The sequence below is a fragment of the Pelophylax lessonae genome (assembly GCF_965119305.1).
Source record: "Pelophylax lessonae genome assembly, chromosome: 4".
Taxonomy (NCBI): Eukaryota; Metazoa; Chordata; class Amphibia; order Anura; family Ranidae; genus Pelophylax; species Pelophylax lessonae.
In genome coordinates, this window is record NC_138771.1 from 634,321,064 (window position 1) to 634,465,242 (window position 144,179).

The following is a 144,179-nucleotide window of genomic DNA, read 5'->3' on the forward strand; positions in this document are numbered from 1 at the left end:
ATTATTCAATGTAGCAAATCAAAGGTAGGTAATATCATAAATGCTGAGGCCCTGATAGGGACCAAAAAGGTAAAAGGGTTCAAGAAAACATTACCAGATAATGTTTTCTAGTGAAAAGTACTCACAATATGATTGCTTTCTTTTTCTTTTTGCTGTATGTAAAATGTCTCCTCCCTTGCTGTTGAGTTTCTAGGAAATCTCTCCAAAGGAAAATCTCCAGGAATTTGAGTTGAGTTGAGTCTCCAGGAAATCTCCCATTAGTTGTCACTGGAATAAGTGTCCCCATTAAAAGATTCCCTCTCTTTAATGTACCTGTTGAGGTGGCAACTGTAAAATTTAAGATTTTTCATTCCTTTTTCAATGAATATCAGGATGTATAAACAGGGTGAATTGGAACATAGCAATAAAAAGCTGATAGGGAATGTGACCCTTCTACACTATCCAACAATAAAAAAGTTTTGGCTAGAGATACACTTCAATAACACTAACAAGTCCTATTTTTTACTGGCCATGCCAGTTTGGCCACCATAACTGCTGCTTAACTACAGTTCTAACTGATTCAATTTGTACTGGACCTAACACATGAATTCTATTCTATTCCAACTTCCTGAGCGCTTAGTGGGAGGGTATGTATGCCATAGCCACATGATCCATGTTCCAGCTTTGTAATAAGTAAAAAGCTGTCTGGCACAGCAGTGAGCCAATCACATGTGCAATTACAATTCTGGGGGAGTTCCGTACACCATCAGAATACAGAATGACCTCAGAGGGCCATGTTTGAATATTTTTGCTCAATTTATCAAGTCCTAGCTGAAGATTAAACTAGATAAAGTAGTTTTCGTTATCACAAATTTACAAAAAGTCTTGAAAAATTATATTTTTTACCATTTCTGGGGGGCCAGCAATGTTAAGGGGGAATAATGGAGGTCTTTTACAGTTACCTCTGACCACCAATCTTAGGAGGAAGAAAATTGATTTTTTTAAAGGCAGCTGACCACCAATGTGAGGAGCAATAGGGTTCATTGGAGTCAGTTAGTCACCAGTAGTGAAGGGGGCGGTTAAACTGCATAATACAGATTAGTGACCAGCAGCATGAAAAGCAGTGGGGTTCAGTAGTGGTATCTGACCACCAGTGGATTAAGGGGACATTATTAGATGTAATACAGGCCACTGACCACCGACAAGAGGAGCAATAAGGGGAGCATTGGAAGCAGATGACCACGAGTGGTGTAGGAGGCAATTATGCGTGTGTAATACAGGCCACTGACCACCACTAGGAGGAAAAATGGGGTTCAATAGAGGCAGTTGATCACCAGTGGTGTAGGGGATATTATAAGTGTGTAATACAGGCCACTGACCATCAACATGAGGAGCAATGGTATTCAATAGAGGCAGCTGACCTTCAGTGATGTAAGGTGGGTATTATACAGTAAGTGTGTAAAACAGGTCACTGACCATCAATCTGAGGAGAACTGGGATTCATTGGAGGCAGCTGACCACCAGTAGTGTAATACAAGCCACTGACCACAAACATGAGAAGCAATAGGGGTCAGTAGTGATGTGAGAGGCTATTATTAATGTTTAATACAGGCCACTGACCACCAGTGTAAGGAGCCATGTGAATCATTGGAGGCAGCTAACCACCAGTGGGTTAAGAGGCCATTATTAGAGTGCAATTTAGGCCACTGACCACCAACAAGAGGATGAATGGGGTATATTGGAGGCAGCTGTACATCAATGGTGTAGGGGCCAACTACAAGTATGTAATACAGACCACTGCCCACCAATCTGAGAAGCAATGGGGTTCATTGGAGACAGATGACCACCAGTGGTGTAGGGCATATTATAAATGTGCAAAATAGGCCACTTGCCACTCTGACGAGCAATGGAATTCATTGCAGGCAGCTGACCATCGTTAGTGTAGAGGGCTATTTTACGTGTGTAGTACCACCAACATGAAAATCAATATGGCTTATTGAAGGGAGCTTACCTCTAGTGGTGTAGTAGGCTATTTTAAGCATGCAATAATGGTCAGTTGTCACCAATGCGTTCCTCCCAACTGTCTAGGAATCAAAAGATGGACACTCTTAGCACCAGAAAACAGCCCTAGTTTGATTCTAATGTCTTGGATCTCAACAAAAATCTATTGACTGCCCCTGGGGAAATTTTGGGAAAGATCCACAATGGATTGCTGGTTTTTCTGACATTTTACACGGTGTCAAGGAGCTGTGACAAATGGCGCATGAAGGTACAATGGTACAGTCACCAACGATTATTGTTCTCAGCTAGTGCAGTTTATCCCATAATAGCGTATGTGATTAATCACCATTTCCTGTTTCCGTGTCGTTTTTTGGATGCAGACCTGTGACCAAAAATAGTGTAATTGTTGTAATTGTTGATCGTTACATGTAAAACAATGGCAGCTTATGGCTGGGATTAACTGCACTAGGTAAGAACTAATAATTGCTGGTGACTGTACCATAGAACCTTCATCCACTATTCATCACAGCTCTGTGATACCAAAATATTAACCCCCCCTCCCAGCCAGCCATTGTTTGATTACATGTTGTGGTTCTAAAGGCTCAAGGATTTTTACCTTCACGCATTTTATGCATGAAGGTAAAAAACCTCCTTTGTACAGCAACCCTCCCAACACCTACTTGAGCCCCATCTAGATCCAGCAATGTGCATGAGTGCCTCGGCTCTTCAGGAACTCTCCCTTCTCATTTTCTGAGACAGCAGTGAGAGCCATTTGCTCCTGTTGCTGTCAATCACAGCCACTGAGCCAATCAGGAGAGTGGGTGAAACTAAGCGGCGGCTCTGTGTGTGCATGGACAAGCAGAGCCGCAGCTCAGGTGCCCCCATTGCAAGCTGCTTGCTCTGGGGGCACTCAGCAGGAAGAAGGGGCCAGGAACATCGGCTAGGGACTCAAGAAGAGGAGGATCCAGGCTGCTCTGTGACAAAACACTGCACAGAGCAGGTATGTTTTTTTTAAGAGACCTTAATATTACTTTATTCAAAACCCATTCCACAAATGGATGCACTCAGTTTTCAATTGGCTAGTGGCCTGATTGAAAAACACAAACATTCAACCTTTTAGGATTCTAGATAGAGCTACCCCATCCTATGAGATAAATCCTGCCTGTTCAGTGTTTTAGAATCCCACAAAGATGTGCCGTTCCTGCGTTTGGCTCCTCCAGGTAATAGGCACCTTAGGAGCAAGGTGACCTCTATATGGACAGTTTCTATGACATCAAAATAGGTGGGACCAGAATGTCTCCAGAACTGAACCATACTACCTATCAGTGTGCTTGTTCCATCTGTTGGTGGCCTGTGGTGGGGCCTTGCAACATTGCCGTCATTCATCAATGTTGTTCCAAATTTCAGATCATACACTGCAGGGGTGTGAAACCTTTTGAAGAGCAAGGGCCACTTAAGAGATTTGCTAATTGGTCCCGGTCCACAACAAACTATGGGTTTTACTGCCCCCCAAACTACAAATGTAAACTAGCTCTTACTGTCTTCAGCCCACTATAAGGCTGCTTTCACACTGATGCACTACAGTTTACCTGCACCACGGGTGCAACGCAGTGAGCTTGCGACTTTCATGTGGGTTAGCTGCACTGAGCCATAGATTTCTATTACATCTTGCAGGTGTGGTGCACTTTCTGAAAGCGCACCAAAAGTCCTGCATTCAGAAGCACACTGACCTTTTCTACTTCCAGCCTCTTCTGGCATCACTCTCCATGCTGTTAGAAAGGTCCCAGGTGAAGTGCACTTAGTAAACATATAGTGCAGCGCTATAAAATGATAAAAATTAGTACACATAAAACATTTCTAAAAAAAAAAACAAAAAAAACAGTGAATCACATAAGTCCATAGAAGTCCAAAAAAGGAAAATAGTATAAATTGAATTCCAGTGACATAAATAGCTAATCCCATAGGATAGAAAAGGACTACAAATCCCAGCATGCGTAGGAGAGCCACTCTTTCCAAATTCTTTTCTGCAACACCAACATAGAGAGACAACGAAAATTAATGGCCGTTTACCAGAAACAATTGGCCTCCAACTTAATGGAAAAGCCTATTGCGCTTTAGGGAGATGACTTTGCCAAATGTAGCAAAAACCCACAGGAGTTATTTACTCTGACACTCTTCCAAATCGAGTCTTGATATCAATCTCGAGATATGTAGCCATTTTATTAAAAGTAAAAAAGGTGCACTCACATTTTAGCTGTAAAAACAGCCATATCAAGGATCCAAATACAAATGCAGCAAACAATTTAAACGAGTAGCGAGAAAGGCTGATCTGGTCCCACCCAACACGTTTCGTCATAGGTCTGATGTTGTCAGGGGCGTTTTGTTGGAATTTTTTATTTTGTTTATGAGGTGCACTTAGTATTACTCCACCTGAAACAGGAGCCAGTGCTACAGAGGAAGCATTGGCTTATGCAGCTCCTGCTCCCTCCATGGCCGCCTACTTCCTCCTCCGCTGACACCTGCTCCATGCACTCTGATGCTCTAGGATAGCGGGTTGGCAACCCGTTGATCACGACCTGGGCTTGCTAACCCACCATACCCGAGCAGGGGCAAAGGCATTCCTGGTTTGAGGTAGTGGGCCACATCAGAGAGCTCGGGTTGACCACCCCTGATATACAGTAACATAAATGTATATAAAGTAAAACAATTTCTGGGTACACTGTGCCCAATTACTTTACCCATACACCCTAGTTCTTAACATGAGAAAAGAGGGCTCTTTATGGTGAACATATATCTGGTCAAAAATGAGATTTGGTCACACTTGGTCCTGGCCAGAGCTCAAATAACTAATGAGCAAACATTACATATTCATGCCCACTTGCCAACCGCTTAACTGAAAATATACATCATTCGTTTAATGTTAAATACCGGGGTTATGGCTACAGCTAGATGCCATAACCCCAGTCTCATCTTTTCCCTCAGGTGGCCGGCTTTTCGATAAAAGTGATCCCTGATGTGAATTCGCCTCTGGATCACTTTTAGAAGTGGTGGGCGAGGTGCGCCCCCCCCTCCTGCCGCTTTCCAGGCTAACGTTACCAATCACTAAGCCAGGGAACCATCCCGCGTTGGCATTTTTTTCTAATAGAGATGAGTGATGGCAAGATGACCATCGCTCCTCTCTATGCCCTTGTAGGACCTGAGGGAAGTTAACATCACTTCCGGTTCTTGGGCCATGTAAACATGATTTTATTTTTTTCTTAAAGTGGAGCTCCACCTAAACGGGGGGGCGGGTGAGGGAGCAGGTACCTGTTTTTGACAGGTACCCGTCTCCACTTCTGGGAGACCTTGCCGCGGCAAGATTCCTCTGAAGTTTGGCCCCTCTCCCCCGCTGCTGGGAGAGTTAGAAAGCGCAGCGCACTTCGCGCATGCGCAGTACGGAGCTGCCTGTGAAACCGAAAGGCTTCACTTCCGGTTTCCCTTACCACAAATGGCAGCAGCACCCAAGAGCCGATCGGAAAATCGGCTGGGGTACCGACATTGCGGGCTCCCTGGACAGGTAAGTGTCCTAACATTAAAGTCAGCAGCTACAGTGATGACCCCCCCCCCACGTGATGATGCGGGGGTGCGGTAACCGAAACGGTTACCGCCCCCTTCCGCGTCATCATCACGTTCATGCGGCCGGCCCGCCCTCCAGTGACGCTTCCGCTGCCTGTGATTGGTTTGTTATCTCCCGTCTGTTATTGCTGCTGCTGGCCAGTCACAGTGTCTTCAGGCAAACCGCGGCTGGCCAGTGATTGGTTCACGATCATCTCCTCGGCTGCTGCTGGCCAGTGACAGCGTACGGGCATACCGCGGACCAGGAAGGCAAAGTAAATAGTATGTGGCACTGGCAATAAAACATTACGGAATAAAATAATAAATTAAACTAATTAAGCATCCGCTCCCCGCCGCTCCCCGCTCCTCCCCAGTATATATTTCCATGACTTTTCCAAAACCTTAGTGTGTTTCCTAAGTTTCCACGACCTTTCCAGGCCTGGAAAGTGTCATCTCCAAATTCCAAAACTTTTCCAGGTTTTCAAGGACCGTACGAACCCTGTACCAGTCTAGAGTTACAGAGGAGATCTAGTGCTAGAATTATTGCTCTCGCTCGGACGTTCACAGCGATACCTCACATGTGTGGTGAAAACACAGTTTACATATGTGAGCGTGACCTACGCAGGGATGGGGGCGTTTCAAAAACATTTTTTTTTTCTTTTCTATGATATTTTACATGTTTACAGTGTTCCTTTAAAAACATTTTTATTTTATCACTTTTATTGCTATTGCAAGGAATGTAAACATCCCTTGCGATAACAATGCCACATGACATTTCCGCTTTATGGAGAGATCTGTGGTCTAAAAGACCCCAAATCTCCCCTACCCTTAAAAGCAAAAGATAAAAAAAAAAATGATCTTTTGCTTTAAGAAAAAAAAAAAAGCAATGCTTACATGGCCCAAGAACCAGAAGTGACGTAGATGTCGCTCAGGTCCTCCAAGGGCCTGAAGATGAGTGGTGGCCATCTTGCCATCACTCATACGCTGGATGGTTCCAGGAGCTTCCCATCAGTAATGTTAGCCCAGGAACCACCGGGAAGCAGAGGGGGGGGGGGGGGTTGGGCACCTCTCCCCCACTTCTAAAAGTGATCTTGTGGCTGCGGCGGAAAGCCGGCCACCTAAGGGAAAGATAGGTACCGGGTTATGGCATCCAAAATCATGAAGGTGCTCTCTCCTGCCTGCCCCCTTCCTCTTGCATATTTAACCACTTCCCGCGAATCGATGTACCTATACGTTGGCTCGGAGAAGTGGTTGTACCGGGGGTGATACGCAGCTGCAGGCATCGTCCCGGTACTGTTCTTTAGAGCCGGGGGTTCGACTTTCAGAAGATAACAGCCGATGCGTCTCGGGAGCCGCTCGGCTGTTATCCCATCAAGCGGGAGGGGACGCCCCCCCCTCCCGCTGTCTTCCGTGGCTCTACCCCGGTCTCCAGCCCCACCGGGAGACCCGAGCAACCAGCTGGCACGTCCGCCGGCTGGTTGGAGTCCCAAACAAAGCCGGATTTTACTTTGATCAGGTCTCAGATGTGTAAACCCAGAAGCGACGTCATGACGTCACTCCCGGTTTACTTGGTGGCTAACGGCGCCAAATTTAAAAAAACTGACAGTATTCAAAAATGCAGATTTCAGCATTTTGAATACATTGAAGTGCAGTGGAGGTGTCTGGGGTCTTATAGACCCCCGATCCCTCCATAAAGAGTACCTGTCACATGCCTATCAAGGGATGTTTATCAGATTTTTTTTAAAACAGTGCTAAAAATGAAAAAAAAAATAAAAATGTTAAAGCACCCCTGTCGCCGTAAGCTCGCGCACGAAAGAACACGCATAGGTAAGTCGCACGCGCAAATGAAAACGGTGTTCAAACCATACATGTGAGGTATCGCCGCGATCGCCAGAGCGAGAACAATAGTTCTAGAAAAAAGACCTATGCTGTAACTCTAAACTGGTAACCGTTAAATTTTTTTTTAAAGTGGTGCCTATGGAGATTTTTAAGTACCGTAGCTTTTCGCCATTCCATGAGCGTTTGCAATTTTAAGCCGTAACATGTTAGATATCTATTTACTCGGCATGACATCACCTTTCACAATATACAAAAAAATTGGGCTAACTTTACTCTTTCGTTTTTTTAAATGCAGTGAAATGTATTTTTTCCCAAAAAATTGCTTTTGAAAGACCGCTGCGCAAATACCGTGTGACAAAAAAATATTGCAACGACCACCATTTTACTCTCCAGAGTCTTTGCTAATATATATATATATACTGTTTGGGGGTTCTAAATAATTTTCTTGATTTTAACTTGTAAACGACAAGTGTCAGAACTATGCTTGGTCCTTAAGTGGTTTAAAAGTTAAAACATTTATTTTTTTTTGCTTGTTAAATCCCAGACATGCTGTGGGAGACTTGTGTATGCATGAAATTTCTAAAACTGCCTCCTGGGACATGCGGTGTAGGTAGGGTTCCCACCTTTTCTTCAAGCCAAACCTGAACACTTTAGCGACACAGATCTTGCCCCAAGACAGCCACCCGCACCTCCCGGAGGTCAACAGATTTGTGTGTGACTATCATGGTTACTTGGGGAGCCACAGCCCAGTCTGAATAATGTGTCCGGGTTTCAGGCAGACTGAAACCCAGACATATGGTTCAAAACCCGGACTGTCAGGCAGAATCCTGGACAGGTGGCAACCCTAGGTGTAGGCAGTTTGCAGGATCTTGTATATGCACACACGTGCCCTATTGTCTATGCTAGAAATCTGGTAGAGACCAGCAGCATGGGCAGACATGCCACAAGGATTTCCACCTGGGTCCAATAGATCTGGCAGAGAATCACGGTGTGTCTGTGCCTATGCCGGATCTCATGTAAAAATGGAGGTGCTGGAAAAGAGCTGCAAAGATAGTACTTGTGCTTCAAGTAAGACAATGCTAGACTCCCTGGTCTAGTAAGTGTAGCGCCACCCTCGTAAGGGCCGCTGGAAGAGGATTGTCCCCAAAGGTTGCTCTGACCTTGCAAGCCTCCCGACACCGACACCCTTGGTTCAGACATGCATTATATTACAAAAGTATCGGGATGCCTGCCTTTGCACGCACATGAGCTTTAATGGCATTCCAGTATTAGTCCGTAGGGTTCAATATTGAGTGGGCCCACCCTTTGCAGCTATAACAACTTCAACTCTTCTGGGAAGGCTGTCCACAAGGCTTAGGAATGTGACTATGGGAATGGTTGACCATTCTTCCAGAAGCGCTGGTCCAAAATGGAGGCATGTTGAACAGTGGGAGGAAACCTGACGAATGGGTGCATAGGCTTTGATACAGTCCCGATGATTGGCAAAGGGCAGGTCGCCTCGGTGCATGCTGGGATATTGTATAAAAGCCAGGGGCACATGTGCCGCAGAGTCTCAGAGGGAGGGGAGCGGCTGCCTCCTCCTCCTTTGTAGAGGTGCCATGCAGTCGCAGGAGGTCATCCTGAGGGCCAGAGGAGCGGTTGAGAGGCGCTGAACCCAGAGGTCCAGAGAAGCTGACTGAGAGGGGAGACACTGGAGGCTCTGTGGCTGCAGTATCGCGAGTACAGGGACTCGTGTCAAGGGGCCTGACCTGAGGGGGGCCACCCCTGCTCATAGGATAGTCAGTGGACGGGTGTCAGCAGAGAGAGAGAGAGGATACTAGGGAGAGTTTACTGAAGATAAGACAGTGTTCACCAAGTCGTCCTGAAGGAAACAAGAGACTTAATCCTCATTCATCCAAAGTGGCAGGATGAATAAACAGCCTGGCTGTTCCATACTTAAAAGCGGAGTAGAGAAAATAGAAGTCCTCAAACACTGTGAATAGTTAAATTGGAGTATCCCAGTATTCCCCTCTCCTATGCCCATTATAAAATAAACAACCAAATACCCCTGGACTGATTATTGGAGTGGGAGCCAAGAGGAATTAACTGTAGCCGGGCTGGAATTACTGTGCCTTTATATTTGGATTGCAGTTTGGACCGTGTCAGGATGCTCCTTTAAGAGTTTCATAAGTAGGATTGGTTTCTCCCTAGGAGTGGTCGACCTGGACTACAGGGGATGTAGTTTGAAGGAGGGTGTAAACTATGAGATGGATGACTAACTGAACCACACTCCCAGGGAGATTTGGGACCTGCAAGAGGATCATGGGAGAGGAGATATACTGGGGGCATGGCCGGGTACAGGCTCTCTTGCTTTGGGGGACTTGTGGAGTGCGGATCTGAGAAGGAGAGCTGTGGAAGGACTGACCGGGGTGGAGGCCTGGGAGTATCACCTAGAGTGTGGAGAGCCCGTCCTTAGCGGAGTAGACGAAAAGGAGAGATCCTGTCGGTGGACCAGAAAGTCACTCGTGGACACTGATGTTACATAAAAGTGCCTGGTGACCTGTGGAACCGCAAGTATATCTTTGCACACAGATTACACTGACAGCAGTTAGGATCTCATTAACACCTCTAACCTTGGAGTACAAATATCACGAGGAGAGTGATAAAGAGCTCCAACTGCCGGTGAAGAAGTTCAAGGCCTTGCTAGCATAGAGACCACATTTTCTTTAGTTCTTAAAGGGGGCCCCCGGTTACAGGATATAATCCTGCCAGTTGATTTAGATTGATTATTAAACTGAATAGGAAGAAGCAGATTACAGCTTAAAGTTACTAAATATGAGTCATAGTATTGCAGTTACAGTTATAATCCATTATAGTCTCTCTCACTTAACATATATATATGTATATTGCTTGAGTGTTAAACTTTTGCTGGGATCAACCTCTCAAGCTTCGCCTCTATTACTGAGGTTTGGAAGGGTGACACCATATTAATCATTACATAAGTATTTGGTGTTTCTATCTGTATGCCTGTTCTACTCTTTTTTAGTTCAGTAAATGGTTAAACCGGTATCTTTGTGTTGAGAGTATCTTTGCATCACCTTACAGAAAATGACTGAACCTGTAGTGCCTAGCGGGTCGGATGTTTTTCAGGGTCCGGTGGGTGCAGGGGATGTTCCACTAACCAGCAGCCCCCAAAGGGGGTTGTGGTACATAAGAAATTGCATTTGCTTATGGCCGTGTGCTGGTAACCAGGGGGTCCCGCAGAGTGAATATCTGGCAGTCATTACAGGGGCAGTGCTAAAAATGCAATAAGCAAATTCTAAATAAGAGTTCCCCTTAATGTGCACAGATGTTATACAGTGGGGGGAGAAGGAGAATAGAGAAGTCCTTGTGGTGAAGATGTTTAGAATCTTCTGCTAGCTGAACAAGGGCCCAGAGAGATTGCTGTGCAATGGTGACCTGCAGTAGTGAATAACACATCCAGAGTATTTCCTATTAGAAGCTTTCATGTAAAGAGATAGGATAAAGGAGTCTGCATGCAGTGTCCCTTGTAGTGTGTACACAAGGTGGGCTTCTGCCCATTTACCAATCCTGATGATACCAAGACTCAAGGGAATAGGGTGTCCTGGAACAGGCTCTTGAAGAATCTGCAACCAGTGAAGGGTTCCTGGCCGCACACCTAGCGACGCTGGAATTCTGCTGGGTCTGTACCTGTGACGATGAGAGTGACCCCCAACAGTCACTCGGCCGACAGGGAGCTTGCGATGGTGGATTTTCCTGCAGATGTATTGCTCACTTGTTAAAGACTCTCCACACCATCCAGCCTTGCATTCCCCAGAGCGGCCGGGTCCCTGCTCTCACCTGAAGGCCATGGTCCCAAGAGAGAGAGACCCTCCCTGGACCAGGCTATTTATCTCCTCACCCAGCATTCTTCTCTCTCCCAGCCGGCTGGAACTTGTAGTCTGCAGAAGCACTGTCTCCAATGTAAATCCTGGCTCTCTGGACCACATATCCCACAATCCCCTGCTTTCAGTAGTGGTCTCTCTCTTTCTCTCTCTCTTCAGGAAATGATGACACAATGACCAGACTGAACACTAGAGGGAAACAAGCTCACTGAAGCCTTTGTTAAAGAATGTCCCACGATGACACAGGCAAGTTTGCCATAGCCTGGCTACATCAGTATGTTTTCTGGATGCCACTTCCGGACCGCCCACCATGTATTTACATTGGTACTTTGACGTTAAATACCAGGGTTATGGCAGCAGCTAGCTGCCAAAACCCCGGTATTTTTTTATACACTTGGCGATCCGGAATCCTGGTGGTGGAATCATCACAGGATCACTTTTATGGGCAGCGGGAGAGGTGCCCCCCATCCCGCCCCTCCCAGGTCATTTTCCCCACGAAACCGGAGCCGTTGGTAGCGGGGGAAAAAGATCAGATTCTCTCTACGGATGGGCAGGAAGTCGAGTGAGGGCAAAATGGCCCCCACTAAACTCTATGCCCCTGGAGGACCAGAGCAAAGAGACATCAAACTGAATAAAGATAAATAAGGCAGAAGAGGGAAGGTATGGTAAATATAGGAGGGTATATTTAAATCATATTAACCATTTAAAAATTGTGAATAAATTAGGTGGAAAAAGAGCAGATCGAGTTAAAAGAGATGATGCTGAAGAGAAACACAAGGACGGGGGGGAAGGTGGGACGAGGGGGTGGGAGGGAGGAAGGGTGTTTTGAAAATTGAGAAGTATATATGAATATTTTTCTGATGTGTTTTGTATATTTTGGATTAAAAATTTGATAAAATTTAAATAAAAAAAAACAAAACATCACTTCCGCCCAACGGCCTTAATGGGCTAATTTTTTTTTTTTATAGCAAAAAAAAATTACATTTTTTTTCTTTTTGCTTTTAAGTGTAAATGTGAAATTTGAGGTCTTTTTGACCCCAGATCTCTCCTTAAAGAGCACCTGCCCTAATTAATTCTATTACAAGAGATGTTTACATTGGTTTTACATTTTACATTACCTGGTCATTAAGGGGGGAAAACCTTCCGGTACAGAAGTGGTTAAGGTAGCCTTTCTCAACCTTTGTAGCATGAAGGAGTCCTTGAAATACCAATTTCATCTAAATCACATCAGTGAAGGAGAAAAATTACCTATTTACAAAACTTTCTGACAGAGACTAAGAAAAACCTTTTTTTTTCACATTCTGCTATATAACATTCCCTAAAAAAAAAATGTAAAAATCTAATTTTTTTCATCATTTTAGGCCAATTTGTATTCTGCTAAATATTTTTGGTAAAAAAAATCACAATAAGCATATTTTGATTGGTTTGCACAAAAGTTATCACGTCTACAAACTAGGGGAAAGATTTATGTCATTTTTATTTATTTATTTTACTAGTAATGGCGGCGATCTGCGATTTTCAGCAGGACATTGCGGCGGACAGATCAGACCCCTAACTGACATTTTTGGGAGGACCAGTGACATTACTACAGTAATCAGGGCTAAAATGATGGACTGTAATAATGACACTGGCAGGGAAGGGGTTAACTCGGGGTGACCAAAGGAGCCGTAGCAGGCTGGAAGAGCCGGAAGCAGGGTCAGACGAGCTGGGTCAGTAACAGACAGACTGATCAGGCAAGTACAGCAGACAGCAGCGTAGTCAGGTCACAGGCAGAGTTGGCAACAGATGCGGGATAAACAGGTGCAGCAGGCAGAGGCAGAATCCAAGGTGAAGCCAGGGGTCAGGACAGGTAGCAGACAGAATGGTTGGAAGCAAGCCGGGTCAAGATCAGAGGTCAATGTAGGAATCAGGAATGCAGGAATTACACAGAATGCTGTAGACCAAACAGCACTTAGCCAGTGCTGAAGTCCTGTTTAAAAAGCCTGTTTGGCGCCAGATGTGCGGCCGCGAGTACGCGTTTGCTATGGCACGTGCTCACGTTAGCACTCGCGCATACGTGTGCGCCTGGAAGCAACATTAGTGCTATGTCGAAGCCTTTCCTGACAGGTGCTTTTGCAGTATGAGTTGACATATGACAAAGGATGTAATGAGGTGACATGGAACATTCTTTGCTTGTTTGCTCCATCCATTGTGTGTATGGGTGGAGCACTTGTAAAATACCAGGCACTTACCCTGTGCTCCTCTGAGGAGGGGCCAGATGGGGAACGGTCAACACAATGGGTGATGCAGCTTTTTCCTGGGAACTTCTCTGTAAAAGGAAAGAGAACTCCACCCCAGAACTGATAAGAGTGTAATGCCCCATACACACATGCAGATTATCTGCAGACTTTTGTCTGCAGACTTACCAAAACCATATAATATGAGGTCAAACCTAAACATTTTCAATTTGTATGCAATCCGGCAGGCCCTTGCACTACATAGAAAAGGTAAGTCTGCAGACAAAAGTCTGCAGATAATCTGCACGTGTGTATGGGGCATAACTGTCAACTGCTGCCGAGCCACAGATTGTCTGCTCAATACCTGTTTTACCCCTGTCAGAAATTGGAAGTTTTGATGAAAGCGTTTGCAGAGCAATGGAATATTCCAGACTGTCAATAAATTAATAAAGCAATTAAAGCCAATAAATGCCTACTCCGCTTTTCCAGCCTAAGTAAGTCTTGTTTTACACACAAATACTTGACAAGCACTTTAACTACGACAGACTTATTAAATGTTATAGACAGGTGCAGAGTGACACCATAAAGGCTAACAGGTGACAATGTTTACTACTGTGCAAATTGGGTGCGTGTAATAAAGGCCAACATGCCACTGATAGTAAGAAGGGTGAATAGCTGCCAACTCAGTGAGTCAGTAGTGCTGCAGGTGAGCCGAGACACGGAGAAAAGGAGGGATAAAAAAACCACGAAAGAGATCCTTCCAAGGGTAGTATTCAGTTGTACGTATATGGAAAGTATAGTAAATGTATACTCACATTCAATAGGTTGCTGGATACCCATTCTAGGGTCAAGCAACTCATTTTTGCACATGTAGAGTATATATGACTTTCTCCAAGCTGAGAGTGGGTGGTTGCATTCGATGTTCATATGGATTTGCCAGGAATTCCTGCACTGTGCTAGGCTGCAATCAGGTTCGATGAACAATGGTAAGGGGGGATGAGGCCCCACAATGGAACCAATGTGTGGTCAGCAGAAGTGCTTCAGAAAAAAAATGGGCTTCCGAGTGGATTCTTCAGTAAAGTCGGTATTTATTGATTTTAACAACAAATTAAAACACACCATCAATGCCTTTTTTTGGCTCTTTGGTGACTATTTCATCAGGCCCCGTTCACATAGGGGCAATCCGACTTCGGGGGGCGACCTCCGAGGTCGCGGTGCGAGCAGCGCGCCGCGACCTCGGAGCGGCCGCCACGGACTTCATAACATTAAAGTCTATGGCGGTCGCCTCCGGGTCGCCCCAAAGAAGCTCCGGACCCTTTTTCTAAGTCGGAGCGACTTGTGTCGCTCCTATTAGAACGGGTCCGCAGCTTCCCTATGGAAGGCGACCTACGGCGACCTGTGAGGCGACTCGCCTCACAGGTCGCCTTAGTGTGAACGGGGGCTTAATCCAATGGTTGAAAGAAAATAAATAAATAAATATATATGTATATATGTATATAAATATAAATATATATATATATATATATATACAAGGCTTTTTTCCAGCGGGAACACTGGGGAACCCAGTTCCGGCACATCCAGAACTGAATGTATGTAATGGCAAGGGGTGCTGGGGTGTGCTGGAAGGTCTATTTATGCTGGCTAATAGGGAATCTATTTCTGCTATTTTTGCAGAGGATGGGGGGTCTATTGTTGCTTGGGAGGTCTTCTGTTGCTCATGGGGATTTATTGTTGCTGGGATGGGTCTTTTGTTGCAGGGAATCAGTCATTGCTGGGAGGGATCTGCTGTTGAGGGTGGGGTCTAATGCTGCTGCTGGCTGCTGAAGAGTCTATTGATGCTTGATGTTGGAAGTCCATTGTCGCTGAGGTGTCCATTGTTTCTAGATCTATTATATTACCTTTCTTATTATTGTTAATTTTCTAAAAGGGCTGGTACTGGGAGGTGGGTAGGAGGTGAAACCAAGGAACGGTGCTCGGGGGTGGGTAGGGGACGGAGTCAAGGGGTGACTCAGAAGGGAGGAGTTCCTGCACCTATTCTCTGAGAAAAAAAGCCCTGTATATATATATATATATATATATATATATATATATATGTGTGTGTGTCACGCACCTGGTGCTGGAAACCTACGGAGAGAGGGCTTCCCTTGGGGCTAAGTTCAAGACCCCCCCTAAGGGTGAAACAGGAGGAGTCAGGCCCAAAGTAGCACAGGTCGACTGCTGGACTGTGTGCAGGAAGTTTCAGAGTACTGCCGGTGTGCTGGAGTGGAGTCAGCAGACAGGTGGTGCCTGTGAGATGTTGCAGGTCTAGGATAGACTGGAGCGTGGTTGAAAGAAGCCGAGGTCAGGAGCCAGATGGGTATCGGAGGAGACGTGGTCAGGTGGATAGCCAAAGTCAAACACAGGAAACAGGCAGGAGACAGGCCAAGGACAAGCCGGGTCGGTAACAGGATACACAGGAACAGGAATATTACAGAGGTAACACACTGGAAGAGTCGAAGATCAACCTGCAACTGTAATCACTGACAGGTTTCCTTATGAAGGCCCATTGGCACCAAAGTTAGGCTGGGGTCGTGCATATCTGAGTGCCAGTGCACCTGCGCGCTCCCATGAGCGCGCCTGTTTGTATGCGCAAACCGATTCACCAGTGTGAATTGGTTATGCGCCAATGAGAATTCCTGCAATCATTTGAAGTACTGGCAGAGCTGCCAGGTCCTCGAACACTTCTATTGCTGTTGATGCCCTGACAATATATGTAATTAAGAAAGTAATAAGAAGACTCTTTTGTTGTAGAAGTTGTATGTAAAATAAATAAAAACTGGTTGTAAAGGTTTTTTTTTTTAAATAATTAAAATGTAATACTACCTGCTCTATGCAATGGTATTACACAGACAAATCTCCACTTCTGGAGTCCCCCGCCTGCGCTGACCTTATCTCCATCTGTCCCCATAGCAAGCCTCTTGCTATGGGGGCAGACATGCGGGTTCAATCCTGAGCTAGGCTGTGTGCGCCAATAGATACGCATAGCACAAATTGAGCCCACCCTCTACTACTTCCTGGCAGGATTTGACTGACAGCAGCAGGAACCATTAGCTCCTGCTGTTCTCAGCCAAGCTTACGAGAGCAGGGAGAAGGGGCAGAAGAATTGAAGCCGGGCACAGCACTGGATCGATACAGGACTCAAAGAATGCTTTTGAAAGCTTTTGAAATGCTTTTGGTTTTTTGCCTTTACAACCACTTTAAAGTTATAAAGTGTAATGTCTCTATGTACTATATATATCGGGTGTTAAAGCAATGGATTTCACTGTAATATTTTGTGGTGATGTTTTTTTGGGTATAATCCCATATCAAAAAATATATACATTTTATTATAGACATGATAATAAAAACAGAACATGAAGATACAATATCTAAAAGGTGTATTGCAAGAGCTGTATTCCCCTTCTCTGGAAGCAGTCCCAGCCTCCCACGGTAGCAATGTGGCTACGTAAAGTAGCGTTTATCAATGAAATGGAGGACCTGATAGCGGCCGAACGGGGCACTAGCGATAAGTTCCTCAAACGATGGTTCTACTGGCACTAGTTCAGTTTTTCCGCAGAATACAAGGATCTAGTCGTCTAGATTGTCTCGGTTAAAATAGGTGGCCCTCTCCCCCCCCCCCCTTTTTTTATCTCTCCCCCACCCCCCCCCCTTTTTTCCTTTCTTCTTACATGGTTCCTTCTAATCTTTTCCCTTACTTGATATACCCGTCTTCTGGGGACAATTTCTCCTGCTCCCCCAAGGCATACGTTCAATTGTTTCTTCTTAATGTCTGTTGGGGTGGCCAGCCTCCTGGGTTGCCCCTCTTTACTCCCGTATACCGGCCATATGACAGATGCCGGTGGGAGTGGAGATCTCCCGGGGGGCCTGGCGCCCTACAGCTATCTACTGATATAATTTGTTTTATCCTTAATTGCATGTTCTTATGTCCACATGGTTTATGCTTTCTGCTCAGTTATTTCTGTGATTGCTCATTGATGTTTGGACGTATTTCATTGCTCTTGTTGATTTTGTATACCTTTTCCTCCACAATAAAAAATTTAATTTGTAAAAGGTGTATTGCAGCACATCCTACAATGCGATGGATCGACGTGTTTCACCCATGATTTGGGCCTCCTCAGAATCCAGATGTGAAGCAAGCTTTCTCAAAGAGTATATATACACCCTACATAAAAACACCAGGCTGTAGTTCATCAGCCAAGCCACAAAATCTATACTGGTATACTCAAAAGTATAAGGTACGTATACACAGGGAGGAGGAGCTCACAGGCCCCTGCAGAGAAAAAAAGTACACAAACAGGAATGAATGCAATTAAGCATTAAGTGCAAATACCAGAAAGCTCAAAAACCATATAACTACCAAACACCATCTATGGCTAAAGCTACATGTTTAATGAGAGGAAAAAAATCCATTGCAGAGGAAAGTAGCACTCACCAGTGTCCCTGCTAGCAGCAAAATGAAGATACACAGGAGTGGACACATAGAAGAAAAATGGCCGAGTGTGAGTGTGGTACTTTTTTTCTTTGCAGGGGCCTGTGAGCTCCTCCAACCTGTATATACGTACCTTATACTTTTGAGTATACCAGTATAGGTTTTGTGGCTTGGCCGATGAACTATAGCTTGGAGTTTTTATGTAGGGTGTATATATACTCTTGACCACTGAAGATGCGCACCTCTACTAATAACAGTACATACATCCAATGTACAAATAGGTATTATCAGCAAAGGGCCCAACAAGAGTCCTGGTGTAATTGTGCACATATACCCGGGTATATATAGTTATTTTTTTTTTCAAGTTCTTTATTTATTTATTTATTTTTATTTTCAGGTACTTATATAGCGCTGTCAATTTACGCAGCGCTTTACATATACATTGTACACTCACATCAGTCCCTGCCCTCAAGGAGCTTACAATCTAAGGTCCCTAACTCACATACATACACAGTAGGGACAATTTTTTTATACAGGATCCAATTAACCTACCAGCATGCCTTTGGATTTAGACAGAGAAGTATCAAACAAACCATATCCCATACAGAGTTAAGATACAGTATGGGAAAATATCAAAGGCCGAATGCAGATATAACAATGTGTAGGGGTACAAACTAAATAAATCACATTTAGGTAGTCAGTAGAGTGTAATTCTGTAGTGCTTAGCTGTTCCAAGCCTGAGACACTGGAGTATATATAGTTATTAATAGAGATACCTCCAGATGAATGTTGCACCAAAGTCCAGTTGCAGCAGCCCCTGAGGATGATTACTATGCAGCATTCATCTTGGTGTTGGAGACCTAAACACAAAATTAGCGGTGACAGGGAGATCCTCCAGCCATTGTCCAACCAGCCTGGAACACAGCTTTTTAGCAGCAGGAACAGTGGTGTGGCATTGGAACTCAGAGTCAGCCTATCTACTCTGTGTCTTAGTCCTTAGTAGCGTCCAATCTGACATGCAACCAAACCTCTAACTACCAGACATGGCTGTCGGGTGCCTAGCCTGGCACTATCCTATGCTGGTTATTGAGCCCCAAACTAAAACTAGCTGTAGAATCCTAGACCAGAAAAGGGGGGGGGGTGTAGGGTCTAGGTGTGCTAGACTAACAGGAGCTGCATACAAACTCAATTGCAATAGACAGGTTCACCTACTAACGTACTGCAAAGTGACCACAACATGTGCACACTGTGTCACAGACCAAAGTATCTGGTATAGTGCATGTGAGATAACAACAAGGGAACAGATATACTTCTGTCAGTTGTTAATTATATACATACATACACCCAGAAGATATGGGCAACAATAGTAAACTATTATCATAGGAACACTTACTTAATAACCCCTGCTTCTGGTCTGTAATAGCAACAGTACTTCCATGGGTGCATGTCTTTTCTCCACTGTCTCTCCCCACTTCCTCCTTCTGGGTTTCCTAACCCAGACACAGAGACAGGAAGTGATATAAATAACTCTGTGAACATTAAGCAGCACAGCCACTTACAGACAGTAGAGGGCAGCAGATCCCTACACCAGTATATGTCAGAGTGATAATTGTGCATGATACAGATTGCCATAGGTAATAATTCCCAGCTCAAGAATAGTAGCGCTGTACTATATGTCCATATATACACATAAAGTGTGAATATGGTCTACAACATGTCCCCATTTATATAAAATTATTGCATTGTGCATTCTGTTCATTTATAAACACATATCTACATGAAATATATATTCCTAGCCCTGCAACATTTTTTACAGGCACAATACAGCTGCCAACAGAAACAGGATTAAACATTTCCAGACTCCTGGACATCAAAGTCTAGCAGTTGTCAGACAATATTTTTTCCTTAGTGTGACACGCCAAAGTCAGTCATTCAAGTCATTGGGCCCCTTGATCCCACTTGTAGCAATGGCAGTTGACAATGGCAGTTGCAGTACAGACTTCTTTTAAAGCCCAAACACAGGCAGATAACTAATTCTAAACATTGTGTGTCCTATCAGCCAAAACAGGGCAGCCACTCAGCACGGGATCTAGAGAGATCCCTATAGTAGGGCTGTCTACGTCAGTGATTTCCAGCTTCCACAGGGATTCCACAGATATGGCACCTACATACTAACATAGGTCCAAGTTGAATCAATGGAAGTATCTAGAAGCTGCCACACCTGGTATAAGGTTATGCACAACTATGAACAGTATATGTAGTCATGGACCCTGTGTGGACGTATAGAAGAGAAACTGAGTACCATAAAAAACAACTTCATTATGTACCATTAAAAATGTAATACACAACATTAAAAATTACTCTCCGCATAGGGGTTCACAACATGCAAAGATTATGATTACAGTTCACACGCGTTTTGGGAATCCTCCTTCAGGAGCACATGTGACAGAATCAGTATACTGGAACCCAATCTTTAATAGAGTAATCTGGTCCTAATCTTTAATAGAGTAATATCAGCCAGTAGGATAGACTGGAATTCTTAGCATGTATATGTTGCACATATAGGTGCAAATGAGTAAGCCAAGATGAAGCCATTGCCTCTCGGGTGGAAAATTCAAGTACATTAAGTAAACAGTCAACCTGGCTGCTTAGTGATATGTCCAAGGACAAGGATTGGGTCACAGCTTGATAGCACAATCCCAAATCCCAGAAAAGCATGTTTGACAATACATCCTTTATGGCCCTGGGGGAATGTATAAGTACTCACACTGTCCCTGGAAATCCTGCTGCCTCAGAAGAGACAACTGTTGATGCCTCCTGCTGTACAGGTCCTTCTCCTCAAGCCAGAGTGTCTCCCAACCGAGACCACAGGGTAGTAGAGATCCCTCTGTATGTCTTTCTTTCTCAGCTGTCAGCCTGAAGGCAGAGCCCCCTTCAACCTGGGGTCCCCTCCCAGGCCATAGGACACAGCTTCCTCACTCCATCTTCCACCCAACTCCCTTGCTGGCCAGGCTCCACCATATTTAAGGACTGATCCAGCCACCCTGCCTGAGAATTGGCCAGATTCCCATAAACATGCAGATTAGCACCTCCTTGCCTCCACCCACTAGCTTCCAGAAACTTCTCCAAGTTTCTAAAACCAATGGGAGATACCAGAGGCCTGACCTGTAGAGCCCTTCAGATTGACCTACCCGACCCAATTACAGACTCACACAACTACCAAAAAAATGAATTTACCTACACTAGTCTAGCACTAATGAGTGCTACATACACATAATCTTAAAGTAAAAAGACCAGCTTCCCAATGGGGAACCATCCAGACCCATTGTGAGTAAGTCACCATAAGGACAGCATGGTAGTCCAAGTAGTCAAGGCACATATATACCAAAGAGGGGGCTCTTGATAAATATCTTAGAAACAAACTCAGTTCACATCAATCCAGCCTGTAGGATTTTTCTCCTGCTATAAACTGGTATAAGGTTAGTAAATTGTTCAGAACTTCCCACATTGTACAAAATTTGTCTCTTTCAAACTAAGCATACAAGGGATAGACATTGTATCTCTTTCTTTTTTGTTTTGAATGGATTAGTGAAGAGTTAGGACCTATGTCTGTCTGTCTACTTGGCACGTTGACTGTGATGCCAACTTTTCCCTTAAATGCCTAATTTGCATGCCAGCTTGTTCCTGGTATATCAGTAAGCACAGGAAGCCCTGCAGGTTTATTGATTGAGAAAGACTGACTGACCAGCTGCTACCACTTTAATAGAAAACTATCAGCAATCCAGCAGAAAACAGCTACAGCACTTAATTCTGCGTTCTGGCTACTTGACTGTGCAATCACCTCTTTGGATTGTAACCCTATTCTCTTCCTCTGCTGGAGTCTGTCCCTTCCATCACCTCTCTGTCTCTCTCCTAAACACCCTACAATAGTATTAGAATTGCCTATTTTGGTCCACTTTCACTTTCTTTCTTTCTTTCTTTGACTGTCTGTGTTTCGATTCCTCTCTAACCACAGCCTGAATCCCCGTCCTCCCCAATCTTTCTGAATTTCAGATTATATTCTGGGATAATCTCTCTTTTCTCATCACATCTTCCAGCTCTTAAGCCTTAAACGCACAATTCTCTGTTCCTCGCGTCCGGCCCGTGTTACCATGCAGTAATCTCTTCATCTCCATCTAATATACTTCGCCTTGGAAAATTTTTCAAAGGTCGGACGCTGAATGACGCAGGCGGTGATGTTCGGTGGGGTCTCGGGGATGGCCCGGGGGTTGTGGGGGGGAACAGGTGCTTGGTTGGGGGTTCTTCTGTGTCTTATGGCTCTGGTGTACCAGTCGATTCATCTGGACAGTCTTCAGAGGGAACTTTCTCTAGTTCACAAGAGTCGAGAAGCCTCCAAGCTGCAGGTGAGTGGAAATTCACTTTTTTTTCTAGCCTTAGGACTGGTATTTTCTGCTTTCTTTGGCTCTTACTGCTGGAAATATTGAATGTTAAAGCAAATACTTTTTACAACGACTTGAGCCTTTTGTGTGCGATGTCCACTGGGTAAAAGGAAAATACAGACCCCATTACTGGGTTCTCCTTTTAAAAATACCCCTTATCTGACCATTACATTGATCTAGATTAGTGTTTCCCAACCTCAGTCCTCAAGTACCCCCAACAGATCAATGGTGCTTTAATTCAATGTCAATGGCTTGGTATTATGACAGCTATTTTATTTAAGGAAAATTCCCAGAACATGGCCTTTTAGGGTTACCTGAAGACTGAGGTTGGGAACCACTGCTCTAAAGGCTTGGGTATGTTCTGGGCCACCTACTTGCAAGAGGTGCTCAGACCAAGAAATGCCTCGGAGTTTATTTTCTTATGTTTATAGCTTAAAAAGTATTAAGGCCATAGGGGGGTCAGGAAACTAGCTTTTTTCAGGAGGTCAACAATGGTAGTCACTGCCGGGACAAGGTCATCCAGCGCCCAGGGCCAGGATGCCAAACTGCACCCCCCTTTTCCTTAGGTTTAGGATAAAGGCGCCCCCCCATCCCTGCAATAAACTATTGCCCCCAGGGCAAACTGCCCCTCCTGCCCACCCCTTGTCCCGGCCCTGATGGTAGTCCTGTTTTTTCTTAGTAGAGTTCTCCTTTAAATAACCTCCAGAAGATTTAACCCCCCCCCCCCTTCATTACCAGGTAATTTTTGGTGATCTGGCACTGCGCTACTTTAACTGACAATTGCGGGGTTGTGTGACGCTGTACCCCAATAAATGTCTTTTTTTCCCACAAACAGAGCTTTTTTTTTGGTGGTATTTGATCACCTGTGCGATTTTTATTTTTTGCGTTATAAACAAAAAAAGAGCGACAATTTTGAAAAAAAAAACAATATTTTTCACTTTCTGCTATATCACATTCCCAAAAACATTCTAAAAAAAAAAAATGTAAAAATCCAAATTTTTTAACATTTTAGGTCAATTTGTTTTCTGCTACATATTTTTGGTAAAAAAAAAAATCGCAATAAGCGTATTTTGATTGGTTTGCACAAAAGTTATCGCGTCTACAAACTACAGGAAAGATTTATGTCATTTTTATTGTTTTTTTTTTAACTAGTAATGGCGGCGATCTGCGATCTACGACATTGAACAGATAAGACCCCTAACTTACATTTTTGACACTTTTGGGGGGACCAGTGACATTACTACAGTAATCAGTGCTAAAAATATGCACTGTTACTGTAATAATGACACTGGCAGGGAAATGGTTAACATTGTGGGTGATCAATGCGTTAAATGTGAGCCTAGGGGTGTGATTCTAACTGTGGGGGGACATAGTTTGTGAAATGACCATAGAGACCTGTGATCCTATGTAGAAGAATCTATGATTCTATGATCATTCCAGGGAGAAGAACGGTCGGCTGTGTTTACAACAGCTGACCGTTCTTCTCTCTCAGCAGGGAGCGATTGCAAGTTTCAGGCGGCATTCGTAGCCGCCTGACCCATGCATCGGCTTCCCCGCTGCCGAGAGGGTGGGTGGGAGCGCCGCCAGCGGCACACGCTCGCCCCCTAGCACTACGCGCACGACCGATGTGGTACTACATCAGTTCACGCAGCCGAGCCAGCCTGCCACAGTAAAACTGTGGCGGGCGGTCGGCAAGTGGTTAAACACATCCAATAAAAAAATGTAAAAAATCTAAATGTCAGAGTGACATAAATGTGTAATAATACTAGGAAGGTCATACGCGTGTCGAATTCTGAATGATTTTTTGTTCGAAAATCACACCTTTAAATAATCTTTCAATTTTCGACCACTTTTGGGACCAAAGCAATGGCCGATTTTCATGCGGCCATTGAATCTGAGTGATTGGGGGGCATGTTGGAAATTTTTTGAAAAGCGAACAAATTTCTAATCAATGATGGGAGAAATGTGAGAGAAATAAAATTGGAAAAAAAAAAAGCATTAGCTGTGACCTGGAAAGAAAAGAAGATTCCCGGCCACAAATTTTCTTTACCATAACATAAAATTAAATTGGTCGCATTTCAATACCAATGGTGGAATAATCGGATAGCAAAAAACACAAAATTTTAGTTTTTAGATCGACAAATCGTTTGGAATTCGACCCATGTATGGCCTGCATTAGTGTGTGTCTTTGGTGGGAAATTCAATTGTGAGCTCCTCTGGTGCAGAGACTGATGTGACCGGCTCAGTGTTTTCTGTACAGCACTGCAGTATATGTCAGAGCTACAGTATATAAATGTATAATAACATAATGTTAACATTACATGTATAGATTTTTGTTCAAAAATTTTAATTTTAAGAATGTTTTTTTCGATTTTCTAATCGTTTGTGGGGTCTAATCGACGTTTATTTTAGACCACAGTGATAGGAAAATTCGAAGGAGCAGAATAGAAAACTTTTCTCGATTGAATGAATTTCAGAGTGTATGCGGTTTTCATTCAGAAATGACATTCATTTTAAAATTAAATGTTTAAAACAAGTGAAATTTTCAACCGCTGTTCATCGATTCATCAAAAGTACAAAATTTTCTCACGAATGTCCAAAAATCTATAGGTGTATGGCCAGCTTAAGTGTGTGACTATGGTGGGAAATTAGAGTGTAAGCTCCTCTGGTGCAGAGATTGATGTGACTGGCTCAGTGTTCTCTGTACAGCACTGCAGAATATGACAGCGCTATATAAATGTAAAATAATAATAGTGTGTGACTGTGGTGAGAAATTAGAGTGTAAGTTCCTCTGGTGCAGGGACTGATGTGACTGGCTCGGTGCTCTCTGTACAGCACTGCAGTATATGTCAGAGCTATATACATGTATACAGTAATAGTAATAGTGTGTGACTCTGGGGGTGTTAGAGTGTAAGCTCCTATGGTGAAGACTGATGTGACTGGCTCAGTGTTCTCTGCACAGCACTATGGTATATGTCAGAGCTACTGTATATAAATGTATAATATTATAGTGTGTGACTGTGGGGTATTAGAGTGTAAGCTCCTCTGGTACAGAGATTGATGTGACTAGTTCAGTGCTTTCTGTACAACACTATGGTATATGTCTGATCTATATAAATGTATAATGATAGTGTGTGACTGTGGGGAAATTATTAGAGTGTAAGCTCCTCTTGTGCAGAGATTGATGTGACTGGCTCAGTGTTTTCTGTACAACACTATGGTATATGTCAGAGCTATATAAATCTATAATAATAGTGTGTGACTGTGGGGGTGTTAGAGTGTAAGCTCCTCGGGTGAAGACTGATGTGATTGGCTCAGTGTCCTCTGTACAGCACTGCGGTATATGTCAGAGCTATATACATTTATAATATTATAGTGTGTGACTGTGGGGGTATTAGAGAGTAAGCTCCTCTGGTGAAGAGACTGATGTGACTGGCTCAGTGTTTTCTGTACAGCACTGTGGTATATGTCAGAGCTATATAAATGTATAATAATAAAAGTATGTGACTGTGGGGGGGGGGGGGGGGGGGACATTAGAATGTACTTTTTTTTTTTTTTATTAAAAATCTTACAAACATACATCATAAAAACATAATTGCATATATACAGAATAAATAAATAAATGATATATTAACATACAACAGCTTACTTACTTACAACAAAGCCCTAACCTCCACCTAAACACCCCTTCTTTCAGGCTAAGGCCCCATGCACACAGGGCTTTAGAAAAAATGATCTGCAGAGCCACTGCTAACCCCAGGAAAAAGCTGCTGTAAAAACGTGCTTTTAGTAGCTTTTTCCAGTGGCACTATTGCACGTTTAGCTGCGTTAGCTTTTAGCAACGTTTTTCTGCCTCTATTCAAAATCAGTGGTTGCCTATGAGCAGTCTTTGATATGGCTTTCAGCACATTGATTTGAATAGAAGCCGCATCCAAGTAGGATCAGGACGATCCGACTTGTGGTGCGACTTGCGCTTGGAGGATCTTGAGGGGGAACTCCATGCCAAAATGGGTAAAAGAAACTGGCGTGGGGGTCCCCCCCAGGTTCCAAACCCTGGATTTTGGGGGGAGCCCCACGCCAAAAAAATAGCGTGGGGTCCCCCCCCAAAATTCATACCAGACCCTTATCCGAGCATGCAGCCTGGCAGGTCAGGAAAGGGGAGGGGACGAGCGAGCGGCCCCACCCCCTCCTGGACCATACCAGGCCACACGTCCTCAAAATGGGGGGGTGGGTGCTTTGGAGCAGGGGGCTCTGCCCACAGACCCCGACAACCACCACCCATGGTTGTCGGGAAGAGGCCCTTGTCCTCATCAACATGGGGGAAAGGTGCTTTGGGGTGGGGGGATGCAGAGTCCCCCCTGCTCCAAAGCCCCCACCCCCCTCCATGTTGAGGGCGTGTGGCCTGGTATGGTCCAGGAGGGGGTGGGGCTGCTCGCTTGTCCCCTTTCCTGACCTGCCGGGCTGCATGCTCAGATAAGGATCTGGTATGGATTTTGGGGGGGAACCCACGCGTTTTTTTTGCGTGGGGCTCCCCGCAAAATCCATACCAGATCCAAAGGGCCTGGTTTGAAACTTGAGGGGGACCCCCACACTGGTTTTTTTCCCCATTTTGGTGTGGAGTTCCCCCTCAAGATCCTCAGAGCACAAGTCGCGGCATAGATTGCAACGCCAAACACTCCAGGCTCTGCGCCAAGATTTGATACATGAGCTTCCTTTCTTTAGAGCATTTTTGGAGCGGAGGGATGCCCATTCAAATGAATGGTGCTGTTCCTAAGACGCTCCACTAAAAAACAAAAAAAAAACGCCCTGCAGTAGCTGTCGCGTGTGAATGGAGCTTTAAACTAATTTCATCTGCGGATCGAAGTTCATCCCTTTGATCTGTAGATGAAGAAAAACAGTCTTTTTATCTCTCAACTGAGCAATGTTGTTGATAAACATTGCCTGGCTGTTTTTTGTTTTTTTTACAGCTCCAATTGCTGGACTTCAGTTTACACGTCAGCTGTCAACAGGGGAACCCCAGATGAATGAGTCATCGATTGTTAAGGATGCGGCAGCCCCGCTCCTTAACAACCAATAATTGCCGGCTTTTTTTTTCGTGAAAATGCTTACTATCGACACTGATACCGATACTAGTATTGGTGCAACCCTAATAAAAATGTATAATAATATAATGCTGGCCATACACGTATAGATTTTCATTTGAAAATGTTAGTTTTAAGAATGTTCTTTCGATTTTCTAATCATTAGTGGGGTCAAATCGACGTTCATTTTCGACCACAGTGACATTAAATTTCGAAGGAGCAGAATAGAGAACTTTTCTCGATTCAACGAATTTCAGAGAGTTTTCATTCAGAAATTAAATTCATTTTAAAACTTTATGTTCAAAGCAATTGAAATTTTCAAATACCATTCCTCTGTTCATCGAATGTACAAACAATTTTCCTACGAATGGCCTAGTTTAAAAATCTATACATGTATGGCCAGCTTTAGTGTGTGACTGTGGTAGGAGTGTAAATTTTTGTTTATTAAAATCTTACAAACATACAACATAATAAAAAACATATTTACGTATACTCAAAATAAATAAAAATTATACATAAATAAACAAAAATAGCTTACATCAGAAACAGAAAAATGGCTTTTTTGCCAGAAAAAAAAAAAAAAACCATAAAGAAAACGAAATATGCAAACCTAGACATATTTTAGTATTATTATCATGATGCTCATCAACAAAACCCTACCTCCACCTAAACACACCCTCAGGCTAAGAAATGAATAAACATTTAACCCATGCATGCAGCCTTTTTTAAAAAAAATCTGATCGTAACAAAATCTAGGGGACGTGAAAGGATAGAAGGAAAAGCCGCACACCCAGAGACTGACAGACACCAGCTACCAAGACTTGACATTCCTCCACGCCTTTGTCCAGGCCCCTGGCCACCACCTGTCCTTCTCAAGACCCCGAATCTTCTCAACCTCACCCAGAATGTTGTGCACCACCACCTCAACACGAAGGACTTTTTTTTCTGAGTGGAAACTTGCTATCGTGCATTCCACATGGGGTAACTGACTATTAAGCTAACTAGAAAAAGTGGCTCAAAATCAAAAGTCCGATGAGTCTCGAAAAGCCCCGTATGACCACTTTGCGTAACTCAAATGGGAAAGAAAAGGTATACTCAGAGCCCAGCCCACCTGCTTATTGACTTCTTTTTTTTTTATCCATAAACGCTTATAGACTTCTATATTGAAGGGGCACTGAAGCAAGAAGTGATCCATCGCCACACTCTCTTGGACAACCACAGTTCTCCACAGAGCGATGCTCAAGTTGCCCTTCACATAGAGTCTGCCATGGAACGAGAGCCAGGCCAAATCCTAAAACTTTAAAGGGATTCTCTCCAGATTATTCAAACGCAGACCCTCCCTCATAACAGGGCCTGGGCAATCCCTCAGGGCCAGTGCCTTGCTAAAGGCAAATTCAACAACTTATTATCTCCAGGGCAGGAGAGACTTATTATATCCGCCATCACTCGCCACTGCTGAAGCATTTTCAGGAGTGTAAACTCCTCTAAAGTAGAGACTGATGTGAATGGCTCAGTGTTTTCTGTACAGCACTGCAATGTATGTCAGAGCTATATAAATGTATAATAATAATAGTGTGTGACATTAGAATGTAAGCTCCTCTGGTGCAGAGACTGATGTGACTCAGTGTTCTCTGTACATCACTGGGGTATACACTCCCCGGCCACTTTATTAGGTACACCTTGCTAGTACCGGGTTGGACCCCTCCTTTGCCTTCAGAACTGCCTTCATTCTTCGTGGCATAGATTAAACAAGGTGTTGGAAACGTTCCTCAGAGATTTTGCTCCATAGTGACATAATAGCATCACGCAGTTGCTGCAGATTTGTCGGCTGCACATCCATGATGCGAATCTCCCATTCCTTCACATCCCAAAGGTGCTGAAGATGGATGAGATCTGGTGACTGTGGAGGCTACTAGAGGACAGTGAACTCATTGTCATGGTGAAGAAACCAGTGGTGAGATGATTGGAGCTTTGTGACATGGTGCATTATCCTGCTGGAAGGAGCCATCTGAAGATGGGGACACTGTGGTCATAAAGAGATGGACATGGTCAGCAACAGGTAGGCCGTGGCATTTAAATAATGTTCAACTGGTACTAAGGGGCCCAAAGTGTGCCAAGAAAATATCCCCCACACCATTACACCACCACCACCAGCCTGAACCATGGATACCAGGCTGGATAGATCCATGCTTTCATGTTGCTTATGCTAAATTTTGACCCTACCATCTGAAGATTGCAGCTGATATCCAGACTCAACGTTTTTCAAATCTTCTATTGTCCAGTTTTGGTGAGCCTGTGTGAATTGTAGCCTCAGTTTCCTGTTCCTAGCTGACAGGAGTGGCACCCCAGTGTGGTCTTTTGCTGTTGTAGCCCATCTGCTTCAAGGTTCCATGTTTTGTGCCTTCAGAGATCGTATTCTGCATACCTTGGTTGAAATGAGTGGTTATTTGAGTTACTGTTGCCTTTCTGCCCATTCTCCTCTGACCTCTGACATCAACAAAGTGTTTTCCTACACACAACTGCCGCTCACTGGATATTTTCTCTTTTCCAGACCATTCTCTGTAAACACGAGAGATGGTTGTGTGTGAAAATTCCAGGAGATCAGCAGTTTTTGAAATACTCCGACCAGCCCATCTGGCACCAACTACCATGCCACGTTCAAAGTCACTTAAATCCCCTTTCTTCCTCAATTTGATGCTCGGTTTGAACTTCAGCAAGTCATCTTCACCACGTCTAGATACCTAAGTTGCTGCAATGTTTGTGATTGGATGATTAGCAATTTGTGTTACCAAGCAGTTGAACAGGTGTACCTGATAAAGTGGCCGATGAGTGTGTGTCAGAGCTATATAAATATAATAATAATAGTGTGTTAATGTTGTGGGACAGATTAGAATGTAAGCTCCTCTGGTGCAGAGACTGATGTGACTGGCTCTGTGCTCTCTGTACAGCACTCATACGTCTATTTCCCAAAGACAACCTCTGAATATGACGCTGAGCACATGCATTTAACTTCTTTAATAGATCATGGTGAGGCCTGTTCTGTTAAACCACTGTATTGTCTTGGCCACCATGGTGCAGCTCAGTTTCAGGGTCTTGGAAATCTTCTTATAGCCTAGGCCATCTTTATGTAGAGCAACAATTCTTTTTTTCAGATCCTCAGAGAGTTCTTTGCCATGAGGTGCCATGTTGAACTTCCAGTGACCAGTATGAGAGAGTGAGAGCGATAACACCAACTTAAACACACCTTCTCCCCATTCACACCTGAGACCTTGTAACACTAACGAGTCACATGGCACGGGGGGGGGGTTGTCTAATTGGGCCCAATTTGCATATTTTCACTTAGGGGTGTACTCACTTTTGTTGCCAGTGGTTTAGACATTAATGGCTGTGTGTTGAGTTATTTTGAGGGGACAGAAAATGTACACTGTTATACAAGCTGTACACTCACTACTTTACATTGTAGCAAACTGTCATTTCTTCAGTGTTGTCACATGAAAAGATAGAATAAAATATTTACAAAAATGTAAGGGGTGTACTCACTTTTGTGAGATACTGTGATTATACAGGATTTATATAGCTCCAACAGTTAGCGCAGCGCTTTACAACATGAGGGCAGACAATAAAGTTACAATACAATTCAATACAGGAGGAATCAGAGGGCCCTGCTTATTGGAGCTTACAATCTAGAAGGGAGGGTCAAGTGAAACAGAAGGCAATAACTATGGGGGGTGAGCTGATGGGAAAAATGAAAATACAGTTTGAGGATAGGCTTCTTTGAAGAGGAGGGTTTTTCAGGGATTGTCTAAAAGCTAATAGAGTAGGAGATAGTCGGACAGATTGGGGTAAGGAGTTCCATAGGCTTGGAGAGGCTCTGGAAATGTCCTGGAGGTGAGCATGGGAGGAGGTGACGAGGGAGCTAGAGAGCAGGAGGTCTTGAGAGGGACGATTAGGTGGTCAGCCATATAAAAGGCAGCAGAGAGGTCCAGGAGTAGAAGTACAGAATAGTTTCCATTGTTAGTAGATCGTTTGTTAGTTTTAGGAGAGCAATTTCTGTGGAGTGTTGAGGATGAAATCCAGACTGAAGGGGATCAAGAAGGCTATTTTCAGCAAGGTGATCGCTTAGTCGGTTGTAGACCAGACATTCAAGGAGTTTGGACAATAGGGGAGCAAGGAAATGGGGTCTAGGTTGTTAAGATTGTTTGGGTCCAGTGAGGGTTTTTTAAATATGGGGCTGACTAGTTTTAGAGAGTTGGGGAAGATGCAAGAAGAGAGGGAGAGATTGACAATGTGGGTTAGAGAGTGTAGAATAGAGGCAAAGGGTGAACGTAGCATTAGCGAGGGAACAGGATCCAAAGGGGAGGTGGTTGGCTGGATGTTAGCAAGTAGTTTAGCAACCTCGTCTATAGTGGTGGGGTTGAATGAGGGAAGTAAGGATTGTACCTGTAGGTATGAAGTGTGAAGCAAGGTGGGTACCTGAACAGCAGAGTTCTCCTCACAAATTGTAAAAACCTTCTGTTTAACCACTTTAGGACCGGAGGATTTTCCTGCTTTACGTCCAGGCCACTTTTTGCGATTCGGCACTGTGTGCGAATTTAACTGACAATTGCGCGGTCATGCAACGCCGTACCCAAACAAAATTTATGTCCTTTTTTTCCCACAAACAGAGCTTTCTTTTGGTGGTATTTGATCACCTGTGCGATTTTCATTTTTTTGTGATATTAATAAAAAATAATAAAAAAACAATAATGAAAAAATAACAATATTTTTCTACTTTGGCAGTTAAAAAATATCCAATATATTAAAGTTTTGTCATATATTTAGGCCAAAATTTATTTAGCTACATGTCTTTGACAAAAAAATTCTCAACCACTTTATGACCGGAAGATTTTACCCCATTCCTGACCAGGCCATATTTTGCGATTCGGCACTGCGTTATTTTAACGGACAATTGCGCGGTCGTGCGACGCTGTACCCAAATTTAATTTATGTCCTTATTTTTTCTACAAATAGAGCTTTCTTTTGGTGGTATTTGATCACCTGTGCAATTTTTACTTTTTGCGCTATAAACAAAAAAAGAGCGACAATTTTGAAAAAATAACAATATTTTTCACATTTTTTTTTTATGAAATTCCCCCAAAAAAATGTAAAAATCAAAATTTTTTAACATTTTAGGCCAATTTGTTTTCTGCTACATATTTTTGGTAAAAAAAATTGCAATAAGCGTATTTTGATTGGTTTGCGCAAAAGTTATCGCAGCTACTAACTACGGGAAATTGATGTCATTTTTATTGCTTTTTTTTTTAACTAGTAATGGCGGCGATCTGCGATTTTTTTTTTTTTTTGCGGGACTGCGACACTGTGGCGGACAGATCGGACCCTTGACTGACATTTTTGACACTTTTGGGGGTACCAGTGACATTATTACAGTAATCAGTGCTATAAATATGCACTGTTACTGTAAAAATGATACTGGCAGGGAAGGGGTTAACTTTTATTGGTGATCAAGGGGTTAATTTATGCCTGGAGCTTACTGACGTGTGTGGGGGGAGGGGACTATGTGACACAGGCACAGATCGCAGGTTCAGCTATGCTGAATCCTGTAATCTGTCACTGTCTGTCACTTAGGAGATCCACCCGCTTTGTTTACACAAGCAGGCGGATTTCCTCACTCGATCCCCGACGATCGGGGAAGAGCCACGGTGATCACCGCCTCTCCTCCCCTGGCCAGACTCCGGCTGTGACTGAATACAGCGGGAGCGAGCCTCTGGCGGCACGCGCGCGCCACCCACAAGGGGAGGATTCCAGCGACGTAGGTCTACGTCGCTGGACGATAACGAACCACTTTGCCGCAGTGCGCTCCATGTGAGCGGTCGGCAAGTGGTTAAAGTGATTGGCGATCTCCTGGGCAGTGAATGAGTTAGTGGGTGGAGGCAGTGGAGGACGAAGTAGAGAGTTGAAGGTAGAGAAGAGTATGAGGGGGATGGGATGATAAGTTGGTAATAATAGTGATAAAATAGGCCTGCTTGGCAGTGTGGAGACTGGAATTGTATTTTTGGAGGGCAGATTTATATTGGTTGAAATCTTTCTGAGACCGAGTCTTACGCTACAGGCACTCAAGAGCACGGCTATACTTTTTCAGACTTCTAGTGATATCTGCTTTGCCAAGGCTGAAGGGGTTGGAGCCTGATTTGATGTGCAGTGCGGGGGGCCAATGTGTCCAGGGAGGCTAACAGTGAAGTGTTGTAGACAGAAGTATGGGGGGTGTGAGATTACCAGCGCTATGGAGTTCCAAACATGGAAATCAAAAATGGAAAAATGTGAAAAAATGGTGTAAGCTGCCGCCAACCTACCTCTGAGGTAGTATGTGAATAATAAAGTGCAAGTGTTGTTGGTATGTCGGCGCTACCACAGTATGCAAAGAATTAAAATTGACCGGTGGATAACATAAAATGTCATTAAAATGAAAAAAGTGCACTGTGCGTGCAAGTGAATAGCATAAAATATCATAAAAGCATAAAAGTGCACTGTGCGTATATATCGTGTGGACTTATAGGGGGCCGAGGTGCCACAACCTAAAGTGCTATGTGCTGAGATACAAACTGATTCTGTTGATTATACAATAAAGTTACAATAAAGTTGTGCCAGTGAATTGAGTGCTCACAACATATATCGTGCAAATGTATGCGGTGCTGTTACCCGTGGCCCCCCACTAGGCAAAAGCACTTACCACACCATTGGTATAGGGATAAAAACTGCACTTGAAACCTGGCTCCCACTCAGAATCACCATAGGCACACACAATTGGTATTGGGGTGAAAGCTGCACGTATAGCCTGGCTCCCACTCAGAATCACCATAGGCACTGCAAATATAAGTTAGCTTCCATTGCGTAGTATTGTTAGAGATACAAGATGTAAGCCATATCCACTCACAGTTGAGGAAGTTCACCGTCAGAATGCAGGGTCCGCCAAGCCTGAGCGCTTCTGCGTTCCACAGCCTGGAACCATCGCCACTGGAAGTGACATATGACGCAATAAGCCACACCCTACGCGTTTCGTCACTACGACGTCATCTGTAGCACGAGAAGAGAAGGGTTGAGATGGCAAAGGTTTCTACAGGTAACAGTTAGGCGGTTGGAGGGAGAGGAAGTGGAGGAGAGAGAGAGAGTGAAACTAATAAGGTAGTGATCAGAGAGAGGGAGAGGTTGCACAGAGTGCATAGGTGGGAGAAAACAAGGTCAAGGATATTTCCTTCAGAGTGAGTAGAAGCATGTACCCATTGCTTCAGGTCAAAGGAGGTTAGACTGAGAAGTTTGGAAGTGGCAGGAGTGTTAGTATTAATAGGGATGTTGAAATCACAGAGAATGATTGTGGGGATTTCAGAGGAGAGAAAGTAGGTTAGCCAGGCAGAGAAGTCATCAAGAAAGGTTGATAGCTGTTCAGGGGGCCGGTAGGTCACAGCTGTCCTTAGAGAAACTGGAAAAAGAAGATGAATGCAGTGTGCCTCAAATGAGGAGAGTGACAGAGAGGGAGGTTGGTGAAGTACCTGAAAGGTGCTAAGTGGGGCTAAAAGGATTCCGACACCCCCTCCTTAGCGTCCCCTGGATCTGGGGGAGTGAGTCCAGAGAAGACCACCATGGCATAGGGCATCAGAAGATGCAGTGATGGATTCATGAAGCCACGTTTCGGTAATGTTGAGTAGATGAAATGAGTTAGCAATAAAGAGGTCACGGAGAGAGGTAAGTTTGTTACAGACAGAGCGGGCATTCCAAAGGGCACAAGAGAAAGGGAGTCTGGTCTTGGGAAGAAGAGAAATGGGAACTAAATTGTGTTGATTGTGGCTGCTGCCAGAGGGTGCAGGGTAATGGGTGTGTTGAGTACAGGTAAATGATGGGGTTTGGGGATATATCTCCAGAGGTTAGGAGAAGCAGAAGGGTGAGGGAGGTAATGTGAGAGTGTGATTTATATGAAAGGACATGCCCCAGGCGTGTACTAATGTATAATAATAATAATAGTGTGTGTGGGTATTTTGGGACATTAGAGTGTAAGCTCCTCTGATACAGAGACTGATGTGACTGGCTTAGTGCCCATTGTACAGCACTGCGGTTCATGTCAGCGCTATAGAAGTGTATAATAATAAGGCCCCTTGCACAAAGAGTTGTTTAACCGTTCATCCTGGCATTTGAGTGTGCCCGGGAGGGACAGGTGCGGCGTCCAGCTCCTTTATCTGCAGCCTGTCAATGAAGTGATTGCTGTCAGCCTGAGGACTTGCATTTACACAAGATGCAACAAGCAATCCTGTTTATATTCACCTTGCAATTGAGATGAGCCACTTATGACTAATGTTTGAGCTGCATTTCCATTGAACAAAATCATTTCTGCCCTACAGTATACTATATATCAAAATACATAATTCTTGGGAACTTGTATAGCCTCTGCACTAAACTGAATCCAATAGAAATGTTTAATAAATGAGGGATACTTGTTTTGCTGCTTGATGGAGGGGTTGTTAAATGTCTTTATCATGATCAGACTAAAAGTTAGCAGGTACGAATACTGTAGCTGCTGACTTTTAAATAGTAGAACTTACCTGTCCAGGGAGCCCGCGATGTCGGCACCCGAAGCCGATTTACGTATCGGCTCTTGGGTGCCGCCACTGCCATCCAGGGTAAGGGAACCCAGCGGTGAAGCCTTTCAGCTTCACTGCTGGTTTCCTACTGCGCATGCGGTTTGTAATTGGCCCAGAGGCGGAGGAAATAGGAGGGGGACCGAACTTCCGAGGGACAGCGCCGTGGTGGTGTCTCCCAGGAAGTGGGGAAGGTTACCTGTCATCAACCAGGCTCAATGCGTTTCATGGACCACATTTCCACTTCCTCAGGAGCAAGGGAAGGAAAGTCACATCCCCAATCAACTTACAATGTCTAACGTTCAACGCCATATCTTTTCAAGTTGAGCTGCATTGTAGGTTAAATGGGGATGGGACCTTCCTTCCCTCCCCTCTCCCCCTCCTCATTCTACCCATCAGATTATATTGGCATTTTTTTTCTATACACTCACGTATTATTACAGATACGCATCACACGCCTGCTCCTGAGGAAGAGGAAATGTGGTCCACGATACGCGTTGAGACTGGTTGATGCAGTTATACTATTTAGTGATCATAAATCTATCGTATCTATGTAATTGTGCGATGTCGGTTTTTATACAACCTGTCCTTGGGGAACACTTATCAGCTCATACTTGTTTTTCTTTTATACTTTACCTTTTGAAACATGTTATGTTTTACATGTACTCATATGCAACAATAAATGTGTCACTGTTTCATTTTACCAGCTGGTTCATGCCTCTCATTTAAAGTCCCAACCTCTTCCTTTTAAATACTGAACAGGGATGGAGGTGCATGATATTCTGATCATGGCTTCTTTTCAAGTCCCACATTCCCCTTCCCAATCACTATATTTGATGCTAGATCCCATTTAACCGCTTACCGACTACCCGCCGCAGTTTTACTGCGGCAGGCTGGCTAGGCTGCGCGAATCGACGTACCCCCTACGTCGATTCGCGGGAGCGCTCCTGGGGGCCCACTAGGCAGCGAGGATGCCGATCCATGGAACCAGTTGTCACGATTTCCGCCGGGCACTTGTGATCGCTCTCCGCTGAGAGAGGATGGTCTCCTGTTGTAAACACAGCTGACCGTTCTTCTCTCTGGAATGATCACAGAGCCTTCTATATAGGGACACTGGTCTCTATGGTCATTCCACAAGCCACGCCCCCCCACAGCTAGAAACACTCCCCTAGGTACACATTCAACCCCTTGATCACCCACAGTGTTAACTCCTTCCCTGCCAGTGTCATTATTACAGTAACAGTGCATATTTTGTAGCACTGATTACTGCAGTAATCTCACTGGTCCCCCCAAAAATGTCAAAAATGTCAGTTAGGGGTCCGATCTGTCCGCCGCAATGTCGCAGTCCCGCTAAAAATAGCAGATCCCCGCCATTACTAGTAAAAAAATAAATAAATAAATAGAAATGACATAAATCTTTCCCCTAGTTCGTAATAATAATGATAATTTTTGCGAAAACCAATACACTTAATGCGATTTTTTTTTCACCAAAAATATGTGGCAGAATACAAATTGGCTTAAAAGTATGAAAAAATTAGATTTTTAAATTTCTTTTTTTTGGGAATGTTATATAGCAGAAAGTGAAAAAGATTGTTTTTCTTTTTTCAGAATTTTTGTCGCTTTTTTTGTTTATAGCGCAAAATATAAAAATCGCGCAGGTGATCAAATACCACCGAACGAAAGCTCTATTAGTGGGGAAAAAAAGGACATCAATTTTATTTGGGTACAGCGCCGCACGACCGCGCAATTTTACGTTATAGTAACGCAGTACCGAATCGCAAAAAATGTCCTGGTCATTAAGGGGGCAAATCCATCCGGTCCAGAAGTGGTTAAACTAATAATCAAAAATGATTCTAATAAAGGTGGATTGTCATATATGAGCCTTTCATCGACTCACCTATGAGATTTTTTTTATAAGTGTAATATACAGTATAATTCTTATAGAAATTTCGGCTTGCCAATTTGCAAAAGGCAAAAAGTGAATTTATAGCATCGTTAACTGTGAAAGAATTAAAAAATTGTCTTCCTTTTCAAGTTCCTCTTCAAACTGAAGTGCCACGGTTACACAATTTTAATTATAAACGGCCCCATAACTCTTCCTCAGGTGCTTCCTGTAGATATACTGTTGCAACAGAAGACAGATGAAAATAAATTAAAAAAGGGATGGCCACAAAAAGTCATTTAAATGGTAAATTCCGGCATGGACTATTGTGTTCTCAAACAATACAATAATCTCACGTGGTTCCAAGCCAGGAATTCAGCGAGTAAGACATCCAGCCACACAGGAGAAATGCTGGAATGATAGTGCTTTAGAAACATTTCTATTCAAAATTGTAAATGATATATGTACATGGGAGAGTCCATACTCGTGCATGACATATTTACTACATAGGGCTCATAAACACAGGCATGTCATTTTACATAGGATCTGGCAGGCAAAAAGGTCCTATAAAAAATCAGGTGTGTAAAGTGTATGCATGTAACATCTGTGCTAACAGTTACCTGCGTAGCTTCCTTTGTTTCCAGGTCGCAAGGGACTCCTGCCACCTAGTGTCCTTCGTTGCTAAGATGCAGGCGACTCCTGCCACCTAGTGTCCTTCGTTGCTAAGATGCAGGCGACTCCTGCCACCTAGTGTCCTTCGTTGCTAAGATGCAGGCGACTCCTGCCACCTAGTGTCCTTCGTTGCTAAGATGCAGGCGACTCCTGCTTTCTAGTGTCCTTCAATGCTAGTGTAGCACTACTCCCTTGGGAGCCGCTGGTTACGGATTCCCCCTGGGTTACCCATAGCAACAAAATCACGGTTTAGCATTATCAAAGTGCTTGGCTCGGTCAAGAAACAGTCTAGGGGTTTTGGTTTTTTGTAGTTTTATATGAGAACTTGGATGGGAGAAGGGATGAGTGGGATACTCCAAATTGAATAAACTATGCACAATTTGCTGGGACGTCTAAAGATAACTGAGTGCCACAAGGCCGCTGCTTCACCTTGTCAATAGCAGGGAAGTAGAATTTATTGGACTTGTATTACTCTGTGAATCGCTCTTCAGGGCCCAACTAGGCACCCCCTTTATCCCTATTCTTCAGGGTGCTACACGGCACCCCCTTTACTGTACTTCTCTGTGTGTGAGCTAGCTCCTTGATCCCCTGACTTCACTGGAGTGGTCCCCCTTCCTGGGCCAACCTTTTGGCAAGTCCCACAGCACTCACGGACACTTTTTCTCCCAAGAGACTCTGCCAGCAACTCCACCGTCAGCTACACTGGATCCTCATCAGCTCAGCTTCACACCTGGTTCACCAGGCCGACTGCCCAAGACCACCTTCCTCATACACAGCAGGAGGAGAGACCAGCCGACTGCGTCCTCCTGGGACTCTGCTTCCCGCCAAAGATGCCCTGTCACATGTCCCCCAGGCTTTTATGAGCAATCCCAGGATGCATTGCAAGAATGCCCTCCCACTGGGACTCCTACAAAAGTCAATGTGTTACTGGCTGGGTTTCCTCCACTGTCCAACAAGCTCCCTCATTGGATAGAGTGGGGACACTCCCTCAGACCCAGTGAATTACACGTGGAGACATGCAACAGGCAACCTAACAGATTAGGCTCCCCTGATAAGCAGAAGGAGCAATAGCACCTACCTAGGAGGGTGCTACATCAGGATGCAGGTAGTTTCTGACACCTAGTGACTAGGACACAGGTGGCTCTTGCTGCCTAGTGTCCTTTGTTGCTACGAAAATAGTAGCTCTTGCCACCTAGCGTCCTTCATTGCTAGGACACAGGCAGCTCCTGCTGCCTAGCATCCTTTGTTGCTAGGACACAGGCAGCTCCTACTGCTTACTATACTTCATTGCTAGGAGGCAGGTGGCTTCTGCTACCTAGCATCCTTCATTGCTAGAAAGCAGGTGATTTTTGCCACCTAGCATCCTCTGTTGCTAGGAGGAAAAGGGCTCCAATAGAGTAAATGTATGCTCTACACTGTGCACATGTAAATGGCTTTTGTCTTACAGTGTACACAGGTAATGTTTGTGCTAACATTTACATGTCTAGATCGGCCTTCATTGCTAGATCGCAAGTGGCTCCTGACACCTAAAGCCTAGTGTCCTTCTTTTACAGGACACATGTGTCTTCTGACATTTAGCATTCTTTATTTCTAGGACATAGGTGGCACTTGCCGCCTAGTGTCCTTCATTGCTAGGATGCAGGTAGCTCTTTCTGCTTAGCGTTCTTCATTGCTAGGACGCAGGCGACTCCTGCTGTCTAGTGTCCTTTAATGCTAGGGTACAGGTGGTTTCTGACACCTAGTGTATTTCATGGCTAGGACAAAGGTGGCTCTTGCTGCCTAGTGTCCTTTGTTGCTAGGACACATGTAGCTCTTGCCGCCTAGTGTCCGTCATTGCTAGGACACAGACAGCTCCTGCTGCCTAGCATCGTATGTTGCTAGGAGGCAGGTGGCTTCTGCTACTTAATGTCCTTCATTTCTAGGAGGCAGGTGGCTCCTGCAACCTAGTGTCTCTCTTTACTAAGTTGCAAGCAGCTTCTTCCACCTATCATCCTTTATTGTTAGAAAGCAGGTGGCTTTGCCACCTAGTTTCTTTTGTTGCTAGGATGCAGGCGGCTTCTGCCACCTAGCATTTTCTGTTGCTATGAGGAAAGTGGCTCCAATAGAGCAAATTTTTGCTCTACACTGTACACATGTAAACAGCTTTTTGTAATGTTTGTGCTAACATTTACATGCCTACAGCCACTTTCGTAGCTAGATCGCAAGTGGCTCTTGACACCTAGTGTCTTTCATTGCTAGGATGCAGGTAGCACCTCATGCCTTGTGTCCTTTTCTAGAAGGCAGGGGTCTCCTGACATCTAGAGTTCTTTATGGCTAGGACATAGGTAGCTCTTGCTACCTAGCATCCTTCATTGCTGGGACGCAGGCGACTCCTGCTGTCTAGTGTCCTTCAATTCTAGGACACAGGTGGTTTCTGACACCTAGTGTCCTTCATAGCTAGGCCACAGGTGACTCTTGCTGCCTATTGTCCTTTGTTGCTAGGACACTGGTAGCTTTTCCTGCTGTTCGCTGCTAGGACGCAGGCAGCTCCTGCTACTTTGTGTCCTTCATTGCAAGGAGGCAGGTGGCTCCTGCAACCTAGGCAGATCCTGCCGCCTAGCATCCTCTGTTGCTAGGAGGAAAGTGGCTCCAATAGAGTAAATTTGTGCTCTATACTGTACAAATGTAAACGGCTCTTGCCGAACAGTGTACACATGGAACGTTTGTGCTAACATTTACATGCATACTGGTGCCTAGCATCCTTCATTACTAGGATGCAGGTAACACCTGATGCCTAGTGTCCTTCTTTGGACGTAGGTGTCTCCTGACATCTAGCATTCTTTATGTCTAGTACATAGGTAGCTCTTGCCGTCTAGTGTCCTTAATTGCTAGGACACAGGCTGCTCTTGCCATCTAGCATTCTTCATTGCTAGGACATAGGCGGCTCCTGCTGCCTAGCATCCTTTGTTGCTAGAATGCAGATGGCTCCTGCCACCTAGTATCCTTCATTGCTAGGATGCTTTGTTACTAGGAAGCAGATGGCTGCTGTCATCTAGCGTTCATTTTTTCTAGAATGCAGTCAACTCTAGTTTCCATTGTTGCTAAGATGCAGGCGGCTCCTGCCGCCTAGCATCCTCTGTTGCTAGGACCAAGTGGCTCCAACAGCGTACATTTGTGCTCTATGCTGTACACGTGTAAATGGCTCTTGCATCCTGGTGTTCTTAGTTGCTAGAATGTAGAGGGATTTTCTTGCCTAGCATTCTTTGTTGCTGGGACACAGGGGTCTGTTGTTGCCTAGACTAGCATCCTTAGTTGCTAGATTGCAAGCAACTTCTGCCATCTAGTGTCCTTCATTTCTAGGACACAGGTGGCTCTTGCTGCCTAGGACCTTCATTGCTAGGGCACAGGTACTTCTTGCTGCCTAGCATCCCGTGTTGCTAGGATGCAGGCAGCTCCTGCCACTTAGCTTCCTTTGTTGCCAAGACACATACGGCTTCTGCTGCCTAGTATCCTTTCTTGCTAGGATGCAAATGGCTCCTGCCACCTAGCGCCCTTGGTTGATAGTTCCTAGGATCCCTTGGTACTAAGATGCAGTTGGCCTATTGATACCTTGTGTCCTCAGTTGTTAGTTCGCAAGTGGATCTTGCCACTTAGCATCCTTTGTTGCTGGGATGCAAATGGCTCCAATAGACTAGAGTACATTAACACTCTATGCTGTACACATGTAAACATTAGCACAGACATATACTGTATATGCATAAGCGTATGCATAAGCCTTTAGGGTGCACGGCACAATGGATCTGCCAGGCTTGTTACTTTTGAGCAAGGCTAAGGACAACTCAAGTTGTGGATTTATTTAAAGCAGATTTGAATATAACTGTAGATACAGTATGTAGATGTATATAATACTATCTGATCTAGAATATGGACTAAGTAGTCTCTCAAGCACAAGACAAAGCCCCCCCTTCCCACATATTGCTCTCACTACCTTCCATACAATACTAGGATCCCTGCCGCCTGCACCCGTGCACGCGCGGGGTATCTTTTGCGCAGAGTACGTCCAATAATGCTCAGGACCAGAATCTAACAATAAGGCAGTTCCCAGACTCTGAAAAGTGCTGTCCCATATCACTACAAACTGTAACTGATGTAACTGGATCAACTGTGGGTATTTGATTGTGTATATAGCATTGTATACTTTGTTTTCCTATGTTATTGATTGAACTAGATGGACTTGTGTCTTTTTTCTACCAGACTAATCATGTAACTATGTTAGGAGTGACGTGCTGAGCCTGCGCCCACTCCACCATTCCAGCGTACTTTTGTTACCTGACATGCATGCTCATATTAAAGCCCTCACTTCCTGTACCTCGTGACCAGGCCATAGATCTCCAAGACGCAGGTTTTAATCCGGTTGCCATTGGATACCGAGAGCTAAGGCGGGAGTGCATTGAGGTCGGCTTGTAAATTGGAGACACCCTGTAAGGAAGTTACTCCACTGCATAGCTTGGTGTCATCTGCAAAGACTGAAATAGTACTTTTAATCCCAGACCCGATATCATTTATAAAGATAATAAAACATAAAGGTTCCAACACTAAAAGGAGTTGTAAAGGCAGGAAGGTTTCTTATCTTAATTTATTCTATGCATTAAGATAAAAAGCCAAGGACTTCCGGTTCCAGTGCCACATGTAGGGGAGCATGGAACGAAGGCTCCGGGAGAATCACCATACAAACCCGGCATCCACAGCCCACAGATGACCCGCTCTGCCTCCATCTCCCTCAATGAAGCCTCGAGACTCCCAGGGATGGATTGGTAAGTGATCCATGGTGCCTCCGGCGCGGTCCCGTCCTCTTGCGCTGAGTCTGGCATCTCTCCTTCACATGCAGCCAATATGGTAGTCGCTGAAGAGCTGCCCGACATAGCACACTCCGCTCCTCCTGCAGCCCAAGCTTTAATTCCCCCTGAAGATCAGTACACTGCCTTGGCATAGGCTGTGGCAGCCCTCCTGTCACCAACAATAACTGCTGCAGTTGACAGAGCAAAAGCAGCTGGAATAAAACAGCTCAGAAAGGAGCTTGGGGATCAGGCTAAATGCCTATCGGAGATAGAATATCGCATATCAGACCTAGAAGATGAGATCCAGAGTTCCTACACAGCAGATCAACAATTGAGACATACACAACATTATATCCAGCATAAATTAGATGACCTAGAGCAGGGATATTCAAACTGTGGCCCTCCAGCTGTTGCAAAACTACAAGTCCCATCATGCCTCTGACTTTGGGTGTCATGCTTGTGGCTGTCAGAGTCTTGCTATGCCTCATGGGACTTGTAGTTCTGCAACATCTGCATATCTCTGACCTAGAGAATCGTTCCCAACGCAGTAACCTGAGGATTATATGGCCTTCCCGAGTCCATCAATGCAGGATCTCCACAGGACATTTGTGCCCTACGCATTCCTGAAGCTCTGGGGATTGCAACACCCTGCACAGTGGAAAGAGCTCACCGTCTAGGAGCCCCCTCAAATGATAGATGTACCCGAGACTAGGGATGAGCTTCGAGTTTGAGTCGAAGCGAACTTCGACTCAAACATCGGTCGTTTGATCGTTCATCGAATAACGAGCAAATGTGCTTCTTCGCGGGAAATTTGAGATTCCCATAATGCACTGCATGCGAGCCGCACACGCAGCACGTTATGTGATTGGCCAAAGCATGCACCCTGACCTCATGCTTTGGCCAATCAAATGTTCTCTGCCATGATTGGACTAAAGGCAGGCTGCCTTTAGCCAATCATGGCTCAGGGGCCAAGTACATGCCCCACACTACATAAAGGCTGCCCGTGCAGCAGCAGCGTGTAGTGTGATTGTGTGGGCTAGAAGACCGGGAGAGGGACGTGTGTGAGGCAGGGAGAGAGTAGCTTTTTTTGGAGTTTGTCAGACAGTGCAGAGATTCATTCCTAGCAGTGTAAGGAGGGCCAGGAACGTGTTTGAGGCAGGGAGAGATTTGTTTCTTTGCAGTTTGTCAAGCAGTGCCAGTGATTAATTCCTAACAGTGTAGGGAGGGCCAGGAACGTGTTTCAGGCAGGGAGAGAATCGTTTTTTGCAGTTTGTCAGACAGTGTAGTGCCAGTCGTTCATTCCTAACAGGGAGGGAGAGAGATTTCTCATCTATAGGGCTATCGAATACATCACATCAGTGAGAATATTATTAATCGGTCACTTGCATACATCCTATAAGTAGCACACCTCATCTATAGGGCTATTGATTACATGATATCAGTGAGAGTATTGTTAATCGGTCACTTGCGTACATCCTATAAGCAGCACAGCTCATCTATATGGCTATAGATTACATCATATCAGTGAGAGTATTGTTAATCGGTCACTTGCGTACATCCTATAAGCAGCACAGCTCATCTATAGGGCTATAAATTACATCATATCAGTGAGAGTATTGTTAATCGGTCACTTGCGTACATCCTATAAGCAGCACAGCTCATCTATAGGGCTATAAATTACATCATATCAGTGAGTGTATTGTTAATCGGTCACTTACGTACAACCCATAAGCAGCACAGCTCATTTACAGGGCTAAAAATTACATCATATCAGTAAGAGTATTGTTAATCGGTCACTTGCGTACATCCTATAAGCAGCACATCTCATCTATAGGGCTATTGATTACATCATATCAGGGAGAGTATTTTTAATCAGTCACTTGCGTACATACTATAACCACGACAGCTTGTCATCTATAGGGCTGTCGATTACATCACATCAGTGAGAGTATTGTTAATCGGTCACTTGCGTACATCTATAACCACCACAGCTCATCTATAGGGCTATCCATTACATCATATCAGATCATTGAGTATCTATTGGTCAGTTGCGTATACCCTATATGAATCTGTTTTAACATCATGTCCGAAAGGCCGACAAGGAGAGGCCAACGCTCACAGGCCACGAAAAGACAGCAAGCAGCCTCTGTGTCCATTGTGAAAAGTGGTGATCACAGTCGACATAGTGCATCCTCTGCAGGTGGGGCACGCCCATCCTTTATTTCTGGTGCTGCCCATGCTATTCAGCCACAACATGTGGAAGAGTTGGTGGAGTGGATCAATAAGCCGTCCTCATCCACCTTGTCCTCTGACACCCACGCTCACAGTAGTTTGCCTTCCACCGCAGCTGCCAAAGTGGCCCATTCCACAGGCGCTTTCTCCACAGCTACTCCTTCTGTCGCCCCACCATCATGCACGGAGGAGTCACCTGAACTATTCAATCATAGTGTCAGTGACATGCTGCTGGAGGATGCGCAGCAATTTGAAAGCTGTGATGTTGGTTTGAAGGTTAATGAAGGGAATAACGTGAGCCTAGAGAGAGGGGGGTGACAATGATGGACAAGAAACAAGCAGTCATGTTGCCACAGCTGAAGCATATTGCCAAGTTTGCTCCAGTGACGAGGAGGGAGGGGATGATGAGGTCACTGACTGTACTTGGGTGCCTGACAGGATATAGGAGGAGGAGAGGGAGGATCAGGAGGACGCACAACTCCAACGAGGCAGGATATGCTCCAGGGGCCGCCATAGCAGTAGCCAAACTATTGCGTCACAGCACAGAGCTCCACAGGCGCAGGGTGCTGCAAACTCCCTGCGGATTCACAAAAGTTCATTAGTGTGGGGTTTTTTCAGCACCTGTGCAGTAGACCGCAGTGTTGCTGTTTGCAACATCTGTCTAAAGCGGATCAAGCGTGGCCAGAACACCAGCCGCTTGGTCCCCACATGCTTGACAAGGCATATGACGACCTGTCATGCAGTCCGTTGGCAACAGCATCTGAAAGAGGCACCAGATCAAAACAAGCATACATCACCTTGCTCCTCATCTATGATCTCTAACCCTACTATACCTCATGCCTTCTCAAATACCAGCATTGAGAGGGATGATGGTATAGCAATGAGTGCCACTGTCAGATCACTGGGTGGAGGCCAAAGTGCTGAGAGGGCTTCCCTTGCAGCTCGGTGCGAATCACCCCTGGAAGTGAGACAGGAGATGACGCGACCCAAGTAGCACTGGATGCTTGTGGTGGTGCAGGTGGATGGCTGAGAGGGATATCCGGGTCCCTTCTGAGAAGCTCCAGTGAAAGCAAGCAGTGCAGTGGTAAATGCCAGGCCGGGTGTCATACACATGTGGTCAGTCCAAGTAACAACAACCAGGGGTCAGTACACAAGTTATCAGGCAGAAGCAGATTTGTGGAGCAAGCCGGGGTCGGTACACAGGTTATCAGGCAGAAGCAGGTCCGTGGAGCAAGCCGGGGTCGGTACACAGGTTATCAGGCAGAGACAAGTCCGTGGAGCAAGCCGAGGTCACAACAGGAAACAGGAAGCTGACAATAATCCAGCACTGGATGAGAGGGTGAGTGATCCTTAGGAGGAGGGTGGGTTGGTACAATGTGCATCATGACGCACACACATGCGCACTCGCCTAGATGGATCAAAGGCTACACAGCGGCGTCTGAGTCCCTGACAGTGCCCCCCCAAAGGGCAGCCTCCGGATGCCCAACTAGGCTTGTTTTTCAGGGAATTTGTCATGGAATTCTTTTATGAGTTTAGGGGCGTGAATGTTACTTACAGGTTCCCACGAATTGTCCTCAGGGGGGTAACCTTTCCATTTGATTAGGTATTGTGTAGAATTACCCTTCTTCCGACAATCCAGGATGGACTTGACCTCGAATTCTGATTCCCCCTCCACCGTGATTGGGGGTGGAGGTGGCTCTTCCCTCCCTGGGAAGGGACTAGGCACTGCAGGCTTCAGCAGGGAAACATGGAACACAGGATGAATCTTGTAGGAGCCTGGTAGGGCCAGTTCAAAGGCCACAGGGTTGATGATCCTCCTGATCTTGAAGGGTCCGATAAACCTTGGTCCTAATTTCTTAGAAGGGCACGAGATCTTTAAGTTGATTGAGGAGAGCCAGACTTCATCCCCAATCTTAAATGCAGGATTCTCCCTATTCCCGAGATCGTGGAATCTTTTGTACTCCTGTTGAGCTTTTGCGATGTTCTCCTGTAGCAGTCGATAATTGGTTTTAATGGTAGTTATCCGGTCCTGTACTGCAGGAACTGATGTCTCAGGTAAGATGTTTGGTAAAAAGGAGGGATGGAACCCGTAGTTTGCCCAAAACGGAGTCTGGTTAGTTGCAGAGTGCAAGGAGTTGTTATATGCAAACTCCACACAGGGAAGAAGCGGGACCCAGTTATCTTGAGAGCAGGTACAGAAGCAACGCAGATACTGTTCAAGGGTCTGATTGGTTTGTTCGGTTTGCCCATTACTCTGCGGATGATAGGCAGACGATAGGCAGGGCCGTCTTTACCATAGGGCAAACCGGGGCAACTGCCCAGGGCCCAATCTTTATTGAGGGGCCCAAAGCAGCTGCCGCTTGAACCCGCACATTGGATGATGCAGAGCGCACGGAGGCTGCAAGCCAGCAGAGAGGGGGCGGGACTGGGAGCTCCACTGATGCTCTGATCCCCGCCAAATGCATCCTGTATGTTCGGATCAGAGCGGCTGTAGGGAGAGCAGTGATCGGAGCCCCGCCCCCAGACCTTTGTATTCCCCTGCCAGTTTAGAGGGGGGCGAGGGTCAGAGCATCAGTGGGGGGGCCCTAAGACCCGGCATCTCCCCCTGTAGATTCGGCTGTTAGTTCACTATTCAGTAATCGGCAGCTCTGCGGTGCCCATGAGCCGTGGGATCTCCCTCCTTTCCTTTGTATGTACAGTGTAGAGGGGAGGGGCCTCTGTGGTTGTCAGCTGTCTCGATCTGCGGAGCAGAAGATCAGGACACTTGCTCCTACTTCTGCAGAACATCCCCGAGGCGGAGCCTGCTGAGGCATGCATTTTGATTGGGTTGGACTCTGGGAGGGGGTGTGGCCAGCCTCGAAGTTGATGGTGCCCAGTCCCTGTTCTGGTGCAGGCAGGTACGAGGCTGAAGCTGCATGGAGAGAGAGACCCTGTGAGAGACTGCAGCGCACGGTGGAGGATTCCAGGTTGAAAATGTGCAGCAGGTGACGCTTCTCTAAGCAGCAAAATGTGACCATATGGAGACCCTGAGATTCCCTGGAGTTCATTTACACCTCCACCCTTATCCAAAATCCAGGGAACCTCAGTGTCTCCACCACCAGCCAATGTAAGGTAATCAATATTACAGATTTCATTGATTATTATTGTGACTAGGACTACAAATGGAGATGTTCCTAATATTTATGAAGATGTAAACAATTGCTAAAGTCACCATATATTGGACTGCTTTTTTTATTTATTGTTAATGTGAACGTGGATATTTATTTGGGTTTATTATTATAGTTTATAATAAGCTACAATAATAAATCCAAATAAATATCTGTATGTTCACATTACCATGAAAGTAATATAAAAGTACAGTCACAGTATATATGTTCACTTTAGCAATTTTTCACATCTTCATGCATGCTATGATAATATCTCAAATAGCATCCTAATGTCCTAGTGACAATAATAATACATGCAGTATAATCGCTAGCCCTGAGTGCTCCAAATCTCTCATGGGGTGTCCTGGGACCCAAGTGATGTGACATGTCACAAAATGTAAACAGTAAACTTTAGATACAAGGAAAGCTTCCCCCAACAAATAAATATGTTAATGGGACGCTTCTTGTAGAACCACACCGAAAATAAATGAATGCCCCGTCCCTAATTAAAGTACATGCCCCGCCTACAATGGCTTTTGACATGCAGGAAACCAGGATGTCCCTAAAAAATATTTTTTAAGTGTTGGCAACTATAGGGGCCTCTGACCATGGCAGGTATTGGCTTCAGAATACAAGTCGCTCTCCTTGTACACTGAAGCCAATACCTGCCCAGGTCAGAGGCCCCTCCCCCTCTCCACTGTATAGACTCGGGAAGTGAACTGCTAGACAAAGAGATCCTGCAGCTTTTGGGCACCACAGAGCTGCTGATCGCCCCCTCCACTGCATAGTGAACTGCAGCTGAAGTGAACTGAGATGCAGGGGGGAGATGTTCAGGTGAGTGGCCATGGGATGAAAGTTGGGGGTGGGATACAGAGATGCACTGGGGGTTGGAGGTCCACGTCAAGTGGGTACAGAGCAGAGATGTGTTAGGCCCCTTTCACATTGACGGACTGATTAGGTCTGCCTGTTTGTTTTTCAGATGGACCCGATCCGTCTATCTGTTACTCTCTGTGGAGCAGCGGATCTTAGCAGACTTGTGTCTGCTGACACCCCCTGCCATCCAATCCAATCCTGTCTGCTAAAAAAAGATTGATGGGGGTCCATTCTCTATCCATCCGGTGGATCGGATCAAATGACAGGTGGCCTGTTTCTATCCGACAGCTCCATAGAGAGCAGCTGGCTGTCCGTGTCCGCTCTGCATTAGCAGAGCAGACATGGACCTGTCATCCGTTTGCTCAGCGGAGAGATCCCCCGCTGAGCAAGCAGATCCCACTGACGGGTGGGTGTGTGTGTTTGTGTGCTGGGGGTTACAAAGGCTTGCTGGGCATGTGGAGGCATACTGGGGGATAAAGAGGATTCTAGGAGGTGTGTAGGGGTACGGAGGATGCTGGGAGGTGCAGAGGTGTGTGGAAGGTGCAGCAGTGTGCTGGGGGGGGGGTACCAAGTTGTGCCAGGGGTACATGGGTTATTTGGGAAGTACAGATATGTGCTAAGGGGTGTAGAGATGTGAAAAGGAGAATGGCATTAGATGGTTTGTGTAGACTTATGCCCATTTTAAATGGCCCACCCCTAATTAAGATACGTTCTCCGCCTACAATGGCTGGCTGAACACACAGAAAAAAAAAGGTGTCCCTGAAATTTTTTTGGAAAAGTTGGCAACTATGCAGGTAGGGGGTCATGCTACAGAACACGTGAAAGGGTTCTTGCACCTGGGCCCTGAAGGTTCTAGTTACGCCTCTGAGAAGCGCTGCCTGCCTGTAGTGAGAGCAATGATCAGAGTGGGAGCCCCGCCCCCAGACCTCTATTCCCCGCCCCCTGCAGCCTACATGCTCGGGAGTTAGCAAGCAAGATGAGAGTGGGAGTACCATCCAGTGACCTCTGACATTGTATAATGAGCCCAGCTGGCCAGGTATGTCCTTACACTAATATAATGCCTACTTTTCTAAAACCCTGAGCGGTGTTATTCAACTGTAAAGTGTGCATTGTTGAAAGTTTTCTGCCCCCCTCCTGTACCATGTCCACAGCCTCTGACCCCCCTCCTGTACCATGTCCTCAATCTCTGACCCCCCTCCTGTACCATGTCTGCAGCCTTTGACCCCCCTCCTGTACCATGTCCGCAGCCTCTGACATCTCCTGTACCATGTCCGCAGCCTCTGACATCTCCTGTACCATGTCCGCAGCCTCTTACCCCCCTCCTGTACCATGTCCGCAGCCTCTTACCCCCCTCCTGTACCATGTCCGCAGCCTCTGACCCCCCTCCTGTACCATTTGTGCAGCCTCTGACCCCCCTCCTGTACCATGTCCGCAGCCTCTGACCCCCCTCCTGTACCATGTCTGCGGTCTCTGACCGTCGCTTGTACCATATCTGCAGTCCCTGACTGTCTCCTGTAGTATGTCTGCAGTCTCTGAGGCTCTCCTGTAGTACGTTTACAATCTCTGACCCTCTCCTGTAGTATGTGTATTAATATGCCGCTTTACTTGCACAATTATTTGGGATTGCTCCACTGCTCAGTCAGTGGTAATATTGTGCAATTAGCTGTAGCAATCAATAATCAGTTGACAGTAGTGATCCGCTGTAATCTCTAGCAACCAATCAGTGAGCAGCAATAATGTGCAGTAACCTTTAGCAACCAATTGGCAAGCAGAAATAATGTATTGTAACCTCTAGCAACCAGTCTGTGAGCAGTAAGGATAGACTGTAACCTCTGGCAACCAAATGTAATCACTGCATGATCTGCTGCAGTAAACTGATTTTGAGTCTACCTGCTATTTTTATGTATGTCCCAAGAACGGAGGTGGGGGGGGGGCCCAAGAAAATTTTTGCCCATGGTCCAATCAATATTAAAGACGGCCCTGACGATAGGCAAACCTCAAAAGACAGAGACTTACAGAGTTCTCTCCAGAACTTGGAAGTGAACTGAACACCTCTATCTGAGACTATGCTGTCCGGGAGTCCGTGTAGCCTGATCACTTCTTTTATAAAGGCATCGGCTGTGTCAACTACAGAGGGTGTGCCCATCATGGGCAGAAAGTGAGTTATCGTAGAGAGACTGTCTACGACCACCAGAACAGTGGTAAACCCTTCCGAGGGTGGCAGTTCCACTATGAATTCCATAGAGATTCCCTTCCATGGTTGTTCAGGGATAGGCAGTGGTCTCAGTGGACCCCAGGATTTAGTTTTAGCTCCCTTATTCCGCTGGCACATGACACATGAACTTACATAGTTGGTACAGTCCCGGACCAGATTTGGCCACCAGAAGAGACGCTGAATGAGCTCACACGTCTTCTTGACCCCGAAATGGCCGGCCAGCTTGTGGTCGTGTAAGGTTTTCAAGACCCGTAGTCTAGCTTGTGCTGGGACAAAGATCTTTTCACGGTACCATAAGAATCCTTCTTGTCGTCTCAAGGAAGAGACACCTGGCTCTATACATTGAACGGAAGCTTGCTGGATTGCTGACCGTAAATCGGTCTGGATAAGTAAAAAATTTTGAGCCGAAAGAATGGTGTTAGGCTCAGTCATATTTGGAATGTCTGGAAACATCCGGGAAAGGGTGTCTGCCTTCCCATTCTTCGATCCTGGTCTGTAGGTTAGGTGAAAGTTAAATTGAGAAAAGAACAAGGGCCATCGGGCCTGACGAGGTCTCAGGCATTTAGCAGTCCTGAGATATTCCAGTTTTTTGTGGTCTGTGTAAATCATGATGGGATGAGCAGCCCCTTCCAGTAGGTATCGCCATTCCTCCAAAGCACATTTTATGGCCAGAAGTTCCCGGTCCCCCACATCATAGTTCCTCTCAGGAGGAGTCATTTTCTGGGAGAAAAAGGCAACGGGGTGAAGAAGGGCCTATACGTTGAGACAAAATTGCTCCAGTGGCTATTTCTGATGCATGTACTTCAAGCACATAGGGTATAGCTGGGTCAGGATGCTGAAAAATAGGTGCCGAAATAAACAAGGTTTTTAACTTGTCGAAAGCCATTTCAGCCTCTTGTGACCAATGGAAACGGACCTGTTGACGAGTCAGCTGGGTAATAGGTGAAATAATTGTGGAGAATCCTTTTATAAATCTTCTATAGAAGTTGGCAAACCCCGCGAATCGTTGGACCCCCTTCTTATCGGTGGGAGCTGGCCATTCCAGGATGGACTTCACCTTTTGTGGGTCCATGGAAATGCCGTTGGTGGAAATAATAAGCCCCAGGAATTGGATGGAGCTCTTTTCGAACTCACACTTTTCTGCCTTTACATAGAGACCATGTTCCCTTAGGGTAGACAGTACTCTCTTAACATGGACCCGGTGGAGCTCAAGGTTGGGAGAAAAGATGAGTATATCGTCCAGGTAGACGATGAGAAAGTTATCCAGAAATTCCCGGAAGATATCGTTGACCAGATGTTGGAAGGTGGCCGGAGCATTACACAGCCCGAAGGGCATGACCAAGTACTCGAAATGGCCAAAACTAGTTCTAAAGGCCGTTTTCCATTCATCCCCCTTCCGGATGCAGACCAGGTTGTAAGCTCCGCGAAGATCCAATTTTGTGAAGATCCGGGCTGAACGGAAGCGTTGGAACAGTTCTGGAATAAGGGGTAGAGGGTACCGATTTCTAATAGTGACCTTATTAAGTTCCCGGTAGTCCACACAGGGTCTTAGGGTACCGTCCTTCTTTTCCACAAAGAATATGCCGGCTCCTGCTGGTGAAGAAGAGGGGCGAATAAAACCTTTTTTCCAGGTTTTCATTAACATAGACTCGGAGGGTCTCCAATTCTTTTTCTGACAGAGGGAATATCCTACCGAAAGGAATCTCTGCACCTGGAAGAAGCTCGATAGGACAGTCGTAGGGTCTGTGCGGAGGAAGAGCTTCGGCCTTTTTCTTTTCTAGGAAACATAGGTGAGGACAGGACATCAAAGCAAAGGAACTCTTGGTGATGGGAGTCCGTTGTGGTGAAGATGGGGTGTGTCTCTTCACTGACTGGTCCAGAACTGGGCAGGGTGCCATCCGCTAACAGGATATGGAGTTGTTGCTTCTTGGCTTGCAGAGGGACACCGAATCTCTTGGCTAGTGAGTGGTCCAAGAAGCAGCTACTTGCCCCAGAGTCAATGATTGCCAGGAGTGGAATCTTCTCTTCTGCTACCTGTAGGGAGACAGGGAGAACAAGATGAGCAGGAGATGGTTTGGCAATTTGACAACTCAGCAGAGGTCGGGTGTAGCACTTACTGGGCCTTACTGGCCAGCTGCGCAAGAAGTGGCCGGATTTCCCACAGTAAAGGCAGAGATTGGCCTGGTGTCGACGTTGCCTCTCTTCAGGGGTCAAGGAGGAACGGATCAGCCCTATTTGCATAGGCTCGCCCTCAGGTCCCGTGGTGGCGGGAGGCCCAGGATGCGGTGCGGCAGCAAATGGAACCTTGGGCAGTACCCAGGTGGGTCGAGCCCCTTGAAGACGCTCCGAGCGTCTCTCCCGCAAGCGCCTGTCCAGCTGAATCGCTAGTGAGATCAGGTCTTCCAAAGATGCGGGGGCCTCTACCCGAGCCAGTTCGTCCTTAAGGGCTTCAGACAGTCCGTGTCGGTACTGGTACTTAAGGGCTGCCTCATTCCAGTCCGTGTCCGCGGCCCATCGGCGAAAGTCCACGGTGTAATCATCCACAGGACGTTTATTCTGCTGTAAGGCATGCAGAGCGGATTCGGCCGTGACTGTACGTTGCGGATCCTCATATAGTTGGGCCATGGCCTCAAAGAAAGAGGTCACGGAATTCAGGGCTGGACTCTTTTGCTCCAGGAGGTTATGAGCCCAGGTCTGGGCCTCTTCAGCCAGCAGAGAGATTATAAACCCCACTTTGACCGTCTCGGAAGAGAAGGTTCTAGGTTGAAGTGGCAAGTACAGAAGACATGCGTTTTTAAAAGACCTGAATTTTCTTCGCTCCCCACGAAAGCGTTCAGGAGTGGGGACCCTGGGTTCAGGTGCGGTAGCCATAACTGGTCCTTGCAGAGAGGAGACAGGCACCGAGCTGGCAGGAGGTTGATTGGGGTCAGCAGGAGGTGGTGAGCCTACTCGACCCTCCAGCTGGAAGTAGCCATCCTGCAGTCTTTGGACTGCTTGGGTCAGACTGGAAACTTGCTGACACAGTGCCTCGAGCTGGGAAGCACCTCTGTCGGCCTCTGACATGGCTGAATTATACTGTCAGATCACTGGGTGGAGGCCGAAGTGCTGAGAGGGCTTCCCTTGCAGCTCGGTGCAAATCACCCCTGGAAGTGAGACAGGAGGTGACGCGACCCAAGTAGCACTGGATGCTTGTGGTGGTGCAGGTGGATGGCTGAGAGGGATATCCGGGTCCCTTCTGAGAAGCTCCAGTGAAAGCAGGCAGTGCAGTGGTCAATGCCAGGCCGGGGGTCATACACATGTGGTCAGTCCAAGTAACAACAAGCCGGGGTCAGTACACAAGTTATCAGGCAAAAGCAGATCCGTGGAGCAAGCCGGGGTCGGTACACAGGTTATCAGGCAGAAGCAGGTCCATGGAGCAAGCCGGGGTCGGTACACAGGTTATCAGGCAGAGACAAGTCCGTGGAGCAAGCCGAGGTCACAACAGGAAACAGGAAACAGGCAACAGGAAGCTGACGATAATCCAGCACTGGATGAGAGGGTGAGTGATCCTTAAGAGGAGGCTGGGTTGGTACAATGTGCGTCATGACGCACGCACATGCGCACTCGCCTAGATGGATCGTAGGCTGCACAGCGGCGTCTGAGTCCTTGACAGGCACAGAGACTTGCACCCAATCTGCTAGCAGTACACCACCGCTTGATTTGAGCAGCAGGCAAATTTCCCTACCCCAGTTTTTGAACCGTAGAAAGATATACTGTCCCAGCCATCCACATGCTCAGCGTCTTAATGCTAGCTTGGCCAAATTGCTAGCATTATAGTTGCTGCCTTTTCATCTGGTAGACTCGGCTCCCTTTCGCAAATTTGTGGAATGTGCTGCAGCACAGTGGCAGGTCCCAAAAAGGCATTTCTTTTCGCGTAAGGCCAATCCGGCTCTCTACCATCATGAGGAAGGTAGTGTTTTGGCCTTGTTGGACAAAGAGATCAGCAAGAAGGTGCACATTACTGCTGACTCTTGGACCAGCAGGCATGGACAGGGATGTTACATTTCTTTCACGCCACACTGCGTAACTTTGCTGGCAGCTGGGAAGGATGCAGGACAGGGTTCGGTGTTGCAGCTTGTTTTGCCACCATGCCTCCAAAAAGCTGGTGCTGGTTCTGCCACATCTGGCTTCTCCACCACCTCCTCCTCCTCCCCCATGTCCTCTTCTGCTCAATTGTCCTCTGAAGCAGCAGTGCTCCCTCAGCGTCCAAGGGGCTACGCAAGCAGTCAGGCTAAAAGATGCCATGCTGTGCTTCAGTTGGTCTGTCTAGAGGATAGGAGTCACACTGGTACAGAGATTCTGTCAGCTCTGCAGGGGCAGGCTCAGAGATGGTTGACGCCACGACAGCTTGAGGCAGGAATGGTTGTATGCGACAATGACAGCAACCTTCTCTCCACCCTCTGACAGGGACACTTGACACATTTTGCATGCTTGGCACATGTTCTGAATCTGGTGGTGCAGCGTTTCTTGAACAGATACCCAGGCTTCCAAGATCTCCTGAGGCAGGCCAGAAAAGTCTGTGGCCATTTCCGCTGTTCCGCCAGTGCTCGCTTATCTGACATTGAAGGGGAATTCAACCTGCCCACCAACCGCCTCATTTGTGACATGCCCACCAGGTGGAACTCAACGTTGGCAATGCTGCAGTACCTGTGCGAGTATGGCATAAGGACAGGGTCAGGGGAGCTTGGCTTTTTTTTGCCATGCCAGTGGCTTTTGATTAAGGATGCATGCATAATCCGGTCACCATTTGAGGAGGCCACAAGGATGATGAGCCGGAACAATGCATGCATCAGTGACACTATCCCGCTAGTCTACCTGCTGGAGCACACGCTGCATGGAATCATGGACAGGGTACTTGAGGCAGAACAGTGGCAGGAAGAGGAGGACCTCCTTTCCTTACAAGGCCCCCTTTATGCAGATATCATTCCTGCAGGGCCACAAAACACACAGGAGGAAGAGGAGGAGGATGAGGATTTCAGCAGCATGGATGTAGAGGATAGCATACAGCAGTCTTCAAGGGATGGTTTTAATTCCCCAGAAACCCCAGGAGTTGTATGTGGTTGGGGAGAGGTTGCTCCTGCTGACAATGTCATCCTTAGTGACCCAGAGGACTCAGAAGCTCATGCCTCCTCCAACGTACGTTGCATGGGCTCCCTGATTCTGCAAAGCCTGCGAAAGGACCCGAGGATTCGTGCTATCAGGGAGAGGGATAATTACTGGCTGGCAACCCTTCTTGATCCACGTTACAAGGGTAAAGTTTCAGAGCTAATTCTGCCTTCGCAGAGTGAGCAGAGGATGAAACATCTTGAGGAGGCCTCAAAATTTGTGTACCACCTTTCCAGACACTGGGAGGTCAACATTCTCTGGACGTGTTTCTGAGGCATCGTTCAGCCAAAGGAGGAGCGGTGGAGAAGGCAGCCCACTGACTGATGGCTTTAAACAGTTATTTTGTCCTCAGAAACACCCAGAGCTGTTAGGTTTAAGCAACCATCGGCAGCGTCTCCATCATATGGTGCATGATTATCTAGGCGCAAGAGCAGACTTGGAGACCTTTCCAGCTGAGCATCCACTGGGTTACTGGGTCTTGAGGATGGACCACTGGCCAGAACCTGCTCAATATGCAATGGAGCTACTGGCCTGTCCTGCTTCCAGCGTGCTTTTCGAACGGATGTACAGTGCTGCTGGAGGTTTTGTGAGGGACAAAAGAGTGTGTCTGTCCACAGACTCTGTTGACCAGCTGACTTTTAATAATCATTATCTCAATACACAAACAATAGGGAAAGCATGTCTGAAGGACGTGGAACAGAAGCCAATGTCATTAGTTCTTTCAATGAACATGTTCAGAATCAAACAGGAATAGTCCTCACATATTTCTCGAGATACATGGCTGACAAATATTACTGTTCCACTTGAAGTAATTTAAACCATTAAGTATCTGTCTTTCACTCCCAGTGACGGTGAGTACCGTCACACATCCCCTTACCCCAACTTACAGAAATTGAAATATTACATTTGGAGGCTCCTCTCACCCAGGAAGAAATGCAGGAGGCGGTCAGTCTGTTTCCCAACCCCAAGGCCCCAGGAGATGATGGGCTGCCGATGGAGGTTTATCAGACATATCCTGATATGCTACTACCCAAACTATTGGAGGATTTAATGAAGCTAGAACTAAACAATGACTGCCTGGCTCTATGTAGAGAGCTAGTATTGTACTGCTCCTTAAACCATATTAGCCAGTTACAGAACCTAATTCATACAGGCCCATCTCCCTTCTTCAAGCAGACATCAAAATTTTGGCAAAAATAATTGCTAGAAGATTGAATACTGTCATTAGTGATATCATACATGAAGACTAGGCAGAATTCATGCCCAATAAATCTACAGCTTTCAACCTGCGGAGGCTATATGTTAATATTAGGGATCGACCGATTATCGGCAAAGCCCGATATATCGGAATTGGCCACCAAGGTGACATATATTGCTGAGATTTCGAGAAAGTGCTTGTACCAGAGTGATACCTGCAGGTAGATGCATCACCGCGGTACCGGCGTCCATAGCTGAAGGTCGGCTGCTGAGAAGCCGCTCGGCTGTCATTACAAGGAGCGGGAGGGGACGCCCCCCCCTCCCGCCACCTTCCATGGCTCACCCAGGTCTCCCGTACCACCGGGAGACCTGGGCAACCAGCTTGCACGGCTGCTGAAGACCCGATCAAAGCTGCATTTGGCTCTGATGGGGTCTGTATGCAAAAACCCGGAAGTGATGTCATGACATCACTTCCAGTTACTGGCGCCAGATTAAAAAAATGACAGCATTCGAAACAGCCAAACTTGGCGTTTTGAATCCTTTTAAGTGCAGAGGAGGGTTTTGGGGTCTTTTAGACCCCCAGAACCCTCCACAAGAGTACCTGTCAAAGAAATAAAAATATTTTTTTTTAAATGTATGAAAATATCGGCCAAATCGTTCAATACCGATATGCATTGACCAAAATATCGGTATCAGTATCAACAACGAAAAACCGATATCGGTCGATCACTAGTTAATATGCAGACCCCAGCAGACAATGAGGGACAGAGAATTCACCTGTCTCTAGCTGCTAAAAAGGCGTTTGACAGCGTTGAGTGGGAATACCTGTGGGCGGTACTACAGAGATTTGAGTTTGGCCCCACAATTATATCTTGGATATGCCTGTTATATAGTGACCCACAGGCGTCTATTAGGGAGGGAGGCAGTTAAATAGTTTCTGCCTGGAAAGGGGTACTAAGCAGGATTGCCCCCTCTCCCCACTTCTATTCGCCTTAGCGATTGAAGCATTGGCTGCCTGTACAAGAATCAACAAACAAATCGTGGGGTTCAAATATGGCAATATACAGGAGAAAATCAATATGCTCTTGCTACTTGGGGGATTCTGACTCATCCTAAAAAAAACATGGCCACTACCACTGAATTTGGGTAATACTCCAGGCTAACAATTAATTGGACCAAATCTGCCCTGTTGCCATTGGACTGGGTGGTGAACCCGCTAGCGATAAACTTCTGCCCTGTGCCCGTTTACTTCATTTAAGTACTTGGGGGTGGTGGTCTCGCCAGTACTGTTAGAATTCTGCAGACTTAACGCTCTTCCGTTACTGGTGAAATTTAAAGAAAAGATTAAGATCTGAAAAAAGTTGTGGCTCTCTGTTGCAGGACGAACAAACCTAGTCAAAATAATCTTGATGCGAAAGTTGCTTTATCACCTACATAACTCACGAGTGGTAATACTATTAAAAATATTCCGAACGGGTAATTCCATTTTCAGGGACCTAATATGGAAGGGAGGTGTAGCTAGGTTTAACTCCTTTACGACCGCCCGCCGCAGATGTACTGCTGCAGGCAGCCGCTCCTGGGCAAATCACCGTACATGTACGGCGCTCGATCTTGGGAGTCTCGAGGGCGAGCGTGCGCTGCCGGTGGCACGCTCCCGCCCCCGCTCATCAGCGGGGAAGCCGGTGCGTGTGTCAGGCGGCTCCGATTGCCGCCTGACACCCGGGATCGCTCCCCGCTGAGAGAGAAGGACGGTCGGCTGTTGTAATCACAGCCGACCATCCTTCTCCCTGGGATGATCATAGAGCCCATGTGATCCTGGTATATAGGATCACATGTCTCTATGGTCATCTCAGAAGCCACGCCCCCCCACAGTTAGAATCACTCCCCTAGGTCCACATTTAACCCCTTGATCACCCACAGGGTTAACCCCTTCCCTGTTAGTGTCATTATTACAGTAACAGTGCATATTTTTAGCACTGTAGTAATGTCACTGGTACCCCCAAAAGTGTCAAAAATATCAGTTAGGGGTCCGATCTGTCCGCCGCAATGTCGTAGTCCCGCAAAAAAATCGCAGACAGCTGCAATTAGTAGTGAAAAAAAAATAAATAAAAATGACATAAATCTTTCCCGTAGATAGTAGATGCGATAACTTTTGCGCAAACCAATCAAGATACGCTTATTGCGATTTTTTTTTTACCAAAAATATGTAGCAGAAAACAAATTGGCCTAAAATGTTAAAAAATTTAGATTTTTTAAAAATTTTTTTGGAAGGTCATACAGCAGAATGTGAAAAATATTGTTTTTTTTTTTTTTTTCAAAATTGTCACCTTTTTTTGTTTATAGCGCAAAAAATAAAAATCGCACAGGTGATCAAATACCACCAAAAGAAAGCTCTAAAGGACGTAAATTTTGTTTGGGCACCGCGTCGCACAACCGCGCAATTGTCCGTTAAAGTAATGCAGTGCCGAATCGCAAAATAGGGCCTGGTCAGGAATGGGGTAAAAGTGGCTGAAGTGGTTAAAATAAAACAACTACAAAAACCCAAGGATGGAGGGGGGGGGGGCTTGCCCTCCGAAATCCTTGGCTATATTACATAGCTTCTCAGCTACAACATCTGGTGGGTGGGTTGGCTGATGCCCCTTTCAACTCAGCATTACGTGTTATGCTTAAGTATAGTGGGACATCCACTCTAGCGGAGGGTCTGGAGGCACAGCTGTTTGCTAAACCAAATAAACCGCTACCCAAAATATCGACTCATTCAAAAAATATGGGATGAAACCAAGCAATTACAAAAGGTGAATGGCTACACTAAATACAGCCCGATATGGAATAACCATACCTACCCTGAACTACTCAAACTACAATGTGGGGCCAGGTGGCGAGCCATGGGAGTGACACATATCCAACACATTTTTACTAATGGCAAGTTATTATCCTTTAACCAATTGCAGACCAGATTTAACATCCCTATGAGTATGAAATTCTACTACGTGCAAATGCAACACGCTGTAAAAGCCCGAACTTCTCTCTAATGCAACAGACGGTCACAACAAAGGGTTTTATATCTAGCTGTTACGCTACCCTCTTGGGAGTGTATCTAGAGAGATTTCCCAATAATGCATGTGATAAATGGGAAAAGGGCGTAGGAGAAATTACAGAGGAACAGTGGGAGGAAGCCTTAGAATCTGTTAGGTTATGCTCATTGAATGTCTCTCAAAGAGTATCCCAATTGTATGTACTTCTCAGAGTTCATTACACTCCAACTTTATTCCATGGGTTTACGTCCCAACGCATTGTGCTGTAAATGTGGGGGTGGGGGGGGTCTCTGGCAACTTGATTCACCTGATGTGGAGATGCCCTAAATTAAAACAAAGAAACAGTGCTGCGCCAGACAATAAATAACAATCAAAGGATCCAAATAAAGGAATCAATATAAATAAGTGCTCCAAGTGTCCAATCATAAGGTGTGTCCAAATGAATATGTGACTTGTGAGTAAATAACCCAAATCTTCACATAAGTGACCACCACTGCACCTCCGTGAGTAGTTCCAATCCACCGCCACCAAAAAATTGAAGCCTCTTACCTTAATCCCTGACCCAAGAATCACCCCGGGTCAGAAGCAGCTTTACCCCACAGGGGTCAGAGGATGGTAGGAGGGATCTCCAATAGGACACCTACAGGTTTTCCAAAATCAGGTTCCAATCACCCCAGAATAAGATACCCAGATTAAAAGGAAAGACACAAAAAGGGATCTAATGCTCTCCATATGGATGATTCAGAATAGTATTTATTAAAATCATGTACTCACAAACAAGCACTCAACAGTGCATGTAGACATGACACAGTTCCGCAAACCCGAGAGGATGTGAAGTTTGGCAAGACAGGCTCCGCCCCCTATACGCGTTACGTCATCGCAATGAGCTGTGACTTCTTCGGTAGAATTAAATGATACGGATATTGGACAACAGTAATAGCCACGAATAATACAGCCTTAAATATCTCGGTCTCATTAGATCCCAAGCAGTGTATACTGGGCATACATGACAGGGTTGCTCAGGACAGATGTCTGATAGAAGCAGTGGCAAGAGCCCTATTTCAGGCACGTAGAATCTTACTAGTACACTGGACTTCACCTGAACCACCTACACCTAAAATGTTGCTTGAACAAATGGGCAACACAATGCGACTTGAAAAGCTTATAAATCAGCATAGGGGCTCCCCCTTCAAATTTGAAAAAATATGGGGTAACTGGCTTGCTATCCCAGGTTTGGCCCCTACAGATTTGGTAATTTAAAGGCTACTCAGGTAGAATTGAAATTGTTTGAAAATGTGGAAAGTCGGAGCACTGTATGTAATAATTGTTTGAATACTGGCTAATTTTGCAACAAAAAGTTGTGTTTGTATTGTTGTGAATGCACCTAAAAACGTGTAATGGATACTGGCATCTCAATAAACTTGTTTCTTGATAAAAAAAAAAAAAAAAGGGGGGGCAAAGTAAATCCATAATGTGCTAGTATGCAACGCACATTATGTGACACTTATCTGCAAACGAAGCCTGCGTCATCCCCGCTGGAGGCCGTATCTATATTCGCCTGTCTTCCTTCTGGGTCTGCGGACTTCTGCTGTGCTACTGGCCGGAGCCACGTGACGTCACTCCCATGCATGCGCGTGGGAGCTGCCGGTCACGGCACAATGTTCTGAAGAAACGGCATAGACTGTATCCAAGCCTATGTATCCATTGGTCAGGTTTCCTCCCACTGTCCAACATGCCTCCCTATTGGACCAGTGCGAAACACTCTCTAGACCCAATGAATCGCATACTGAGCACACTGAGCAGACCTCACTAACAGATGCTTCTCTCTGGTAGACAGAAAGCAATATAGATTTGCCTGCTGCTCCTCTGATAGGCAGACAGAGCCAAAAACTATACTCTCTCACTAGCACCCACCTAGGAGGGTGCTACATTCATATAAAGTGCTCTGTGCTCAAGTATTGATCAATAAAGTGCTCCAAAAACATCATGCAATGAAGTGTGGGACACACTCCTCTCGTGTTCCTACTCACCAGAAGAAATGGTACCCCAGCTTTTCAGCATAAGGGTCTGGCATGCTTAGTTCTGGTGAGGGGGTGCTCAATACATTTTCTCTCTCTTTCTAGGCTTCCCGCAAGCTGGTACCCTGAGATATGTAGCTGCCACTGTAGGTGTCACTCGTATCCCACCAGGAGAGAAAGACTCTCATAGTGTAGTAATTCCGTTTAGTTTATAAAAAGTATAAAATTACACTTACAATTGAGAAGACAAGTATCCACTTTATAGAGTAATCAATATCACACAAGCATCTTCCCGGTCTGCGTGGCTTGGCATGCGTTCCACAGGTGGCAGAAGTGACATTACTAGGAACCGGAAATTTGGAATCCAGTACTGTAGTAGCACTGTCCCTGTAGGGCTTGCTGTGTGATGACTCCTTGGGCCTCTCCCGATTACCTGCAGATAGTCACTAGGGGATTTTTCACACATCCATCTTTACTCCTGTTTGCTCGTTACTCAATAAACAGTCCAGGGGATTTGGTTTTGTATTTATTGTTGAACTTTGATGGGAGAAGGGAATAGTGAGATACTCCAACTGAACAGTAGATAAGGACAACTCTCACTTGGCCTCACCAGATTACTTGTGGAAACAGACACACTGCTTTAACCATGCTGCCACTTGTATGGAAGAATTAAGTCCTCTTTCTCTCTATAGCAGCAGACTTGGTGAAACTACATTATCTTCAGGACACTCTCTAGCATCCCCTTGATTGACACCCATCCACTGACTCTTCCACTGAAGGGATGGCCCTCATATGACAGGCCCCATGACACAGATCTGTACTCACTGTAGGCAGAATCAGATCATTTGCAGTGTCTCCCTTCCAGTCAGCTCTGAAGGACATCCGGTTTCAGCTCCTATCTGACTCTCAGGCCCTTAGGTCGACCACCCAAGGCCCCATGGCAGCTTCTACAGAGAAGGAGCAGCCACCCTCTCCCTCGGGGACCCCGCTCTCCAGCCGAAGACCCCAAGCACATGTGCCCTTGGCATTTACACAGTCACCCAGCATGCACATTGTGACAGGAAGTCAGGTAAATCTGTGGATGTTGTCACAGACAGGAGATACACTTCTGCTTGGGTTAGACAATTCACCAATTACTATAGGGTGTCGGCTGCAAAGGCAGCAGGAAGGTGTAAAGAAGTTGAAAACCATTCAGCTGTTTGGAATGAGGAAGTTAAGGCCTCTATAATTTGTCCAAAGGAAGTCTATGGATTGCTGCCTCCTGACGCTGTGTGGGCTGGGGAGAGGGGGACAGTCAGACGTGTGCCTCCCGACGCTGTGTGGGCATGGGAGAAGGAATGCCCCCTGAAGCTGTGTGATTATGGGGAAGACCTCCTGAAGCGATGTGCACTGAGGAGGGTTAAAAAGTGTGAAGACTTCTCTAGGTGAGAAAATGAACTATTTCTATGTGGAAGAAATAAATGAACTGTTTGCTATGTGAAGAGACAAGCAAAGGAACATGTTCAATGTGAAGAGGAAAAGGGACATGTTCAATGGACATTTGTTGTGTGAAGAAAAAACATGGACTATTGAGTGTCTGCAGTAGGATCAGAAAAGTTTGCCCAACAGTAGGTTGGAGACAGACTCCGTAGGTAGGTTCCTGTATGTGAGAAGGTAGCCGCCCACAGTGGCAAGGATTTATTTTGTGTTATTTTTATTTTGATGTTTTTGAGGCTTGCACTTGTGTGAAGTAAACTGCAAGAATAAACCAAACTCTTGTTTGCAACCACTGCTCGGCTATCTCCCTGTGTAAACGCACCCCCCAAAGGGGTCATCCATACCCGCCACTGAGCTAATCTCCCACAACATGCACAAGGTACTTTCCTCTGCCAATCACCAGGGTTGTAACAATGTCTGTGCCCTCACTTGTTAGGTTTCCTCCCACTGTCCTATATGCCTCCCTATTGGACCAGTGTGAAACATTCAGACAAGCTGAGCTGCACCTGAGCACCATGAGCAGACCCTACCAATGGATCCTGCTCTCTGGTAGGCAGAGAGCAATATAAATTTACCTGGCGATCTCTTTTGGGCAGAAAGACCCAAAACTATACTCTCTCTTCTAGCACCTACCTAGGAGAGTACTACACGGTTATTATTAATATTCGGAATTCCGAATTACTACACTATGAGAGTCTTTCTCCCTCGATTGATCCTGGTGGGATACAAGTGACCACAGTGTGTTTTCCTGCTTAGTGTGGTCAGTTTTTAATAGGGAAGCAGAGGGACTGGCAGGAACACAAGAGATTTCACACAAAGGAAGCAATACAAAGAGAATAGGAGCCCTTCTCATACAAGTACATGGTACAGCAGCCACATATCAGGAATATGAAATGCTGGATTAACAAACACTTTAAAAAAATCAAATTTCTTTATACATTTAGGCCAATATGTATTCTGCTACATCTTTTTGGTAAATAAAAAAAATCACAGAGTGTATATTGAATGGTTTGGGCAAAAGTTATAGTGTCTACAAAATATGGAATATATACTGGAATGCCTTGGCTCAGGTGCCCCATAGCAAGCTGCTTGCTGTGGGGGCACTCAAAAGGAGGGAGCGGCCAGGAGCGCGGAAGAGGAACCCGGGAAGAGAAGGATCCGGGCTGCTCTGTACAAAACCAACATGTTTGTTATTTTTATTGAAAAAAAAAACAAGACTTTACTATGACTTTAAACATTTAAGGCTATCAAAGAGTTAACTGTGTGCCTAAACAGTGTTCATGTGTACTTTGAGGTGTTTTTACTAAGGGATGGGCTAGATTTTATTCCCTGCTTTGCAGGAAAACAAAATCCACCACATACCCGCTGACAGGACGGAGCTATGCATTGCTTACATATGCAGAGCTCCATTCTGTGTCTCTCCTTAATGATCAGCAGGTGTTGCCGGTCATCCATTGGCCGGTACCAGCTGATCGGCTTCTGCTGTAACAAATCACAACAGAAGCGGCGCGCCAGTTGTGCGCGTGCGCGACCCCTAAGCGGAAGTGCAGAATCCCATATATATACATTGTAGCAGAGCGTCCCAGAGAGAGACAGGAAAAGTCCTGTTCGGGGTTTATACATCACCCAGGCATCTCTCGTATACCTTTAGGGATCTCTGATCCATGATCCAGTTCGGATCTTGGTCCTCTTCACCAGCCCAATTTAAACTCACCTGAGACAAACAGCAGTGCTCTCTCAGCCTGGGAACACAGACAATGTTTGTCTAGGAGAGCAGAAGGTTGGTAACACTGTCAGTGTGTGTCTTTGGAAGCTGACAAGCTGTAGGCTTGCTCAGTCTGTGTTAGTTAGGGACTGCATTGTGTGTAGTAAGCGCCGGGACACGGCTAGGCTTTTGTTTATTATTATTATTCCTGCTTGTTTTCCTTAAAGCACTGTACAGCACCTGTTTATAAACTTGTATATAGCACCAATACACACCGCACTGTTTGTCACTCCCTCAGTGGACTTGTTATCTGTGCCTGAAAGATTGCACATCCCAGGGAGCTTCACACCTGCTACCTGTTCCCCAGCTTACATATGGTGGAGGCCTGCGGGCAGTGGTAGTAAGTTACTACTTAAAGGGCCAGTACCTGGAGTGACTAAACATGGAGGAATTCCTCAAACAGTTGGTGTTATCCAACGCTGCACAGCAGCAAACGAACGCTGCACAGCAGCAAGCGAACTCATTGTTTAAACAACAGATTGGTGTTGTACAAGAACAAACGAAGCAAGCAAACACTGCACAACAGCAAACAAACTCTTTGATTCAACAACAGATTGGTGCTGTACAAAATCAAACCCAGTTGATGTTTGAAAAACTGGCAAGTGCTGCAGAAGCAGACAGAAAGGTGCTGGTTGAGGTGGTGCAGACACTTGCACAGGAGTCTGCTGTGAAAACAGAAACAGTTAGAGACCGCTCCTCAGCCATCCATGTGGGTTGCTTCCTGTCCAAGATGACTGCTGATGATGACCCAGAGGCCTTTCTGGTTACATTTGAGAGAACCGCTGAGAGGGAAGGCTGGCCCAAAACCCAGTGGGCAGGATTGATCGCTCCCTTACTTACTGGGGAATCGCAGAAGGCCTATTACGATTTGGAGTCCGTGGATGCAGGAGAGTATGAAAGGGTCAAGCAGGAAATCCTGGCGCGTCTCGGTGTCAACTTGGCCGTTCGAGCCCAGCGGGTCAACAGCTGGTCCTTTCCGAGATGAGAGGCCCCCCCAGGTCACAGATGTTTGACCTAATCCACCTGGGGCGAAAATGGCTACAGCCGGAGTCCTTGTCTGGGCCACAAATAGTGGAGCGTGTAGTCATGGATCAGTTCCTGAGGTCATTACCAACTCCTTTGCAGAAGTGGGTGAGTCAAGGAGACCCCAAGTCGGCGGACAACCTGGTGGAGCTTGTTGAGAGGTACTATGCTGCAGAGAACCTGGTCACTACCCCTACAGCCGCACGGACTTTCCGCCCAAAGCCACGGTCTCCCCAGGCAACCGGTAAGACTGTTCCAGGGGAAGTGGGTGGTCAGCATGGCAAGGAGACAGGGAGGAGAACTTTTGGTTCCAGAGCTGAAGTTTGGCGTCCCAAACAAGGGAAGCCACTGCCTGTCAACAAACCTAACTGGGGTAACATCAGGTGTTTCCGTTGCCAGGAACTGGGACATGTTGCAGCAAACTGTCCGTTGACAGATGAACCTATGCAGTGTGACATGTCTCTTAGAAGGCAGTCTATGTTTGCTGCTGTTTCATGCGCTGCTGCGCCAGGCGTAGAAAAACACATATGCCAAATGACTGTTAATGATAAGCCTATTGCAGCCTTGCTGGACTCTGGAAGTCTGGTGACTTTGGTTAAAGCAGAAATGGTTGAAAATGTGAATTTAAATGCAAAAAAAGTTGCTGTGATCTGTGTACATGGTGATACTCGGGAGTATCCTATAGCTACTGGTCGCTTTGAAACTGATTTAGGTACGGTGACCCATCCGGTCGGACTTGTGCCCCACTTAGTGCATGAGGCCATCATTGGTAGAGACTTCCCTAAGTTTTGGGAACTGTGGGACCGTCCCGACTCGGTCACAGTAACTGACTCAGTCGCGGAGCCAGAACTCCTGGCCAACACCAACCATATGGGTTCAAGGGATTCCTCTCACGGTTCCCCGGATTTTCCTTTCTCTGTTTTGGCAGGAGAACTGGAGGAGCCTGAGGAAGTCCCCACAGCCAGTCAAGGTGGACAACCTTCTGCTGACCCTGAGGGTACATTGGAGTCTGCTGATCTTAATGTACACAAGGAAAACTTTGGTACCGAGCAGAGAAAAGACCCTACCCTTGCCAGGGCTTGGGAGAATGTAGTAATTGTAAACGATGTACCTGTCGAACCAGGGGACAGGCCCTGTTTTGCAATGAGGATTTACTGTATCGTGTATATAAAAAGAATGATGAAATTGTTGAACAGTTGGTGGTCCCTAAGCCTTACAGACGGGTGGTGCTGAAATTGGCTCATGGACACTGACTGGGAGGTCATTTAGGGGTTGAAAAAACCACTGAAAGGGTGTTACGCAGGTTTTACTGGCCTGGGATACAGAAAGATATTGACAATTATTGTCAATCCTGTCCTGTGTGTCAGCCCCACTACCCCACTTCCGAAGTCATTTAGTGCCCTTACCCATTATTGAAGTGCCCTTTGAGAGGATTGCCATGGACCTTGTAGGTCCACTCCCCATGTCTGCCCGGGGTCATCAACACATTCTTGTAATCATGGATTATGCTACACGTTCGCCCGAGGCAGTTCCCTTACGCACTGCATCCGCTAAGAACATTGCTAAAGAGTTGTTCATGGTGTTCAGTCGCGTTGGGATCCCTAAGGAGGTCCTTACGGACCAGGGCACTCCATTTATGTCACGAATAACTAAAGAGTTGTGCAAGTTATTTAAGGTGACCCAGTTGCGAACCTCCGTATACCACCCTCAAACTGATGGCCTTGTAGAAGGCTTCAATAAAACATTAAAGAGTATGTTAAAAAAGGTTGTGGACAAGGATGGAAAAACTGTGACTTCCTGATCCCATACTTGATGTTCGCCATCAGGGAAGTACCCCAGTCCTCTACGGGATACTCACCTTTTGAATTGCTTTATGGGAGACACCCTCGGGGACTCTTAGACATAGCCAAGGAAACCTGGGAGGGGGAGCAGACACCCCACAAAAGTGTCATTGAGCACATCGCTCAAATGCAGGACAGGATTGCAGCGATCATGCCTATGGTAAAGGAACACTTACTGCCGGCCCAGGCAGCCCAACAGAGAATATACAACAGGGGAGCTCGACTCCGTGTCTTCTCACCTGGTGACAGGGTCCTGGTGTTAGTTCCCACTGTCAAGAGCAAGTTCCTAGCTAAGTGGCAGGGTCCCTTCGAAGTATTGGAAAGAGTTGGGGAGGTCAATTATAAAGTGCATCAACCAGGAAAAAGGAAGCCAGAGCAGATTTACCATATTAATCTGTTAAAGCCCTGGAAGGATAGGCTGGCCTTAACCGCGAGGTCCGTCCCTGTAACATCTGAGGGAAATGAGTCCCCTCTGGTCCCTGAGGTCACGGTTCCAGACACCCTGTCTTATTCCCAAAAACAAGAAGCTAGAGAGTTCCTGATAAGGAATAGAGAGAAATTTTCAGAGTTACCTGGTACGACTTCAGCAGTTCAGCATGATATTGTTACTGAACCTGGGGTACGTGTCAAGCTAAAACCATACCGAATTCCCGAAGCGAGGAGAAGGGACATTAGTGATGAAGTAAAAAGGATGCTGGAGCTAGATGTCATTGAGGAGTCCAATAGTGACTGGTCTAGCCCCAGAGTTTTAGTCCCAAAACCTGATGACACTTGGAGGTTCTGTAATGACTTCAGAAAACTCAATACAGTGACAAAGTTTGACACGTACCCAATGCCCAGAGAGGACGAACTTATAGACAGACTTGGCAAAGCCCGCTATCTAACTACTTTAGACTTGACCAAAGGATATTGGCAAATACCCCTGACTGGTAGCGCCAAAGAAAAGACTGTGTTTGTTACCCTCGAGGGTTCATTTCAGTATAAAAAAATGCCTTTTGGGTTGCAAAATGCCCCTGCGACATTTCAGAGGGCCATGGACAGGACCCTAAGACCTCACCGACAGTATGCAGCTGCCTATCTGGACGATATAGTGGTACATAGCACTGACTGGGAGCCGCACTTGCCCCGTGTACAGGCTGTTCTGGATTCCCTCTTCAAGGAAGGTTTTACAGCAAACCCAAAACAATGTGCCATTGGTTTAGAGGAAGCCAGGTATTTGGTCTACACTATTGGTCGTGGAGTCATTAAACCGCAGTTAAACAAAGTAGAAGCCATCCAAGAATGGCCACGTCCGGCAAACAAGAAGCAGGTCAGAGCCTTTCTTGGAATTGCAGGGTACTATAGGAGGTTTATCCCGAATTTTGCAACTCTAGCTGCCCCACTGACCGACCTTACGAAAGGGAAAGAATCAGTAATGGTGAAATGGTCCCCAATAGCAGAGGAGTCTTTCCAAGTCTTAAAGAAGGCTCTTTGTGCACAGCCAGTGTTGTACTCCCCTGATTTTCTCCAAGGATTTCTTGGTTCAGACGGATGCATCTGATGTAGGTATTGGGGCCGTATTGTCACAGGTATATAATGGGGAAGAACACCCTGTGGTGTACCTGTGCAGAAAGCTTAATGAACACGAGAGAAAGTATGCAGTCATTGAAAAGGAATGTTTAGCCATAAAGTGGGCCTTGGACGCGCTACGGTACTATCTGTTAGGGCGTCAGTTTGATTTGATAACTGACCATGCTCCTCTGAAATGGATGGCCCAAAAGAAGGAGACTAATAGACGGGTGAACCGGTGGTTTTTGGCTCTACAAGATTACTCCTTCACTGTAAAACACAGGCCAGGTGTTGAGATGGGGAATGTAGATGCCCTGTCCCGTGTTCACTCCTGTTGGGCCACAGGTGTTCCAACCCTGGGGTTGAAACAAGGGGGGGGGATATGTAGCAGAGCATCCCAGAGAGAGACAGGAAAAGTCCTGTTCGGGGTTTATACATCACCCAGGCATCTCTCGTATTCCTTTAGGGATCTCTGATCCATGATCCAGTTCGGATCTTGGTCCTCTTCACCAGCCCAATTTAAACTCACCTGAGACAAACAGCAGTGCTCTCTCAGCCTGGGAACACAGACAACGTTTGTCTAGGAGAGCAGAAGGTTGGTAACACTGTCAGTGTGTGTCTTTGGAAGCTGACAAGCTGTAGGCTTGCTCAGTCTGTGTTAGTTAGGGACTGCATTGTGTGTAGTAAGCGCCGGGACACGGCTAGGCTTTTGTTTATTATTATTATTATTATTCCTGCTTGTTTTCCTTAAAGCACTGTACAGCACCTGTTTATAAACTTGTATATAGCACCAATAAACACCGCACTGTTTGTCACTCCCTCAGTGGACTTGGTATCTGTGCCTGAAAGATTGCTTCGCACCTGCTACCTGTTCCCCAGCTTACAACATATATATGTGATTCTGCACAGAACGACAACCCTGTGGCAGGAAGTCTGCTATAGGGCAGTCGGCAAGCGGTAAATGATGAAAGGAGGGTGCTGGCATTAGGGCTGAACGATATTCGATGTAACATCGAATATCGTGCTGCAGGAGTGGACGATAGTCACATCGCCGGATCAGCCGATATTGGGGACTCACATTGAAGGAAGGTAGAAGAATACAGCCTGACCGTCCCGCATGTTAAGTCCATCCTGCAGCTCTCCTGACTGAGCGGTGAGCAGCAGCACAGGGAACCAATCACGCGTGCCTGCACACCTGATTGGTTCGCTCTGCCGCTACTCACGACGTGATTGGTTCGCTGTGCCGCGCTCACCGCTCGGTCAGGAGAGCTGCAGGACGGACTTAACATGCGGGACGGATGTCGGCATTGTCGGGCTGTATCCTTCTACCACAACTGTGAGTCCCGATTTCTCTGCTTATAGATCTTCCCGTCCAATGGCAGGCACCGATTTCTGATGGTTCAAGTTCTCCTCTCCGCTGTGCCAGTCTTTTATGTATTTTTCGATTTGTCTCTGGCTCCCCGTTGTCTCCTCCAATTTCTTCTGTCTCACCGTGTCATTCTGATTTACCTTCTGGCCGCACAGTTTACCATTTAGAATCGGAATTCGGAATTATTCGAGAATTGGGAGGGTGGGGATTGTGTGCAGTGTTAGCTCTGTAAAGTTGAACTAGCCCTACAAGTGCAGAAATGAAACCTATTGCAGATCACCGGTCTGTAGAGGGGGGGGGGGGGGGGGGGACTCCTCATCATCACAGTACTGCATTGTATTGTATTGAATAGTATATGTGTGTTTTATGTATTGTACATACATGATGCTGCCATACACTGTAGGGACAGAAAGGAATTTCTGCGGGGGAGGAAAGACAGCGGGTATTTCAGACAGAGCTTGCTTTTTTATTTTACAACACCTCAGTTAGCCTAGGTTTGACCTTTAAGTATCTTTCTTTCTCATCTAAATCCATAGGCTCACCAAGAAAACTGAATTCATGAGAGCTTCATGAACGCTAAAAATGCTATAGAACAGCTACATTACATATTTGTCCCGTAGCTCCTGTATTCGAACACCAGTGTTCTTTATTTTTAGCAGCTTTGCAAGTCACTAATGTGGAATAAGCATGGAGCCAGTAAAGGCAGAATTGCAGCCTGTATGCTCGTTCTCATTCAGTGAATGTTTAAATAGTAGATGAAAAAAAAAGCAGAGCGCCTCTAAGTGCAGTCTTATTTATTTCAAGGAAGCACACAACAATCCTAAACTCACATAGAGTAAGTAATCATAGACTCAAGATCGGTCCGGTGGTCTGCGGGGAAGGCTGATGGATCCAGCGTCTGGAGATGTTGCAGCCAGGAAATGAAGCTGGGAGACGACGAAGCCGGCTGGGCCTTTTCCGGGTTCGGCTGTTTCCGGGAACCAAGCTGGACCTCTGGATCCATCAGCCTTCCCCGCAGGTCACCGGACCGATCTTGAACCTATGATTACTTACCCTATGTGAGTTTATGATTGTTGTGTGCTTCCTTGGAATAAATAATACTGCACTTAGAGGCGCTCCGCTTCTTTCTTGATATGCTTCCTCCCACAGAGCTGACTTCCCTGTGCTGTGGAGCTAGCCCTTACTGCAGTCCAGTATATGGTTTCTACTGGCACATTGTCTCCTCCCCGGAACTTCTATCTTCTATATACTATCATGGACTTGAAAATTTCCCATGTTCCCCCATGTATATGATTGTTTTTTTATATTTTACATTATATTTAGACAATTTTTAATCCTCAATCTATTTACTGTCTGATCACTGCTGTCAACAGCATTTTAATATATTGGCTATATCCGGCCTCCTACAGAGGTGTCCCAGAGCGCTAGCTTTTTTTCCACTATACTGCCTTATTGAAGTTTAAATAGTAGGGCACCTATATGCATAAGTAAAGAAAAAAAATGGCAGCTTCCACATTTCTGCCTGGGGGGGTACCCTGCAAAGTTTTTTTTGGAGATGACATGTTCACTTTAATTCAATGTATTTTCTTTGACAGGCAAGGAAGTATTGTGAAACGACACTCTGCCACCGCAAGAAGAGGGAGGCTCCCAACATCATAAAAAAAAGACACAATGGTGAGATAAGCTTGATACAATTTGTGATTAGATCTCCTTTGTACAAATATCTCCATGTCCACAGGTACATTCAATACTTCCCTTGTTTAACCACTTGCCGACCAGTCACGTTGACTGTACTGCGGCAAAGTGGCTCGTTCCCGTCCAGCGGCGTAGACCTTGTGGGCGGCGCGCGCGCCGCCGGAGGCTCGCTCCCGCTGTATTCAGTCACAGCGGGAGTCAGGCCAGGGGAGGAGCGGGGTTGATCACCGCCGCTCTTCCCCGATCGTCGGGGAATCAAGTGTGGAGATCCGCCCGCTTTGTTTACACATCTTCTAAGTGACAAGCAGGGTCAGATTGCAGGATTCAGCATAGCTGAACCTGCGATCTGTGCCTGTGTCACTCAGTCACCTCCCCCCACACACGTCAGTAAGCACCAGGCATACATTAACCCCTCCCTCTCCAATAAAAATTAACCCCTTCCCTGTCAGTGTCATTTTTACAGTAACAGTGCATATTTTTAGCACTGATTACTGTAGTAATGTCACTGGTACCCCCAAAAGTGTCAAAAATGTCAGTCAAGGGTCCGATCTGTCCGCTGCAATGTCGCAGTCCCACAAAAAAAATCGCAGATCGCCGCCATTACTCGTTAAAAAAAAAACACCAAAAATTACAAATCTTTCCACTTTTGCGCAAACCAATCAAAATACGCTTATTGCGATTTTTTTTTTTTACCAAAAATATGTAGCAGAAAACAAATTGGCCTAAAATGATAAAACATTTTGATTTTTTTACATTTTTTGGGGGGGAATTTCATGTAAAAAAAATGTGAAAAATATTGTTATTTTTTCAAAATTTACTCTCTTTTTTTGTTTATAGCGCATGATCAAAAAATTGCACAGGTGATCAAATACCACCAAAAGAAAGCTCTGTTTTTGGGAAAAAAAGGACGTAAATTTCATTTGGGTACAGCGTTGCACGACCGCGCAATTGTCTGTTAAATTCACGCAGTGCCGAATCGCAAAATAGGGCCTGGTCAGGAAGGGGGTAAAATCTTCCGGGGCTTAAGTGGTTAAAGAAACACTAACTTTGAAAAATTTTTAAATTGTATTTGGTACCAGAGAATATTTATAGTATATAATTATATAGTTATACTGTATGCAGATTTTTAAAATGCCTCCATGCAAATTATTTATTTACTGTATTTTTAAAATTTCATTTATCAAATTAGACAAATCGTTAATTATGATATATACAGTATCTAACAAAAGTGAGTACACCCCTCACATTTTTGTAAATATTTTATTATATCTTTTCTTGTGACAACACTAAAGAAATGACACTTTGCTACAATGTAAAGTAGTGAGTGTACAGCTTGTATAACAGTGTAAATTTGCTGTCCCCTCAAAATAACTCAACACAGCCATTAATGTCTAAACCGCTGGCAACAAAAGTGAGTACACCCCTAAGTGAAAATGTCCAAATTGGACCTAATTAGCCATTTTCCCTCCCCGGTGTCATGTGACTCGTTAGTGTTACAAGGTCTCAGGTAGGAATGTTAAATTTGGTGTTATCGCTCTCACTCTCTCATACTGGTCACTGGAAGTTCAACATGGCACCTCATGGCAAAGAACTCTCTGAGGATCTGAAAAAAAGAATTGTTGCTCTACATAAAGATGGCCTAGGCTCTAAGAAGATTGCCAACCTGAAAGAAGTTTCTTTAAAATGTTTGCAAATGTATTAAAAATAAAAAACGAAAAAAATCACATGTACATAAGTATTCACAACCTTTACTCAATACTTTGTTGAAGCACCTTTGACACCAATTAATGCCTCAAGTCTTTTTGAGTATGATGCTACAAGCTTGACACACCTATTTTTGGGCAGGTTCTCCCATTCTTCTTTGCAGGACCTTTCCAGCTCCATCAGGTTGGATGGGGAGCGTCAATGCACACCCATTTTCAGATCTCTCCAGAGATGATCAGTCGGGTTCAGGTCTGGGCTCTGGATGGGCCACTCAAGGACATCCACACTCCTTTGTTATCTTGGCTGTGTGCTTAGGCTTGTTGTCCTGTTGGAAGATGAACCTTCGCCCCTGTCTGAAGTCCAGAGTGCTCTGGAGCAGGTTTTCATTAAGGATGTCTCTGTACATTGCTGCATTCATCTTTCCCTCAATCTTGACTATTCTCCCAGTTCCTGCCGCAGAATCCCCACAGCATGTTGCTGCCACCACCATGCTTCACTGTAGGGATGGTATTGGCCAGGTGATGAGTGGTGCCTGGTTTTCTCCACACATGACGCTTGCCATTCAGACCAGAAAGTTATTATTATTATTATTATTATACAGGATTTATATAGCGCCTACAGTTAACGCAGTGCTTTACAACATGAGGGTAGACAGTACAACTATAATACACTTTAATACAGTAGGAATAAGAGGGCCCTGCTCGTTGGAGCTTAAAATCTAAGAGGGAGGGTAAAGAGATACGAGAGGAAATAACTGTGGGGGATGTGCTGATGGAGAAAATAAATGTAAAGTTGTTAGGTGGGGGCCCACTAGGCTTATCTGAAGAGATGTGTTTTCAGGGATCCTCTGAAAGTGGACAAAGTAGAAGATAGTCGGACAGATTGGGGAAAAGCATTCCAGAGGAAGGGAGAGGCTCAGTATAAGTTCTGGAGGCAAACACGGGAAGAGGTGACAATGGAGCTAGAGAGAAGGAGATCCTGGAAGGAACAAAGAGAACGATTTGGTTGGTATTTTGAGACCAATTTAGTGATGTAGCTGGGGGCCAAGTAATGGATGGCTTTGTAAGTTATAGTTAGTATCTTGAATATAATTTGTAGAGTAAGTGGCAGCCAATGGAGGGATTGGCAAAGAGGGGTAGCAGACACAGAGCGGTTTGTAAGGTGTATTAGCCTGGCAGCAGCGTTCATGTTGGACTGAAAGGGGGATAGACTATTTAAAGGTAAGCCAATGAGGAGGGAGTTGCAGTAATTGAGACGAGAGATGACCAGGGAGTGGATTAGAAGCTTTGTGCTGTCGTTGGTTAGGAAGGGCGTATGTTAGAGATGTTGCGGAGGTTGAGGCGGCAAGCTTTGGACAGCGACTGGATGTGGGGCCGAAAGGATAGTTTAGAGTCTAGGATTACACCTAGGACCTTGGCATGGGGGGACGGGTTGATAGTTGAACCGTTGATTTTGACAGAGAAATCAGGAGAAGAGGAACGTGGAGGAGCAAATATCACGAGCTCGGTTTTGGATAGGTGGAGCTTGAGGAAGTGATGTGACATCCAGGCTGATATGTCTGTTAGTAAGTTGGTGATGCGTGAGGAGACTGATGGAGTGAGCTGTGAGCTGAGTGGTGGAGAGATAGATTTGGGTGTCGTCAACGTAGAGATGATATTGAAAGCCATGGGAGGCAATCAGCTGACCCAGAGAGGAGGTGTAGATTGAAAAAACGAGAGGTCCAAGAACAGAAACTTGGAGGACCCTAACGGAAAAAGGAAAAGGAGAGGAGGTATCAGAGTTGTAAGTAGCACAAAGAGTTCCATCTTTGTCTTTGATTGGTGGAATGCTGCAGAGATGGTTGTTCTTCTGTTCTTCCAGAAACACTGGAGCTCTGTCAGAGTGATCATCGGGTTCTTGGTCATCTCCTCGACTTAGGCCCTTCTCCCCTAATCGCTCAGTTTGGCTGGGCAGCCCACTCTAGGAAAAGTCCTGGTCGTTCCAAACTTCTTTCACTTACAGATAATGGAGGCCATTGTGCGCATTGGGACCTTCAATGCTGCAGAAATTTTGTCTGTACCCTCCCCAGATCGGTGCCTCGATACAATCCTGTCTCAGAGGTCTTCAGACAATTCCTTGGACTTTATGCCTTGGCTTGTGCTCTCACATGCACTGTTAACTGTGGGACCTTATACAGACAGGTGTGTGCCTTTTCAAATCATGTCCAATCAACTGCATTTACCACAGGTGGACTTCAATTAAGTTGTAGAAACATCTCAAGTATTCCATTTTGGAATAAGGCTGTAACATAACAAAATGTGGAAAAAGTGAAGCGCTGTGAATACTTTCCAGATGCACTGTAACTGCTGGCTGTGCGAACAGTCATTGTAGTGTACAAGCTTGGTAGACGCAGCTGTCCAAAAGCAGTTGTCAATCCTAGCCACAGGAATTGGTAGATTTTTGCCGCTGGCAGTGGATAAACGCCCAAGCGAATGGAGCTTTAAGAACCTGGCTGAGGTATGAATATGGACTGAAAATTGATATAATGTAGTGATATCCAATAAGAATTAGCGACAGCCAGTAGAGTCATAGCACAGTCAGAATGTCAGAGCAGGTGGCATTTAAGCAGAGCTATATCATAGCCAGAAGGTCAGGGTAGGAGGTGTTTAGGTAGAGTCGTATCACGGTCAGACGTTTAGAGCAGGAGATGTGAAGGCAGAGCTGTATCACAGGAAGTCAGAGCAGAGGACATCTAGGCAGAGCTGTATCACAGGAAGTCAGAGCAGAGGACATCTAGGCAGAGCTGTATCACAGCTAGGTCAGAGCAGGGGAAATTCAGGCCAAGGTATATTGCAGGCAGCAAATCAGAACAGGCAGCATTAAGTCAGGCAGTCAGAGCAGGGGGCATTCAGGCAGAGTTGTATCACAGTCTAAACATTAGTGTCATGTAACTGACGGCTGAGCCTGACGTGCAGAGGGAAGGCCTCTCGTACAACCCCGGCCCAAGGACCACTGATGTTGTAACAATGGCCACGAGAGCGTGGTGGTGTATGGGTGCCTGGATCGTCCTTTGTGTGGTGGATATATCACCGGAGCGGACCAGGAGGTAAATTGGCAGGTGTTGGCAGGCCTGCAGATTCCGGGCTGATGACAGCAGGGATCAGGCAGGTGCATGCAGAGCAGAAGAGACACAGAGTGCGTGGTCAGACAAGCTGGGTTGGTAACTCGTTTGACTAGTTTTTTTTTCTTCAGAAATTTAATTTTTGCCGTAGCATGTTTTATGCATGCTACAGGTATGCCACTTTACAGGCACATTAACCACTTTAGCCCCGGAGGATTTGGCTGCTCAATGACCAGGCCATATTTTGCGAATTCGGCACTGCGTGATTTTAACCGACAATTGCACGGTCCTGCGACGCTGTACCCAAACAATATTGACCTCCTTTTTTTCCCACAAACAGAACTTTCTTTTGGTGGTATTTGATCACCTGTGCGATTTTTATTTTTTGCGCTATAAAAAAAGAGAGACAATTTTGAAAAAATAACAGTATTTTTCACATTTTTTTATATGAAATTCTAAAAAAAAAAAAAAAAAAAATCAAAATTTTTGACATTTTAGGCCAATTTGTTTTCTGCTACATATTTTTGGTAAAAAAAATTACAATAAGCGTATTTTGATTGGTTTACGCAAAAGTTATTGCGTTTAATAACTACGGGAAAGATTTATGCCATTTTTATTGTTTTTTTTTTTTTTTACTAGTAATGGCGGCGATCTGCGTTTTTTTTTTTTTTTTGCGCGGCTGCAACATTGCATTGGACAGATCGGACCCCTAACTGACATTTTAGACACTTTTGGGGGTACCAGTGACATTACTGCAGTAATCAGTGCTATACATATGCACTGTTACTGTAAAAATTACACTGGCAGGGAAGGGGTTAACTGTACTGGTGATCAAGGGGTTAAATGTGTCCCTAGGGGCGTGATTCTAACTGTCAGGGGGTGTGGCTTGTGAAGTAATCACAGAGACATACGATCCTATATAGCAGGATCACATAGCCTCTGTGATCACTTCAGTGAGAATGACAGACGGCTGTGTTTATATCAACCGTCTGTCCTTCTGTCTCTGCTGCGGGAGATCGCGAGTGGCCGGCGGCCATCGGAGCCGTCGGTCACACGCGCTGGCTCCCCAGGTAACGAGCGACGTAGGGCTACGTTGCTTTGCCCAGCAGCGGCAGAGTGCCGGAGTAAATGTATGGTGGGCGGAGCGCAATTGGTTAAGGGGACTCCATGCACTATATTTAAAGTAATTTTTTATTTTTATTGTTGCACTTTAAAATCACTGCTCCTGAAAAAACAACTGCTTTAAAAAAAAAAAATGTTTTATTGATATATGTCCCCCAGGGCAGTACCCATACCCCATTAATTGCCAATTACTTGCATATAAGCCTTCAAAATGGGCACTTTTGATTTTTCCTGTTCGGCTCCCATAGACTTTAACGTCTTGCTGTTTGGATTAGAACATTTCCCCTGTTCTGGAGTTCTGCTGCGAACCGAACCGGGGGGTGTTCCGCTCATCCCTAGTGGGAAGTAAATAGAGGTGATGGTTGGTTACATTGTCAATGTTTCTGCCCTCATTATCTCACTGTCCAGGGTTAAAAGTGTTCCAGACAATTCTTCTGGTTGGCACAGGGCACTAAAGTCATTGTGAAATGCGTACTTCTCTACTTAAAGCAAGCCATGCAATGTTATCTATGAGACAGGTAATGTGCCAGTGATTAATCTTTCGTATGCAAATATACTTTAAAAACGTAATCTGTTTCCTTGTTCTGTTGCCAAAGTCAGAACAAAGCTAACATTGATCAGAAGAAGAGGAAGCGTCGTGATAGGAAGACGATGAGCAGTATAAAAAATATACTCAGTGGTTATAAAAATAGGAACCTCTGCTGAGTCTTGGATGACCCTTGACCCTGAGAAAAGCTAATGCATGTGGGCAACAGATAACGCAAAATGTTTATTTAAAAGATAAAGAAATTATAAAAATAAATGCAAGTTATTAAGGGCCTAGTCACACTTCTCTGTTCCTGTGCAATGTGTTATTATTGACATGTGTTGCAATAGGGCAGCCTATTTATTTTGGGGCTGCAAGAAACACAGGAATAAGCAGGCATGCAGAATTTTTTCCAATAGTGTGGTACCATGCATTCAGGGGAGGACTGGGCCAGGGGGCAGGGGGGCAATTGCCCCCCCCCCCCCGGGGCCGCTCTGATGCCCTGTAAAAAGGGTGCACTGCTTCTGCCACAGTCATGCCTAAAGGATTCCCGGTGAAGAGAAGTAAAAAGTCCCCACCACTGACCTACTGAGTGTGGGATGAAGATAGGGACAGAGCGCAGGCCTCCCCCCTAGCATGGATGGTGTAAACTGTGTCTGAACAGAGGCCGGTTCCATGCCCCACTGGAGACTCTCCTCCCCCTGGCCAGCCCTGACCGAGCTGTCACAGCTCCACTCTGGCGGCAAAGTCGGTAACCCAGATTCGGCCAGTGAGTAGAGATTACCTGGCGCAGAGCTTCAGCCTGGAATGGGGGTAAGGATGAGGCCAGGAAAAGGGAGAGTGGGAGGAGGCACCATGGGCCTCTGGTTTGTACTTGCCCCCTGGGCCCAAAGTTGGCGGTCAGCCCCTGCATGCATTGCAGTGTGTTGCAACTTATGTGCATCAGAGCTATGTTGCCCTAGTGCGTTGGGGTGACAATGTACCTCATCTCAAAGGTGTGTTTCAGCCCTAAAGCTCAACTGCAAACCCCCCACCCCCCGTATTCCCCACCTATATGCGCCCTGCTGTATTTTATACTTTTCAATATATTTTTATGTGTAGCGTTACCACCCAGACCCCCACCCCCCCTTCCCCTGCAGGAACAGCTGGTCATTTGGGCCTATTTCCCCCCACTCCTAGCATGCAAAGCCAGGCAGATTTCATTTTCAGCATTCCTCCTGTAGCGTTCCGCCCCTAGAGGGCCTCTGGATTTTTTGGTCCCCTTATTTCTGCACAGCCAGGAAACACGTATTTTCCAACTTTTTTTGTTGAGGGAAAACAACTTGGTTGGGGATGAGGTATTATTGGAAGCCCAACTTGACTTGGTAAAACAATTTGAGGACAAGCTTCCTTCACTATGTACACAAAAATTACAGATCCTGGACCAGTGGTTCTCAAACTGTGTGCCGCGGCACACTAGTGTGCCTCGAAAGATTTGCAGGTGTGCTGTGGGAGTTTTGAAAAATATTTTGGGGAGCCCTAACAGTGGTCAGACCCACAGGGCCAGGGTGGGAAGACTTGATGGCAGTCTGCAAGTGTTGGAGCGCAGCATGACGTGCAGCGCCCGCCGGAAGTGGATCACCAGGAGGAAATGACGCAGCGCATTTCAGAACATGCGCGGTAGTCCACAGTGAGGACGTAACGCCCCTTTCTCAAGCTCTCCGAGAGCCCAAGCCCTCTGCCAACTTCACCAGAACTACGGAAGCACCTTTTTATTATGATGTGCCTGTATACTTCCTCCCTCATGTGAGTGGATATCTGTTGATTCTTTTAGGCTACATTCACACCTGAGCGTAGCGTTTTTCGCGCGTTTTTTACCGCGATTTTACCGCGATTTTTGCGGCGTTTTTTACCGCGATTTTACCGCGATTTTTGTGCAGGCGTTTTTAGATTGAATAGAGATCAATGGAAAACGCCTGTAATCTGCCCAAAAAGAAGCTCATGTACTTTTTTGAGCGTTGGGCGTTTTGTATACAGCTTCAAAACGCTCAGATGTGAACAGGGGCCATTGAAATGAATAGGATTTGTCTTGTTGGGCGTTTTGAGAGCTGATCCTAGAGCAGAAAAACGCCCCAAAAACGCCCCAAAACGCCTACATGTGAACGGAGCCTTAATAAATGTTGTGAGATACTACTCTTACACTTAATAGTTAAATATATATGTAAAAACTTATGTTCTTCACCACAAAAATTGTTAAATCTTTTCAGGCATGCCATAAAAAATTTTTGATCTTTTTTGGTGCGCCGCAAGACAAAAAAAATGGAGAAACACTGTCCTGGACGGTACTCCCTTCAGAGTGATATCATTTTTTGAAGAATCAACAGCAAAAGTTCCTCTGTATGGAGCTCTATGTCCCCTAGGTGAAATATAGCAAAGTCCCCACACTTACAGGAGCTCTATGTTAAGGCGACCAGATTCTTCAAATAAAATCCGGGGACATTTTTCTTTTTTGTTTATTGGCAAATGGCACAGGACAGCATAATACACGGAGCGCTGGGCACAGGAGTGCATAATACACAGAGCGCTGGGCACAGTACTGCATAATACAAAAAGCGCTGGGCACAGGACTGCATAATACACAGAGCGCTGGGTACAGGACTGCATAATACACAGGGCGCTGGGCACAGGACTACATACTACACAAAGCACTGGGCACAAGACTGCATAATACACAGAGCGCTGGATAAAGGACTGCATAATACACAGAGTGCTAGGTACAGGACTGCATAATACACAGAGCGCTGGGTACAGGACTGCATAATACACAGAGTGCTGGGTACAGGACTGCATAATACACATCGCTGGGCACAGGACTGCATAATACACAGGGCGCTGGGCACAGGACTACATACTACACAAAGCACTGGGCACAGGACTGCATAACACACAGAGCGCTGGGCACAGGACTGTATAATACACAGAGTGCTGGGCACAGGACTGTATAATACACAGAGCGCTAGGCACAAGACTACATAATACACAGAGCACTGGGCAGAGGTCTACATAATACACAGAGCGCTGGTCACAAGACTACATAATACACAGAGCACTGGGCAGAGGTCTACATAATACACAGAGCGCTGGGCACAGAACTACATACTACACAGAGCACTGGGAACAGGACTGCACAATACACAGAGCGCTGGACACAGGACTACATAATACACAGAGTGCTGGGCATAGGACTGCATGTTACACAGAGCGCTGGGCACAGGACTACATACTACACAGAGCACTGGGAACAGGACTGCATAATACACAGAGCGCTGGGCACAGTACTACATTATACACAGAGCATTGAGCACAGGACTACATAATACACAGTGCTGTGCACAGGATTACATACTACACAGAGCACTGGGCACAGGACTGCATTATACACAGAGCGCTGGGCACAGGACTACATAATACACAGAGCACTGGGCAGAGGACTACATAATACACAGAGCGCTGGGCACAGGACTACATACTACACAGAGCACTGGGCACATGACTGCATAATACACAGAGCGCTGGGCACAGGACTGCAAAATACACAGAGCGCTGGGAACAGGACTACCTAATACACAGAGCACTGGGCAGAGGCCTACATAATACACAGAGCACTGGACACAGGACTACATAATACACAGAGCGCTGAGCACAGGACTACATAATACACAGAGCACTGAGCACAGGACTACATAATACACAGAAAGGTGGGTGCAGGACTACATAATACACAGAGCGCTGGGCACAGGACTACATAATACACAGAGCGCTGAGCACAGGACTGCATAATACCTAGAGCCCTGGGCAAAGGACTGCATAACACAGAGCGCTGGGCACAGGACTACATAAAACACAGAGCGCTGGGCACAGGACTACATAATAGACAGAGCTCTGGGTACGGGCTGTATCTCAGCCAGCATAGGATGCCTTGTCTATGTTAATCCGGCTCTGAATCTAGGGACAAAATCGGGGAAAGACTTGGTCTGGGAACAGTGTCCTCAGCCCAAGGACTGTCCCCGGAAACCAAGGGCATCTGGTCACCCTAATCTATATCATCTTTTTAAAACCAGTAAAGCATCCAACAGTATACAGGAGTACTGTGTCCCCCTGGTAGAAATAGCAAAGTCCCAGACCGTATGCAGGAGCACTGTGTCCCCTTAACAACTGGAAGGCCATAGTTTGAAGACTCCTGACTTAGTAGAACCTCACAAAGTCCCAACACTTGCAGGAAATACCAGCCCACCTGGCTGCCTTGAAAAGTGTCCCAGAGCAAGGGTTTTAGGTTATCTGTGACATTGTACCTGTGAAAGAAAGCTGGATAATGCATCTGGTAGCCTTCTCCCTTGTAGGCCCTGGGGGTGTAGAGGTCCCTTGAATCCTGCTGCCTTGGATAAGATTGCTGTTCAGGCCTCCTGCTGGGCAGATCTTCTGCCTGAAGATTGGTCAAAATTCCCATCAATATTCAGGCTCTGCCTCTATACCTCGGCCCACTAGTTTCTAGAAGTTTCAGTGGACCTCCAGAACCAGGGGGAGGTTAAAAAGGCCTGGTCTGCGGAGCCTTCCAACCTGACCTTAAGCTGAACCCAAACCAACTTCCCAGACTCGGTCAGCATAAATGTACCTACCTAGACTGTACACTAGAGGGTGCCACATTCCTTTGGCTGAAGAATCAGTCTAGGGCACATGTGTCAAACACAGGGCCCGCAGGCTGATTTCAGCCCTTAAGGCCATTTCTTGTGGCACCTCTCCTGCAGCGCTGGCACCCCCCTTATCTCCGCTCCTACCTTGTCTCAGCAGTCAGCGGCAGAGTGGTGGACATAACTCCTTCACCAGATCCTGCCCTTCTCTGTGCAGCCGCAGAGAGGCTCGTCTCTGCCCACAAACCCCGACCCAGCAGTCAGCAGCAGAGAGGACAGGACTCCTCCTACAGATCCTGCACCTCTTTGTGCAGCTGAAGCGCCACCTACTCTTTGAATCCGCTGCTCCCAGCATTCAGCAGACTTAGGCAGCTGACTCCTGCCCTCCTTGGGTCCTCCTCCAGACCCTGCACTTTCTGCTTCCCAGCTCCACCCCAGTTTCTTTCTGACAGCAGTACAAGGTAAGGGGGGTGCACTGCGATGTAAGGGAGAGTGGGGAAACTCTTGACTTTTGATGGTGGGGGGTTTGCTCTGGACTTCTATTCTTACAGATACAACCAGCCCTTTGAGGGCAACCATAATGCTGATGTGGTCTGCAATGAAATTGAGTTTGACATCCCTAGGTCTAGGGGTTTCTTTTTTGGGTTTTTATTAGGAACAGGAACTTGGGCTAGGGATTATGGGATATCCCGAAACTGTAGAACTTGAGGACTGCTAGGCTTCTAACTGCTCTGTCCAAAAATGCTGGTGGTATTACACAACCTTAGGCTGCACTGTGCTTTCTCCTGGCTGACTAGATAGATGCAGATAGATGGCATATCACAAATTCAGAAACCAGAAGTCCGCCTTCCAGCCTCATAGGACCAAACGGTTGACAGTACTAGCTGACACATTTCGGGGGACTGGTCCCCTTTTTCGAGCAAAGATGTGTCAGCTGGTGCTCTCCGCTGTTTGGTCCTATGAGGCTGGTTTCTGGATTCATGAAATGCCAGCTATCTGCTTTGGTTTTTGAGCATAATTTGTATCTTCCGTTTTATAATAAAGTGCTGTGGATAATGCACTAGGATTTTGTGCCCTTTTGTGCTTTTTGTTGTTTGTACACTTCAAGAGTCCCCGATCTGAGGAGGGCTGCACCGCCAGTATCATCCAGTCCGTGTTGTACAGTGGTCATTGTATTTGCACATCTGAAGTCCAGCTTCTCTGTGAATTCTTAGTGCTGTCAAGTTATAGTTTTTTGGCCACCCCAGCTAAGCCTTCCTGGGTTCTTGATGTTTTCAAAAAGGGCTCCTCAGCTTCCTCGCTGTCTCACTCCCTGCCTCAGGGGCAGAGCCCCTAGCACAGGGGTCTCCCCCAGAAGGCTGGACCCTGGAACTCTACCCCTTGCTGCCAGTCCACAGAATATGTATAGGTTCTTCCTCCACCCTCTGGGCACACCTCCCCAGGGATTGGCTGGTGTTCCATAAATATTTAGGCTGCCTGTCCTGTTCTCCCTCCCACCATACTTTTAGAAATCTCTAGACCAGGGGTGTCAAACTCAATTTCATCACGGGCCGCATCAGCTTTATGGTTGCCCCCAAAGGGCTGGTTATATCTGTAAGATTATATGTCCAGAGCACCCCACGCACCCTTACATGAGATGTCAAGAGCCCCCCCACTATCAGCAGTCAAGAGTCACCCACCCTTCCTTACATCACAATGCACACCCTTTCCTTGTGCTGCTGCCAGGAAGAAGATTCGGTGGATCTGGGAAGAAGTGCAGGGTCTGGAGGAGAACCAGAGGAGGGCTGGAGTCAGCTTCCAGAGTCTGCTGAATGCTGAGACCGGGAGGGGGGGGGCAGAGGCAAGGTGGTGTTGCGGCTGCACAGAGAGGTGCAGGATCTGTAGGAGGAGTTCTGCCCTCCTCTCTGCTGCAGACTGCTGAGAAGGGGGGGCAGAGACGAGCCTTTCTGCAGCTGCACAGGATCTGGCAAGGGAGCTCTGTCCTCTCTTCTGCCAACTATAGAGACAAGGTGGGGGCAGAGACAAGGGGGGTGCCACAGCTGCAGGAGAGATGCAAGGACCACATGAAATGACCTGGGGGGCCACATTCTGCCCACGGGCCTTGTGTTTGACACATGGGCTCTAGACAGACACTGAACAGACCCTGCTTCACTGTTTACAGAGGAGCTAACCAAATTTGCCTGGCAGCCTACTCCAATCTAGGGTGCTACATATACTTTTTCAGATGTGGAGTGGACCTCTGTGATGTAGAGATTGACACTGGATCATTGTATGTGAGTGCAGGGCGCTGTAGTGATGAACTCTTTAGGGGTGCATGACAACCTGTACTCACAGGATGTCCTTACTATTTCAGGTTGAATTTGGCTGGGCCCCATTTAACCCAGAATACAGAGGACAACTAATGGCACTATTCTATTAGTCATTGGTTTATTAGTCATACACCCCTTTTCATGACCATGAGCCTTCGACACCTACCATGACAGCACCGGGCCTGCAGGTGGGACAGGAGAGCCCGTGAACGAGGCGAGGGGGGGGTCGCATGAGGGGGGGAGGCCCAATGCGGTGCTTTTGGAAGTGATCAGAGACTTTACAGCCACTTGTATTTCTTCCCCATTGAAAGCTGAGAGTTGGCTTGTTAAAAGCACATGTCTGCATCATATTAAAAATCTGACCCCTGAAGAAGGGTACGCTTGAAACGCGTTGGGTCTCTCTGGAACGCATGTGCTCATGTAGTCACTTTTGCATATGACCAACCCTTGTTAGCCATGATTCATGTAGTTCTTTTTAACCTTGGCATATCTACTGTATGCAATTGCATATATGCTATTTTAAAGTGTTTGTACAATAAAATTATACGTACTTTTTATTTGAATTCATATATTCATTTAGATGTTCAGGTCGCCCACATAATCCCACACCCTAAGGGAAATTTTGCTTGCTATAATTTTCGGGATGATGGCCACTTACATCTGGCTGGGGATTCAGATTTTAATGCCCCCCCATCCTGTCGCCCTAAGGCGGCTCCCTAAGCTGCCCTTATGGTTGCATCAGCCCTGCCTGAGCTTTAAACATCAGCATATACAACAAAGAACCCCTCTAAAATGGGACTTTTGAGGGCAATAATAAACAAAAAATTTATGAAAATTCTAATGAGTATAGAGAAACTACAAAGAGAAAAAAGGAAAAAAGATTCTCAAAACAATCCAAAGTTTATTTCCTGAGATGTATAAAAATACATACAAACAGAGAACAAACTCTGGAGTGATTAAAACAATTCCTCGTGGTTGACCATTGACATACACAACACTTGACAGTGGAGAAGACAATATACAAAGACAAGCAGCTGAGCCCCGATGCGTTTTGAAAATAATGAGGTCAAATTCTTCCTCAGGGGTCTACATGAGCATAGGTATGTATAAATGTCCACTTCCAATCCCAGATGCTCAGATGTGTAGAGTAAACCGCATAATTAAAAGAATCAAGCCCAAGATGTTCCGTGCAAGGCTGAAAAAGGTCAGTGCCAGAGTGGGCCGCAGACCAGGATCCAAATGTCCAGAGGGGAAGCCCATTTATGCCCCTCGTGGACGCTGGGGGGGGTTTTGGATCCTGGTCTGCGGCCCACTCTGGCACTGACCTTTTTCAGCCTTGCATGAAACATCTTGGGCTTGATTCTTTTAATTACGTGGTTTACTCTACACATCTGAGCATCTGGGACTGGAAGTAGACATTTACAGTGCCTTGCGAACGTATTCGGCCCCCTTGAACTTTGCGACCTTTTGCCACATTTCAGGCTTCAAACATAAAGATATAAAACTGTAATTTTTTGTGAAGAATCAACAACAAGTGGGACACAATCATGAAGTGGAACGAAATGTATTGGATATTTCAAACTTTGTTAACAAATAAAAAACTGAAAAATTGGGCGTGCAAAATTATTCAGCCCCTTTACTTTCAGTGCAGCAAACTCTCTCCAGAAGTTCAGTGAGGATCTCTGAATGATCCAATGTTGACCTAAATGACTAATGATGATAAATAGAATCCACCTGTGTGTAATGAAGTCTCCGTATAAATGCACCTGCACTGTGATAGTCTCAGAGGTCCGTTTAAAGCGCAGAGAGCATCATGAAGAACAAGGAACACACCAGGCAGGTCCGAGATACTGTTGGGGAGAAGTTTAAAGCTGAATTTGGATACAAAAAGATTTCCCAAGCTTTAAACATCCCAAGGAGCACTGTGCAAGCGATAATATTGAAATGGAAGGAGTATCAGACCACTGCAAATCTACGAAGACCTGGCCGTCCCTCTAAACTTTCAGCTCATACAAGGAGAAGACTGATCAGAGATGCAGCCAAGAGGCCCATGATCACTCTGGATGAACTGCAGAGATCTACAGCTGAGGTGGGAGACTCTGTCCATAGGACAACAATCAGTCGTATACTGCACAAATCTGGTCTTTATGGAAGAGTGGCAAGAAGAAAGCCATTTCTTAAAGATATCCATAAAAAGTGTCATTTAAAGTTTGCCACAAGCCACCTGGGAGACACACCAAACATGTGGAAGAAGGTGCTCTGCTCAGATGAAACCAAAATCGAATTTTTTGGCAACAATGCAAAACGTTACGTTTGGCGTAAAAGCAGCACAGCTCACCCTGAACACACCATCCGCACTGTCAAACATGGTGGTGGCAGCATCATGGTTTGGGCCTGCTTTTCTTCAGCAGGGACAGGGAAGATGGTTAAAATTGATGGGAAGATGGATGGAGCCAAATACAGGACCATTCTGGAAGAAAACCTGATGGAGTCTGCAAAAGACCTGAGACTGGGACGGAGATTTGTCTTCCAACAAGACAATGATCCAAAACATAAAGCAAAATCTACAATGGAATGGTTCACAAATAAACATATCCAGGTGTTAGAATGGCCAAGTCAAAGTCCAGACCTGAATCCAACCGAGAATCTGTGGAAAGAACTGAAAATTGCTGTTCACAAACGCTCTCCATCTAATCTCACCGAGCTGTTTTGCAAGGAGGAATGGGCAAAAATTTCAGTCTCTCGATGTGCAAAACGGATAGAGACATACCCCAAGCGACTTACAGCTGTAATCACAGCAAAAGGTGGCGCTACAAAGTATTAACTTAAGGGGGCTGAATAATTTTGCACGCCCAATTTTTCAGTTTTTTATTTGTTAAAAAAGTTTGAAATATCCAATAAATGTCGTTCCACTTCATGATTGTGTCCCACTTGTTGTTGATTCTTCACAAAAAATTACAGTTTTATATCTTTATGTTTGAAGCCTGAAATGTGGCAAAAGGTCGAAAAGTTTAAGGGGGTCGAATACTTTCGCAAGGCACTGTATACATACCTATGCTCATATAGACCCCTGGGGAAGAATTTGGCCTCATTATTTTCGAAACGCGTTGGGTCTCAGCTGCTAGTCTATGTATATTGTCTTCTCCACGGTCAGGTGTTGTGTATGTCAATGGTCAACCGCATGGAATTGTTTTAATCACTCCAGAGTTTGTTCTCTGGTTATAAGTATTTTTATATGTCTCAGGAAATAAACTTTGGTTTGTTTTGAGAATCTTTTCCCCTTTTTTCTCTTTGTACTTTTTCTATACTCATTTGAATTTTCATATATTTTTTGTTTATTATTGCCCTCAAAAGTCCAGTTTTAGAGGGGTTCTTTGTTGTATTCAGCGATTTTGAGAAGTGGGCACGTTAACCTCTAATTGGCCATGGTTGAAGGCAATAAACATCAGCATATAACCTAACCTAACCTGTCCCTGAAATTGTTATCTGGATGTTTGGAAGCTTAGCCTTGTAAACATCAATGGCCTCCAGCTGGGCCACAATATGACACCAGGCGTATGTTTTCCTCCATTCGCTGCCTGCTGCCTCTGTTAGGAGAGCTCAGTGTCTACTCCAGCCTGCCCCCTGGTCCTACACACAGGAAATTGCAAGATGTGGGTGAATTTATGCATCTAGATCAGGGGTGTCAAACTTAATTTAATCGCGGGCCGCATCAGCATTATGATTGCCCTCCAAAGGGCCGGTTGTATCTGTAAGACTAGATGTCCAGAGCATCCCCTACCCTTACATAAGACGTCAAGAGCCTCTCCACCATCAAAAGTTGAGTCCCCCACCCTCCCTTACATCACAGTGCACCTCCCTTACCTTGTGGTGCTGCTGGGAAGAAGCTGGAGACATTGCTGGAAAGCAGAAAGTATAAGGTCTGGAGGAGGACTGGAGCTCTCCTGCAGCTACAGTAGAGGTGCGAGGGCCACATAAAATGGCCTGGAGGGCCAGATTCGGCCCGCGGGCCTTGTGTTTGACACCTGTGATCTAGATCAAGCATGTCCAACCTGGGGCCCGAAACCACAGGCAATGCGGCCAACTGCCCCCTGACAATTTTTTTTTTGCTTGGGGAGGAAGGAAGTCGAGTCGGGGGAACGGCCACAGAGGCTGCTTCAGAGGGGATCATCCACTAGTTGTGTTAAATTAGTCCTGGGGGGGGGGGGGCGCAGCAGCACGAGAAGGGCACAGCTGCGTTTTATTACTTATATACCTTAACTATAGTATATATTTTATATGCGGCCCGAGAAAATTTCTCTACACTCAATGTGGCCCAGAGAAGCCAAAAGGTTGGACACCCATGATCTAGATAAAGTCTATATAATAGGGGTGGTCTATAGAGAAATATTAAAGCAGAACTAAACTCATTGATTAACAGTTTCAAAAGGCATGCTGGGATGGCAGCTTCTTCGGCTGAAAAGGTTAGGAGGGTTTAGTTTCACTTTAAAAAATGTCTGTAGAGAAAAATGTAAAAAATGGTTGGGAGGAAGGCCTTTTTTTTCTGTGGGCGACAATAGACCTTCTTCTTGTACCGTCTCATCCTACCATCAGTGTATAACCACTTACCGCATACTGACGTACCCATACGTCGGCAGACTTTGCGGGGGTATACCGGGATGATGCCTCTAGCTAGAGACATCATCCCGGTACCGTGGTTTGAAGCCGACGGTCGGCTTTCCGTCGGTAACGACCGATGAGGCTCGGGAGCCGCTCGATCGTTACCCGGGTGAGCGGGAGGGGACGTTCCCCCCCCTCCCGCCGCCTTCCGTGGCTTTGCTCGGGGCTCCCGTCCCACCGGGAGCCCCGAGCACCCAGCCGGCACGTCCGCCGGCTGGATGGAGTCCCGATGAATGCCGGAAACGGCATCGATCAGGTCTCCGATGACGTAACCCGGAGGCGGCGTCCATGACGTCACTTCCGGGTTACTGGCTGCAAAAGGCGGCAGATTTGAAAAACGGCTGTATGCAAAAATGCAGTTTTCGGCGTTTTGCATACAGGGAAGTGTAGTGGAGGGGGTTGGGGTCTTTTAGACCCTCGATCCCTCCATAAAGTGTACCTGTCACAAGATATCGGTGTCACAAGGGATGTTTACATTGCTTGTGACAGCAATAAAAGTGATCAGATTTTTTTTATTTTTTTTAAACCTGTAATAAAGTTAAAAAAAAAGAAAAAATAAATAGGAAAAAAAAAAAATTTAGCCGCCCCCGTCACCGTTAGCTCGCGCACAAAAAAAAACGTATACGGAAGTCGAGCCGCGACTGAAATCGCTGTTCAAACCACACATGTGAGGTATCGCCGCGATCGCCAGAGCGAGAGCAATAATTTTAAAAAAGAGCTACACTCTAACTCTAAACTGGTAACCGTTAAATAAATTTAAAGCGTTGCAGATTGAGATCTCTATTGACCGTAGTTTGTCGCCACCCCACGGGGGGGGGGCGCAATTTTAAACCGTAACATGTTGGGTATCTATTTACTCGGCGTGACATCATCTTTCACAATATACAAAAAAAAAATGGGCTAACTTTACTGTTTAGTATTTTTTAAATGCAGTGAAATGTGATTTTTCAAATTTTTTCCAAAAAAATGGCGTTTTAAAGACCGCTGCGCAAATACCGGGTGACAAAAAATTTTGCAATGACCGACATTTTATTCTCCAGAGTCTTTGCTAAAAAAATATATATAATGTTTGGGGGTTCTAAGTAGTTTTCTAGGAAAAAATACTGATTTTAACTTGTAAACAAAAAGTGTCCGAAATAGGGCTGGGGCTTCAGTGGATAAAGATTGTCACTGCTTGTTTTCAATACACTGTGCTGTCTTTTTCAGGAAAACGTGCTGTTCTTCACCTGGTAGCCGAGTCAGTATCTTCAATTGGTGAGACCATTTTCCAAAATAAGTATCCTTCTCTCTTCCCTCTTTTATCACCCAGAGGTTGGCCATGTTAAAACACAAGCTATTTCTCTCCCTCCCTTACCTGCCTGCCATCTTTAACCTAGAATGAGAGTGTTGTCCTCAATTGTTAGCAGCCATGGGCACCAAAACACCTAATCTTAGCTGTTGGACATTGGACATGCTGGTGAACATCGCTTTTTCCTTAGTGGCCAACCATTGTGCCCATGATTAGATACCAGTAGCAAGAGGACACCCATAGATAAAGATTAGATTACTGACAAGTTCTTTTTAGAAAGAAAATCTAGCAGGAAGTTATTTTAAACTTTGTATGTCTTTTCTAAAAATGAAGGTTCTTTTCCTGCCAGATAGCATTTTTTTTCCAATTGTAGAGCAGCACATGCACAGCTCAGTATACAACTTCAGCATGCTGCCCGTGTCAGGATAACGTTTTTCCTGTATGTCGGAATACAGTTATTCCTGTACACAGGCATGTGAGTTACGTCACTGGGAGGGCTTGCCATGTAACCTTAAAATATTATTTGATAAAGCAGGCAAACCCACTATATAGCAAATAAAGTAGCGCAAATATGTGAAATCATGCAGGCTTAGGAAATTAATTAAATCCACAAAAGTCCCACAGTCCTCCAATTCGGAGTATAAGTAGATGTGCGTACCAAATAAAAGGTCCCGGTGATTGTGCGGACTAAGATGGGATCACCACTTACTCCACCACCAAGTAACCAAAGATGAAATAAAAATGGCCACTCACCAGAACACAGTGCTTATTCACTCTCGTGAATAAGCAGACATGACATTAGGTATAGGGTCCAGTAAGACATCCACCTCCAGTAGGCCAATCCCAAGAACAACGAAGCTCCAGTACATGTGGAAGAAATAACAGCCTCCACTAGTGCAACATTGCATAAACCATTTATACTTATAAAACGATAAAACAATTGCACTCACTTGCATGTCATAAAATACAGGCACATCATGACCATAATCAGTGCGGAAAGCAGCCGCAGTACACACAACTTGGCTCCACGCCAAGGCAGGGAACGCCAGAAGCTTCCGTCACCACAAATCCAGTAGTAGGGTACGCCGCCTGGCCACGCCCCGTTTGATATGTAACCTGATGGTGGGGAGGATAGGGTACTTATTAAAGGGAAACTGTAATTTAATCCATAAAGGGCGACAGCCCTCCAAGCAAGGTATATCCACCTATTCACAATCCTTTGCCCCTGCTTGCCAGAATCTTTGCTTTGTTGCTTTAGGTAGGGGGGAAGCATGTAAAAAACAGGGCTGAACACTGTTACGTTCATAAGGGCCTTAAAAAAAATTCCACCTTGGTAAGCTCCAATGCCATACAACACTAGAGCTTACCCAGGGTGGACTTCTGCAGTAGGGGGGCATGGGTGAGTATACTTTGGGGGGGGGGGGTGTCTCAGCAGACACTGTAATTCAGTCCTGAATAGGCAAGGTGACAGGGTCTCTTTAAAAGGTTTAGACAGGGAAGAGAGTTAGTAGTCTAAATGCAGAGCTTTTTTTCAGCTGGAACTTGGTGGAACTCAGTTCCACCACCTCTGGCTCAGGCCCTCAGCTCCCTGCTCACCACTATCACTTGTAAACACAGATGTCCAGCTTCTGTGTTTATCAGTGGCAGCTCCTCTCCCAACGGCTCCCACAGATCTGATCTCTTGAGTGGCTCCTACGGAGTGCAGGATGGGGAAAAGGGATATGAAGGGGCCTGGGGTGCAGTGCAGATTCCAAAACCCCAACTGGATGATCTCCCTGCAAGTGAGAGAAGTAAAGCCACCTACAGTGTGTGTGGGGAGGTTATAGAACTGGCTGGGTGCTTCAGCTTAATACAGCAACACAAGTAAGACATGTGGAAGGGATGAAGGAGGGAGAAGACGGGGCAGTGGAAGGGGGGTTGCATGCAGAAGTCAGAGCTGAAGAGGGGTGAAAGTGAGATGTGGATAGGGGATGCAGAGGTAAACAGCCGTGGAAGAAGGTGAAGTGCACCCCTGAACTCGGCACACTGTATGTACAGCACCACTGAACTCTGCACAATGTACGTAGAACACCCCTGAACTCTGCACATAGTGCACACCAGAACTCTGTGCTACACCCCCCCCCCCCCCACTCAGAGCTCTGCACTACACCCCCTCCCCCCCCCCAACTCAGAACTCTTTGACTACACCATTTAATGCAGTTTTTTGGGGGGGGGGGTGTTTGAAGGGTCGTGATTGAGTTCCTGCACCTATTTTCTGAGAAAAAAATCCCTGTCTAAATGGAAGACAGGACATTACACTGGCACAAAGCCTGCTAAGTGTTGGCTCTAAAAATTCTTACCACCCTCTTTAAGCTATATGTAGTGAGCTAGCAGAGCTTGGGCATCTGCAAACAATGTGCTTTACAAATTGTGAATGCAGAAGGTTGCTCGTTTGGCATGGAGACCATTCACATAATGTCTTGCATTTTTCTCCAGGAACGCAAGGCATTCTCTAATTGGCCTAGGTGGGAATTGTACTGTCCATGCCCCAGGTCTCCACCTCATCCAGTTAGGGAACAGCCTTTCGTTTATGAAGGAGGTTGAATCTCAACCTCTCTTTATAAGCATGCCCCTTGGAGAATATTTCCAGGTCCTTTATGGTGGTCTATGTGCAAAATATTGTTTAGGACTTTGTTATTGAACTCGCTTCACATCACAAGGTTTCACATCGGGCTCTCCTCTACTCTATTTTGCTTCAGACGCTGAGGACCGTACTGAAATCTCCTGGAAGACATCACTGCAGGAAGGGAAGTCACTGGAGGTCAAAGGTCGCAGTATAAGTGTTAAACATTCTGGGATATACTTAATATATAGCCAGGTGAAAGCCTCACCTGTCCTACACTAATTGTCTCCATCTTGGGATATCTGAGCTCACTCCAAAATTTTCTTTTGTTTCCACCTCAGGTCTTCTACAGAGATGTAACGTTTACTATGGGCCATCTTGTGCTACGTAGGTCTGATGACTGTTCTGGAGAGAGTGAAATCCTTCTAAGCTGTGTTCAGAGTATGCCAAGCGATAAGGAGTTGGCTTATAACACTTGCTACACTTCTGGTAAGGCCACCTCTGCTTTTATTTGTTGGAAATACCTAACATAAAAAGCCAGAAGAAGACACGAGAGGTTCCCACTTCTTCATCTTCTGTATGCCCTGGAGGCCTCTGAGTACTTAAAGCTGAATATTAGGGATGGCAGTTTATACATAGTTACATTGGTCCAGCTTGGGCCAATGTAAGTATGTATGTGCTATACCTGTGAGATCCGCGTAGACATTGTAATTAAAGTGATCTCCACTAGCTTTCGGGTCCTGTGCCAAGCAGCAGCTCTGCTGCATAATCAACATAGGAGGTCCCTTGCTCAGCATGGGCACCATTCAGGGAACACTTTGAAAGGTGGGGTGGTGATGTAAAGATCTACAGACATATAGCTGGGTGGACTGTTGGATAACAGCCAATTACACTATAGAAGGTTTCATCCCTAAATAGAATACATCACCATATTTCAAAAAGCTAGGACTTTAGATATGACTTCAGTAGTGCCCTCTACAATAACCACTAGATATAAAAAGTGTAATATTTTTATTACAACTTTGGTTAATAGAGATGCGGGGGCTTAGGGTACGGTGCAGGAGATGCAGGGGCCACGGGCATGCTGCAGGAGATGCAGGGGCTGCGGACATGGTGTAGGAGATGCAGGGCTGCGGGCATGATGCAGGGCTGTGGGCATGGTACATACAGAGCTGTGGGCATGGTACAGGAGAGGCAGTGCTGCGGGCATAGTACAGGAGATGCAGTGCTGTGGGCATGGTACAGGAGATTCTCCGGGAGAATCTCCTGTACCATACCCCCAGCACTGCATCTCCTGAGCAGATGCAGGGACTGCGGAGGGGTCTCACTTACCGTTTAGTGAGGCGCCTTGGCTCTGCATTTTAAAAGGGCGCCATCTGGCGCCAACATGTCGACGCACATGCGCCGTCTGCCTGTAAATACCTGAGCATGTACGGGCTTTCCTGAGCAGCGACGACTCATACGCAGTGTACCTGTCGGGCAGGCCGCTGCCTTTTTTTTTTTTTTTTGCGGTGCGTTTCCTGCCTAAGACCATCGGAAATATGTGTTCTTAGGCGACCCCTGTGAAAGGGTCGTTTGACCCCCAAAGGGGTCGCGACCCATAGGTTGAGAACCGCTGTCCTAGCTGGAACCCAGCCCCCTAACCTAAACCATAAATATAACACTGCCTCTCATTTTAAAGCCTAACTTCAGGTTTCATTTCACTTGAAGGTGAAGAGGTGGGAAGATGACATCACAATCTCCTCCTCAGCCAACAAGAGGAAGCCTTCTATTAATTCATAAAAATACAAAGCTTCCAGTAAATGGCTGAGGAGCGCCTAGCACTGGCAATTGACAAATTGGTGTATTTTGCTCCATTGAACTGCTTTTTAACATCAAATTTTTATTTTATTTAGGAATCTTTCGACTACAAAAAAAAAACTCCATCACTCTTCAAATACCGCGCAGAAATGCCACTCTGGATACCCATCGCCAGGCCACTTTCCTTGGTTTCATCAAGTTATAACAACAACCAGCTTGAAACATTTTCCATATCACTGCCAACTGAATGAAAGTAATAGAGGGAAAAAAATTCAACTAAAAACTAGTCATTATTTTGTCCTCGAAATGGCAGAAAATTAAAGATTTTATTAGTCTGTCCTTCTCCTGCAGGGCACTGTTCTTTTGTGCACCATAGAGGCCATTGGTGAGAAGATCAGCCATAAATTGCATAAGAATGTGTCCAAAAAAACGCCATACGTTTACAAATAGTCGTATCCACCATATTGTCATTGCTCTATCTGGTGGGCCCTACTCTAATCAACAACATGATGTAAAAAACTCTACTTTTTATGGTATTGGATACTAAGAAATCTCTCTGTTTCCTACAACCAGCTCTATTTTGCCAGTGCCAAATTTTCTGTTACATAAACCAAAACTATGTTGAATAATAAGCCGTATGTTGTTATGACCAACTGGCCGTTTATTATAGACAAAAGAGTTGGTCCTATAAATAAGGTCCGGAGCACATGGGATGGGTTCCTGTGTGATGGGTGTTTGGGCCCGCCACTTGGTAAAGATTGACCAGCTTTAATGCAGTGTAAAACATCATATACACTATATTACCAAAAGTATTGGGACGCCTGCCTTTACACACACATGAACTTTAATAGCATCCCAGTCTTAGTCTGTAGGGTTCAATATTGAGTTGGCCCACCCTTTACAGCTATAAAAGCTTCAAATCTTCTGGGAAAGCTGTCCACAAGGTTTAGGAGTGTGTCTATGGTAATGTTTGACCATTCATTTGTGAGGTCAGGCACTGATTTTGGACGAGTCTCCTCACCAGTGCAGAAAGCAAGGTCAATAAAGACATGGATGACCGAGTTTGGGGTGGAGGAACTTGGCTGGCCTGCACAGAGTCCTGACCTCAACTGGATAGAACACCTTTGGGATGACTTAGAGCGAAGACTGCGAGCCAGGCCTTCCCGTCCAAAATCAGTGCCTGACTTCACAAATGAGCTTTTGGAAGAATGGTCAAACATTCCCATAGACACACTCCTAAACCTTGTGGACAGCTTTCCCAGAAGAGTTGAAGCTGTTATAGTTGCAAAGGGTGGGCCAACTCAATATTGAACCCTACGGACTGAGACTGGGATGCCATTAAACTTCATGTGCGTGTAAAGGCAGGCATTTTAATACCTTTGGTAATAAAGTGTATATCCACTTAGTAAGCATTGATTGTAGATTGTTTGCCAAAAACATCTGAAAAGCTGCAGGTTCTGGTTGAGTTTTAGTGCAACCGTGTACCGCCAGTAACAAAAGGTGCAAATATTAATGATGTGTCACCCCGTGTGGAAGCTGGCCCAAAGATGATATGGGGGAGCCCTTCCCAACTATGGTAAATGATTTCGCCACAATCATGTACATAGCCTAAATTTAGGTTTTATGCAATTATATTTTCTGTTTTTAGATGAATATGACTAATATGAGAAATAAAATTGGATGTACTTTTTGTATTCCTTTCCTCAATTTTATATCTAATGAAAAATTCTGGCCTATTGATATTTCACTTACGAATGGGCTCTGGTGGCCTCCCTGCCATACCCTGGATACACCACTGTAAATGGTACTCATTTAGCAGAAATGCATCACAGTCTGGGTCCAGTCCGCCATTTACTGATCCCTTCTCTACCCAAATCCGACTGTCCTTGGCTTGCCCACTTCATTCATTGGATTTCAGGTCTTTCAAACATGGAGGCTCAGCGTCACAGGTGGTCATTACTGAGGGCGGTCTGCATGCAGGGCTGATGCCAGCATAAGGCGACTTAGGCAGACACCCTAGAGCGCCAGGATGGGGAGGGGGGGTGGGGCTGTAAAATCTGAATCCCCCCTCACTTGCTGGGGATTCTGATTTTTTTTTGTCAACATTGCAAGGCTAGTTTGGATCAAAATAAACACATTTAATGGTACATACAGATATGCCAACATGACAAAATAGTGTATAAATACAAATACAAAATAGTTTAGTCAGTTTAGCCCAGATGTGCAGGGAGGGAAGTATATAAGACACTGAAAATGCAGAATTTTGTGTGTATGTGGGGGGGTAGGTACAGGGGTGTGCAGGAGGGGGGGTGAACAGATATGCAAGTGGGTACAGAGGGGTGTTAGGCGGGTTATAGAGATGTGTAGTGGAGTACACAATTGTCCTGGGGGGTGCAGAGGCTTGCTGGGGTGTACAGAGGTATGCAGGAGGGGGTGAACAGAACAGATTTGCAAGTGGGTACAGAGGGGTGTTAGGGGTGTGGTGTGGGGGTGCAGAGATGTACAGTGGAGTACATGTGCTGGGGACTCGGGAGTGCAGAGGGTGCTGGGGGTATGGCAGCATACTGAAGGATACAGAGGATTCTGGGGGGTGCAGAGGTCTGTGGGGGTTGCAGAGGTGTACAAGGGGATATGGAAGTGTGCTGGGGTTGCAGAGCTATGTGAGAGGGTGCAGAGGTTTGCAGGAGGTATGGAGTTGTACTTTGGGATACAGAGGATTCTGAGGAGTGCAGAGTCATGTATGTGTGTGTGTTGGGAGGGGGGGGGGAAGGAGGAGGTTTGGAAGTGTGCTGGGGCTGTGAAGGTATGCAAGGGGATTCAGAGATGTGCAAGGGTGTACAGAGGTGTCCTGGGGGTACAAGGATTTTCTGGGGGCACAGGGGAATGCTAAGGGGTTTGAAGGCATTCTGGGGGAGTGCAGAGATGTGTTAAGGAATACAGAAACACGCTAGAGGTACAGAGATGTGCTGGGGGCATGGAGGTGTGCTGGGGGGTACAAGGGTTTTATGGGGTTATGGAGATGTGCTGGGGGCATGGAGGTGTGCTGGGGGGTACAAGGGTTTTATGGGGTTATGGAGATGTGCTGGGGGCATGGAGGTGTGCTGGGGGGGGGGACAAAGGTTTTATGGGGGTATGGAGATGTGCTGGGGGCATGGAGGTGTGCTGGGGGGTACAAGGGTTTTATGGGGGTACGGAGATGTGCTGGGGGCACAGAGGTGTGCTGAGGAGTACAAGGATTTTATGGGGGCATAGAGGTGTGCTGGGGGCACAGAGGTGTGCTGAGGAGTACAAGGATTTTATGGGGGCATAGAGGTGTGCTGGGGGCACAGAGGTGTGCTGGGGGGTACAAGAGTTTTATGGGGGAATGGAGAAGTGCTGGGGGCACAGAGGTGTGCTGAGGAGTACAAGGATTTTATGGGGGCACAGAGGTGTGCTGGGGGCACAGAGGTGTGCTGAGGAGTACAAGGACTTTATGGGGGCACAGAGGTGTGCTGGGGGCATGGAGGTGTGCTGGGGGGTACAAGGATTTTATGGGGGCACAGAGGTGTGCTGGGGGCACAGAGGTGTGCTGAGGAGTACAAGGATTTTGTGGGGGCACAGAGGTGTGCTGGGGGGTACAAGGATTTTATAGGGGCACAGAGGTGTGCTGAGGAGTACAAGGATTTTATGGGGGCACAGAGGTGTGCTGGGGGCACAGAGGTGTGCTGAGGAGTACAAGGATTTTATGAGGGCACAGAGGTGTGCTGGGGGCATGGAGGTGTGCTGGGGGGTACAAGGGTTTTATGAGGGTACGGAGATGTGCTGGGGGCATGGAGTTGTGCTGGGGGGTACAAGGGTTTTATGGGGGTACGGAGATGTGCTGGGGGCACAGAGGTGTGCTGAGGGCACCAAGGTGAGCTGGGGAGTACAAGGATTTTCTGGGGGCACGGAGACATGCTAAGGGGTTCTGAGGCATTCTGGGGGAGTACACAGATGTGTTATACAGAAACATGTTGGGGGTACAGAGATGTGCTGGGGGCACTGAGGTGTGCTGGGGGGGTTCAAGGAGTTTATGGGGGTACAGAGATGTGCTGGGAGCATGGGGGTTGGCTGGGTGGTACAAGGATTTTCTGGGGGTACGGAGATGTGCTGGGGGCACAGAGACATGTTAAGGGGTTCAGAGGCATTCTGGGGGAGTGCAGAGATGTGTTAAGAGATACAGAAACCTGGCAGGGGGTACAGAGATGTGCTGGAGGTGAGAATGGGGTGCTGGGGGGGGGATGGGTTGTTTTGAAGGTGCAAAATGCACCTTCGCCTGTGTAGACAAAATTCCTTGCACTGGCCCTGTCTGTTTGCAGACATATCCTGCTTAGGAACACCCATTCCTCTAGACCAGTGATGGGGAACCTTGGCACCCCAGATGTTTTGCAACTACATTTCCCATGATGCTCACCTACACTGCAGAGTGCATGAGCATCATGGGAAATGTAGTTCCAAAACATCTGGGGTGCCAAGGCTCGCCATCACTGCAAACCGATACCAACCCATCAAAGCATTTTAATATTTGCATAACTCCTCCCAAGAACCAGCCCATTGGTTGGATCAAGGCATCAGGGCTGCTGAGAGGAGTACTGAGCCAGGGGAGCTGTGATGTTTCCAGGAAGCTAAGTACAGCCTCCTTGTCGGCCCCTCCCACCAGCCACAGTCTGCCTGCATTGCATAGAGAAGCACAGAGACCCAGTGATAACATTGCTGGGTATAAAATAAGGTATGTCGTGAAAACAAAAAAAGGTTTTATTTAAAAATTGCGTAATAATAATCGGGAGGAACCAGGATAAGCAAAATATAAACAGATCACACTTCAGCTTTTTAATTAAGACATTCTAGTATTTCATTAATTGTTTAACTGAGCCGTAGATATTTAATTAGTTCGGACTTTGTAGCATGTCATTTAGTAATCAGCAGTATCGGGACATGTAATGGATTTCGTAGAAGCGTTTGATCTTTCATAACTTATCAGGACGCTCCATTATTGAACAGTCATGGTATCATTTCATACATTAATCAGGAGATCAAGACATTTTCTGATCGCCAAGACACTGCGGAGTGTTATTATCGGGCAATAATGTGACTGTTTAACCATGCTGCCTAGAAGATCATCCATAGACAAATCCAATCCATGTCTTCACAAGATACAGTATCTCTCAAAAGTGAGTACACCCCTCACATTTTTGTAAATATTTTATTCTATCTTTTCATGTGACAACACTGAAGTAATGACACTTTGCTACAATGTAAAGTAGTGAGTGTACAGCTTGTATAACAGTGTAAATTTGCTGTCCCCCTCAAAATAACTCAACACACAGTCATTATTGTCTAAACCGCTGGCAACAAAAGTGAGTACACCCCTAAGTGAAAATGTCCAAATTGGGCCCAAAGTGTCAATATTTTGTGTGGCCGCCATTATTTTCCAGCACTGCCTCAACCCTCTTGGGCATGGAGTTCACCAGAGCTTCACAGGTTGCCACTGGAGTCGTCTTCCACTCCTCCATGATTACATCACAAAGCTGGTGGATGTTAGACAACTTTCGCTCATCTACCTTCCTTTTGAGGATGCCCCACAGATGCTCAATAGGGTTTAGGTCTGGAGACATGCTTGGCCATTCAGTCACCTTTACCCTCAGCTTCTTTAGCAAGGCAGTGGTCATCTTGGAGGATGTTTGGGGTGGTTATTATGTTGAAATACTGCCCTGTGGCCCAGTCTCCGAAGGGAGGGGATCATGCTCTGCTTCAGTATGTCACAGTACATGTTGGCATTCATGGTTCCCTCAATGAACTGTAGCTCCCCAATGCCGGCAGCACTCATGCAGCCCCAGACCATGACACTCCCACCAACCATGCTTGACTGTAGGAAAGACACACTTGTCTTTGTACTCCTCACCTGGTTGCTGCCACACACGCTTGACACCATCTGAACCAAATAAGTTTATCTTGGTCTCACCAGACCACAGGACATGGTTCCAGTAATCCATGTCCTTAGTCTGCTTGTCTTCAGCAAACTGTTTGTGGGCTTTCCTGTGCATCATCTTTAGAAGAGGCTTCCATCTGGGACAACAGACATGCAGACTAATTTGATGCAGTGTGCGGCGTATGGTCTGAGCACTGACAGGCTGACCCCCCCCCCCCCACCCCATCAACCTCTGCAGCAATGCTGGCAGCACTCATATGTCTACCTCTTTGGTCGACCATGGCGAGGTCTGTTCCGAGTGGAACCTATCCTGTTAAACCGCTGTATGGTCTTGGCCACCGTGCTGCAGCTTAGTTTCAGGGTCTTGGCAATCCTCTTATAGCCTAGGCCATCTTTATGTAGAGCAACAATTCTTTTTTTCAGATCCTCAGAGAGTTCTTTGCCATGAGGTGCCATGTTAAACTTTCAGTGACCAGTATGAGAGAGTGAGAGCGATAACACCAAATTTAACACACCTTCCCCCCCATTCACACCTGAGACCTTGTAACACTAACGAGTCACATGACACTGAGGAGGGAAAATGACTAATTGGGCTCAATTTGGACATTTTCACTTAGGGGTATACTTACTTTTGCTGCCAGCGGTTTAGACATTAATGGCTTTGTGTTGAGGGGGACAGCAACCCTATTAAGCATCTGTGGGGCATCCTCAAACAGAAGGTGGAGGAGCACAAGGTCTCTAACATCCACCAGCTCTGTGATGTCATCGTGGAGGAGTGGAAGAGGACTCCAGTGGCTCCCTATGAAGCTCTGGTGAACTCCATACCCAAGAGGGTTAAGGCAGTGCTGGAAAATAATGGTGGCCACACAAAATATTGACACTTTGGGCCCAATTTTTACATTTTCAAGTAGGGGTGTTCTCACTTTTGTTGCCAGTGGTTTAGACAATTAATGGCTGTGTGTTGAGTTATTTTGAGGGGACAGCAAATTTACACTGTTATACAAGCTGTACACTCACTACTTTACATTGTAGCAAAGTGTCATTTCTTCAGTGTTGTCACATGAAAAGATAGAATAAAATATTTACAAAAATGTGAGGGGTGTACTTACTTTTGTGAAATACTGTAAATTAGGGTGTTTCAGTTTTAGGGTGTTTCGGTTTTAGAGGAACGGCAATGACAGTCACACTCATGAGCCCTTAAAGTGGAGCAATCACCCGATTGAGTGTATTTTTCCTGTTAAAGTGATTGTAAAGTCTCATTTAAAAAAAATAAATAAATAAATAATGTTATCCTTACCTCCTCTGTGCAGTTAGTTTTGCACAGAACAGCCTTAATCCTCCTCTTCTTGGGTCCCTCGTTCCCACTCCTGGCCCCTCCCATCTATTGAGTGCCCCCACAGCAGGCAGCTTGCTATGGGGGCACCCGAGCCGAGTCACAGCTCTGTGTGTCCATTCAGACACAGAGCTGCTGTTCGACCCCTCCCCCTCTTTCTCCTGATTGGCTCACTGACTTTGATTGACTGCCACAGGAGCCAATGGAGCCATGGCCAATCAGGAGGGAGAGTCCCAGGACAGCCAAGGGACTTGTGGACATCGCTGGACAGAGATGGGGCTCAGGTAAGTATTAGGGGGTGCTGGGGGAGGCTGCTGCACACAGAAGGTTTTTTTTTATTTTAATGCATAGAATGCACTAAGATAAAAAAACCTTTCTGACTTTACAACTCCTTTCGGTCCATACAAGAAATGTGTAAGTGTAACATTTCCAGGTATTTATTACCTCTTACAGAGATCACAGTGTCCCCCCCTGATGATGCCTTCACCTGCTTTTCTCTCCAGGAGGACAGAACCATCTTTTTTCAGGCATCATCCTGGGTGACCATCCACTTCCTGGACTGAGATGCCGGCTCAGAGATGACACAAGCATTTCAAGTGGAACTTCACTCTCCCAATCAACATCGATCATTTAAATCCTTATGATACTAGCATTAGTAAATAGAAAAGTATATCATATTTACTTTAACCACTTAACCCCCGGAAGATTTTACCCCCTTCCTGACCAGGGGGTATTTTGCGATTCGGCACTGCGTGACTTTAACGGACAATTGCGCGGTCGTGCGACGCTGTACCCAAACAAATTTGGCGTCCTTTTTTTCCCACAAACAGAGCTTACTTTTAGTGGTATTTGATCATCTGCGCAATTTTTTGATCATGCGCTATAAACAAAAAAAGAGCGTCAATTTTGCAAAAATAACAATATTTTTCACATTTTTTTATATGAAATTCCCCCCCAAAAAAAATGTAAAAATCTAATTTTTTTTTACATTTTTGGCCAATTTGTTTTATGCTACATATGTTTGGTAAAAAAAAAAAAAAAAAAAAAAATCGCAAAAAGCGTATTTTGATTGGTTTGCGCAAAAGTTATTGCGTTTACTAACAAAGGGAAATATTTTTGTCCTTTATGTTGTTTTTTTTTTAACGAGTAATGGCGGCGATCTGCGATTTTTTTTGCAGTACTGCGACATTGCGGGCGGACAGATCGGACCCTTGACTGACATTTTATGACACTTTTGGGGTTACCAGTGACATTACTACAGTAATCAGTGCTATACATATGCACTGTTACTGTAAAAATACACTGGCAGGGAAGGGGTTAACTTTTTTTTGAGAGGGAGGGGCTATGTGTGTCCCTAGGGGCGTGATTCTAACTGTGATTGGCTGTGGCTTGAGGTGCAAGAACAGTGATCAACGGTCCTACATAGTAGAACCGTATGATCACTATTTCTACACAGGGGAGAATGACAGGCGGTTTGTTTACATCAGCCGCCTGCCTTTCTCCCTCTGCACCGACGATCGCCGAGTGACCGGCGGACATCGGGTCCACCAGGCACACGCGCGGGGGGGGGGTCTGTGACCGCGCGGGAGTGGGAGCGTGCCTCCGGGGGCGCGCGCTCGCTCCCTAGACCCTCACAGGCTAGCGACGTAGTACTACGTCGCTCTGCCTGTGAGGGGCTGACTGCCGACGTAAATAGTCGTTTGACAGTCGGCAAGTGGTTAACTTTTTTTAATTTCTTCAGTTACTTCCTGGTTTCTTGCCCAGGCAAATTATGTCATACATCCCAGGAGTCTTCAGGAGGGTCAACAACTGGGTTACTTTTTAACCACTTTACCACCGGAGGATTTTGCTGTCTTACATCCAGGCCACTTTTTGCGATTCTGCGCTGTGCAATTTTAACTGACAATTGCGCGGTCGTGCGACGCCGCACCCAAACGAAATTTACGTCCTTTTTTCCCCACAAACAGAGCTTTCATTTGGTGGTATTTGATCACCTGTGCAATTTTTACTTTTTGCGCTATAAACAAAAAAAGAGCGTAAATTTTGAAAAAATAATATTTTTCAAATTTTTTTATATGAAATTCCCCCCCCCAAAAAATGTAAAAATCTAAATTTTTTTAAATTTTTGGCCAATTTGTTTTCTGCTACCTATGTTTGGTAAAAAAAAATCACAATAAGCGTATTTTGATTGGTTTGCGCAAAAGTTATTGCGTTTACTAACAAAGGGAAAGATTTCTGTCATTTTTGGTGGTTTTTTTTAACGTGTAATGGCGGCGATCTGCGATTTTTTTTTCGGGACTGTGACATTGCGGCGGACAGATCGGACCCTTGACTGACATTTTTGACACTTTTGGGGGTACCAGTGACATTACTGCAGTAATCAGTGCTATACATATGCACTGTTACTGTAAAAATGACACTGACAGGGAAGGGGTTAATTTTATTGGAGAGGGAGGGGTTAATGTATGCCTGGTGCTTACTAACATGTGGGGGGGGGAGGTGACTGAGTGACACAGGCACAGATTGCATGTTCAGCTATGCTGAACCCTGCAATCTGTCACTCCTTGTCACTGAGGAGATCCGCCCACTCTGTTTACACAAGCGGGCGGATCCCCAAACTCCATTCCCAGACGATCGGGGAAGAGCAGCGGCGATCACCGCCCCTCCTCCCCTGGCCCGACTCCCGCTGTGACTGAAAGCAGCGGGAGCGAGCCTCCGGCGACGCACGCGCGCCGCCCACAAGGGGCGGAGTCCAGCGACGTAGGTCTACGTCGCTGGACGATAACGAGCCACATTGCTGCAGTAGCAGCAATGTGAGCAGTGTTAAAGAGGTTAAGTAACCCAGAAGTCTTCAGGAGGGGAGGAGGGGTTTTCTCAGCCAAGCACACTCTCCTGCATGCATGCTTGAGTTAAGGGCAGATGGATTCCAGAAAGTAAAAGAAAGTGATTGCAAATGTCACACACACCAGCCCTGGCTGTAGTCTTTCACCTTGGGACTTGCTACAAAAGTTACAATGATCAGTGAGGGAGAGGAGACTGAGGAAATGCTTCCTCCTGCCTGCAGCAGAATGATGATATCACGGCCTAGGCAAATCGCCACCTTTTAACATGAAAAAAAAACATTTGGAGTGCGTAAAATCTCCAGAATGGCTTTTTATTGATAAAAAGTAAAGTTTTTTCTGTAGAGTAATACTGTTGCTGTATGGCGACTCCTCCAGCTGTTGTAGAACTACAAGTCCCATCATGCCTCTGCCTGTGGGAGTCATGCTTGTAACTGTCAGCCTTGCAATGCCTCCTGGGACTTGTAGTTCCACAACAGCTGGAGGGCCGCCAGTTTGACACCTGTGTGTGTATATTGTAACATGTCAGGGGTTGTATTCATTTTTTTTTTGCATATAATATTTTTATGGGTCTCCAAAATTGTGGGTGTGGCAGGGGTGTGTCCTTCAACAGTATTTTCACTGTGACTGCAGCAGACTGATGACATCATCTTAGCCTAGGCAAAGTCACTAACTGGAGCGCAACAGCTTTGTAACCACCTCCCACCCGCTGTATAATCAAATGACGGTGGGCGAGGTCTTCTCTCATTCTGGGACGTCATATGATGTCGCCCCACTCTCACTGCACCTGCATGCCCACGGGGGGAAACGCCTGCAGGACACGGCACAACCCAGATCTCGGTAAAGAGCCAATGACACGGCTATTTACCCATGTGATCAGCGGCTATTTACCCATGTGATCAGCGGCTATTTACCCATGTGATCAGCGGCTATTTACCCATGTGATCATGATACGTGTCCAATCACACGTAAACACTCACATGTAAACACAGAAATGTCGGTTAACAGCTGTCCCCGCCTCACACTGACAGAGTGTGAGGAGAGGAGAGCTGATCAGCGGAGTCCCACTGGGGAGACCTGTGCAGATAATCGGCACTGAGCATCAGTGCAGTCCCAACAGTGCCCAGCAGTGATGCCAGTCAGTGTCCATCGGTGATGCCAATTTGTGCCCATCAGTAATGTCAGTCAGTGCCACCTATAATTGCCCATAAGTGCAACCTATCAGTACTGCATTATACTGCCTTCTTATCAGTGCCACCTCATCAGTGCAGCCTATCAGTGCCCATTAGTGCAGCCTATCAGTGCTGCATATCACTGCCTTCTTATCAGTGTTGCCTCATCAGTGCCCATCAGTGAAGCCTATCAGTGCTGCATATTACTGCCTTCTTATCAGTGTGGCCTCATCAGTGCAACCTATCAGTGCCCATTAGTGCTGCCTATCAGTGCTGCATATTACTGCATGATCAGTACCACCTCATCAGCACCCATCAGTGCAACCTATCAGTGCCCATCAGTGCCACCTATCAGGGCTGCATATGACTGCCTTCTTATCAGTGCCATCTCATCAGTGCAACCTATCAGTGCCCATCAGTGCCACCTATCAGGGCTGCATATTACTGCTTTCTTATCAGTGTCACCTCATCAGTGTCCATCAGTGCCACCTATCAGATATGCATATTACTGCCTTCTTATCAGTGCCGTCTCATCAGTGTCCATCAGTGCCACCTATCAGGGATGCATATTACTGCCTTCTTATCAGTGCCGTCTCACCAGTGCCCATCAGTGCAGCCTATCAGTGCCCATCAGTGCAGCCTATCAGTGCTGCATGTTACTCCCTTCTTATCAATGCCGTCTCATCAGTGCCCATCAGTGCAGCCTATCAGTGTCCATCACTGCCACCTATCAGGGCTGCATATTACTGCCTTCTTATCAGTGCCATCTCATCAGTGCAGCCTATCAGGGCTGCATATTACTGCTTTCTTATCAGTGTCACCTCATCAGTGTCCATCAGTGCCACCTATCAGATATGCATATCACTGCCTTCTTATCAGTGTCACCTCATCAGTGTCCATCAGTGCCACCTATCAGGGATGCATATTACTGCCTTCTTATCAGTGCCGTCTCATCAGTGCCCATCAGTGCAGCCTATCAGTGCCCATCACTGCCACCTATCAGGGGTGCATATTACTGCCTCATATCAGTGTTGCCTCATCAGTGCAGCCTATCAGTGCCCATCAGTGCAGCCTATCAGTGCTGCATGTTACTGCCTTCTTATCAGTGCCGTCTCATCAGTGCCCATTGGTGCAGCCTATCAGTGCCCATCACTGCCACCTATCAGGGATGCATATTACTGCCTCATATCAGTGTTGCCTCATCAGTGCAGCCTATCAGTGCCCATCAGTGCAGCCTATCAGTGCTGCATGTTACTCCCTTCTTATCAGTGCCGTCTCATCAGTGCCCATCAGTGCAGCCTATCAGTGCCCATCACTGCCACCTATCAGGGATGCATATTACTGCCTCATATCAGTGTTGCCTCATCAGTGCAGCCTATCAGTGCCGCCTATCAGTGCTGCATATTACTGCCTTCTTATCAGTGTCGCGTCATCAGTGCCAATCAGTGTAGCCTCATCAGCGCACATCAGTCAAAGATAAAAATTACTTATTTACAACATTTTCTAACAGAAACTAAGAAAAAAACATTTTTTTTTTCAATTTTTTTGGGCAGGAATGGAGGAAGGGAGGTGAAAGTGCCCAGCATTGAAGTAGGTAATGATAAATAGTGGAGCTTTTCTATAAAATGATAGTATTGTTGTATATTGTGACATGTCAGGAATTTATTTATGCAGATTTTCAAAGCTACTGAAATGTTCACTTTAGGCACACTCAGATATGTCACTTTAAAGTAATTGTAAACCTCAGACATGAAATATGAACAAAGCATATCCTTCTATAGTGTGTACTTGTCTCATTCCAGAGCACTAAGGGGGAGCTTTAATAAAACTGGAGCATTCAGAATTTGCGGCAGCTGTGGATGGTAGCCAATCAGCTTCTAACTTCCGCTTGTTCAAATAACTTGACAATAAAACCTGGAAGCTGATTGGTTTCTTTGCAGAGTTGCACTAGATTTTGCATTCACCTGCTTAGGTAAATAACCCCCTAAGCCCTGCTTCACACCAGTGTGGCTTTGAAGTTGCACTACTTTAGCGCGCTTTGAAAGCCGCAGATCAGTGCAACTTCCTTTAACAGAAGTCTATGCAAGTCACAATGAAATCGGAAATAAAAGTGGAGGAACCTTTTTATAAAGTCGCGGAAATTAGAAAGGTTCCGCTGCGGCAATGGAGTGCGACTTGTCATGCTATTTGGGACTGTCAATTCTCATGAGAAGTCACGAGGGCTAAGTGTAATTTCTGTCTGCTGCCCTGTTCCTCTGCTATCAGCATGAATCACTTCTGACAAGTTTTCCTGACACCAGGAGAAAAAAAGGTGACAGGGGAGGGACCTCCAGCTGATTGACAGCATCAACTCTTCTCCTGTGTGCTGTGTGAAAGGGGGGTGTGTCCCATCCCTCCAATCAGCACTTAGGTCTCTCCTTACTGAGCTCTGCAGAGTGTAACTTAAGCTCTCAGCCCCCTGCTTTCTACAAACTCAGACAAGCTTTTTAACCTTTTGTATTATTACTGCGGCTTGGCTGCGCAAAATCACATAGTACTACGTGATTTTGTGCACGAGATCTGTGTGTTTGGACACAGTGGGAGAAGGGCCGCGGGAGGGACGGCAGCGATTGCCGCCGGCCTCTCGCAATCGTCAGATAAACTGACAGAAGACCCGCCTGCTTATGTAAACAAAGCAGGCGAGTCTTCTGTCAGACAGGCAGGGAGAGATAGAAGTTTCAGCTAAACTGACCAATCTCTCTGTGCCTGTCACAGAACCCCCCCCCCCCCCCACAGTTGGTAAGCATTATTAGGCATACATTAACCCTTTTGATCACCCCCAGTATTAACCCCTTCCCTGCCAGTGTCATTTATACAGTAACAGTGCATATTATTTAGCACTGATTACTGTATTAGTGTCACTGGTCCCCAAAAAGTGTCAAAAATGTCAGTTAGAGGCCCAATCTGTCCGCCACAATGTCGCAGCCCCGCTAAAGAACGCTGATCGCTGCCATTACTAGTAAAAACAAAAAAAGAAATAAAAATTCCAAAAATCTTTCCTGTGGTTTGTAAACACTATAACTTTTGCGCAAACCAATTAAAATACGCTTTTTGGTTATTTTTTACCAAAAATATGTAGCAGAATACAAATTGGCCTAAACTGATAAAAAAAATTGTTTTTTTTACTTTTTTTTTTTTATAGCAGAAAATAAAAAATATGGCGTTTTTTTTTTCAAAATTGTCGCTCTTTTTTTTGTTTATAGCGCAAAATCTAAAAACCGCAGAGGTGATCAAATACTGACAAAAGAAAGCTCTATTTGTGGGGAAAAAAGGACATCAATTGTATTTGGGTACATCGTTGCACGACCGCGCAATTTTCTGTTAAAGTAATACAGTGCTGAATCGCAAAAAAATGGCCTGGTCATTAAGGGGGTAAAACCTTCCGGAGCTGAAGTGGTTAAATTCCGAACTTTGAACAGATGTAGAGAAGAAGAAAGGACTGCAAATAAACAGGTACAACGTATGCAGGAAGATTTGTTTAATCTCTGTGTCTTACCTGAGGACAGTCACTTCACTGGGTTTAAGTGAGGGTTTAAAAACCACTTTAAGGCTTATTTCCAAGTAAAAACAAATATCAGCACAGGTGAAATATGACCTTCTTTTCCAGAGTCCTTGCAGGAAAGACTTTATTCTTCTTTGATATCTTTGGTCTTGATTGGTCTGACATCTATTCTTCCATCTATGATAATAAAATAACTTGTTTTCATGAAGTGTTCTCAATATGAAAAAAGCACCCGAGCAACATAGACTAAAGCCCCGTACACACGTACCGATTGTCGGCCGTAAATATTCGGCCGCCGAACGATCGGCCGATTGTCGGCTTGTTAGGATGATGCTTCCGACAACCGACAGCGCATTTTCGGCCGAACAGAATCTGTCGTGCAAGCATTAAAATTTTTGTTGGCCAACACCAGAACGGCCGATTGTTCGCCAGTCAGTACAGATTTCGGCCGACAGACCGCAGATTAGCAAGACTGGGCATGCTCAGAAAAGAAAAAACACAGGGAAAGTTAACCATCACATGACATCACTTCTGCAGTCGGCTGTTGTTGGCCGACAAAATTTGTGTGCAGTCTTTTGCAGTTTTCAACAGACACGACAGCTCTGGACAAAAGACGGCCGATCGTTCGGCCGACGATCAGTACGTGTGTACGGGGCTTAAGCAATAGCATGCAATGTCAAGCGGCAGCTGCCAAAGCCGGCAGAATATTAGCATGCATAAAGAAAGGGATGTATTCCAGAGATAAGACTATAATCCTTCCACTTTATAAAACTCTGGTCCGACCGCATCTGGAGTATTCTGTCCAGTTCTGGTCGCCAGTCCTCAGGAGGGATGTGTTGGAGCTGGAGAGAGTACAGAGAAGGGCAACTAAACTAATTAGGGGATTGGAGGACCTTAATTATGAAGAGCGTCTGCAATCGCTTGATTTATTCTCCCTGGAGAAGAGACGCCTGAGAGGGGGACATGATAGCAATTTATAAATATCTCAATGGTGATCTCAGCATAGAAAAAAAGCTATTCAGTCGAAGGGATTGCATGAGGACTCGAGGGCATACAATGCGATTAGAGGAGAAGCGTTCTAACCTCAGGCAACTTGGGGGGGTTCTTTACTGTTAGGGCTACAAGATTGTGGAATTCTCTACCACAAGAGGTGGTTTCTGCGGGAAGTATGGTGGCTTTCAAAAGACTCTTAGACGTACATCTCAAGGATCAGAACATTCAGGGCTATGTGAGATGATTACGGCCACACACACCTACACAGGTTGAACTGGATGGACTATTGTCTTTATTCAACCTCACCTACTATGTAACTATGTAACATAAATAAATCAAACAGTCCTCCCAAAACCGGTAGTTCAGCCTTTGGTAGATCCTGAACCACTTATCTCCGAGACTCCGGTGGTCAGAACTGCCATGGCAGCTACAAGGAAGGGGTGGGGCTCTCTCTCTGCTGAAATCATCATTGATTTTATATAATGGAAAATGATTAAGGAAGAGCGAGAACGCCCAAAATTCCAAGGTGGACAGGGAGAGAGACACAAACTATGGAGGTAAGACAGGAGGCCTCTTTCACATGGGAGGCTGGCTGGCAGTAAAAATAGGTAGTTGTACTACCCCTTCTCCGACCTACCATCTAAAGTCTACAATACAGTCGGAGGGGTCTTTTCACATGTTGAGACATGGCGCGTTGAGTGCATACCGCACTCGGAAAAGTGATCCACTGTGGATGGATTTTGAAAGATTGGGCAGGTGTGACCTTAGCTTAAAGGAGAAGTACAGCCAAAGCTCCTTTGGCTGTACTTCTCCTGTGGATCACAAGAGTGCAGTTCGTTCTGCACTCCTGTGACCTGTTTTCAGCAGACAGCGGGCTGAAGCCTGCTGTCTTCTGATGTCACAGAGGCAGTCAAGGCTCGGGCAAGATGACGACAAGTCGGGATCTGCCCTCAACCCTGGACTGGCATCTTGCACAGCCTCTCAGCAAGCTGAGAGACTGAGTTGGCTGCTCCCACCCCTTTGATAGCCCAGTGTTCCGGTGAGCGTGGGGGCAGAGCAGAGAGACAGTGACTGACAGTCATTAGCTCTCTGCTCAGGGAGATCTGAGTGATCAGCGGTGTTTAATTGCTCAGTTCTCAGTCTTAGAGTCAAGGGGGGACAGGTGTAGCATCGGACCAATAGCAGCACCAATCCAACATGTTTCGGCGATCAGGCCTTAATCATGGCTCATGATTAAGGCCTGATCGCCGAAACGCGTTGGTGTTTTTGACTCTTGTTCACCTGCATTATTAAAACAATGTTTTAGCTAACTTCCTTGGCACCAGACTTTTTTGCATGGATTGTACATGGAGGTTTACAGAGAATTCCTAGGCTGGGTGCTGTGTTCTTGAGGGTGACCAGGCATTACACACCCCTTCTCCGACCTACCATCTAAAGTCTACAATACAATCAGAGGGAGCTTTTCACATGTTGAGACATGGCACGTTGAGTGCATACCGCACTCAGAAAAGTGATCCACTGGATTACACAGGAGGTAGTAGCTCGGATCCCTGATGTCTCAAATGCCTCCTGCTGAAACTAAAGGACAGCAGACTGCTAGCTTCTTCCAGGGTCGCGGAAAGTTACAGCCGAAGCAATTTAATGAACGCCACTTCCGGTTCATTCTAGCTAGGGGAGATCAGTGAACACGTTTGTTAGTCTCCCTCCAGTCTACCCAATAGCACCAGCCACGGGGGTCCCAGGATTGCAAGTGTGACAACCAGGGTTTTTTTTCAGCAGGAACGCAGGAGAATGCTGATCCAGAACCTCCAGAACTGAGTGTATGTAATGGCCAAGAGGTGCTGGAGGGTCTACTGATGCTGGCTGCTGGGGAATCTATTGATGCTAGAGGGGATCTATTTTTGAGGAGGAATGGGGTTTACTGTTGCTGGGAAAGTCTTCTGTTGCTCGTGAGTCGTGGGGGATGTATTGTTGCTGGGGCGGGTCATATGTTGTGGGGGTGGGGGTCAGTTGTTTCTGGGAGGGATTTACTGTTGAGGGTGGGGGTCTTTGGTGCTGGCTGCTGGAGGGTCTATTAATGTTGGCTACTGGGGAATCTATTGTTGCTGGATGGGATCTATTTTTGCAGAGGGGTCTATTGTCACTGGGAAAAGGTCTATTGTTGCTGGTGGGGGATTTATTGTTGCTGCGGAGGGACTTATGTTGCAGGGGGGTCAATCGTTGCTGGGAGGAATCTACTGTTGAGGAAGGGGTTTAATGTTGCTGGCTGTTGGAGGGTCTATTGATGCTGGCTGTTGGGAGTCCACAGTTGCTTGGGTGGATCTATTGTCACTGGGGTGTCCATTGTTGTTAGATCTATTTTACTGCCTTTCTTGCTATCATTAACAAATTGCATACAAATTACTTATCACCACAAAATGATGCTTGGTTCTGTATTCTCTAAAAGGGGTGGTACTGGGAAGTGGGTAAGGGGCGGAACCAGGGAACGGTGACCGGAGGTGGGTGGGGGTGGGACCAAGGAACGGTGATTGGAGATGGGTCGGGGATGGAACCAAGGAATGGTGATGGGAGGTGGGTAGGGGGTGGAACCAAGGAACGGTAATTGGGGGTGGGACCAAGAAACGGTGATCGGGGTTGGGACCAAGGAAGGTGATCAGGGGTGGTTAGGGGGAGGAACCAAGGAACAGTGATCAGGGGGTGGGTAAGGGGTGGAACCAAGGAACGGTGATAAGAGGTGGGTAGGGGTTGGAAGGAAACAGTGATCAGGGGGGTGTAACCAAGGAACGTGATCAGATGTGGGTAGGGGGTGGAACCAAGGAACGGTGATCGGGGATGGGTAAGGGGTGGAACCAAGGAACGGTGATAGGAGGTGGGTAGGGGTGTAACTAAGGAACGGTGATCGAGGGTGGGTAGGGGGTGTAACCAAGGAACGGTGATTGGAGGTAGAACCAAGGAACGGTGATCGGGGGGTGGATAGGGGATAGAACCAAGGAACTGTGATTGGAGGTGGGTAGGGGGTGGAAACAAGGAACGGTGATATGAGGCGGAACCAAGGAACGGTGATTGGGGGTGGGTAAGGTGTGGAACCAATTAACAGTGATAGGAGGTGGGTAGGGGGTGGAACCAAAGAACAGTGATAGGCGGTGGGTAAGGTGTGGAACCAAGGAACAGTGATAGGTGGTGGGTAAGGTGTGGAACCAAGGAAAAGTGATAGGCGGTGGGTAAGGTGTGGAACCAAGGAACAGTGATAGGTAGTGGGTAAGGTGTGGAACCAAGGAACAGTGATCAGGGGTGGGTAGGGTGTGGAACCAAGGAACAGTGATCGGGGGTGGGTAGGGTATGCAACCAAGGAACGGTGATAGGGGTTGGGATCAAGAAATGGTGATCGGGGCTGGGACCAAGGAAGGTGATCAGGGGTGGGTAGGGGGAGGAACCAAGGAACGGTGATAAGAGGTGGGTAGCGGGTGGAACCAAGGAATGGTAATTGGAGGTGGGTATGGGTTGGAAGGAACCAAGAAACAGTGATCAGGGGGGTGGAACCAAGGAACGTGATCAGAGGTGCATAGGGGGTGGAACCAAGGAAAGTTGATCGGGGATGGGTAAGGGGTGGAACCAAGGAATGGTGATAGGAGGTGGGTAGGGGGTGGAACCAAGGAACGGTGATCAAGGGTAGGTAGGGGGTGTAACCAAGGAACGGTGATTGGAGGTAGAACCAAGGAACGGTGATCAGGGGTGGATAGGGGATAGAACCAAGGAACTGTGATTGGAGGTGGGTAGGGGGTGGAACCAAGGAACGGTGATCGGATGTGGAACCAAGGAATGGTGATCGGGGGTGGATAGGGGATGGAACCAAGGAACGGGGATCGGGGGTGGATAGGGGATGGAACCAAGGAATGGTGATCGGAGGTGGAACCAAGGAACGGTGAAATGAGGTGGAACCAAGGAACGGTGATTGGGGGTGGGTAAGGTGTGGAACCAATTAACAGTGATAGGAGGTGGGTAGGGGGTGGAACCAAAGAACAGTGATAGGCGGTGGGTAAGGTGTGGAACCAAAGAACAGTGATATGCGGTGGGTAAGGTGTGGAACCAAGGAACAGTGATAGGTGGTGGGTAAGGTGTGGAACCAAGGAACAGTGATAGGTGGTGGGTAAGGTGTGGAACCAAGGAAAAGTGATAGGTGGTGGGTAAGGTGTGGAACCAAGGAACAGTGATAGGTGGTGGGTAAGGTGTGGAACCAAGGAACAGTGATCGGGGGTGGGTAGGGGGTGGAACCAAGGAACGGTGATAGGAGGTGGGTAGGGGGTGGAACCAAGGAACGGTGATCAAGGGTAGGTAGGGGGTGTAACCAAGGAACGGTGATTGGAGGTAGAACCAAGGAACGGTGATCAGGGGTGGATAGGGGATAGAACCAAGGAACTGTGATTGGAGGTGGGTAGGGGGTGGAACCAAGGAACGGTGATCGGATGTGGAACCAAGGAACGGTGATCGGGGGTGGATAGGGGATGGAACAAAGGAACGGGGATCGGGGGTGGATAGGGGATGGAACCAAGGAATGGTGATCGGAGGTGGAACCAAGGAACGGCGAAATGAGGTGGAACCAAGGAACGGTGATTGGGGGTGGGTAAGGTGTGGAACCAATTAACAGTGATAGGAGGTGGGTAGGGGGTGGAACCAAAGAACAGTGATAGGTGGTGGGTAAGGTGTGGAACCAAGGAACAGTGATAGGTGGTGGGTAAGGTGTGGAACCAAGGAAAAGTGATAGGTGGTGGGTAAGGTGTGGAACCAAGGAACAGTGATAGGTGGTGGGTAAGGTGTGGAACCAAGGAACGGTGATCGGGGGTGGGTAGGGTGTGCAACCTAGGAACAGTGATCGGGGGTGGGTAGGGTGTGCAACCAAGGAACGGTGATAGGGGTTGGGATCAAGAAACGGTGATCGGGGCTGGGACCAAGGAAGGTGATCAGGGGTGGGTAGGGGGTGGAACCAAGGAACGGTGATTGGGGGTGGGTAAGGTGTGGAACCAATTAACAGTGATAGGAGGTGGGTAGGGGGTGGAACCAAAGAACAGTGATAGGTGGTGGGTAAGGTGTGGAACCAAGGAACAGTGATAGGTGGTGGGTAAGGTGTGGAACCAAGGAAAAGTGATAGGCGGTGGGTAAGGTGTGGAACCAAGGAACAGTGATAGGTGGTGGGTAAGGTGTGGAACCAAGGAAAAGTGATAGGTGGTGGGTAAGGTGTGGAACCAAGGAACAGTGATAGGTGGTGGGTAAGGTGTGGAACCAAGGAAAAGTGATAGGTGGTGGGTAAGGTGTGGAACCAAGGAACAGTGATAGGTGGTGGGTAAGGTGTGGAACCAAGGAACAGTGATCGGGGGTGGGTAGGGGGTGGAACCAAGGAACGGTGATAGGAGGTGGGTAGGGGGTGGAACCAAGGAACGGTGATCAAGGGTAGGTAGGGGGTGTAACCAAGGAACGGTGATTGGAGGTAGAACCAAGGAACGGTGATCAGGGGTGGATAGGGGATAGAACCAAGGAACTGTGATTGGAGGTGGGTAGGGGGTGGAACCAAGGAACGGTGATCGGATGTGGAACCAAGGAACGGTGATCGGGGGTGGATAGGGGATGGAACAAAGGAACGGGGATCGGGGGTGGATAGGGGATGGAACCAAGGAATGGTGATCGGAGGTGGAACCAAGGAACGGCGAAATGAGGTGGAACCAAGGAATGGTGATTGGGGGTGGGTAAGGTGTGGAACCAATTAACAGTGATAGGAGGTGGGTAGGGGGTGGAACCAAAGAACAGTGATAGGTGGTGGGTAAGGTGTGGAACCAAGGAACAGTGATAGGTGGTGGGTAAGGTGTGGAACCAAGGAAAAGTGATAGGTGGTGGGTAAGGTGTGGAACCAAGGAACAGTGATAGGTGGTGGGTAAGGTGTGGAACCAAGGAACGGTGATCGGGGGTGGGTAGGGTGTGCAACCTAGGAACAGTGATCGGGGGTGGGTAGGGTGTGCAACCAAGGAACGGTGATAGGGGTTGGGATCAAGAAACGGTGATCGGGGCTGGGACCAAGGAAGGTGATCAGGGGTGGGTAGGGGGTGGAACCAAGGAACGGTGATTGGGGGTGGGTAAGGTGTGGAACCAATTAACAGTGATAGGAGGTGGGTAGGGGGTGGAACCAAAGAACAGTGATAGGTGGTGGGTAAGGTGTGGAACCAAGGAACAGTGATAGGTGGTGGGTAAGGTGTGGAACCAAGGAACAGTGATAGGTGGTGGGTAAGGTGTGGAACCAAGGAAAAGTGATAGGTGGTGGGTAAGGTGTGGAACCAAGGAACAGTGATAGGTGGTGGGTAAGGTGTGGAACCAAGGAAAAGTGATAGGTGGTGGGTAAGGTGTGGAACCAAGGAACAGTGATAGGTGGTGGGTAAGGTGTGGAACCAAGGAACAGTGATAGGTGGTGGGTAAGGTGTGGAACCAAGGAACGGTGATTGGGGGTGGGTAGGGTGTGCAACCTAGGAACAGTGATCGGGGGTGGGTAGGGTGTGCAACCAAGGAACGGTGATAGGGGTTGGGATCAAGAAACGGTGATCGGGGCTGGGACCAAGAAAGGTGATCAGGGGTGGGTAGGGGGAGGAACCAAGGAACGGTGATAAGAGGTGGGTAGCGGGTGGAACCAAGGAATGGTAATTGGAGGTGGGTATGGGTTGGAAGGAACTAAGAAACAGTGATCAGGGGGGTGGAACCAAGGAACGTGATCAGAGGTGGATAGGGGGTGTAACCAAGGAACGTTGATCGGGGATGGGTAAGGGGTGGAACCAAGGAACGGTGATAGGAGGTGGGTAGGGGTGGAACCAAGGAACGGTGATCGGAGGTTGAACCAAGGAACGGTGATCAGGGGTGGATAGGGGATAGAACCAAGGAATTGTGATTGGAGGTGGGTAGGGGGTGGAACCAAGGAACGGTGATCGGAGGTTGAACCAAGGAACGGTGATCAGGGGTGGATAGGGGATAGAACCAAGGAAATGTGATTGGAGGTGGGTAGGGGGTGGAACCAAGAAACAGTGATCAGAGGGGGGGTAGGGGGCGGAGACAAGGGGTGACTCAGAAGTGAGGAGTTCCTGTATCTATTCTCTAAAAATAAAAAGCCCTGGTGACAACAGAACAGGAAATGAGGGAGGTCACACTACCTGGGGCGTCCATGCACAGTGTGCCAACCCCCTCCCCCAACAAGTGGCAGCAATAGAGGTTCAAAGGCTTTTACTCTTCCTGAGCCCATCATGGCTTCAGCTGCAGGATCCCCTCAGGAGTCTCGCATTTCACCTCTGCCCAACAGTGCGAGCTCTCCTATTATCCCTATATGAATGTAACCCCCCAGGTTGCAGGGTCAGATTACAGCATAATGATGCTTTTTGGTTTATAGCATATACACACTACCAATATCCCCCTCTCCTCCCCTGTCTGGCATGCTCAGTGTGCAGTCTGACGCCACTTCCGGTCCATCCTGTCTTCGGCTCCATACAGTGTACTGTAGTGTGGGCGGAAGTAGCTGCTTCACTTCTGGAGGAAGTGATGCGGGAGTGTGGTCGGCTCTCTGTGTAAACTCTTTCTCTCTATGGTAAGGAGGATGTCTGCATGTCCATGTGTATGAGTGAGTGGTGTGTTATGTCTGTGTCCTGTGCTGGGGCTGTCTCCTCTTTCCAGGAGTGTGTCCTATTTATTATATGATAATTATCTCTGTATAATAATCTATATTTATATAATATACCGTATATATATATATTTTCTTCCATTTCTCAGGATTTAGGCTCCCGTGTGCCCGGGTGTAAAATATAAGCTGCGTTAGGACGCATGTGCGTTTTTCAGACGCCTGAGGAGGCGCACATGGCAGTACACAGCGGCGCTCAGGTAAGCGGCAATGCTCTCTGCGTTTTATTGTGCGTACGACGCTTCTGTCCGGACACGCCATTTAGAGAGAAGCGCCGTATGCATGTTTAAAGAGGAAGTAAACCCTGCACAGAAAATGATTCACCCCCACCTCTCAGTGCTGCCCCTTTAGAGAATACAGAGTCAGGTATCAATTTTGTGGTGCTAAGCGATTTGTATTGAATTTGGTAATAATAGCAAGAAAAGCAGCAAAATTGATCCCCTGAAGCCACCAGCAATAGACCCCCCCCCCCCCCAGCAACCACAGATCTCCCAGCAGCCAGCATCAACAGACCCCCTTCCTCAACAGCAGGTCCTATCCAGCAACAATTGACTCCCCAACTGCATAAGGCCCCCTCCAGCAAACCAGCAACAATTGATCTCCCCTGAAACAATAAACAACCATGCAAAAATAGATCCCCCTCCAGCAACACTAGATTCCCCAAGCAGCCAGTATCAATAGAGCCTCCAGCACCCCTTGCCATTGAATACAATAGATCCCCCAAGCAGCCAGTATCAATAGACCCTCCAGCACCCCTTGCCATTAAATACAATAGATTCCCCCAAGCAGCCAGTATCAATAGACCCTCCAGCACCCCTTGCCATTGAATACAATAGATCCCCCAAGCAGCCAGTATCAATAGACCCTCCAGCACCCCTTGCCATTAAATACAATAGATCCCCCCAAGCAGCCAGTATCAATAGACCCTCCAGCCCCTTTTGTCATTAAATACAATAGATCCCCGAGCAGCCAGTATCAATAGACCCTCCAGCACACCTTGCCATTAAATACAATAGATCCCCCAAGCAGCCAGTATCAGTAGACCCTCCAGCACCCCTTGTCATTAAATACAATAGATCCCCCAAGCAGCCAGTATCAATAGACCCTCCAGCACCCCTTGCCATTAAATACAATAGATCCCCCCCAAGCAGCCAGTATCAATAGACCCTCCAGCACCCTTTGTCATTGAATACAATAGATCCCCCCAAGCAGCCAGTATTAATAGACCCTCCAGCACCCCTTGCCATTAAATACAATAGATTCCCCCAAGCAGCCAGTATCAATAGACCCTCCAGCACCCCTTGCCATTAAATACAATAGATCCCACAAGCAGCCAGTATCAATAGACCCTCCAGCACCCCTTGCCATTAAATACAATAGATCCCCCAAGCAGCCAGTATCAATAGACCCTCCAGCCCCTTTTGTCATTAAATACAATAGATCCCCGAGCAGCCAGTATCAATAGACCCTCCAGCACACCTTGCCATTAAATACAATAGATCCCCCAAGCAGCCAGTATCAATAGACCCTCCAGCACCCTTTGTCATTAAATACAATAGATCCCCCAAGCAGCCAGTATCAATAGACCCTCCAGCACCCCTTGCCATTAAATACAATAGATCCCCCAAGCAGCCAGTATCAATAGACCCTCCAGAACCCCTTGCCATTGAATACAATAGATCCCCCCAAGCAGCTAGTATCAATAGACCCTCCAGCACCCCTTGCCATTAAATACAATAGATCCCCCCCCCCAAGCAGCCAGCATCAATAGACCCTCCAGCACCCCTTGGCATTAAATACAATAGATCCCCCAAGCAGCCAGTATCAATAGACCCTCCAGCACCCCTTGCCATTAAATACAGCACCCCTTGCCATTCAGTACTGAAGGTGCCGGAACTATGTTCCCCTGCGTTCCCGCTGAAAAAAAGCTCTGCTTACCTTAGAAAGAAGCCCCTGCAGTGCCCGTCCGCACAGCGACAGGACGGCCGACATGTTCGGCCATCCTGGTTCGCATCCTCCAGCCATCTGATTGGCTGGAGGCGCGATTACATCACTCCCGCGCATGCGCACGGGAGCCGCCGTTCACGGCACAGGGCTCTGAAGGAATGGCACGGGTGGCCGTTCCTTCAGAGCGCATGCACTGATGATGTCCTAAACGGTGATATTATTTAGGAGATATTTCCAGTACCTATAGGTAAGCCTTATTAAAGGCTTACCTATATATATATATATATATATATATATATATATATATATATATTAGAGAGAGATAGAGATATCTATCTATCTATGTATATGTATGTATGTATGTATATATTAGAGCTGCACGATTCTGCCCAAAATGAGAATCACGATTTTTTAGCTTGGAATAAAGATCACGATTCTCTCACGATTCTCTGTGTAACAAAAAAAAAATTGGGATAACTTTTACTGTTACGTTTTTTTTTTTATTCATTAAAGTCTATTAATTAATTTTTTTATTCATTAAAGTCTATGCGTTTGAAAGACTGCTGCGCAAATACAGTGTGACATAAAATATTACAACAATCGCCATTTTATTCTGTAGGGTCTCTGCTAAAAAAAATATATAACATGTTTGGGGGTTCTAAGTACTTTTCTAGCAAAAAAAAATGATTTTAACTTGCAAACAAGAAGTGTCAGAAAAAGGTCTAGTCTTTAAGAGGTTAAACTTCCTTTCTCCCTGGCAGAGGGAAGGAAAAGATACAATGTAATCATTTTGTTTTTAGTTACTGGGAGACTTAATGCTGATAGGCGTTTGCCAGGAGGCTTTTTTTTTTTTTTTTCCACAGCTGTTCTCTCTGCTTCCTCACAGCCAAAGAATCGAGCATATGTCAGGTTTAGATCGTCAGGGGGGGTGAATCGAAATCGCGATTTTCATACGATTAATCGTGCAGCTCTAATATATATATATATAGAGCGAGAGAGAGATGTGTTTTTTTTTTTTTTTTTTTTTTTAGCAGAGACCCTAGAGAATAAAATTTCCGTTGTTGCAATATTTTATGTCACACTGTATTTGCGCAGCGGTTTTTCGAACGCGATTTTGTTAGAAGAAATACACTTTCATGAATTAAAAAAAAAAAAAAAACAGTAAAGTTAGCCCAATATTTTTGTATAATGTAAAACAGGGCTCAAAATTTAAAGTCCTGAGCTACTAGCCAGGCCTTAAGGGTTACTCGCCACCAGTTGCCCCACCCAACTCCTGCCCTGCCCCGCCCCTAATTCCGCCCCTAAACACGCCATAAAATTACACTGTTAAATGTTTTTGCATTAATGCAGAAGTTACAAAAATAAATATTAATAACGTTTTCAGTGCCCATCAGTGCAGCCTAATCAGTGCCCATCAAGGGTCTGGAACCCCCAAATCACCATCCTAGTAACCCTCCCCCCCCAAATTTCACCTCCTAGAACAAATCCTACCCGTCAAATCCTCCCCCCATCAAAATTTTCCCCCTAGCACAAAAAAACCCATTATTCCTACTGACACAACCCCCCCCCCCCAATACCCCTTTTTAACAGCCCCAAGACTTCCTGTTCTGGCACAAATCCATCCCCCCACCCCATTCCAATAATCTCTATAAGGGCGATCCCCAAATCCCCACTCCTGGCACAAATCCTCACCCCCCCCCAGCACGAATCACTCCTCCTAGCACCCTCCCCCCCCCCCCCCCAATTCCCCTGCTAGAAGAAATCTTATATTGTCACCTCTCAAATTCCCCATCCCAGCACAACCCCGCTCCCCCCCCCCCCCCCATATCGATCCCACTTAGAAGTAATCATCTTCTCCCCACCCCTCCTAGTACAAATACTTTTTGGGGGATTGTCCCTGGGGGGGGGGTTGGAATAAGAGAATTTGTAGCATGAGGGGTGGGGAGAAGATGATTACTTCTAGGTGGGATCAATATGGGAGGGGGTTGTGCTAAGAGGGGGGGGGGGGACTGTGCTGAGATGGGGTGGTTGTGCTAGGAGGGGAGGGACTGTGCTGAGATGGGGGGATTGTGCTAGGAGGGGGGGGGCTGTGCTGAGATGCGGGGGGGTTGTGCTAGGAGGGGGGGGGAACTGTGCTGAGATGGGGGGGGTTGTACTAGGAGGGGGGGATTGTGCTGAGATGGGGGGGGTTGTGCTGAGATGGGGGGATTGTGCTAGGAGGGGGGGACTGTGCTGAGATGGGGGGGGGGGGGGTTGTGCTAGGAGGGGGGGGGACTGTGCTGAGATGGGGGGGTTGTGCTAGGAGGAGGGGATTGTGCTGAGATGGGGGGGACTGTGCTGAGATGGGGGGGGGGTTGTGCTAGGAGGGGGGGACTGTGCTGAGATGGGGGGGGTTGTGCTAGGAGGAGGGGATTGTGCTGAGATGGGGGGGACTGTGCTAGGAGGGGGGGACTGTGCTGAGATGGGGGGTTGTACTAGGAGGGGGGGGGGACTGTGCTGAGATGGGGGGGGTTGTGCTGAGATGGGGGGGTTGTGCTAGGAGGGGGGGGACTGTGCTGAGATGGGGGGGGTTGTGCTGAGATGGGGGGGTTGTGCTAGGAGGGGGGGGGGGATTGTGCTGAGATGGGGGGGTTGTGCTAGGAGGGAGGGGGGGGATTGTGCTGAGATGGGGGGGGGGTTGTGCTAGGAGGGAGGGGGGGGGATTGTGCTGAGATGGGGGGGGTTGTGCTAGGAGGGAGGGGGGGGACTGTGCTGAGATGGGGGGGTTGTGCTAGGAGGGAGGGGGGGATTGTGCTGAGATGGGAATTTGGGAGGTGACAGGATAAGATTTGTACCCCAGTGTAGTTCACCCTTTCCTCCAGCATGTCACAGACCTCAGATTCAGCACCTGTGATACCAGATACATCGCTCTGTGATCCTCCTCTTCATATGTCAGAGCGGAGGAGGAGCGGAGGAGAAGCCGATTCCTATTCCTAAAGCTTTGCACGGACAGCTGGCGGGAGAGATGCGGCTGCAGAAGGGGAAGAAGATTGCAGCTCAGGAAGGACACTGCATGTCAGATCGGGACTATACAGAGTTTGTTACCCGCCCCTTTCCACATTGCTTTGACTCGGAGGAGAGGGGATAACCAACTCTGAATAGTCCCGATCTGACATGCAGTGTCCTTCCTGAGCCGCAATCTTCTTCCCCTTCTGCAGCCGCATTTCTCTCCCGAGCTGTCCGTGCAAAGCTTTAGGAATTAATTGTCTTCTCCTCCGCTCCACCTCCACTCTGACTCAGGGGAGAAGTCCCGATCTGACAGGAGTGTGTGAAGCCCGGTGAGAAGACAGAGAGAGCACATCCCGCTCTCTCCTGTTACAGAAACACTCCTGGCAGCGCCCCTCCACCTCCCATGACACAGACGCCCAGCCAGAGCAGCCATCCATCCATCCCACCCTACCTTGTACGGGTGTACTGCCGATTTTTCCAACTTGGGCTTGAACCCCTCCATCAGTCCTGCTGGATAATGTCGGAGCGGCGGTCATCCTGCTCAGCTTTAATTGTAATTGGCGGGCGCTCGCTGACATACACAGTCCCGCCTCCTAGCCCGGCTTCTTTGATAGACAGAACACGTCCTGGTTGGCCAGGTGTTCTGTCTATCAAAGAAGCCGCGCTAGGAGACGGAACTGTGTGTCGGCGAGCGCCCGGCCATTACAATTAAAGCTGAGCGGGATGATCCGCCGCTGACATTATGCAATCCTTCAGCGGCTTTCCTCTCCTCTCTTCCCCTGGCAGTAGCTCGCCATACATAATTTTCCACTCGCAAAATGCGAGTAGGCGAGTGGAAAATTTGAGGGCTGATGTAAAAGATGATGTTACGCCGAGTGAATCAATACCAAACATGTCACGCTTTAAAATTGTGCACACTACAGTGCTTAAAAATCTCCATAGACGCTTTACAAAATATTACAAGTTACCTGTTTAGAGTTACAGAGAAGGTCTACTGCTAGAATTATTGCTCTCGTTCTAACGATTGCGGTGATACCTCATGTGTGGTTTGAACGCTGTTTACATATATGGGCGCGACTTACGCAAACGTTCGATTCTGCGCGCAAGCACGAAGGGATAAAGAGCTGCAAATTTTTTTTTTTCTCCTATTTTTTTTACTTTTTATTTTTACACTGAACCATGTTAATTTTTTTGAACACTTTTATTGTCACAAGGAATGTAAACATTTTAAAAACTGGCGCCCTTGGTTTCCAAGTAAACCGGAAGTGATGTCGTTGCATCGCTTCCAGGTTACCATATCTGAGACCCAGTTTTGGGTTTTCAGCCAGCAGGCAGACATGCCGCTGGCTGGTCACTGGGTCTCCCAGTGGGATGGGACAACCTGGGGTGGGGGGAGGAGCGGTTTTGCACAGGGCAGCCCTGATCCTCCTCTTCTTGGGAGGCAGGCTTGGCTGGCTGGCGGGGAAGGTCTTCTCCCACTACTTGTAATAACAGCTGCATCAGTTGTTATTACAAGAGTGCGGAGCATCGGCTGTAAAGAACAAACGGTACAGATACATGATTTTGCGGCAAGTGGTTAACAAGCACAGCAGTGCTTAGTCCTTTACTTGGATCAGCAGCTGTACCGGACGGCACTCACAGACAGCTTCCACATGTTTACCGGTACGTACGACGCTTCTCCCCAAGATGCTTCATTTTTGCAATTGGGGAGAAGAACTCCAAATAAATACATAAAGGGAATCAACTCGGTAAAGGAGGAGAGCATATTTAAAAGAAGAAAAACTACCACAAGAGGAGGGGCAAAGGTTTAAAAGTAATATGAGGAAGTATTACTTTACTGAGAGAGTAGTGGATGCATGGAATAACCTTCCTGCAGAAGTGGTAGCTGCAAATACAGTGAAGGAGTTTAAGCATGCATGGGATAGGCATAAGGCTATCCTTCATATAAGATAGGGCCAGGGACTATTCATATGATTCAGATATATTAGGCAGACTAGATGGGCCAAATGGTTCTTATCTGCCGACACATTCTATGTTTCATGGTCTTGTGCACATTGGCTACAGCGTACACGTGTGTGATGGCCATGTTTGCCTGCGTGGGGATGTACAGGTGCTCCATGCAGGCAGTCCTGTCAATTAGGATGCAGCCACTGCTCTCAATTTGACAGCTATGCGCATGCATGTCCCCAAACACACACACTGCCTGTCAAATCATGGATGTCAAATTGGGACCAGCAGCTGTGTCCATGTAGCCAATGCGTCCTAATAGACATAAATGGGACTGCCTGCTCTAGGATGCATGGAACACCTGTGCATCCCTATGTAGGCAAACGCAGCCCTCTCGTGGGTGTTTGTTGTAGTACGCCCATACGAACAAGGTACATGCGTGGGTAACCACTGATGCAGAAGCCATGAGCTTTTAACTGGGCACTACCGTGTAAATCTGGCAATACAAGTTCTGCCTGGAGAAAAAAAAAATTAAAAGTCAGCAGCTACAAATCCTGTAGCTGCTGACTTTTAATATATATAGACACTTGCCTGTCCAGGGAGTCCGCAATGTTGGCACCCCAGCTGATTTTCGGATCGGCTGCCATCGCCATTCTTTCTAAGGGAAACGGCAAGGAAGCCTTTCGGCTTCACAGCCGGTTTCCCTGCTGTGCATGTGCGAAGCGCGCTGCACATTCTCATAGGCTCGGCGGCGGTGGAAGGAGGAAGAGGACGAAACTTCTGGTGGACGGCGCTGCGGCGCTGTCTCCCGGAAGTGGGGAAGTGTACCTGTCAAAAACAGGTACCCCCCCTCCCCCCTGAAAGGTGCCAAATGTGGCACCAGGGGGGGGGGGAGGAAGCAAATGAGCAGAAGTTCCACTTTAGGGTGGAATTCCGCTTTAATAAGTGCACATGGCCATGCTCAGGTAAACGCCGATGCCCTGGGTAACCACTGATGCAGAAGGCATCGGCGTTTACCTCTGCATGGCCATCTACACTCATTCACTTGTATTGGCAGCAATAGACATTCGTGCCCATTAGGACACTGATGGCTTCTGCATGTTTACCTGCGTGGATGATGCTTCTCCCCAGACGTGTCACTTTTGCATTTGGCGATAACCCCTATACATGCGTACATAGCTAACCGCTGACATCATTGTTTACCCAAGTGTGGTCACTGGCAGTTATTTGCTTGTGTTAGCAGCTTTACCCAGATTATCCCCAAAAGCAAAATGGCACATCTGGGGAGGAGCATAATACACGCAGGTAAACATCAGCGTTTAACTGGGCACAAACGTGTACAGCCACCAATACAAGTGAGTGACTTTTATGTGTGGCCACATACAGCCCCAAATACAAATAAAGAATGTATGTGCCTGTGTACACGACACAGCTCCCCAAATGTGAGGTGTGTCCGGGAGAGAGAGCCGTACACGAGCACGCAGGTAAGCGTGCAGAAGCCAACTGTACATGGCCATGCTCAGGTAAACGTTGATGGCTTCTGCATCGGTGGTTACCCATGCAAGTGCATAAAAGGTATCAGCATTTACCTGAGCATGGCCATGTACACTTGGCTTCTGCATGTTTACCTGCGTGCTCATGATGTAAACCAATTAGCCAGTGATGCCCTGTGCAGCTTATGTAGTGGTCTGTACAACACCCCACAATACACAGCCCTTTAAGGGGGTAGGCACCCTTTTTTTTTTTAATGCCCTCCCCAACAACAAGTGTAAATGAGCCCTAAGGGTTTGGGGGAGAAAGATTGGAGAAAGGATTGTGGGTCAAAACATAGAAAAATAAAGTGAAAAAATACATTCTGGGGGCATAATTTTTAGCTGTAACCCTGGTTTATAACCACTTTAACCAATTAAGTGACTGGACTCAGGAGATACACAGAGATGAAACAAAGCCTCCTACTTAACCACTTTACCACCGGAGGATTTTGCTGTCTTACGTCTGGGCCACTTTTTGCGATTCGGCACTGTGCGACTTTAACTGACAATTGCGCGGTCTTGCGACGCTGTACCCAAACGAAATTTACGTCCTTTTTTTCCCACAAACAGAGCTTTCTTTTGGTGGTATTTGATCACCTGTGCGATTTTTACTTTTTGCGCTATAAACAAAAAAAGAGCGTTTATTTTGAAAAAATAACAATATTTTTAAAAAATTTTTATATGAAATTCCCCCCCAAAAAATGTAAAAATCAAAATTTTTTAAAATTTTTGGCCAATTTGTTTTCTGCTACATATGTTTGGTAAAAAAAATCGCAAAAAGCGTATTTTGATTGGTTTGCGCAAAAGTTATTGCGTTTACTAACAAAGGGAAAGATTTCTGTCATTTTTGGTGGGTTTTTTTTTAACGCGTAATGGCGGCGATCTGCGATTTTTTTTTTTTTTTTTTTTTTTTGCGGGACTGCGACATTGCGGCGGACAGATCGGACCCTTGACTGACATTTTTGACACTTTTGGGAGTACCAGTGACATTACTACAGTAATCAGTGCTATACATATGCACTGTTACTGTAAAAATGACACTGGCAGGGAAGGGGTTAATTTTATTGGAGGGGTTAATGTATGCCTGGTGCTTACTGACGTGTGGGGGGGAGGTGACTGAGTGACACAAGGACAGATCCAGGGTTCAGCATGCGCGCCGCCGAGAAAGGGGAATGTCTGGCGACGTAGGTCTACGTCGTCAGATGTTATCGAGCCACTTTGCCGCAGTAGTGCTCGAGTGAGCAGACGGCAAGTGGTTAATATCGCAAAAAATGAAAAGCGCAGAGGTGATCAAATACCACCAAAAGAAAGCTCTGTTTGTGGGAAAAAAAGGACGTAAATTTTGTTTGGGTACGGCGTTGCATGACCGCGCAATTGTCAGTTAAAGTCGCGCAGTGCCAAGTTGCAAAAAGTGGCCTGGACGTAAAGCAGGAAAATCCTCCGGTCCTAAGGTGGTTAAGCAACCTCAGCACTCCAGCTGTTGTCAAACTACAAATCCCATGAGACATGGCTTGACTTTAACAGCTGTAGGCATGTTCTTAGAGGCAGAAGCATGGTGGGATTTGTAATTTCAGAACAGCTGGAGCGCCGATGTGACTGCCCCTGCGCTATAAGATCACCAAGCGCTGCGCTTCATCTTTTTTTTTTTTCATTTTATTCTTCTCTCCTTTGACAGACAGTAACACCATCTGGATGGAAAACTTAAAAGCAATTCTGCGATTTCATTAAATATCCTTAGAGGAGCTCAAGATGGAAGTTCCTGAGGGAACTCCCTTAGTCGGAGACACTACGGCTGAAGAGGGCCTGGTGTCCGATCACAGTTTTGCCCACGCACCAGAAGAGACTTTGGAGCAAGACGTTGGCTCACTGGATCAAAGCAGCGTTGATATTTTTGAGAAGTCGCCAGAAAAAATTCCCACTCGCAACCCAAATGAGACAACAGAGAGAGACAATGACTTGTTGGATGGAAGCAGTGTTGATATATTTGAGAAGTTAAGACTGGAGTCAGAGCAAAGTGTTGCCCACAACTTGGACAAGACCTCAGCGAGGGACAATGGCTCATTGGTTGATGTCTGTGGGAAGCCACCTGAGATACTGGTTGAGGAAAGCCTTGGGTTCTCAGAGAGCCGTACTGTTCTTGCAGACTCTTGCACTGGTGGCTTGGTTGAAGACACCAATCCCTCACCGTACCAAGAAGACCATAAGGTGAAGGATGCAGAGAATATTTCTTCTGGAAGTGGTGAAGGTTCTGAGATCCTAGGTGGAGATAAAGTCAAAGAGGCAGATTGTTCTCTGGGTTCAGATGACCCTGATCAGGATTCTGAGGAGCCACCCAGCAAGAAGCCTTGTGTTGATCACCCGGAGCCGGTCTGTGACGTTTGCTCCCATGAGGGGGAAGAGGTCGTCCAGCAAGTAGGAGCCGAATTGGAAAATCCAGAGGACTTCGCTGAGACTACAGAGGAGGAGACCTATTTGTAAGTGAGCAGTAGGGATATTCTGTTATGCGGTACTGTCTATAGCTGTGTGTACCAGTGGTCCTCAACTCCGGTCCTCAGGGCCCACTAACAGGCCAGATTTTAAGTATTACCTTGGGGAGATGCAGACTAGAGTACTGCAATCACTGAGCAGCAAATGATATCACCTGTAATGTATTTCAGTTATCTTGCAAATCTGGCCTGTTAGTGGGCCCTGTAGGCCAGGGTTGAGGACCACTGGTGTATACCACTATAGGAGAGGTGCTTGCCGGTGCACAGGTTCATACAGGAACCACATTCACCAATCTTCATTGTGCACCAATCTCTCCTCACCTCTACAAGTGCTTACACATTGCTCTTCCGTTGCCTGTTTTCATGCTGGCCTGTGTGTCCACATGTGACAATGCAAGCCTCTAATGCCTGTGCTTGTCACATGTTTAGCTGTATATCTGCCTGCATTCACCATGACTTGAATGGGGGGGGGGGGGGGGGGACACATTTATTTGCATATTTTTCTCAGGAAAATAAAAATTGAACTCCAGGCAGTTGTAAGAAACAATTTAAAGCTCATTTGGCTGTAATTCTCCTGTGGATCGCTGCAGTGCAGTACGTTCTGCACTCCTGTGACCCATTTTTAGCAGACGGTGGGCTAAAGCTGTCGGCTGACTTCAGAGCCTGTCCAGGCTTGGGCAAAATCGCGACAGTATGGTTGGGATCTGCCCACAACCCTGGACCGGGCACCTGGCTCAGCCTCTCAGCAAGCCGCTGAGAGCCTGAGCCGGCCACTCCCACCCCCTCCACAGCCCAGCACTTCAGTAAGCGCAGAGGGGCAGAGCAGAGAGCTGGTGACTGCTCATGGAGCTCTGAGAACCGAGCGAGCCGGCGGGGGACAGATGCAGCATCCACCTAGGCAAGTCTGATTCCTAAAAAAAAAAAATGCCGAATGCTTTTACTGCAGCTTTGCATTAATTAAAGTGGAAGATAAGGGTAATGCTAAGTAAATGCACAGATCTTTCTTTCTTTCTTCTTTCTTTCTCTTCCTTTCTTCCTTTTCTTTCTTTCTTTCTTTCTTTCTTTCTTTCTTTCTTTCTTTCTTTCTTTCTTTCTTTCTTCTTCCTCCTTCCTTCCTTCCTTTTTTCTCCTTCCTTTTTTCGCCTTCCTTCCTTCCTTCCTTTTTTCTCCTTTTTTTTCTCCTTCATCTCCTCTTCTCCTCTCCTCCTTCCTTTCACTTTTCTTTCTCCTTCCTTTCACTTTTCTTTCTCCTTCCTTTCACCTTCCTTTCCTTCTTCCTTCCTTTCTTCCTTCCTTTCACCTTCCTTTCTTTCTTCCTTCCTTCCTTTCATCTTCCTTTCTTCCTTCCTTTCATCTTCCTTCCTTCCTTCCTTCCTTCCTTCCTTTCTTTCTTTCTTTCTTTCTTCCTTCCTTTCTTTCTTCCTTCCTTTCTTTCTTTCTTTCTTCCTTTCTTTCTTTCTTTCTTCCTTCCTTCCTTCCTTTCTTTCTTTCTTTCTTTCTTTCTTTCTTTCTTTCTTTCTTCCTTTCTTCCTTCCTTCCTTCCTTTCTTTCTTTCTTCCTTCCTTCCTTCCTTCCTTTCTTTCTTTCTTTCTTTCTTTCTTTCTTTCTTTCTTTCTTTCTTTCTTTCTTTCTTTCTTTCTTTCTTTCTTTCTTTCTTCCTTTCTTCCTTTCTTCCTTTCTTCCTTTCTTCCTTTCTTCCTTCCTTCCTTTTCCTTCCTTCCTTCCTTTTTTATCCTTCCTTTTTTTCGCCTTCCTTCCTTCCTTTTTTTTGCCTTCCTTCCTTCCTTCCTTCCTTCCTTCCTTCCTTCCTTCCTCCTTTCTTTCTCCTTTTTCTTTTTTTCTCCTTCATCTCCTCTTCTCCTCTCCTTCCTTTCACTTTTCTTTCTCCTTCCTTTCACTTTTCTTTCTCCTTCCTTTCACTTTTCTTTCTCCTTCCTTTCACTTTTCTTTCTCCTTCCTTTCACTTTTCTTTCTCCTTCCTTTCACTTTTCTTTCTCCTTCCTTTCACTTTTCTTTCTCCTTCCTTCCTTTTCCTTTTTTTCTCCTTCCTTCCTTTTCCTTTTTTTCTCCTTTCTTCCTTTTTTTTTTTTTTTCTCCTTTCTTCCTTTTTTTTTTTTTTTTCTCCTTTCTTCCTTTTTTTTTTTTTTTTTTCTCCTTTCTTCCTTTTTTTTTTTTTTTTCTCCTTTCTTCCTTTTTTTTTTTTTCTCCTTTCTTCCTTTTTTTTCTCCTTTCTTCCTTCCTTCTTCTTTCGTTTTTCTTTCCCCTTCCCTTTTATTTATTTATTTTTCTCTATACAGGGCATGCTGAAGAGGCGAGAGGAGGGAATGTTTGAGAGAATAGGTAGATTTAGCCTTTTATAAATACAGAACAGTGCTGCGCAATATTGCTCTATATACTTCTAGATAAATTCTACCCAATAACTTTATATAACGTAATTTCCCCCCTATCTATGAAATATACGAAGTGCTCAAAAACTGAAAAGTCCGGTGTTTATAAAGATCCACCATACAGTGTATTACATTGCATGCCCTTATTTCATATATACTGTTCAGATCTTCTCTATAATGATGTCCCAGCGTGTTAGGCAATTTTCATGCAGTTTTTGTGCTCGTACACCGTGCAGTCACATCACAATATTGCTCTCACCCCTCCTTTGTTTGACCCAAACTTAATTAGGTCTACACCTATAAATGCCAGCAAATATTCCCTTCACCGCTTCCAGGAATTCAATCCACCTCCATCATTAGCCATGGATGGGAATAATGTCCCCTTCGGCAGAAGCCGATGGCGTTCAGCTCACTTCCAGTTGTGCGTGACATCATCGGCTCCTCCTGATGGGGACATTATTCCCCTGGATGGCTACGGCACAGGCAACCAGTCAGCGCATGGAGGAGATAGCAGAGTGACATATAAACTTTTCACTGCCTACCTACAGTCTGGGAGCGGGTCCAAGATGAAGTGGGTAGAATTTTTTTTTTTTTTGCCTTTTTTTTTTTAATAGGCTGTTTTACTTTTGTCTTTTATTCGTTTTGTCTTGAGTTCTGCTTTAAGAAAAGACTGGTTTTGTCTGATGTTGTTTAGTTGAAGTATCTCACCTGTTTTCCCTCTATATCCCCACAGCCCAGCATCCTACGACTTCTCTCAGCCTCCATGGACAGTGACCGGGGCGTGGAACGAGTACACAAATGTTCCCGAAAACTTCCTGAAAGGCTGCAAGTGGTGAGTATTCTGTGGAGGGCAGACAATAACATTTCCTGCACCTTTTGTCAACTAAATGGGCTGCAGATTAGGTGTGATGATCTGTTATTTCTGTCAGTGCCTTTTATCCTTTCATACATCCTAAAGCGGAGTTCGAATCTCCTAGCCAACATTGCATTAATAGCATTGCAGAGATCCTTGTAATTCCTGATAAGCATAATGGAAAATGTTGCCCATGTACACATTGCATCTACTTACAAACTGCTTATTTTTCTTTTGCCCCCTCGATTCTGGATGCGGACATGCAGGATTTGGGCAGCTGAAGCTGGCCTGGCTTTATTTCCTGGATTTTGTGCAGCTGACTACCCAGCTTGCGCCTGCGCAGTAACAACACTGTGGCGCACTTTGTGTAATTGCATTAGACGCCTGGAGACTTCTGGGATTGATGACATAGATATCCCAGGAGTCAATGGGCCTGGTTCTAGGCAGCTGCGACCATAAGTCACGGGGTACACTACTAAAAAGGTACTTTCTGCAGAAATTTCAACACATCAATATCCAAACCTTAATCCACTAGCGATCTACATTACAATGTGGGTAATTCTTAAAAATTAAACTAACGCAGTGCCGAATCGCAAAATATGGCCTGGTCAGGAATGGGGTAAAATCTTCCGGTCTTAAAGCGGTTAAAAATACGCTCATTGAGAATTTTTCCATTATGCTTATCAGGAATTACAACAATCTCTGCAATGCTATTAATGCAATGTTTTTTTGTCAAAGACCTGTAGCTAAATACATTTTGGCCTAAATATATGACAAAAATTGAATATATTGGATATTTTTTAACTGTCAAAGTAGAAAAATATTGTTATTTTTTTTTAAATTGTCGCTTTTTTTTATTAATATCGCATAAAATGAAAATCGCACAGGTGATAAAATACCACCAAAAGAAAGCTCTGTTTTTGGGGAAAAAAAGGACGTAAATTTCGTTTGGGTACGGCTTTGCATGACCGCGCAATTGTCAGTTAAAGTCACACAGTGCCGAATCGCAAAAAGTGGCCTGGACGTAAGACAGCAAAATCCTCCGGTTGTTAAAGAGATCATTTTTTGAGGTCTCCGTTCTAATTTTAACCAAAATTCCCCCTTGCTTCTACCCTAGGGCTCCTGATGGGTCGTGCATTTTAACCAACAGTGATGACAACATTCTGAGGATATACAACCTTCCATCACAGATCTATTCCGGAGAATGGGATTTGCTGAAGGAAATGGTACGTTCCCTGGCAGGGTTCCACAGGAGGACAAACATGGCGTTGTGAGGCTCCTGGTTCTCTGGTGCATATCCATAATCCTACATGCCTTGTCTTTGTCCTCTCATCAAAAATACAGACTTGCAACATAGAAGAGATAAAATGTAATGTTTTTTTTTTTTTTCACAAAACTAAATTTGCATTCGATGTACATACAGAGCAGGCATCGGATTAGCACATGCATGTTTTTGTTATCTTGCAGGCCCCGGTTTTGCGCATGGCAGAGGGTGACACCATTTATGATTACTGCTGGTATCCGTCTATGAACTCTGCTGATCCCGACACCTGCTTGTAAGTCTTTCTGTTGATTTATAGATGTGTGATTTTGTGTGTGTCACAAATTGTGATATAATGGCACGGCCCGTCCAGTCACCGGAGGCCAGTGACATCATATTCATTAGATTGTACTCTGTCACAGCACAATTCTACAATATTGTGATCCTTTTTTCTAGTATTGCCAGCAGCTGCCGGGATAACCCTATTCACGTGTGGGATGCCTTCAGTGGAGAAATGAAAGCATCTTACAGACCTTACAATCATCTCGTAAGTAGAATCGTTATTTGTAGACTTATAGTTCACCCTTCTGTATCATCCTACAGGAGGAGGACAGACTCATAGCCCCCTTCTGTCTGTATCACCCAGCAGGAGGAGGACAGACTCATAGCTCCCTTCTATCTGTATCACCCTGCAGGAGGAGGACAGACTCATAGCCCACTCTGTCTGTATCACTCTGCAGGAGGAGGACAGACTCATAGCTCCCTTCTGTCTATCACCCTGCAGGAGGAGGACTGACTCATAGCTCCCTTCTATCTGTATCACCCTGCAGGAGGACAGACTCATAGCTCCCTTCTATCTGTATCACCCTGCAGGAGGACAGACTCATAGTTCCCTTCTGTCTGTATCACCCTGCAGGAGGAGGACAGACTCGTAGCTCTCTTCTGTCTGTATCACCCTGCAGGAGGAGAGCAGACTCATAGCCCCCTTCTGTCTGTATCACCCTGCAGGAGGAGAGCAGACTCATACCCCCCTTCTGTCTGTATCACCCTGCAGGAGGAGGACAGACTCATAGCTCCCTGTATCACCCTGCAGGAGGAGGACAGACTCATAACCCCCTTCTGTCTGTATCATCCTGCATGAGGAGGACAGACTCATAGCTCCCTTCTGTCCTGCAGGAGAAGGACAGACTCATAGCCCCCTTCTGTCTGTATCACCCTGCATGAGGAGGACAGACTCATAGCCCCCTTCTGTCTGTATCATCCTGCATGAGGAGGACAGACTCATAGCCCCCTTCTGTCTGTCACCCTGCAGGAGGAGGACAGACTCGTAGCCCCCTTCTGTCTGTATCACCCTGCAGGAGGAGGACAGACTCATAGCCCCCCTCTGTCTGTTTCGCCCTGCAGGAGGAGGACAGACTCATAGCCCCCCTCTGTCTGTATCGCCCTGCAGGAGGAGGACAGACTCATAGCTCCCTTCTGTCTGTATCACCCTGCAGGAGGAGGACAGACTCATAGCTCCCTTCTGTCTGTATCACCCTGCAGGAGTAGGACAGACTCATAGCTCTCTTCTGTCTGTATCACCCTGCAGGAGGAGGACAGACTCACAGCTCCCTTCTGTCTGTATCACCCTGCAGGAGGAGGACAGACTCATAGCTCCCTTCTGTCTGTATCACCCTGCAGGAGGAGGACAGACTCGTAGCTCCCTTCTGTCTGTATCACCCTGCAGGAGGAGGACAGACTCGTAGCCCCTTCTGTCTGTATCACCCTGCAGGAGGAGGACAGACTCATAGCCCCCTTCTGCCTGTATCACCCTGCAGGAGGAGAGCAGACTCATAGCCCCCTTCTGCCTGTATCACCCTGCAGGAGGAGAGCAGACTCATAGCTCCCTTCTGTCTGTATCACCCTGCAGGAGGAGGACAGACTCCTAGCCCCCTTCTGTCTGTATCACCCTGCAGGAGGAGGACAGACTCATAGCTCCCTTCTGTCTGTATCACCCTGCAGGAGGAGGACAGACTCATAGCCCCCTTCTGTCTGTATCACCCTGCAGGATAAGGACAGAGTCATAGCTCCCTTCTGTCTGTATCACCCTGCAGGAGGAGGACAGACTCATAGCCCCCTTCTGTCTGTATCACCCTGCAGGAGGAGGACAGACTCATAGCCCCCCTCTGTCTGTATCGCCCTGCAGGAGGAGGACAGACTCATAGCTCCCTTCTGTCTGTATCACCCTGCAGGATAAGGACAGAGTCATAGCTCCCTTCTGTCTGTATCACCCTGCAGGAGGAGGACAGACTCATAGCCCCCCTCTGTCTGTATCGCCCTGCAGGAGGAGGACAGACTCCTAGCCCCCTTCTGTCTGTATCACCCTGCAGGAGGAGGACAGACTCCTAGCCCCCTTCTGTCTGTATCACCCTGCAGGAGGAGGACAGACTCATAGCTCCCTTCTGTCTGTATCACCCTGCAGGAGGAGGACAGACTCATAGCCCCCTTCTGTCTGTATCGCCCTGCAGGATAAGGACAGAGTCATAGCTCCCTTCTGTCTGTATCACCCTGCAGGAGGAGGACAGACTCATAGCCCCCTTCTGTCTGTATCACCCTGCAGGAGGAGGACAGACTCATAGCCCCCCTCTGTCTGTATCGCCCTGCAGGAGGAGGACAGACTCATAGCCCCCCTCTGTCTGTATCGCCCTGCAGGAGGAGGACAGACTCATAGCTCCCTTCTGTCTGTATCACCCTGCAGGATAAGGACAGAGTCATAGCTCCCTTCTGTCTGTATCACCCTGCAGGAGGAGGACAGACTCATAGCCCCCCTCTGTCTGTATCGCCCTGCAGGAGGAGGACAGACTCATAGCCCCCTTCTGTCTGTATCACCCTGCAGGAGGAGGACAGACTCATAGCTCCCTTCTGTCTGTATCACCCTGCAGGAGGGGGGGGGGGGGTAGAAATGGATGTCTGATTTCTGCATAACACTAAATTTGTTTCTTGTTTTAGGATGAACTGACAGCTGCTCACTCCCTCTGTTTCTCCCCGGATGGGTCTTTGCTTTTTGCTGGCTTTGATAAAATGATCCGGGTATTTAATACCTCTCGCCCAGGAAGAGACTTTGAATGTCGGCCTACTTTCCGTAAGTACTTTACAGCAAATATTTTAGTTTTTGTTAAAGGAAATGTAAACTTCATCACAGTGTATTTTAAACATTAAAGGAGATGTACATGGAAAGCTTGTTTGGCTGTACATCTCCTATGGATCACAGGAGTGAAGTTTGTTCTGCACTCCTGTGACCCATTTTCAGCAGAGAGCGGTCTGGAGTCCGCTGTCTGCTGACGTCACAGATGTCTATCCAGAAACTGCGTCATCGCGACCACGGAGACGGGAACCGCCAAGTGCCTTGACCGACACCCGTCTCAGCGAGTCTGAGCGGGCCACTCCCCGCCCCCTCCACAGCTCCGAGCTCCAATGAGTGAGGAGGGGGCAGAGCAGAGAGCAGTGACTGACAGTCAGCAGCTCTCTGCTCGGGGAGCGATCGGCAGTGATTGCTCAGTTGGTTATCAGTGTTGTGGCGCCAGCGGACAGATGCAGCATCGGAGCAATGCTGCTTCCACCTAGGCAAGTATACATGGGGGGGGGGGGGGAATCAAACCCCATACTTCCTCTGTTAAATGGCGAGGCCATTGTCCTTCAGATGCATAGTGTATTTCAGGTGATAGGCTTCAGATAAAGGAAAGAGCAGAGCAGAGAATTTCAGGAGAGATAGAGGACAGAGCCCTCTTCCAGAAGTGTAGAGTATTTCAGGAGAGGAAAGTTAGCAGAAAGTGTGCAAAGTCCTCCAGCAGCTCAGAGTATTTAAGGAGGAAAGCGTAAGAGGAGGGAGCAGAGTCCTTCCTTACATAACCGAATAAGATTGATAACCCATCTGTACAGGAGGTTTTGTAATATTTATTGTGTAATGTCCTTCATATATCCCACTCATCCATTCCTTCTTATCTCACACAGACAAGAAGCAGGGTCAGCCGGGTATCATCTCCTGCATCGCTTTCAGCCCCTCTCGAGACATTTACGCCTGCGGCTCGTATTCCAAGTGTCTGGGCCTGTACTCCTATGAGGAAGGGATCACACTGTCAGTTCTGCATGGTCCACATGGAGGGGTAACCCACCTTCTCTTCTCACCGGATGGAAACTGCATCTTCTCTGGAGGCAGGAAGGCAAGTCACTTCGTGGATGGAGACGTTGTTTTATTTTTTAATATCCCTCTTTGCCTCTGTGCAGATTAAGTAGCGTTTCAAATCCAAATTCTTTTTCTGCAATACTCTGTATAACTGGAGGACTCTCCTCCTTCCATGATCTAACTCTCTTCTCCTCAGATATTCTGCAAAACTGCTCCATCCTCTATTCAACTCTCCTCTCCGTAGTACTCTGTAGTACCAGAGGAGACTGCCCTTTCCTCTATGTAGGTCCCGGCTCACACATACGCATTGCGGGAACCCTGCGAATCCACTGCGGTTTCCCACATCGCACTTGACTCGCAGGGAGTTCACACGGCCATATGCAAATCGCTGGGGGTGTCAATATAAAGTTAACGACCCCCCCCCAATCATATTGCAGTACGAACTGGCAGTTTGGACATGAATCAGATCGCATCGGTGTGAACACCTATGTGATCCCATTCTGGTGCGGACCAAAAAAAGGGTACTGTGCAACTTTGGCCCGAATGCAATGCAAATTCAGCCATACAATCTGTATACAATCTGTATGACTGAATTTTCAGCGCACAGACATCGCATGAGATTTGCAGAGCAGTGCGCTCCGAATCACATGCGATGTCTGACCGCGTATGCGTGAACCGGCGCTAACTCTCCTCTTCCTAAGTACTCTGCAGTACTGGAGGACTCTTCTCTTTCCTCTGTATAACTCTCTTCTGCTTTAATACTCTGCTCTGCTGGAGGAATCTGCTCTTTCTTAACTCGCCTATCCTGAAATGCTCAGTGAAGAACACTGAATCCTCAAACAGTTACAATTTAACAATTCCCCCCCCCCCCCCCCCCCCATATCCTTGAATACCATCTAAGCCTTGGTTCACACTAGATGTGGTGCAAGTTCCCAGCATCAAAATCGCAACCAGTGTATGCAAACCAATTGCGGAGTGTTAAGTCAACGACACCCCGAGGGTATTTTGATTGGTTTGCGCAAAAGCTAGGGGAGAGATTTGTCTTTTTTATTTATTTTTTACCAGTAATAGCAGCGATCTGCGATTTTTAGCGGGACTGCGACATTGCAGCGGACAGATTGGACCCCTAACTGACTTTTTTTTTTTCCAATAAAAGTTTTATTTTATTTAAAATAAGTGCACAAGATACAGCGATGATCAACATTCATCGAAGTCAAACGTAACACGCATTGTGGTACATAAACTTTTGAAGTTATTAACAAAGGTTTATAAAACTTAATACACATGTTGGAGGATGGGGGGGGGGGGGGAAGGGGGTGAAAGGAAAAACATGTAGATATACAGAATCAATTTAGATAATCGTTTATCAGTTAAAGGTACAACATATCTCTTTAGGAAACAACTTGGATCGAAGATGTTTATATCTGCATCGCCAATGTTTGAATTGCGGCGGACAGATCGGACCCCTAACTGACATTTTTGACACTTTTGGGGGGGACCAGTGACATTACTACAGTAATCAGTGCTAAAAATATGCACTGTTACTGTAATGACACTGGCAGGGAAGGAGTTAACCTAGTGGCGATCAAAGGGTAAGTGTGAGTCTAGGGGAGTGCTTTCTAACTGTATGGGGGAGGGACATGTGAAATTATCATAGGGACCTGTGATTCTATGTAGGAGGATCACAGGCGCTCTGTGATCATTCCAGAGAGAACAACGGTCTGCTGTGTTTACAACAGCTGACCGTCCTTCTCTCTCAGCGGGGAGCGATCGCGGGAGCCTGGCGGCAATCAGTGCCGCTGGTCTTGTGCATCGGCATCCCTGCTGTCTAGTGGAGGTGGGTGCGTGCCACTGGCAGCGCGTGCTCCCCCCCCCCAAAAGCGCTCCCGTAGCCCTACGTCAGTTCACGCAGCTGTAAATCTGCGGCAGGCGAACGAGGAGCGGTTAAAGGAATTATGGGTATACCCGCGCTATGGTGCTATATAAAAAAGTGTTTGTGTATCGGTTATGTGAACCAAAAAAACATTAAATTATTGAAACTGTTAAAAAAGATAATATAAATAATTTTTTCAAGCTGCTGCTAAAGTGAAAGGTGTAATACCTGATGTGTTAATGCCAGAAATGAAACTAGCGCTGCTTCCACATATAAATCACATATAATGAATTATACATGAATAGTGCTACATAAAGTGCCAGTGCATAAATAAAATCAATAATAATCCAAAATGCAAACAAAGTGTCAGTCCTGATGAATTCTTCTGGTGTAATCCAAAGTGCCACTCCCGTGTTCCCCTCATGAAATCCCTACTCACCAACAGTAATATTTAAGCAGGCATGGAATACTTCCTTAGGCGAAGTGTGTAGATAGGACTCCTCTCCTCTCTTACGATAATAGGGCTCTCAGCAAGATTGTGTTATAGAAATCAATATGAGAGAGATTTCCATAGCGTGATACTGTTTCATTTGTTAGCAGCTTAAAAAGCAAGTACACTTATAGAGTTAAAAACAATTCCAAGCATTTTTAAAGGTTCTGATCGCCGCCTTGGTGTGCGTTCCAACGACCGGAATTGACGTCACTCTATCGTCCCCGCTTGACGCGTTTCGCCCCTCCCACTGGGCGTCTTCAGAAGCTCATGGATATATTTGATTATTTGTGATATATATCTTGATTTTCCGGTTGTTCCATAGCAGGGTACTGTACCCTTAACCCTGTGAGGTCATTGGGGGTATTCCTTTTTAATCACTTGCCGACCTCCCCACGCATATTTACTGTGGCAAGGCTGCTCAGTTGTGCATAATCACGTAGATTACATGATTATGTGCACGTGGTTTCGGCGGCGCGTGCGCCCCCGGAACAGCCGTGCTTCTTGCTGTGATTAGACACAGCGGGAGGTAGCGGGCTCGGTCGCTGCCGGCCTCACGGGATCTTCAGCAATACTGACAGGAGAGCCTTCTGGAATGTAAACAATTTAAGGCGGCTCTCCTGTCAGTGAGGCAGGGAAAGATCGTGTGATTCAGCTAAGCTGAGTCACAGATCTCTCTCTGCCTCTGTTAAATCCATCACCAAAACAGTTAGAAAGCACATCTAGGGAACACATTTAACCCCCTGATCACCCCCAGTGTTAACCCCCTCCCTGCCAGTGACAGTGCTTTTTTTTTTTTTTTTAGCACCGATTACTGTAGTAATGTCACTGGTCCCCCCAAAAGTGTCAAAAATGTCAGTTAGGTGTCCGAACTGGC

At 46.4% G+C, this 144,179-nt stretch overlaps 2 protein-coding genes across 2 annotated transcripts in view; both read left to right on the top strand.

Annotated features, from left to right (window-relative positions):
• Positions 1-22,278: 22,278 nt before the first annotated feature.
• On the top strand, positions 22,279-98,745 carry TNFSF13 (TNF superfamily member 13). The gene is made up of 6 exons (XM_082254662.1): positions 22,279-22,384; positions 73,975-74,053; positions 93,368-93,415; positions 96,188-96,306; positions 96,393-96,540; positions 97,947-98,745. The coding sequence occupies exons 1-6, from the start codon at positions 22,295-22,297 to the stop codon at positions 98,054-98,056; spliced, it is 594 nt and encodes a 197-aa protein (XP_082110788.1). The 5' UTR covers positions 22,279-22,294; the 3' UTR covers positions 98,057-98,745.
• Positions 98,746-121,355: 22,610 nt separating this feature from the next.
• Positions 121,356-144,179, top strand: part of WRAP53 (WD repeat containing antisense to TP53) — a 32,143-nt gene continuing 9,319 nt past the window's right edge. The window contains exons 1-8 of the mRNA XM_082256031.1: positions 121,356-121,576; positions 131,466-132,264; positions 135,397-135,495; positions 136,634-136,742; positions 136,984-137,072; positions 137,234-137,324; positions 139,766-139,898; positions 140,768-140,976. Coding sequence (XP_082112157.1) covers positions 131,540-132,264; positions 135,397-135,495; positions 136,634-136,742; positions 136,984-137,072; positions 137,234-137,324; positions 139,766-139,898; positions 140,768-140,976 — 1,455 coding nt within the window. The 5' untranslated portion in view covers positions 121,356-121,576; positions 131,466-131,539. The remainder of the gene's footprint in view (positions 121,577-131,465; positions 132,265-135,396; positions 135,496-136,633; positions 136,743-136,983; positions 137,073-137,233; positions 137,325-139,765; positions 139,899-140,767; positions 140,977-144,179) is intronic.

Bases quoted from the DNA above. Each gene is read 5' to 3' on its own strand.
- TNFSF13 (XM_082254662.1), top strand. From the start codon at position 22,295: ATGGCTCTGGTGTACCAGTCGATTCATCTGGACAGTCTTCAGAGGGAA. The intron at 74,054-93,367 runs GTGAGATAAGCT...TGTCTTTTTCAG, and splicing joins CATAAAAAAAAGACACAATG to GAAAACGTGCTGTTCTTCAC. The intron at 96,307-96,392 runs GTGAAAGCCTCA...TTTCCACCTCAG, and splicing joins TATACTTAATATATAGCCAG to GTCTTCTACAGAGATGTAAC.